At 37.2% G+C, this 121,557-nt stretch overlaps 4 protein-coding genes and 1 long non-coding RNA gene across 6 annotated transcripts; 3 read left to right on the forward strand and 2 right to left on the reverse strand.

Moving 5' to 3' along the window:
• Positions 1–1,416: 1,416 nt before the first annotated feature.
• On the reverse strand, positions 1,417–9,028 carry fdft1 (farnesyl-diphosphate farnesyltransferase 1). Of its 2 annotated transcripts, XM_065256457.2 has the most exons (8): positions 8,803–9,028; positions 7,189–7,286; positions 6,553–6,736; positions 5,805–5,933; positions 5,438–5,629; positions 4,851–5,027; positions 2,681–2,833; positions 1,417–2,449 (listed from the first exon to the last, which is right to left on the reverse strand). In XM_065256457.2, the coding sequence occupies exons 1-8, from the start codon at positions 8,899–8,901 to the stop codon at positions 2,225–2,227; spliced, it is 1,257 nt and encodes a 418-aa protein (XP_065112529.1). In that variant the 5' UTR covers positions 8,902–9,028; the 3' UTR covers positions 1,417–2,224. The 2 variants fall into 2 exon arrangements, with proteins under 2 accessions (XP_065112529.1, XP_065112528.1); XM_065256456.2 differs by lacking the exon at positions 8,803–9,028 and having other exon boundaries at positions 7,189–7,835.
• A 149-nt stretch (positions 9,029–9,177) lies between these two features.
• On the reverse strand, positions 9,178–17,972 carry gata4 (GATA binding protein 4). The gene is made up of 6 exons (XM_065256458.2): positions 16,676–17,972; positions 12,993–13,159; positions 12,083–12,208; positions 11,346–11,427; positions 11,072–11,196; positions 9,178–10,994 (listed from the first exon to the last, which is right to left on the reverse strand). Exons 1-6 carry the CDS (start codon positions 17,205–17,207, stop codon positions 10,878–10,880), a joined length of 1,149 nt encoding a protein of 382 aa, XP_065112530.1. The 5' UTR covers positions 17,208–17,972; the 3' UTR covers positions 9,178–10,877.
• Positions 17,973–39,601: 21,629 nt separating this feature from the next.
• fig4a (FIG4 phosphoinositide 5-phosphatase a) lies at positions 39,602–121,191 on the forward strand. Its single transcript, XM_065256455.2, has 24 exons — positions 39,602–39,729; positions 40,110–40,214; positions 43,372–43,470; positions 43,575–43,698; positions 46,685–46,841; positions 49,475–49,525; positions 51,316–51,458; positions 51,789–51,917; positions 54,746–54,846; positions 54,968–55,130; positions 83,680–83,777; positions 87,467–87,600; positions 87,725–87,841; positions 92,602–92,647; positions 93,299–93,447; positions 94,172–94,338; positions 99,764–99,902; positions 101,145–101,203; positions 102,639–102,786; positions 103,361–103,444; positions 107,252–107,447; positions 112,096–112,187; positions 116,071–116,148; positions 119,601–121,191. The coding sequence occupies exons 1-24, from the start codon at positions 39,652–39,654 to the stop codon at positions 119,776–119,778; spliced, it is 2,835 nt and encodes a 944-aa protein (XP_065112527.1). The 5' UTR covers positions 39,602–39,651; the 3' UTR covers positions 119,779–121,191.
• LOC141283051 (uncharacterized) lies at positions 56,311–57,647 on the forward strand. The gene is made up of 3 exons (XR_012338027.1): positions 56,311–57,010; positions 57,116–57,278; positions 57,461–57,647. It is a non-coding gene; the product is annotated as an uncharacterized lncRNA (long non-coding RNA).
• On the forward strand, positions 57,985–79,342 carry LOC135738546 (uncharacterized). Its single transcript, XM_073811478.1, has 39 exons — positions 57,985–57,990; positions 58,139–58,204; positions 58,333–58,398; positions 58,530–58,595; positions 58,724–58,789; positions 58,920–58,985; positions 59,116–59,181; positions 59,506–59,571; positions 59,896–59,961; positions 60,286–60,351; positions 60,482–60,547; positions 60,676–60,741; positions 60,872–60,937; positions 61,068–61,133; positions 61,264–61,329; positions 61,460–61,525; positions 61,655–61,720; positions 61,850–61,915; positions 62,046–62,111; positions 62,242–62,307; positions 62,436–62,501; positions 62,632–62,697; positions 67,163–67,268; positions 67,421–67,491; positions 67,602–69,567; positions 69,775–69,849; positions 70,403–70,435; positions 70,602–70,664; positions 70,990–71,040; positions 71,151–71,183; positions 71,315–71,377; positions 71,705–71,755; positions 71,866–71,898; positions 75,712–75,744; positions 75,912–75,971; positions 76,297–76,347; positions 76,458–76,490; positions 77,650–77,712; positions 78,890–79,342. Exons 1-39 carry the CDS (start codon positions 57,985–57,987, stop codon positions 79,147–79,149), a joined length of 4,437 nt encoding a protein of 1,478 aa, XP_073667579.1. The 3' UTR covers positions 79,150–79,342.
• Positions 121,192–121,557: the final 366 nt, after the last annotated feature.

Below are 121,557 nucleotides of genomic sequence, written 5' to 3' on the forward strand. Positions count from 1 at the left end.
AAGTTACCAGGTGAACTTAAATGTATGCAAAAATAAAATGAAAAAACATAAGTAATGCCATTATGCCAACTACTATAACAATTGCGACAAAATCAAGTAAATCTAGCATAACATTTTAAGTAATGATAGAGCCACATGATATGCAAATTTCCCATGATGCCTTTCCAGCCAAAAATTCTGACATATACCGTGGCCATTTTGCGAAGCACATGCACTTTAAAAAAATCAAAACTTCAAAATGTTCTTTTAACAAAGATAATTAACAAAGTTTTTCTTGTTGAAGGGCATCAATTCATTATTTTGTGTTCACTGAATGAAATAGGCATAATCATCCTGCTAACAAATATTATTTTGTAAATATATAAGTTTTTGTCTAATTTGTTTACGCATCTTGCCAAACTAAGTAATCTGAACAAGCAATTTAAAAAAACAATGGTCTGAATGGTTCCCAGCATGCATTGCGAAATGTTCATTTCTTTGGTTAATATTTACTAAAAAGATGACTCTTTTAATGTTTGCTGGCTTTATTTATGTTGATATGTTGTTAAATTATGTTATATGTTGTATTTAAAGCAACACTATGTAGTTTCCATGTAAAAATGACTTACAGCTTCCCATGTGGTTGAAAAGCGCAACAGTGCCTGGTATCAGACACTCTTCTGCAGGCAGGAGGAGGGGCGGGGCTGTGTTTCCTACCCTCCACCACCACTTTCAGAGTGTGCTTGTAGCAGCTAGGAGGCTGCTCAGGTTGCAGCAACAGTACAATTTGTCCAGTTAAAAGTTGTTCTATCACTGAAATAATTTTAGAGACATTATTTAAAGGTTAAAAAAAAAACTACATAGTGTTGCTTTAAAGTTATTTTGAAAGAATTATGCTTGTTCATTGTACCCATGATTGAGAACTCACAGCAAAAAAAAAGGTCTCTGGTTCAAGCAAGAGCTAAGTCAGACAAAAACTTTATTCAGGAGACCTTTCTGTGTACACTCCCACAGTACAAAACATGCAGGTTAGCTGAATTGGATATACCAAATTTCCCTTCACTCAACTTCACTCTAAAAATGATTTGTGTTGGATTTACTTAAAATATATATATTCACCATTCAATGCAACATTCTTTACTTAAAAATGTAAGTACATAAAGCTTTTCTTGTTAATTTTGAGTAAAATTATCCAAGTCAGGATTACTTAAAAAGTGTGATGCAAAAATGGTGCATATATATTTTAAGTAAATCCAACACATCATTACACACTCTGGGGACTTATTAAATAATTGCTTGCTTTGACCTTCTTATGAAATGCCAAAGACAACTTAGCTTGCCTTTGTATGCATCATATCAACGCGATTTACTGAAAATACACTAATGACTACACAGCAACTTGCTAAATATGGAAAATCATACGCTCAAGTCTTATAATATTTGTAAATATATTTATTATTTCTGAATGTATTTATTTACAAATCAGACTCCCACATTACATAGCAAAGCTGAATAAATCATATATACAAAGATCTCACAAGCTTTCCTATATAAAAGCTAAATATTAAGGTCACTTTATCTTCTACAATCTCTCCAAGCAGCCATTTAAACCATTAAATATTTGATTCTGAATTATCCAGAGTTTGACAGACTTTGGGATAATCACATATATGTTATGAAAACATACAATACGAGTCTTTTTAAAAGTCAAACACGCCCATATCACCCTAAAATCAAAAAGTAAAACTTCAGGACACACTTTAGTACTGTAATGAATGTAACAATAAAAATACTACTTGTCCTGAAAAATATCTCTTAAATCTTTTGATTCGGATGCGTTTTGGGCAACTAAATGAACATGAGATGCCTGAGAACTTTCATATGTCGATTACCAACAATCAAACATCGTACAATCCTGAACATTTTAATCCTGCGACCACAGAGTAAAAATCCCTGTTCACATGACAGACTATAATACCGGAATAAGAAATATTCCATGTTTTCATTTTTCTTCCAGCATTTATCACTGAAGTTAAGGATTATTTGTCAGCTAAACAAAACATCCTTAGCAACACAAATACCAGAAATACTTTTCTTTATCCACAATTAGTTTTCTTTTGATTTGAAATTAAGTTATATGTTTTAATGAGGTTTTAAATCCTTCTATAAACCGACCGCACGTGTGACTGACGGACTGCAATACTCGTGCCGCTCTTTATGTCCATACAGTGTGTCAGATGAAAAGTCAATGACCTGGCATGTCTGTGCCCCCTGGTGGTTGCCCTGCTGTGGCATTGAGGTATTGCCAGCTGAGAGCAGCCAACAACATGGCCGCAGAGACATAGATGGGTGAGAGGTGATGCGCCCTCGAGGAGAGCGCTGCCGGAGAAAGACTCTTCTCTCTGATGACGCTCAGGATTTGCAGCGTCTTCTCCCGAGAAGGATCAATTATGGAAACTTTCTGTAGGATCTGTAGGAAGATCATGAAGGATAAGGATTACTGGGGGAAAAGATTATTAACTTGGTCCATCTGTCACGCTACATATTATAGTAAGTGCATTTAAGTTAAGGTTTTGTGCACTCATGACTGTAATTTTTTTGTCTCTCTGTAGTGTATGTGACACGTGCATTACGGTGGTTCAATGTTCGGCTGATATACATAAAAAAATGAATGCACACAAGCATGTATACAGGCACACACCTCCTGACTGTACTGTGCAATGATACTCTGAACGGCACCCATGTTTGTGGCTTGCATCATGAGAGTAACGGCCTGACCCTTTCGGATTTTCACCACGCCCTGAAACACATTAGGGTTGTTGTAGCACGCAGACAGAGTCGCTATCGCCATCACCTGGTAGAAGGAAGAAAACAATCATTTACCAGGGGTTGAACATACAGTAGTTTGTGTCTGAAATAGTCATAAGATACCATGGTACTTGGTGATTTTTCAGTGTCAAGTGGGTTTGCAATACTGGAATTTTTTTTCCAAAATATGCTTTAAAATAAATCAATTAATCTGAATACAATAATACAGCTGAACTCTTAAGTATTCCTAATGAAATGGTTTAATGACAACACTGGACAAATATGCCAAATTCCTGCAAACATGATTTTAAACTTTGAAGATTTACTTTTAGCTTGCAATGTCTGAACTGACAGCAAAGCATCAAAACAAAAACAGGCACTAAGATGAAAATGAAGATGATTACATCTCTATATTGCCATTGATATGCAATGGAAAACATACATTAATCCTCTAACAGATAATGATGCATCTGCTTTTATGAGCTTTGCCATGTTAAGCCCCATAAATTACATGATAGCATTTTAATCTAAAATATTTCGTGTTCAATTGAAGAAAGGAAGTCATGGCATGGCATAAGGGTGACAAATTTCAAATTCGAGAGAAAATATGGTGAAAGATTTAGGATATGGGTGCACCGATATATCGTCCGATGATGCTTGCTGTGAAATGCCGCTACATCCAAAAGCTGTAGTGCATGAAATAGCTGTGAATAATATTGACTGTGTGATTCAATATACAGGGTTCCCACACCTTAGTTAACTTCAAATTCAAGGACCTTTCAAGGACTTTCCAGGTTCAATACCCTCAAATTCAAGGACTAAATGTGGGGACACATTTCAAGTAAGAGCAAGGTTACATCGTGTTACCTTTTAAGATACATTGTTACAGTTCCCTTTCGAGGGAACTCGTGCTGCATCACTGCGGTGACACTTTGGGGACGCCTCCAGGGGTAAGTGTGTCTGAATGTGTATATGAAATTCAACCAATGGTAAGGCTTAACGACAAAGACAGGGTGACGCGGGAGCCAGGAAGTATATCGCTATCTGAAATATTGCCAAAGACAGCGTTACAGGGACGCAGGAAGTATGGCAAGGGAGACGCAGCGTCTCGTTCCCCTCTCAGGGAACATTCACATACAGAAGATATAAGCATTTAAAGTAGCACACCTACATTTTGGGAATTTAGCTTATTCACCGTATCCCCCAGAGTTTGTTAAGTCCATACATATCTTTCTCATCTCCGTGCGTGCTGTAACTCTGTCTGACGCAGCCCCCGCTAGCTTAGCTTAGCACAAAGACTGGAAGTGAATGGCTCCAGCTAGCAAACTGCTCCCAATAAGTGACAAAATAACGCAAACATTTTCTTGTTTATGTGTTGTGATTTGTTTAGTCACACCGTGTACAAATAACAAGCTGATATGAGACACAGCTATCTTTTAACTGTAAACATACTGGGAACTATATTCTCAGAAGGTGAAGCACTGCTACTTGGGTGGAATGATATGTATATGTGGAGTGATATGTATATGTATACAGTTAAAAGATGGCTATCATATGACCTTGTTATTTGTACACGGTGTGACTATACAAATCACAACATATAAATAGGAAAAAAACTTATTGGGAGCAGTTTGCTAGCTGGAGCCATTCACTTCCCGTCTTTGTGCTAAGCTAAGCTAGCGGGGGCTGCGTCAGACAGAGTTACAGCATGCACGGAGATGAGAAAGGTATGGATGGACTTATCTAACTCTGGGGGATACGGTGAATAAGCTAAATTCCCAAAATCTGGGCTTGTTCCTTTAAAGCGAACAGTTTCAAGTTCTTTCAATGACCTGTATCTATGTATGTAGATTTTCAAAAACTTTCCAGGGCCTTGAATCCCCCCCCCCAGATTCACAAACTTTCAAGGATTTCAAGGACTCGTGGAAACCCTGAATATAGTTATCGGCCACGTATTATTAGTGTATATCGGCATTTATCGGTGCACCCCTAGTTTAGGACAAAATGGCAGTATTTGTTAGAAAACAGGGCGTGTGGATCAGGTCAGAGATCTTCCATCATACCTGAGGGATGGCACAGAAGTTAAAGACACTCTGGTTACGAAGGCGGGACAGGTACACAATGACATCAGGGACGTGGCGGAGAGCGTCTGTCACCAGCAGGTTGAGACAGGAAAGGGCGGAGCTTAGGTTCTGAGGTTGGGCAAAATCCTCTAGACGGGATGTGAACTGACTCCAGGCCTGTGACACAAACAGTCAACAATCATTTACATATGCAACCAAAACATGGAGACTCTGATGACAGCATGACAATTTAATGGCATAAACCGGTGTTAAATGTTATAAAACGACACAGATGTGTTCATAAATGTCCAGTGCTGTTTGCATGAATTTCATAATATTAGTATGAATAATAATTGATAGTGGTAGAAGTATGTAACCAATTAAACAGACTAACCAAACATTTCAGTTTGGTCTACGGCTACGCTGCCATTCATTAAATCTATAAAGAAATATATTTAAAACCACTTAAAGCATAAGTCAAAATAGTTTTAAAAAATACAACACTGCAGCACAGGAGTTGAATGCAATGCAGTTTCATATTGCATTTAAGGAAAAATGTTTGTGTGTTTGTTTATATGAAGTTGTACCTCCTGAGGCCAAAAGGCCCGACCATCCTGCTGGTCCTCCAGATAGTCCCTAATGATATTTGTCTTCTGAAGAAACAAACCCATCGAATTGGCCAGTTCTGTGTCACGACCCACCTCGGGATCCTCAAGCTGAGACGCAGAGAAGAGTTGAGACAGCCCGATCCCGACCAGACCCGCCACATAATGACAATACTACAGAAACACAGATTTAAACAGTCACTCATTCATGGTGAAAGGGTTTATAAACTCACTCAATACTACACAGACATTTACAATATTATAACCATTAATTATTATATAGAGAACGTCAAAAATGCATGATCAAACCAACATGTCAAACAAAACGCATCATTGATGTAAAGTTTACCTTGTCCCACTCTTTCATGGAACCAACTTTCTTCTCCAGGAATTCTGCCATCCCAACACCCATCCGGTGACAAATATTCGAGATCACGTCCCGATACTGCAGGCCCAGATTTCTGAACTCCACTGAAATCTGAATAAAGTTAAATCTGTTTATTAACACCCTGGGGAAAACATGGGTGATGTTCGCTTGCGCAAAATTAGGGTTTTGCTATTTAGGTGTTCTTTAAAGGGGACATTTCATAAAACTTTAAGATGTCAAATAAATTGTTGGCGTCCCCAGACTACGTATGTGAAGTTGTAGCTCAAAATATCATATAGATAATTTATTATAACATGTTCAAATTGATACTTTGTAGGTGTGAGCAAAAATGTGCCGCTTTTGGGTGTGTCCTTTAAAATGCAAATGAGCTGATCTCTGCACTAAATGGCAGTGCCGTGGTTGGATGGTGCAGATTAAGGGGTCGTATTATCCTCTTCTGACATCACAAGGGGAGCCAAATTCAATGAACTATTTTTTCACATGCTTACAGAGAATGGTTTACCAAAACTAAGTTACTGGGATGATCTTTTTCACATTTTCTAGGTTAATAGAAGCACTGGGGACCCAATTATAGCACTTAAACATGGAAAAAGTCTGATTTTCATATGATGTCCCTTTTAAAATAAATTCAAAGTTTACTTCATGAATGAATCTGAATCGCAATCCGGTTTATTGAATCATCTGAATAGTTGACCATACACAGACTGACCGTTGGGAAATCCTCCAAAACCCGTCGGTCCTTCTCATTGCTCTCTGTGAAGCACCAGTCTGGCTGGTATAAGAACTTATGGAAGTCATGCAGAAGAGGAACTTTCTTCTCCAATGGGATCGTCATGTCATCTTCCACTGTATCCAGGGCTCGCAGAACCAGATAAAATATACACACCGCATGTCTATCAGCAAGAAATACATTTAATAACTAAATAGATGCACAAAATCTTTTTGCATTTTAAAGAAATATCATATCGGTTTTGGACCTCATGAAGTAACTTTATGTTTTTAAACCTTGGTCTTGGTTCAGGTATAATTTAAATCTATAAACACCTCCCCCCAAAAAAGATATTCGAGTCAATATTGTAAACATAAATCCGTTTCAATGTCATTTATTATATCTGGTTCTTCAAGCTTTAAGGTTGCAAAACAAAACATTGCAAAAAGAAACCAAGCACAGGAATTTGCAAAACAGCTTTAGGGTGACGTTATGGAGACATAAAATGCAAAACAACAATTGCGCATTAAAAATAAATGAACACTAAATTCATGACAACTGTTGCTCGCTCAGTTGCATTGTTGTACAGTAATCAGACAGACAGTTGTTTACAATACGTGGTCACGCCTCTCTTACCGCAACTCTCCATCCAGCGCCTGGATCACAGCCGCGAAGCTCCGACTCGTTTGGTTCAGATACAGGTAACAGGTCCGCAGGGTTTCGCTCATGGAGTCCTGGCAGGAAAAGCACAGATACGTGGGGTGTCGGTGAGTCGTGAGCGGGTGAGGCGGACAGGCCACCAGCCGCCCTTCCTGCGCGCTCCGCCGCCCTCCGCCGGTGAGCACCGAGCGCGGGGAGCCCCGCAGCGAGATCGAGCGTTTGAGGACGGAGAACGACACTGCGCTTTTGCCACACACCCCAGCCATGTGCACATGCAAAATTACAAGTTTGCGCGATGACAGTTCAGCAGTGCGCAGTTTAAAACGTTGAAACTCCTTAAGAAGTCATTGCGTTTGGGGAAGTGGAGCGCATGGACACTGCGAGGCCTTTTTGGGCACAAACGCACAATTTATTTAAGCACACGCAGTAACTTGATGCGTGCGCAGAATTAACGCCATTTTATTGGCTGGGCTTTTAATTCCCCGCCCCGTTTTTATCATAAAAACACACGCATGTTTTTTTTTTCTAAGCGACTACTAAGAAAGTTGGTAAGTATGTACTATCAATCAAACGTTTGGATTAAAACTTTAGAAAACTATTAGGCCATAGTTGTGCAAAATGTTAAAGGCTATTTTTTTATTTCAAGCGTCATGCACATCATATATTGGTAAATGATACATTTAAAAGTTGATTTATTGTTAGTAAACACGCAACTGACATGGTACATGTGGGTTTTTTTGCCAAATAAACAACACTAAAAGCTTGTTCTACTTCAAGCGGGGCTGCAAGAACTGACAGACGATGACGTCAAACTACCGCGAGAGCCAGACAAAAATAGACTTCGTATGATTTTTCTCTAATCATTCTCGCGGTACTTTGACGTCATAAGCCTGTCGGCTCTTGTAGCGCCCCAAGGAAGTCGAACAGTCAAATTTAGCTTTACATTCTGCACGAACATTAATTTATGGCGACATCTAGTGGTACATCTATCTATCTATCTATCTATCTATCTATCTATCTATCTATCTATCTATCTATCTATCTATCTATCTATCTATCTATCTATCTATCTATCTAATAAGTGTCATTATCAGGGTGGATTGGGATTAGCTGTTAAACATGCGCAGAATGATATGTACCCCTGACTGACCCCTCCAGCCGTCAAAGCTTATTATATAAGCCAAATCCATGGGTCTCCTGTCTGTTAAATCTAACCTACTACCCTCTACATATAAGGTAAAGGAACAAATCCACTTCAATCCAAGATTACATCCAATCCAGTGGATGCTGACACTAGTAGCTCATATACGCCATTTTGAAGGGAAAAAAATCATAAATAATGTGTTTATAATGTTAAGATGCTAGAACGCTGTTACGTTACTACTGTAAACACATGCATACAGGAGCTGAAGGGCTGAATGAAAGCTTTGTTACTGTGAAAGATAACTCGCTGTAACCTTTTGAGTCTTTTCTCTATTGAGTCATTTTATGATGAATTATAAAACCTGGCATGCATTATGATATAGCCTATATATGCATGGAAGACATAAGCAAAAGTTTTCAAAAGCGATTCAAAATGAATGTACTTACATAATCCAGCTTTGTCATAACAGAACGAAACCCTCCTATTTTGTATTTAAACAGGTTATATATTTCTTCCGGGTGTCCCAGAGATTTGAGGATGTCCATATTTACAGGTTTATGCGTACAGTGAGAATACACACATTAGAATAAGCGCTAGACTTTCCATTCAAACTGGACGCGACATCGTCCAACCTGCGCACCAAAATCCTCACTCACACGATCGACTGATTCCTCTGATTGGCTGAGACGCCATAGGGTCAGAGCGCAGCCACCAATCGACGACGAAAGCGACTCGTGTGATGCCCCGCCCAGCGACCTATAGGCGGGACTAACAAGTATAGGAGTCGCTCATTGGACCGATCATTGTTGACGTTAGGGGAATTATAAACACCGGCATAAATACGGTAGTAGTGTGACAGATGTAACAAAGACGACGACATTTTTATTTGACACATGCTGATATATTTCATAAAACGATTGATTTTATCTTATATGTTTGTAATGGTTCGTGACAAATTTGAACCAGAAAAGTGACTAATAAGGCAAACTTTTAATATTTTAATTATTAAATTTGTTCATCAAAATGATTGAACACTTACAGATAGGATACATAAAAACCTTTACTGTTATCTTTTAAGGAAAATATAACTTTGAGTGGCAAACAATTGATCTAATGTACAGATATGTTGAGTATCACAATAGATAAACATGGAGTGAATTGTTTTAGATATAGTTAAATACATTACATTACTTCAAAATGTTACAAGCAAAGAATTACATGTCAAATTTATTTTCTTTACAGGCAAATGAGAAAAGCTAACAATGTTTATAAGGGAAATCAACTTTATAGTTAATAAGTAAATTTCTTTTGACTTTTCTTCCTCTTTATTCAAAAAGAAACACTTTAACCTTGGTTACTAATAAATACAAGAAGATAAAATTCAGTTGCAATTATAGAAATTCAGACAGAAGTAAATTTTGTGTGATTAAACATGTTTTAGGGAAGTTACTGCCATGACAGGAAATGCGAGTTTTTTGTTTTGTTGAGGACTCTTGTGCATAGAAGAAAGCAGGTGATGATGAGAGTAGCTTGTTGGTGACCTAATGGTCAGGTAATCTTGGTTGCTATTAGGGATGCATAACGATTAATTGCGACTAATCTATAGCAGAATAAACGTTTTTGCTTGCATCATATGTGTGTGTGTGTGTGTTAACTTTGTATAATAAATGCACACATGTGCATGTACATATTTAAGAAATGTTTACATGTGTATATACATTTGTATATTTACATGTAATTTATATTATATATAAATACTTCATATATTAATATATATTCTTTCTTAAAATTATACATGCATGTGTGCATATACATAATTATTATACACAGTACACACACACACACATATGATGTAAACAAAAACTTTTATTCTGCTATAGATTAATTGCGATCAATCGTTATGCATCCCTAGTTGCTATCACAGTTTTTGCAAACCCCAGACTGTACTTAAAATACAAAAGCATGAGCTAAAATTGATATGAATCAACACATTAAAAACATCTGATGAGCTTCACTGATCATAAGTATGATCAATAATATCAAGTATCTCCCTGCAGATACAGTCTGTAAATCAATTCTTTAGACTTGAAAGATTTATTCATATGCAGCAGGAGTGCTTTGACCTTCTGTGAATGGTCTTTTCAAAGTTTGCAGTTAAGTAGCACCAAACAGAATTGCAAAATGTATTTTTTTTATTCAGATTATGCAAGTACTGCTTCCTGCAGCTGTGCAGCTGTACATCACAATGTCAGCTGGTTGCCATGGTGTTCTGGGTGGTTGCTAGGGCATAGCTAGGTGTTTGCCGTTCTTCTAGGTGGCAGATAGACACAAAGACATTTCCAAAATAATGTTCTCATGATCTACTGTGGGACTGAAGCTTTTAGTTATTTTGCATATTTGAATCCTTGATGACATCATCAAATCTTGAATCCAACACTGCTCCTTCACCACATCATCTCTAGGATTTCTGGCATTAGATGAAGCACTGCTGGTTATGTTAGGAGTTATGTTCATGTCTTAGTTAAGCTAAAATCAGACTGTTCCACGCTTCACTCTTAGGGGTGGAAGATCCACTTGGAGAAAGTTTTAGAGTTGAATTTCCACTTTGGATTCCCATATACATAGGAATCGCAGAGACCTGAAGAGACGAACAGAAACGTTGAGTAAAAGCATCTGATAAATGAATAAATGTAAGTAGGTTGTATGTTCTCTGACCTGTGTGTGCATATTTTGATGTGAGTAGAGAGATAATGTGTCTGGTTCAGTTTTGATTGGTCTTGGTTCTTCTGTGGGGCTGGAGGTCACAGCACTGGACGTCTGACCATCACAGTCAGAAGACCCTTGAAAATAAAGACATTATAATCAGACACTTGGCTGTGAGATTCATTTACATGGTTTAAAAGTCGTCTAAAACCTTTAAAGATATAGAAGAGGTGGATGATGAACTTTCATACAGTGATGTATTTGATGTCTGCGCTTCTGCACTCACCAGATTTGGACTTGTTGATATTTTTGGGTTTGCGTTTGCGAGTCTGAATACCTTCCTTTTTCATAGCAAGAGGACGAGGAACCTGCAAAGATTATCAAGATACACACAGTTTTCTTTATTCTCTGTTTCCCTCTGTCATACAGTTTACAATCTCTCATGTAATTACAATTTTTAAATGTGACCCTGGACCACAAAACTATTCATAAGGGCTAAATTTATTTGAAATACATCATTTGAAAGCTTTAAAAATTCGCTTTTTATTGATGTATGGTTTTTGTTAGGATAGCACAGATACAACTAACTGGAAAATCTGGAATCTAAGGGTGCAAAAAATTGAAATATTTTGAAAATCACCTTTAAAGTTGTCTAAAAGTCCTAAGCAACACATATAACTAATGATAAATACATTTGTGATATATTAAGTGTAGGAAATGTACAAAATATCTTCACGGAAAATGATCTTTACGTCATGCCCTAATCATTTTTGGCATTAAAAATCAATACCCATGCTACTTATGACTGGTCCTGTGGTCCAGGATCACAAATCTATTTTAATGGCCCGACAAAACTACGGATTGATGTTGCCAAAGTGTTCACAGTATTATGCAGAATAACTTAAAAAAAGATCAAAAATAAAAAATATTTAACATAAGTAATTATTAAATTAAGGGAAAGATGAAAAATTAACTATGCCAGTAATGTGTCAATAATAACATTAATAAACATCTCTCTCTTACCCCATGCAGTTTCATGTAGAGACCACAGGCGTTACAGACCGGCTCGCCCTCTGCATTGCGTCTCCACAGTGTTGTTGTGGTTGTGTGACAATTAGTGCAGGACAAACCCACTCGTCTGGTGGCAGACTAATAGAGAAAGACAGAGAAACACAAGACTTTTTTAGGTGTTTCATAGTCTTCCTCCATTGTACGAATACACAGTCTGCTTCAATCACAACAATTACTAAAGTCAACACTGTGACAACTAACCCCAGTTTCCCCAGTAACATGACCAGCTGGGTTACTTTAAAGTAACCCATATATGTTTATATATGACCCAACAATGGGTTAAAACAACCCAGCATTTTAAGTTGAATTAACCCAGCATAGGTTAAAATACCACCCAACGGGTGTGATAAACAAATTACCCATTATAACATGTATCAAATAATTTTTTTTATATTTACTGAAATAAAGTAATAAAATGTCTCAGTGATTAAAGTGATAGTTCACCCAAAAATGAAATTTCTGTCATCATTTTCTCATCGTCATGTTGTTACAAACCTGTATGAATTTCTTTGTTCGGATGAACACAAAAGAAGATATTTTGAGAAATGATGGTATGCATTGACTTTCATAGTAGGAAAAACAAATACGATGGAAGTCAGTGGGTACCGTGCTTACTCATTTATCAAAATTTCTTCTTTATCATTTATCACAATACTTCCATAATATTTGTTTTGTCTTCTATGGAAGCCAATGGATACAATCAGCTGTGTGCTTACCAACATTTATCAAAATATCTTCTTTTGTGTTCATCAAAATAAAAAAAACTCATACAGGTTTAGCACAACATGAGAAAGAGAAAATAATGACAGAAGTTTCATTTTTGGGTAAACTATCCCTTAAAATAGTGTTACTAAAAACCCACCAATCGTCTTTGAGGTTTAATGAGAGGTCGATTTATTCCATTCATTTTGTGGTAGAGTCCACAGGCATTACACAGGTAATGACCCGTCCCATCCCGCCGCCACAGTGGGGTGGACATCGCCCCACAATTCACACACTCACGACCTTCTGCGAAATCATCATACAAATCTGATAGACAAAAAAAAGAAGGGAACTGTTAACACTCTTGTGTGTTTTCTGCTTAAAACAAAACCAGACAACACGCATTTAAATAATCACTCAAGAACACTGCACCAAACATTAGATTTTAATTGTGTTACGTCTGCTTATTTATCACAAGGAAAAATGATGTTAGTATTACCAAAACATCTGAATCTCTTATCAATGAGACCATCTGCTAGAAATAAATAAAATAACAAGGTAACACTGACTTTACAATAGGGTTGTATTTGTTAACATTAGTATATGTCAGCATATTTGTTAATGTTAGTTAATGTCTGTACAATTGTTTATTGTGCATTATGTTAACAGATACAACTTTTGATTTTAAAAGTGTATAAGTAAATTATAAAATTAACATGAACTAAAATGAATAAATACTGTAAAATAATATTGTCAATTGTTAGTTCATGTTAGCTAATGCATTAACTAACAAACAAAAAAATAAAAAAGCAGCTAATATTTCACACCGTATTGATTATTTTAGTGGAACATTTGTCCATTTAGCATCCAAAACTACTTCTGTAGGCTACTTGTTTTTAATTGACTCTATTGCCATTTAAAAAAAATATAATAAAAAAACATTTGAGAATTTCTATTTGTAACTTTTATTTTGCAACCAACATCAAAGCTGACGTGAACGCGCATGCTTGTGGATCAACAGGAGGCGCTGCTCGTCACGTTTCGCAGACGCGCGCGCACACAACTCAAAGCTAATTTGTACAAATGGATTCCTGGCGCTCATTTATCACAGATGGCCCCTGAGGACCCTTAAACCAGAGCACTGGCGATGAATCAACAAGAGAAAATGAGAAAATAATCATTCATCATCTTTCTCAGTTAAATCATGCACGTGCTGAAGCTTTTAAACAACATTGTAGCACTTTAAACAAGCTATTAAAACAGCAGAGTTTACTGACACATTCAAGCATCAGCATCCTCAGTATCATTTATCAACGGAAGCTCTCACAGGAACAAAACCTCATTTGTCTTCATTATATCAAGACCAATAACAGATAAATTAATAAGTTAAAGAGGTTTTGTGTTTGCGGAGAAACTGTGGCCTCATCTCAGGGTTCACAGCAGTTTTAGCCTTGAGATTTCATGAAATGAAACGACAGGAACAGCAAACAAAAGACTGTCAGGCACTCACACAACGAGTCTTCCTCAATTGACAACAAGTCGTTTAACACAATCACTTACAGAGTTAGAGGTCACATAAACACTTACACAACAGACATTTATTACTGTATTGTTAAGACAAACTTTTTGACATTAGAACAATCTTTAGAATTATAATAATGTCTTATTAGTAATATTGTTTAAAAGTCTGATTTTATAACTGTGTGAAATGATTTTATCTCTGCTAAATTATTTAGTTAAACTAATAAAACCACAAACTCAAAAACAAACAAAAACAGAAGTGAACTACAGACAATATGATGCGTATTTTATAAAGGTCTATTTACAATAACAGGCTATTAATAGCGCATGACTGTGACAAAGGTCATCGTTTTTACACAGAGTTCACATTCACGTCTGAATTATTTATATATCAATAGTTTTTTAGCAAACAGAAATTAAATTTACACATTACAGTGTAGAGAAATATAACAAAATCTTGCCCTCAATCATAAATAAATAAATTCAATATAGCCTACGTTTGACAAAACCTATAGACACAAAGTAATCTTAAGAAGTGCACGTATAAAAAAAATTAATGTTGAATTACGCATATAACGAGCTGAATTAGTTAAATTGGATAATTTATGTGTTATGGATATTTTTTAATTATCTGCGGGATTGATCTTTTGATAGCCTATGCAATAATTATTTTAAGCTTGAGTTTTATTAAAAAAATCTAACACGATAATATTTGTAAATCTATCAAGTGTACAATGATGCATTTATTGTTTGTAATTGTCTTAAAAATATAAAAGTAGTAACGTTTGTGTTTTATACAACACTTTATGATATGGATGTAACCTACGTTTTATTAATTAATTACGTGAAACTTGAAACCTTCCGTCCAAACAATTAAATACTTTTTTATCAAATAGGAAATTTATAATCTTATCAATAAAACCGTTTTAAACTTTTGTGGTGCATTTCTATAAAATAATTGATTATCTAAGTACATTTTCTACATTTTAAAATTATGGTAAAAAAAAAGTAAGAAATAATTATGACTTTTCGTTTGTTTGAAGGTTTTGTATTTTAAAATCTTTATTATAGTAATCATAATTTGTTTTTGTGTGAATTTATTTTTCTAATTACATGCTGCAGAAGATTTTTGTTTTTTTCCTAAAACATTTCACTTAATTACCCTTGCAATATAACCAAGCACATTTTGTTAATCTTTCAGATAATTGACTACTCGTTTAGCTAAAACACATTTTACAAATTTATAAAGCGTGTTTACTTAAGAACTTAATTATATGCAATAGTTAAAAACGCAAAACCATAATAAACGTATTATTAAATTTAATGATTACAAGACAATTATTAATCTGTACATGCAACATATGCGTGCATTATAGTTAATCTCTGTCTAAGGTCATAATTTCACAATTTAATCATGGTTTTGTGACAAACTTTTGTCTGTAGAGACTCTGATAAACGCTAATCTATAACATACTTAATCATTATAAGATGTTGAATGAGCAGGCAAACACAGAGTTAACCTTAATGAATAAACTCATGTAAGAACAAACAATATCGATACAGAGAGTCAACGTTTTCAAATAACCTATGTAAATCCTGAACAAACCTCGATAGACATCAGGCCCAAATGACCATCAACTTCTCATTTCAACCTTCATATCAAACCGCAAATATTGAGATTAAAAATGAGATTATTTTGACACTAACATTATACTTTATGTGGTGGTTTCTCGGACAGGGATTAGCTTAAGACAGGACTAGACTTGTTTAATTATGAAATATAACTAGTTTTAACAAACATGCCTTACTAAATCATTACTTGCGTGCATTTTGATGCAAAACAAAGGACACTAATATATTTTAAGATATGTCAGAAGTTGTTTTCAGTTTGGACAGCTCTTACATTTATTTACTTACATTTTAGTGGGCTTAAAGGCTGATGTAGCCTATATTTAATATATATATATTACTTTTCAAAAATTGTCAGGTGGATTCGGCAATATGAAATATTTTGAATTGTACATAGATATCAAAACATATATATAATATATATAATGTATATGTAATATATTAAAACATTCCTAATTCCAGACATCAAATTCCTGTTTATTGAGTGTTTTCTCTGTACTGTTGTATTATAAATTCTGGATCCTCACCAGTTTTTTTTGGGAAAATGGATCAGTATGATCGAATATGAAACACTTTAAATTATAAAACTTTTTTTAAAATCGTTAAAAGTAAGAAATTGGTTAGTATTTAGCTATGCAAAAACAAAACGTCACCACAAAAGAGTAGGCCTATAGAAGACAAATAAATTCTCACCTAAATTCGGGTGTCTCGTGGCATTGGCCGGTCCGCCGGTTTGCAGGCTATGCAGCACGGAGCTGTCGAAATGCGACGCCGCCCAGGTGCCTCCAATGTTCGTGCTCACGTAGGCCGGGTACCCGCCGTGATACGAGCCACTCAATCCCCGGGACCCATAATGCTCCCGCCCGTTACTGGAGATGTTCAACGGACTCGGGTAGGTGGTTGTCTCCCGGGTTGCTGCGACCCCGGAGGTCAACGGAGGGCTCGTAGAAAAGGTAAACCTGGACACCTGGGACTGATGGTGCCCACTGGGAGAGTTATAAGAGGTTACAGAATCCACGCCCGGCTGTGTCCAAGCCGCGTGCCCGGACACGGGGCTGCTCTGTTGGGACGTCTGGAGGTATGGCAGGGCCGGAATCATCGGGGTCACCCGGGTGGTGGGAACATAGACCGGTGAAGTTGCCGCCGATGCGGCATTATGAAGAAAACCGGGATCGTAAGACGCGGGCCCATGGGTTGTGGACATCGCTACACCTTGATACATCATCCACAGGTGAGTGTTCACCCCGATTATTCCACTGTTGGCTGTCGGGTGTTAGGACCGGGACATTGGTGTTCAATATAATCCGAACAGATCTCACCGGGGTGACCTTTGCCTCGTGCCGGTGGAGAGCATTTCTGCCTCACCTAACCCACTAAAGCGAACAGAAGACAACAGTGAGGATGAATATGAGTGTGGTTGATCTCTCTCAGCACTCCTCCCAGTCTCTCTCTCTCTCTCTCTCCGCCTCCAAAGCGCATATAATTCCCGACAAGTTCAACGACCTGTTATAAAAGTATTTTGAATCACTGTAAATAATAAATGTTGTAAAAGGGTTATTCGCAGCTATTCCATAAAATAAATATTTTTTGTCCTCAAAATAAATGTTCCGTCAAAGGTTCTTAAAAGACCTACTTAACATTATTTTCATCGTTTGTTAAACTTTTTTCTATAACACAAACATTTATAGAAATCTTTCAAAAACCTTCATTTTAAATGAAATGTTATATCGCAGGTATATACATTTTCACTTATACAGTAATGTGCAAAAGTCTTAGGTCACCACCATCAGACTTGTTGTTTTAGAAGTTTTAATGTCCATTCATATTAATTTTTTCAATCTGTTTTATTAAGATGCAAACAGAAAATACAGGAAATATCTACAAAAAATAAAACTTTCAGGACTAAATGTCTTCTTTAGGTATCGTCGGTGACCTCTATAGGCACTAAACTCACCTTGAGCGTTTTTTGAGCAGAATGAAGTAAAAAGACTAATTTCTTTAAAATGAGAAATTAGAATTTAATTTTATTTAGGTTTAAGAGATCCTGCAGTTTCCTGTTACTGCTCAAGTGGAAGGGGAGTTTACCCTAAAAACTTGACACTTCAGTTTACATTTTTTTACAGTTTTAATACTATAGGCTTATACACATTTCCTGTGTTTTCTAAATGTATTCTATATTAAAGAGACTGAAAAAACATTATATAACATTGCAAAAACAACACATCTAATTGTGGCATGGTGGCCTGAGACTTTTGCACAGTACTGTACATACAACAATTTTATAGTAAGCCTAATTACCTAACAGTTTTATGTTAAATATAAACAACGTAAATGACGACAACTCATTTGCGCACAATTTTCTCCTCTTACGAATAAAAAATATCCCCAGTATCAACACTTGCTAAAATAAAAAATCGGATTCAAAATGGCTTTATAAACAAAACGAAAAAAAACCCCGAAAAAAATAAATAAAATAAAGTTAAGACAAATTTTCGTCTTATCAAAGCTAATAGTTTATCTTCACAGAGCAGAATAACGAAAACATGTTTAACATTTGTGTAAAATCTGTTACATAAATTACCAATTAAATCTGTTTTCATGTTTACTTCGTTATAAGAAATAACATTTAATTTATTAATAATATTAATAATATACACATAGGCTAACTTATGACTACATTTTAATTAATTGCTTAATGATTATTATTATTATTACTATTAAGTTAAGTTGTTTGTGTGAACGACAGAAAGAAATGTATCAATTACTGACGTCACTCGCGTCCTCATCTCTGACTGGCGGAAGTCTCGCGGCTCATGCACATTTATAAACCTGACATTGCTATAAACAAACGTGCATCCATTTTCCAATATATGTTCTCAAATCTAAACCGTATTCACATGAAACATCTCACATCCTTAGAAATTAACAAGAATTACACCTTCACTATTACATTTGACTATCCATATTATCTGATGGGGTAAAGAAAACACACATTCAAATCTCTGTGGATATTCTTGTGTGCTTCTGAGATTTTTCTGTAGTTTGCTTCACTGTGATCATGACAGGATACAGTTAATCCGGTCATCAGGTTCTGGAATCACAGATCTCCTGATCGCTCTGGGTTTCCTTATCGACTCTGTCTCTTTAATGCTGGACTCCTGCTGTCCAGCAACTCTATAAAACCAGATGAGATCAGACCATGACCGCAGGATTCACTGTGATAACCACACAGGTTTGATAAAACCGGCCCCTGCAAATCTCTTTCACAACACAGTCAAGACATTTAAGAGCAGTCTGGATGCCCTTTACCAGTGGTTGGAGATTTTATAGATTATTTAAGTTGGCAGTTTGATGAGCATGAAGGTTGTTGGTGGTTGTGAGGTTATTTTGACTGCTGATGAGTGTCAACAAAGTGAACAGCAAGCAAGCTAAAAGATTGCCAAAAAAGCAGCAAATATGGCATGACAACCATTTGTGTTATGACTAACCAAGCTTAAGCTTTATTTGTTTTATAAGTGCAAAACTGCATTCGATCTTTTGTCTGTAAGTGTTGCTCCCTCCTTTAATTTCCCATTTGATTTTGTTTCTCATGTCTGAAGAATAAAATGATAAATGAGTTATGTGTCAAAGTTTAACAATCGCCAACTCTAAATCACAATGTCTGTTATTTTTTGTCTTTATATATATTTTTGAATGCACTTTATTTTTTATGTGTGACGTGTAAATAGTCCGAATGTCGGCTCATACACGGCAGGGTAACTGGTTCAGGGCTCGGCCGTTGTCAGTGCGAGTATGAATGAGGTGTTTGGTGATAAAGAAGAGCAGATGCGATAGCGAGGACAGCCGAGACTGTGTGTGTTTTGGAATCGTGAACGTGTCAAAAAGGCAAATCAAGATGAAGGAATGCAATAGTTCAAGGCAAACCAATAAGTACGTTAACATCACTCCAAAAGACTAGTAAGCAGCCTGCAACTAAAGTATTTGATTCAGTTTTGGCCCACGTTGATGTTACCAGGCCTATGAAAGCAGGAGACAGAAAGGCAAATCTTTTTTGTCCCCACATATTCATTTACCTCCCTCTTTGATGGATGCATGTCCTCGTGTGGCTCTGTGGAGACACTTGGGCTCAAGGGGGGTCGGTGGCCCCTGGAGGCCCCATGTGGCCCCTCTTCCTCTGGGCCACAGCGCAGCCAGACCCCCTGTCTCCAGGAAGAGCATTTCAAATAGCATCTGCCGGAGAATCAGACAAAAACACGGTCAGAACGAGACCTGGATGCAGAAGGGCATAACCTGAGAAATAAGGAAACAACGGAGGTACACAATTACACACACAAATACGTGCAATCACATCCACTTTAAATGCACAGGAAACAATTTTTCATTTTGTATCAACCCCATCTCAGATGTTTCTTATGAAATGATTGTATTTGCCATTGCTCAGATCATTGAGCCCTTAAAGACTTCGATAAGAAATATCAGATTTGTATCATTCTGGCAAATCTGAAAATACAGATTATAATCCATTAATCCTCTGCAATCATGTCACACTTCGCAATGAGGCGATGTACATCACGACGGAGAGCGGTGATCAAACACACACACACATACAGGTCAACAAGACTGCGAGCTCAGGTCTGTCTATAGACACTCACAAGCGTCTCTGTTAGACTGATTTTGATAGGATTGGCTCAGTGAGATAACACGCTGTCCAGATAAGAGCAGAGAATGTGCTGGAGAGAGATGGTCAAACACAGAGCATTGATCACACTTAATTTCATCACATACAAACATATCAGTCTGAGATGCCTACAAACAAAGATCATTGCGTCCGCAGCATGCAGGAGATATTCAGTGCAGCGATGCATGCCAGCATTTCTGAACTGTTTGAGGCAGATGAAGGGGAGAAAAGAAATGGCTGTCATAACCAAAGAGCATTCTTGAAAAGCACCCATTAAGCAATCACCGTCATTTGACTGTCTAGGTATAGACACAATACAGTCTGGTTAAATTAACTTAAATTTGGTTATATGTCGTTTTGGACAAATTATTTTCTGATATTCCTTCATTTAAACAGTTATCACTGTAGGCGTTTGGTTTCATTTATTTATTAGATGTCTTTAAAAGGGGTCATAGCATGAAAATCAGACTTTTTTCATGTTTAAGTGCTATAATTGGGTCCCCAATGCTTCTATCAACCAAAAAAACTTGGGAAAAAAACAATGCAGTAACTTTGTTTGGGTAAGCCATTCTTGTCAAGCATGTGAAAAATTAGGTCAGTCACATTTCGCCTGTTTTGTGAGGTAGCAAGGCCAATTACAATAAAACCGGCCCTTAATCTGCACTATCTAACCACAGCACTGCCATTTAGTTCAGAGAGAGAAAAAAAGAAAGAAAAATACTTGACAGCACAATTGAGTTTCAATTACACCAAACCACCATCATTGTGATCAGTGTTTGCATTTCGTCAGCTCATTTGCATTTTAAAGGAATAGGCTCAGGCCTATAAAGTGGCAATTTTAACACGCTATAATTAATTATCTGTGGGGTATTTTAAGCTTAAACTTCACATTCACACTCTAGAGACACCAAATAATTATTTTACATCTTTAAAAAAATAAAATTGTAAACGTAAAATTGCTTGCTGGGAACCAGCAATTCATTTTTAATTGTATTGGAGGAATATGCTTTGTGCAATATCTTTACATATACACAAATTGTATCTCCTACAGCAATGAGAAGAGATGAAGAGTAAATATATTGATTCAGTATATTCAATGTTTCTCCTATAAGTAGTGTGTTTTTTGTTTTTAATTTTAGGAGAAACAGTGAAGGCTGCAAACTATTAAGTCTCATAAGCTAAGAAAGAGCAACCAATGAATGTGAAAGGGTTTGTTGTAAGATTTACGCTGTTTAATTGGTTTGAGGATTTGTTTAGGTGAAGGTTTACTGTGTTTGTGTTGTTGTTGGGCTGTGTGTTTGTGGATTAATGCTCTCTTTGAGTTAGATTGGGTTAGGATTATACACACACACACGTACGCACACACAATCAGCTTTCAGCGTCATCACACCTTGCAACAGAAAACTCATACAACTTCAACTTCTATGATCATTGTATTACATTGTATTGTAATTTATTTACTGTATACTAAACCAGTTACTGTAATACTGAACTGATTCTCACCAATCAGGGTTATTACAAAGTAAAACAAATAAATACCAAACAAATTGCATAAATAAATAAACGAGAAGAATACAATAAGAAGTGAAATAATCAGGTACATTACACACTCTTAACCCAAATATTGTCTTTGATTAAACAATAAAGTAAACATCACTTAATATTTTGTGTTTTGAAGCCAAAGCTTAAAAAAGTTTAGTTGATTTAACTTTTAAGCGTACAAAATCCATTAAACTAAAACATTCAATTAAACTGAACTTAAAATTCTAAGTTCATGTTGTGAGGAATACCCATAATATGAATATTTTCATTATTTTCTGCTTTTTCACAGAATAAAAACTGATAAAAACTTTCACTACTTAAATATTTGTTAATGTCATATAGGTTTAAGCTTTTATATTATTGGTGTTGTTTTGTTGTAAATTATAATTTTGTAAAGTTACTGTTCAGGTGATCAGTGTTTTTCCGTACATGAACCCTGTTCAGAACATTTTATTGTATTTCTCTCCACAGTACTGACAATGTATGTCAAAAACACAGTTTTTTGTGTGTTTTTGTTTAGAATCACGTTTATTCAATGATTGAGTTAAAGTCAGTCATGAATTTTGTGTTATAATACCATTTATAACACCACAATGAATATTAAGTAGTAAAAACTAAAGTTATGTAGTGCAATGTGTTTCCTCGCAAATTTCTAGTAATGTCAACTAATCCAGGTTAAGTGAAGAAATTAAAACATTAAGTCTATTCAACTTTAAATTGTTGTTAGAACAGCTTATATGTTTAAGTAAGTTTTACTCAAGTTGTTAAGTAATCATTACTTAATTTTGTTAGGGCAACAAGTTTGCTTAATTTTTTAAGTAAACTCAACTTATCCATGCTCACAGTGCAGAAATGGCAATTTGGGAAAAAATCATGCTATAACACACAAAATATTAATGACTTCTCCCAAAACAGTCTTCATTTCCTTTATGCAATTTTTTCTTTTGTAAAATTTGATATTTTTCTATTGATTTTGAGTTGAAATTGTCCAGGTCCATTTTGGTTGTTTCATTGCACGTGTTTAATTACAGAAAACATAGAAATAAATGAAACAAGGTGGAAGGGTACAGAGTAAGGGAGAGGGGAAAAATTAGATGTACAAAAAGAAGTAGAGAGAGAGAGAGAGAGAGAGAGAGAGAGAGAGAGAGAGAGAGAGAGAGAGAGAGAGAGAGAGAGAGAGAGAGAGAGAGAGAGAGAGAGAGAGAGAGAGAGAGAGAGAGAGAGAGAGAGAGAGAGAGAGAGAGAGAGAGAGAGAGAGAGAGAGAGAGAGAGAGAGAGAGAGAGAGAGAGGTGGAGATCCCAGAAAGCTTAGATAAGAAGAACAAAGTCCAGCAGTCGAGCAAATACTGAACCTGTGGCCAAAAGTGCTGCTGATAAGAACAAGCACACACACACACACACACACACACACACACACACACACACACACACACACACACACACACACACACACACACACGCACCTTTAGCTACACAAACACACACATTCTCTCACTACAGGTTTGAATCATCTTAATACTTATGATGTTTACACCTCTAATGTCATACAAATAACTTCAATTTCTGTAGTTTGTCTACATTCTGAGGTTCATGATCACAATAACACAGAGAACGACACGCACAACAACACAACAGGTTTAGAAGAGAAAGTAGAGGACAGGAGAGGCAGAAGGTCAAGAAGATATTTATTGCTGTTATTAGCACTATCAGAGGTGCGCCACGTTCTGCCATTTTTATGGTTTTGTGCTAATAGTGACAGCCCATCCTCATGACCTCTGACCAACTGCTGTTAAACACAACTAATAAAGTTGTCTAAAAATTGATGTGTTGTGACCGTATATCCATAAAATGGTTCAAAATGTTAAGACTATGAGATGCTGAATTTTGATATGACCCTCGTGACGTAATATTTTATTGATTCAAAGATAATCGGTCATATGTCTTTGGGGGAACGTTGGTCTTTGCACGTTTTCTTAAAACAGTGCACATCAAAGAGGAATCCCTCGAAGAGTTCCCTCTAAAACTTGGAGGTAATAATGAGTCAATTACTGACAAGCGTACAGTAAAAGTGTAGAGTTATAAAACGATTATGTATATTACAGACAGATCATTTGATTTTGGAAAAGGTTCATATTAAAACTAGGTTTGCAGATGCAAATCTGAGCAATTTATGAAACTCTTAGGGGTCGATCACACAGAGCGCGTTTATGGCAGTGGCAGGTGCCTTCTTTGAATGGTTTTCTATGGGCAATGAGTGTTATGCACTGAAAAAATTATTCATAAATTTTTTTATGGTAAGTGGTCGCAATCAATTTATTTAAGCTACATTTAAAAAAAAAAAAAAACACTTTTTTTGAATGTAGTTTAAATAAATTGAATGCAACCACTCCCCCCCAGGGCATTGCGAATGATGCAAATAGAGCGACGTGATTGCCGCGAAGACACGTTTTATGCTGCGTACACACCAAGCGCGGGGCATCGTGTTACTCACTCTAGATTACTCGTGGGATTTAACTTTGTGCCACGCAAATTTTTCTCTCGAGTTGAATATTTTCAACTTGGGCGAAGACGTGTTTGAGGCGAATAGCGCGTGTTTTCGCGGTAAACGCGCCGGCCATATCGCGTCATTGGCATCGCCCCTGATCGCGTCTTTGCATTGACTTTGTATTTAAGCTACTAGCGCAAATCTTGAACTCGTGTCTGGTGTAAACCCACAGTTAGGTGAATTGCACGTTTTCGCAGCAATTGCACCGCCCTATTCACATCATTCAAATTGCCTCAAGTAGAAAAACTAAAGCGAAAAATTCATGAAATGAAGTTAAATCCCGAGATTAATCTAGAGCGAGGAACACTGTAAAAAAATTCCGTAGAAACTGCAGCTGGGTTGCCGGTAATTTACCGTAGATTTAATTTTATGTTTTTTACTGGCAACATTTTGTTCAAAGTTAAATGAACATTAAACATTTACAAGTCTTTGTCTTTACAGAGTAAAACTAGAAAAACAGCATCAAGCAAAACATTCTGGGAAACAAAATCTGAAGCAAAAAACAGAAAAAGGTTGATGATGATTTCTGGTTCCCAGAATGCTTTGCATGAGGCTGTTATTGTATAGTTTTATTCTGTAAAGATAAAGACTTGTTAATACTTAAAATTTATTTAACTTTTAACAAACTCTTGCCAGTAAATAACATAAATGTAAATCTACGGTAAATTACCGGCAACCCAGCTGCAATAACATTGCAATTTCTACGGATTTTTTTTACAGTGAACGCTATGCTTGCGTTTGGTGTGCATTATGCCACTGTTTATTCACACCAAACGCTCGCGTTTTGCCCGAAGGAGCGTTCTGAGCGAAAAAGTGCCTGACGTTATTCACTTTTTTTCTATTGTCCAATCAAATTAGGGGAGAAGTTTCGGTTGTTCCAAACAACTGTTAACGGCAAACCAAAGTTTCAAGAGCACACAAGCTTCAATATTTGATTGACAGGACAGCTTCCTCAGTGGGTGCCTAGCAACATAAAACACATTTGGTGTGATCAACCCCTTATAGCCTATCTAAAAAAATCTGTTTAAATAGGGCACAATGTACTAAAGTATTAATATGAAGGAATTTTCTGTAATGTTTTATTTTACAGCTCTTTTACCTGTATTTGGATTTTTGCATTTCATTATGTTGTTGAGTTTAGGGCTGTCACAATGGTTAAATAATCATCCCATCGCAATTGTTTGACCTCATCGTGATGATTTCAGATCACCACAATGATTGCACATCTCTTTAAAAAACACAAGGGGGAGCTGCAGAGACAGTATCAGATGGCGCCTCTTAACTGACAGTGTAATGCGATACATTGCAAAGCCATTTAATACAGTGGAAAAAACAGCATTTAATCAAATGCTGCAAAACTTTGATAAGCAGTACAAACTGCCAGGTAAAACATACATTTCCAAAACATAAATTTTAAATTTAGGGAAGTGAAGGATGCTATTCTTAAGGATTCTGTAAGGAATTGATTTTTTTAAGCCACTACTGACATAAGACAAAAAATGTAATTTAAATAATCACAACAATGAGTAAAAATTATTTCATGAACAAACAAAAAATGTATGAGAATTAAATATCAAAGCATTAAAACAATTAATCGTCATAACCGTCACAATTTATTAGACGTGACAGACCTAGTTGAGTTGTGTTAAAACACATGCACGCACACAAAAAAATAAAAAAAGTCTGAATTCAGCAGGTCATACAATACGTGACGAAATTTTGGTTTTCACAGAGTATCTGTGTATTTGAAAAGCTCTCACACGTGCGCTCACACACATAAACAGGCTTCAGCTATCAGGCCTTCCAACATACATGTCACAATAGCACTCATTCAGGACAGGACGGACTTTTGAAGGATTCTCTGGGACAATAGAGCCCCACAGTCTCAGCTCTTATCAGTCTGAACTGTTATCGAGAGCTGTCTCTGTTAGTCTTAACCCCCCATCACCCCACCCCGCACTGCCGGACCCCGTTATCAGGTCCGGCTGACGTCAGGGCTCCTGGGCGGACAGACCCTGATAGTGCCGGGCCCAGCTGAACTGTGGGAATCCAAACCAACTACAAAGTGCTTAGTGAACAGAACCGACACAGATTCAACCAATATCTGCTCTCGAAAAGGAACAATAAAGGCAAAGATTTGACGTCATACGAGTCCTCTTTAATGAATATGCACCTTTTCTTTGGGACTTTCGACCGCATATCTGAAGAACCGGAAAGATTTAACATTGAGACGATCTCACAGCCGATGGTAAAACAGTTAAACTCAGAATGGTGAGTTATACATTCACAAATCCACTATATGTAAAAATAACACCCAGCTGGCAGATTGCTCTAGATAATCCCTTACCCTACAGTCACATTAGCTACAAAAGTGAACGACACCGAGCGACACGCACTCGCTTGATGGGCGTTCCTTGGCTAGTTTCCAAAAGCGGTATCAAAAGTCACTTTAGAGATATTGTTAAGTTTCAATAACGGTGTTTTTGGATTTAAAAGTATTTATTTCTCGATAAAAGTAACAAAATATGTGAGATAAAATGCCAAACTTATCAGATATATACATAAATGCGCATTTTCCGCCATCTTGAATTATTTTCTCAGACTCGACCACAGACCTACGTCACGCTGCTCCTTCACTCCGATTGGCAGTCGCTTTGTCGCATCGCTCAGCATTTGCATAAAATAGCCTGCTTGTGTATTTTGGCCCCGCCTTGCTCGCGCAGCGCCGAGCTCGTCGCTTGTCGCAGGCAAACGGCCACTTCCATTGAAAATGAATGGTAGCCTGTCGCTCTGTCTCTGTCGCTTGTAGCTAATGTGACTGGGGGGTTAACAGGACAAACAGTCCAAATTTCCAACACAATCACATGCAGTTGCGGCCTGTGACTTCTCTTCAGAGAAACGTGAATTCAAAATGTGTTCATGTGTGTTGCTCGTCTTGTCAAACACGTGCCTGCTACACACGCGTCAAAAGGGTTTATGATAAAAGAGACGTCTACATTCACAAAATACTCGCAAGACACTCACTTAACACTAAACTGTGATTACAAACAAGATTATGCGAGTATCTGGCAAACGTGAGAGTCACTTTAATCATAAACCCTTTAGACGCATCTGCAGCAGGCACTTTTATGACATGACACGTGATGCACATAAGTTTACATGACACGCCGAACACATATTTTGAAATGACGAACCACACAAATGACGGGCTACATATTTATTGACAAGCTTCTCATCGTGCACCCTTTGTCCACTGTAAAAAATTCTTGCAGCACTTAAATGCTTAAGTTTAAACAACTTAAGTTAAGAAGTCATTTAAACTTTTTTGACTAGTTAGAAGTTGCTTTAAATTATAAAAATTAAGTTGTAATAAATTACGCCCATTCAACGTTTTTTATTTATTTATTCATACCAACTCCTCAGCAGTCAATAAAGTTGAAATGACATTTTAATTCAAGTTGCTTAAACTTAAACATTTGGGTGCTACAAGGATTTTTTCTGACAGTGTAGGAAATCCTGTGAGATCAGGTTGAAATTTCAAAAACTTTAAAAATCGTAACTAACATTGAAGAAATCACTGCAGTAAATACAATACTAACTATGCAACATGATCTCACAAAGTTCTGTGGGATTGTCACTGAATTTTTTGCTCATTTTTCCGTGGCATTCTCACGGATCTCCGCATATTTCCGTGGCCCTGCCATGGACTTTCTTTTCCGTGGCATTCTCACGGATTGGTCACTCAACTGCTTTTTCCTATTTTCAAACCATTTTCGCTTCGGTTTAGGGTTAGATTTGGTGTTTGCGTTAGTATGTCACTAACTATTGGTTTATACTATTTTTTCCGATATATTCTTTTATATTTTCTAAACTTTAATCAATTGTCGCCTGATGTTGGGGTTAGAGTTGGGTTTGGGTAGGGATGTCATTTTATGTAAATCTAACCCTAAACCGAAGCGACAATGGTAAGAAAATAGGACAAAACAGTTGAGTTACCAATCCGTGAGAATGCCATGTAAAAAAAAGGCCATGGCAGGGCCACGGAAATATGCGGAGATCCGTGAGAATGCCACGGGAAAATGATCAAAAAATTCCGTGACTATGCCACGGAAATTCATAAGATCAGGTTGCAACTATCTTATTTCCAAATCTGTCCTGTGATTAACTGAATTTTAATAAAATATCAGGCGTGATCATCATTTAAAATAAAACAAACAAAGGCAGTCAGAATGATATGTGATGTTTATAAATATTTTGAATTTAGGATTGCTTTTCCAGCAGTATTAAAACAGTGGAAACATATTACATGCACAAACAATAAATCCTATGGGGTGGTTTCCCAGACAGGGATTGGCTTAAAGGGGTCATAGCATGAAAATCTGGATCTGTTTCCATGTTTAAGTGCTATAAATGAGTCCCAAGTGCTTCTATCAAACTAAAAAATGTGAAAAAGATCAATCCAGTAACTTAGTTTTGGTAAACCATTCTCTGCAAGCATTTAAAAAATAGCTCCTTGTAATTTGGCTCCTTTATGATGTCATAAGAAGATCTTACTATAATAATACCACCCCTTAATCTGCCCTATCCAACCATGGCACTGACATTTAGTGCAGAGAGAAAGAGAGAAAAAATAATTGACAGCACAATTGAGTTTCAACTGCAAGAAACCACCATTATGATGATCAGTGTTTGCATTTTATCAGCTCATTTGCATTTTAAAAAACACAAACAAAATTGCAATTTTTTCTTGCACCTATAAAGTGTCAATTTTAACATGTTATAATAAATTATCTAGATGATATTTTGAGCTAAAACATCACATAAGTACTCTGGGGACACCAAAGATTTATTTGACATTTTAAAAAAGTAATCTCCCCTTTAAGCCAGCACTAGACCTTGTTTAATTAGGAAATATAACTAGTTTGAACAAACATGCCTAACTAAAACATTACTTGTGTGCATTTTGAGGCAAAACAAATGGCACTGATGTATTTAATGATATGTGAGTGCAAGTTGTTTTCAGTTTGGAAAGCTCTTACATTTATTTTAGTCAATCCCTGTCCGGGAAACCGCCCCTATATGTTTGGCAAAAAGATTGTAGATGTATGAACAGATGTATTGAACTTTTGTTTTAACCCCAGAACTCGAGGCAGCGCTATAGTTTTTGTGTCATTTAACTAGATTTACTCAGGTAAACTTGTCAATGGTTTAACCAACTTTGACATGCTCAGCAAGAGCTTCACACTTGGTCTTGACCGTACAGTAGTTTATGTGAAATAAAAGGTCTTTGTGAGGGTTTTACTAACAGGTGTGAGTTTGAGGGGGATGCAACACTGTTTCACTTTAGTTTATACAGGTGCACAGTTCCCATCACACACACACACACACACACACACATTCTGGTTTCCATGTTCTGTGGGGACATTCCATAGACGTAATGCATTTTATACCATACAAACTGTATATTCTATTCCCCTTACCTACCCCATTCCCTAACCCCAACCATCACAAAAACCTTTCTTGTACCTTAGATTTTCAATAAACATCATCTTGTTTGATTTATAAGCTTGTTTCCTCATGGGGACATCAAAATGTCCCCACAAGGTCACAAAAACACTGGTATTCCTATCTTTGTGGGGACAATTGGTCCCCACAACGTGATAATTACCAGGTACACACACACACACACACACACTGTGATCAAATCTCAATGCCAGTGAAGGTTTTTGATAAGCGAGATGTGTAACAGTGAAATGCGTTTGTATGAGCTATCAGAGCGTCACAGAGCATCAGATATTCAACCTTGAGTTTCAGGCAGAGAGGAGGGAGTTCAATCTCTCCGTCTATTTCTAGTGTTCCTCCCTCGTACCGTATCTCACTTCACCGTCTCTCTCTTTCTCTCTGTCTGACTCGCACTCCCTAAATTTCTCTTGCAGCTGCTGCGACCTTGGATGTAAATAATCATTGAAGAAATGAAAAAGAGAAATGTAGCAGACCAACAGAGCAGAAAAAATCTGCTTTAATGGGCTTTCCTGGAAAAAAAATTTCTCTGTAAGAAACAGACAGAGGTTTGAGGTTAAATGTAAAGTTACTATACAGTACTGACGGTCAAAGGTCTCCCTGTTTTTTTTTTTTTATATATACAAGTTTATTACTGTTTCATGTTCATGTGTTTAACAATAAATTACCTTCCAAGGATTTTTATTAAAAAAAATATAATTTGGAAAAGTTGAGAGCAGTTTGTACAATAAAACATACAGGTATGATCCTCCAAAATGGTTGTAGTACACCAGTAGACTGTGTTTACAATAAAACAAAAAGTTTTCCATTCTTATGCTGCGTACCTTGGATTTAGTTTTCCCACCTTAAAACCGGAAATAATGTCTTAAATGTATTTAATAACACTAAAACATAAATGTTAAAAATGATCTAGTGACATCAAAACATTTAAAGTTCTTAGTAACATTAAAACAGCGACAGACATTATTTCTGGTTTGAGGTGGGAAAAATCCTAAATCCAAGTTGTCTGGAATGCAGTATTAGTACACAGCATGGAATACTTGATTCTGATTGGTCGTTCACATCATTCTGAGGTCTATGAGCTTTACATAATAAACAAACTGCATATAAATGACTGTTAGATCTTAGGACGATGATTATTTTACATATCTGTGCTGTAATTCTTTCCCTATTAAATAATGAAATTATATTCCATTCTACTGGTTTTATTAATTTGGTGTGAAATATTAAGGATAACATTTAGTCCACCAGGTTTCTTTTCATCTGTTTGGGCTTATTTAATCAGTCAGATTATCTCTTACATAAGAAATTAAAATGATTTATAATTTTATATTTAAAATTAATATAATATATATAATAATATATATATTAATATATATATATATATATATATATATATATATATATATATATATATATATATATATATATATATATATATATATATATATATATATATATATATATATATATAATTAAAATTATATAGGTTTTAAAAATACACAGAAAAAGTTATTTTATTCTTATGGGTGGAAAATCATTTATACGCTGTAAAAATTCTTTGCTGCCTAAATAATTTTTTGTTTAATTAACCTGGATTTATGAGTCATTTTAACTTTCTATTGTTTATCAAGACATACAGCTTGAAGTCGACTTAAACAACTCATCTCTAGTCTAGATAAATAATAGTAAGCTAAATCCGAGTTGATTAAAGCAGCAAATACATTTTTCAAAAAAATCAAAACGACAATTATTTTTTATTTTTGTTTTCAGAAACTTTGACTTACTTTATAAATTGACCTTGAACAGCATAAGTGTAATTTATTTCTGCTTTAAAGCATTTATACCTCCTCTTTCTTGTTTTTCTATCTGACAGAAAAGGATTTTGTTCGGCCCTTTAAAGTTGAGCTGATAAGAAGGGAATGCACCATTAGTTGCTCTAATTAGTTTGGGATAGTTCAGTCTTATACCAGCTTCACATCGGCCTCATGCTACTGAAGTGTAAACTGACAGAGGAAAAACATTACACAGACGCTGGCGTGTGGAGGGTCGCCCACTTAAATACCCTTCACATTACAGCACCATTCAAAACCCACTGAGCTGCCTTTATGTCTACTGCCCTAGATAGACAGCATCCCAACTAAAGGAAAGGAATCTTGTGAATCAGAACACTTTGCATAGGTTAAAGCTTTTGGGGTCGAGTGATTATCAGCCCTGATATTAAAGGTGCCAAAGAATGCATTGTAATAATCTGTTAAATTGCTCTCTGATATCTACATAGAAGGTATGTGACTTTATTAAGTGCAAAAATGATCCAGATACGGTTTACATGTCCATTAAATGTTTATAATAATGAATAATAATGTTGAGCTCTGCTCTGATTGGCTGTTTTTTAGAGCAGCTCCTTCAGTAGCTCTGTGTGTGTGTAAACAGATATTATGTTTGAGTCTCTATCAAATGAAGAGACAGATTTTGAGAATTTATCAATTTTTGGAGATTGTTAATGGAGGTTTCTGAGTGGTAAGTTTGTGTTTTTTCAGTGTGGACCTGCAAAACGTAACCTTAACGTCAATAGTAGAACTTCAGCCTAAACGCATTAACTAGCATATAACACTAACTCAGGAATCCCAATTTTATTTTTAGCATTGTAACAACTTTGTAATTAATTTAATGTGTAATTTAATGTTGGGGCCGTACATCACGACTTGAGATTGGTCTGTGTCAGCTTCTTTTGCATGCACGAGGTTTACATAAGAAGAAGGAAATAATTGTGTTTGAAGCTCACAATATGTCTTCTTTACCATGTACAGAACTCTTATTATTCATCTAGGTCTAGATAAATACAGTTTTACATTTACGGCACCTTTAATTTTATGCAGTATTTTTTTTCCAAAACCAATTTGCAGATAAAATAATAAAATTTTGACATGCTATATTTGGTTCTGATGTTGCCACCTCTGTCAGGACTCACCACGTTGTGGCCAATGTTCGCCCACCGCCCATCTGATTTGTTAGGAGTTACAAGTCCAGCATGTTTTTATATTATTATTCACAGTTTTCCGAATTATGCCAGTCTTTTGTCAGAGAGCCCCTATTATTCTTAATGATACATAGGTTCAAAATATCGGTAATCGATCAACTTTATTTGTAATAATCAGTATCAACAAAGTCTTTTTAAGGAAGTCTATTTCTACTGGAAGGCGGCCATACAAACTGTTGCAATCTTCCTCATTCATATCAATACCAGTGATGCATCTTGGTAATATTAATTATTTTGGTATTGGCCCTAAAAATAACAAAAGGTTGACACCTAGGTTTAGGAACAAAGCCTATTTGTATCCTGAAAAAATTGAGCCTACTAATAAATAGCATGTAACTAATACAGCAAATATCAGTAATAAAGAAAGTGACTTATGAGGATGTCACCAGTATTGACCTGACTGGTCAGACCCAGGATTGAACTCACTGTGTCCACAGAAGATGATGCTGAATATGCTGATAGCCTTAAACACACACGCGCGCACACATGCACACGCACGCACACACACGCACACTTGTGTAAGTGGTAATAGAGATTTAATAATTAACCATTAACAATGTAATTTTAAGATGTTCTTTCTCCATTAACACCATTTTTCTCAATAGTGAGATTTTCAGCTCATGCATGCTAAACAATGATCTCATATGTATATTTGTTTAGTCATTTCTTAGTACATTGGTGCGCTTGTCACGTTTCACACGGTTAATGAAACCGAACACCATGTTAATCATTCAGTTCCAATATTAATAATTGTGATAAATTCCCAAGCCTGTCCACGAGCCGCCTGCTGATGGTCTGTGATGTAGATGTAGTGACCTGTGTAATGGTCGCTGGACATCCATCATAGCTTATCATTCTAAGTAAACAACATGACTGCTACACAGCAATACACAGACGGCAGCCAAACTTTACTCTGCTCTTAGATCTCAGCTTCACTTTGTAAATAATTTGGAAATACCACAGCTGACCCACGGCTGACTCTGTAATCGAAAGAAATTACTACTTGCAAAAACCTTTTATGCTAAACACAGAATCGAAAGCTAACATCCACAAACAACTTATACAGTAAAGTTCAAAATAAGTTACTGTAATTAATTAGTTGATTAGTTACTGTAATTAGCATCGCAAAAGGCCATGGATTCAAACGAAAGGTAATATAAAATGTAAATGTGAATTGTCACCAGTAATGGTGGTCATACAAAATACTATAGGCTTAAGTGCCTTATTTTACACAAGCAAGCATTAGAAGAGTACCTGTAAAGAGATTTTGGACCCCATCACGGGACACCAGAGAGTTTTGTAAGAAGGACGTGTCTGACCTCAGCATCCAGAGTCATGAGGCTCACGACTGGACCTGCAAATCACACATAACATTAAGAATTTGAAATCCTCACCTTAGGGTCTACTGAGAATCTATACCTTATAAATCCTTTACTTTACTTTTACCTGTACTACAATAGTAACTTATGTAAGAATTTTTGGTTTGTTTATAGAACATCCTGAAGTCAAGAAACATTTATTTGGAAAGCAGTGTATGCGTCTAGTTTATTTTAACTCCATTGTATAACTTTTTTTTTAGGCATAAAACAAAACATTAGGGATGTAAGAAAATTTCATATTCATGTTTTCCTTCAATATCAGGGAGCCACTTAAAGTGGTAAACTTAAATTCTTTTTTTCAGTGTATATATTTAACTATTTTCAAGGTATCTGCTGTTTCCTTTTCTCTTCTTTCATGCAAAGCTGCTTTGAAACAATGCAACATTGTAAAAAAGCATCATATAATTAAATTTAATTCCATTTCATCAGCATTTCATAAAAAGTCAAATGACTGTATTTCACAATATTAAAGATTATAAATAGTTATTAACCCGAGTAAATGAATGCTTGGGTAGATTTACTGGAAAACAAAACTAAACCTGGTTCTTAATGTTTTTAGTGTGTCAGTTTATATTTGTGAGAACACAAATCAATAACAACCAAAATAAAATCACAGTTTTTAATCTTCTGTCTCTCTCACTAAGTGGGCAGTGGGAATTTAGGGGTCTCTGACCTGCGCCCGACCTCTTGGGTGTCTCTCTCTCATATCTTTATAAGCACAGATCAAACCTCAAGTACTTCTAGACCACCAGAGGTGAGTGGCACCCAAAACTCTCTGCTTTACTTCTGTCATCCACCGTGTCTCCAGTTCAGATCTGTCCCAGTTTATCAATGCTGCGTCAATTCATATCACCTTTCAGTCAGACATATCTGTGTACTAATCTGGTGGTAAATGCTTGTATCGCTGTGTATCTGAGCGTGTCGATGTCATCTGCGGGTGTGTGGATTTTCTGATCTTTTCGTGCCACCGTGTACTTGAGATTATCTGTGATTCTAGTCAAAGCTGAAGCTCAGTGACGCTCATGGGAAATTATTTTCAAAACTGTCTCAAGGTGACGACCTCCGCAAAACCTTCGTATCTCATGAGGAGATGTGCATCGAGATCTCGAGAGGCGTAGAGGAAAACACCACAGAACTTTCCACAGACTTTTTCCTTACTGTTTCAACTAGAGTTCGAACGATAGAGGATTTTACTAGGGATGCACCGATACCACTTTTTTGGAATACGAGTACGAGTACTTGCATTTCAGTACTTGCCGATACCGAGTACTTAATAAAAAAACATTATTTAAATTTACAGGTAACAGCTTTAGTCATATAATTTAACAAAAAAACAAAGGACTAGTTTTCCAGTTTGCCTCTTTGGACAACACAAGAGGCATTAACCCCTTACACGCCGCTCAAACATAGACATTTCTCAGACCGTGGTATCGATTCCAGGTATCGGGGGACTTTTAACGAGTACAAGTACTTTAAAAAAAGTGGTATCGAGGCCGATACCAGTATCTGTATCGGTGCATCCCTAGATTTTACCGATACTGATTTGTCCATACTTACCGATAATCGATTAATCGACCGATAGTTTTTAAAATGGATAAAAAACAAACATAACACTAAAAGTAAAACAGTGCTGAAATGTATTACAAAAGTTATAAAACAACAGTACTGAATCATGAAAATGTGCTAAATGAAATAAAAATATTATTAATTAAATAAATAAGTACTGAAGTAAATACTTGTGTGAAATACTCCCACTGGTAATCTTTACATTTCATAAATGTGTATTATGTGTGTAGTCTTGTACTTTATTTTTTCAGTTTTAACACTTAATGATTATCTAATCAAAATAACAAAATATGAATTGCAGTGATTATAAAAATAAACTAAACTCAGATTTTGATTTGTTGGATATGTTAACGTAGCAGACAGCTGCATATAGTTAACTTTCTCTCGTTATTAACTTAAAATATGTATAAAATTATCCAGCTGGAAATAAACAAATGCAAATCGATTGTAATAATCATGTCATTAAACATTTGGGTTGGATTAATCGGCATGTATTTTTGTTTGAGGTACTACTAATATTATTGTCCTGTAAGCCAACTTAGATTCCTGCTGTGGTTTCTTTGCTAATGCAGCATCAATTCAGCAAATTATTTACTTTATAATGAAGCAAAGGACGCACTCGGAAAAACTATTGCCATGTATTAATCGATTAATCGGCATGTATTAATCGATGAATAAATCGATTAATCGACATATATTAATCGATTAATAATCAATTATCTACCTCTAGCTTTAACACAGAGTGTCGAGTCCAGATAAAGCTGGATGTGGACTCGGTCTTGACACTTGATCTCTGGTCTTGGCTCGGATTCGAGTTGGACTCGACTACAACACTGTCAGACATGAATGATGCTCAAATCATGTGGCCTGTTGAGAAGAGATGTGACCTGAATGATGTCATACCCATCACCCATCTGTTTGTTTTGCACAGGAAAGCTCTTGAATCTGGGGGAAAATGAGACAAGGAAATGGAAACACAATGAAAGAAGAAGCAGCAGCGTGGTAACAGAGAGACTCTAGTGAGGGTGCAGACAAGCTCTGAGGCTTTCAATGGGAAAAGTGCGATGCTTCCCAGAACCCTGCGATGCTGCCAACACAAACCCAGTTCTCCGCAAACTCCGGGATGCCTGTCTGACCGGGGGAGGGACACAGCGGCGCCACGCCGATTCCGAAGACAACTTATCTCTCACTCTCAGTGATAATACTGTCAAAATAAGAGCCAGGATACAGCAGAGAGGAACTGGTTAAAACCTGCAGCCAAACCGGGTCCAGGGTCTGACTGTGTTAAACAGTTCTCTGAGGGACATCAGCTTTTATTTTTGGCTATGTGTACCTCTGACCCATTTCTTTCTAACATCCTCACTGTTAACTGTCTTTCTAGGCTTTATCTTTGAAAAGCATCGTTCCAGATGTTAATGGAGCAGCATTGATTCCTGTATTATTGTATTATTGCTGGACTCAAACCTAACAGACAGACAATAGCAGCACAATACATTACATAACTACTTAACTAATGTCTCTCTTACACACATTTTTACACACCATTATCTTACAAAGGAAAATCTCACAAACATATGACTGGTGCCAATTAATAAATGCCAAAGAACTGACAGTTTATCTATGTAATTAAAGCGACATCTACATGAAGTAAAGAGAATTACATCTTCATACTAACCTCATGGGTCAAGTCAGAACAGCATATAGACGGTTCAGCAGTAACAACATAAACAAACGACTTTGGTGGAACAAACGTAACTTCCGGCAAACTCACTTATGCAAAGAATCAATAGCAACAGAGTCCTTAGAGTAGTTTATTTCTGATATCAAGCAAAATAAATAACAAGTCGATTACTTTAGTTTAAATCATATCCATCAAAATGACAATGAGCTAATGTTACTGTATAAAATGTGTAATGTATACAATCTTAACTGGGTCAATGACTTGACATTAAATATTTTGTGTCCGTATGGTTCAATTAAATGTAAAAGGGTTAAAATGTCAAAATAAATTTGCACATTACTTGCATACATTCTCTTTTTTGAGGACCAAGTTTAAAATTTCTGGTTTTATTTCATTTTGAAAGAATATTTGCCGGATGTCAGTGTGGTATAACCGCTCTATTTCAATTGGTGTAACTATTATTTTTAACAATGAAAATATAAATATATTCATTAAAAATGCAGAATAAATATAATCATCTACTTTAGGCATAAAATTTACATAAATACACTATGTGCATTGAAATAAACCTGATGCCTGTTTTTAAAACAAGTTTTTAAAAAGATTTTTGAATTTCCCATCTTGCCAAACAGTTTTTGTCACTGACCCAACTACTGACCTAACCTCCCCATTACATAGCGATGATCCATGATCGCCGTCTTCCCTCGTCTTTAGGAAACCAAAACAGTCTATAACACTGCTGTATGCGCACACATGCACGCAAACACGTATGTTTCAATGTTTGAAATTACTTTTTAAAACTAAAATATAGCTGCGAATTATAAGAGTGTAGCGAGTAATCGCATACAAAATAAAAGTTTGTGTTTGCATAATATATTTGTGTGTTTATTGTGTGTAATTATTATGCATATATATATATATATACATACATTCATGTATAAATGTAAGAATTTTTTGTTTATGTATAATTTTTTAAATTTATATATAATATAAAATATATATAAAAGTATATACATGCAAATACATGCATGTGTTTGTATTTATATGCAAAATAATTACACACACTTATATTATGCAAAAACAAACTTTTATTTTGTATGTGATTAATCGCGATTAATCTTTTGACAGCCCTATGTCTATCATTTAATTCGCAATTTGTTAATGTACTGTACCCTTGACTGTACCTCAGTATGTTTTGCGCATGTGCAGTGCACATGATGCGTGAAGTACACCAGAAAGTACTTGATTGATCGACTTCTGGTTGGTGGATTTTAAAGATAATTTTTGGGTAAAATTCGTGCCATTTTAATCATGTGAATCACTTTTTAAAAGTTGCCAAATACATTTTGAAATATGTTTCAAGCGTAGTGTTGAAGTAAAAGTTGCAAAATATAGCAACACAACTGTAACATTGATTTAACACTTACTTACATTGACGGATGAACCCAAAGCATCATCGGCTCTTTCTACCCGGTAAAGTTTTACCCCCTGCCTTGCACTTCTTCCTTTCATTCAGGAAGATGCAAATCTTCACATACTGTATACATCCAAACTCAACAGGAATATACACAGCGTCAAAAACATAAAAAAGCGCTCGTATTTTCAAAGACCGTGGACCTTTTGATTCACGTGCACACATCTGTTTTTTGAATCGCTTTTCTCTTCGTCATGTTTGTCCCCGCTGAGGCTCCGTGTCAGCTGAGCTGTGTGACAGTCACATGATATCGTGTATGGTTTTTCTGTTAGTATGTAACATTTCACAAATATATCGACATTTATGGATACGTCTGCTGATCGTAAGTTTATTTTAATCTATTTTTGTGTTTTACACAACGTCGTATAGGAACCGGATGATAAGGAGTCGTTAAACGCTTCATTTACATAAACATCTCCCTGACATTATTGTTTCATTTTTATCTGTAATGATATTTAATATTAATAATTTAAAAAATGAGCGATCTGCTGGTTCACTTTTGTATTACGTGATTCATTCTGGACAGAATGATGGGTTTTGATTGTTATAAGTTTGTCTTGTACGTATGGTACTGTTTTAAAATTTCATGTAACTTCTATTTAGTAATATACATGCTCTCTAGATTTTTAGATTATACGACTATTAAAAAATGCCATATTTGTTTGTTAATAGGTTTATTGTGTTGCTTTTACTTTGTTTCAGGGTTTGTCTAAAGGTTTTGTGAATGTTAACCTAAGCATCATCATGCCTTTGACAGCAGCTGTGATCAGTGGGATTCAGAAACTGGTGCTCTATGAAACGAGGGCTGTAAGTCATCACAACAGTTCATTTCTTGCACTTGACGAATGAAGAAGTTGCATTACTCAGAGATCATGTGCATTGCCTTGCAAATGCATAGCAACACTATACAGTAGTCTTTTTTAAACACTATATACAGATCAGTTGTTCATATGCATTTTAATATTTTATTGTGCATCAGCAGCACGTGTATTCAAGTAAAATGGATAGTTTCATTCATGGATGATTGGTCAATACAGCATTCTAGTTGTGTTAAAATACAATAACAGCTATGAAATGCAACACCTGTTTACCACTTACTGTACATGTAGCACTGAATATCATCCATAGTTTTCATAAACTATATCTTCTATATATATCTTCAGTCTGTGAAATTCATAATATCTTCGGAGTATCAAAATATAATTTGAAGCATCAAAGTTTGATTTCAGTCACTGATTTTATTTTATTTCAATCTTTGATGTGACCGTACTCAGTCAATATTAGAAATTTTAAGTTTATATTTTCCACAGAATGTTCTTTACATAATGTAGGATGATTTTATAGAAAACCACAAAAAAAGCTGTTTTTAGGCATAGTCACATTTAAATGATCATAGATCTGTGTCAGTATGCACACTGTGGCACCAGATGGCAGTGTTCACCTTCAGTAAAACTTATAATTTTAATGCCTTTCTGGCTTCTTTGCAGTTCACTTCTTTTCATGATATTAAAGTAATTACTCCTATCCAAGCTTAATATACATTTGTATGTTATCCATTGGTAGATTAAGTTCCTTAAAACAAGTCAAGTCATGTTAGCTTCATTGTCATTCCACTGTATGTATTTAACAAATTGCATATTACACAATGTTGCACATCTTACATAAAAGATTTAACAAATACCTGGCTAGTTATAAGAAGCAATCTGACAGTGCATATGTTCAATAAGAAGAAAAACTATACATATACAAAGAAAGCTAGTTGTAAGTATGCATGTACTTGACAAGCAAAATATTGTGATCAACATAAGCTTAAAGATTGTGACCCTTGCTATGTTACTAAGATGTACAGACTTGTTACAAGGCACTTGTTAAACTGTTTTGGTTTCTCACTTACCCCTCAGCCTCTATGATACTTAAAGAGTAACTAAACCCTTAACCAACTTTTTTTAGTTACTGATCTGTAAGAATGATGTTTTATTAGTGCTGTTCATTGATTTTAGTAAGTTTTTTGACATTTGGATATAAAGTGTTCCAATACTATAATATATGGTGTAAAAACGTCTGAGTGCTGCCCTCTTCAGGTTGAACGGTGGCTACTGCAGTTGCATTTTCCTATTGGATGTTGGGTCCAAAAAAAGAACTCGTGACGTAAGCAGGTTCAAGCTCACCACGGCCTTGTTACGATCTCACCACACACTTAGTTCGTCCCCTCTATCTCCGTTGGGATCTGGCCACTTTTTTGCATTTTTCAAATATTGCCAGTGGGTGGAGTCAGGGTCTCAACAGGGGTTTAGTTACGCTTTAAATCCTCTATGATACTTAAATCCTCTAGTCTATGATACTTTCGAGCATCAAAGTTTGATTTCATTTTAATTTCAATCTTTGACATGACCGTACTCAGTCAATATTAGAGATATCAAGGTTATAAGGATTAAATCCATTCTTTAATGGCCATTCTTTAATGTAAGTCTATTATAGATGATCCTAAAACAGTCGTTCTTAACAAGCCATTTGATTTGCATGCCAGGTTACAGACTTAGGCTTAATATTTAGCATTTTAATAAACATTCCTGGCCATTATTCTGTTAAAGACACAGTGAGCATCATTTACTGTCTTCAGACACATAGTGCTGTACAGTGCGTGCGAGTCTGTTACTTTGGTAAGTCTTTTCACACCGAACAGGATGGATCAGAGTACAAGTGCATGAAGGGATATTGAGCATAATAACAATGATGATAGAGCAGCAGTTTGTGCTGTAGTTTGTGATCTCTCACATGAAATCTACCTGAAAGACACAATATGTAAGATTTTTGTAATTATCCAAAAGCCACTTGCACAGTGTGATATATGTCATGGAGTTGTGTACTTGCATAATCCAAAAAGTTCCTAAGGATTTGTAAATCCCAAGAAATTCCAGTTTTAAAGGTGCAGTGTGTAACTTTTAGAATAATCTCTTGACAGAAATGCAATATAATTTACATAACTATATTATCAGACCTCAAATAACGAACAATTATGTTTTACTTGCATTAGCATAATACGTTTTTATCTACATACACTGCAGATCCCCTTACATGGAAGCCACCATTTTGTGTCACCATGTTTCTACAGAAGCCCTTAACGGACAAACTTTGTTTAATAAGTTGCCTCTGATGTAGACATGTTTGTCCTGTGGTATCTACCGTAGCTTCTCTATGCGTTTCAAAAACGAAGGGTCAGCTGTGGACAAGCCGTTGGTTGGGATTTGCAACCTCACCAATAGATGCACTGACACACTGCACCTTTAAATAGTGGCTCAACCCTCGTTTCCCTTGTACTTATCACCCCTTTAGTGATTTAAAGGAACACGCCCAGATTTTGGGAATTTAGCTTATTCACCGTATCCCCCAGAATTAGATAAGTCCATACATAACTTTCTCATCTCCGTACGTGCTGTTCTTTCATTTGATATGTTGTATGTTTATATATTTAAAGAAGAACATGTTTAGGAAGGCATTTAACTTTTTTGAAAATCATAAAAAATGCTGGCACTGGCTGGCAACTTTATTTTAAAAACGCTTCTGGGGAAAAACCTAAAGACCTCTAGTAAAACGACCTTTAAAGAAATATATGCTTTATATGTCATGAAAATCTTACTGAACCTATTTCTTTATACATTCTTGTTCATTTTTTGGTTTGTTTTACTGTCAAATGTGAGCTCAAGATATCGTATGAAATTCACACATTTTCCATGTTTAATCAGAAATGCTTTTATTTTCAAGTACTGCAGGTTTGCATGCACAATGAATTTTTCTTGTTGTACTGGTGCTTAGTAATGACAGTAACAGTACAATAAAATAAATGAAATATACAAATATTAACAGAGAAAAGGAAATTCACCCATTATCATCGATGCCCTCAGTGTTTGTACAATATATAATTCATTGATAATATTCATATTTAAATGTGTTCAATTTTTCACAGAGGTATTTCCTTGTGGGCAGTAATAATGCACAAACAAAGCATCGCGTCCTGAAGATCGACCGCACCGAACCGCGAGACCTGGTCATTATTGATGATAAGGTGAGCTCGTCTGATTTGTCATTAATGCTATTTGAGGATTTAAATCAACATCACAAGATATGTAGATCAAATCTGGAAATCTTTGTGTGTTGTTTGTGTGACAGCATGTTTACAGTCAGCAAGAGGTACGAGAACTGCTGGGCAGGTTGGATTTGGGCAATCGCACCAAGATGGGGCAGAAGGGATCCTCTGGCCTATCGAGAGCCGTATCTGCCTATGGCATTGTGGGTAAGACATTCTCGATCTCTTCTTTATTCTTCTGATTTGTTTTGTTTATTCTTCTGTCTGGCTAATGAGATGTGCACTGATGCTGCATTGTAATGGTGCGGTTGTCAGACCGATATCACAGGCACGTGTGTCTTGTAAAGGTCAGGAAAACACTTCAGAAGTGTGCGGAGGCTCGTGCTGTTTACCCGTTCACACACGGGCACCTCGTCACCATGGAAACACATGATGGGAAGAAAAGGTTTGCCCATTTGTGTCCGAGACTCTTTATCATTCGTCTGGTGGTAAACGGGTCAAAGATTTACTCCGGTATCGGTAACGCTAAGATTAAAACTGTTACATGCGTGCTAAAATGGCAAGAGTTAATGACTGTCTGTCTGTAACTTTATTGGTTAATTCAGTTTATATGACTCAGGGTTGAGCAGGTTTTTATTAGTTGGCTGGGAAACAAAGAGTTTTCAAACATGTGAACATCCATATCCAGTGATTTTGTCTCTTGTCGTCTTAACTCATATGTGTGTTAATATCTGGACACACACAAGCACACATCCGCCACACTTAAAGTCCAGATGTATGTCACACTATATCTTACAGGTCAGAATAAAGCAGACGGTTTTCACATGAGCTGCAGGCGTGATCGCACACTGGACGTGTCGGATAGGGCGCTGCGTGTGAGAATCTCGAGGGCATGGCCTACTTTCTTTGACACAGATCTGGGTTTTAGGTTTGAATCGCACATCGAAATTGAATCTTATGCAACCTTAATATAACATTTACAGGGAATTTTGAAAATAGTACGAAGCAAAAATTTGATGGTTGATGCGTGTCTGTGTCATACATTTTGTTTTTAATAGATGTGTTTATCTGATCAGAAATGACGCAGTCACACAGGCGTCACAAAAACAGCTATGGGGACGTATGAGAGAAACTCATGGCACATTATTATGTGGGAGCGTTTGATTACACCCTTACTTCTCGTCATTAGGGAAAATGTGTTTGCCTACAACATGCTATTAGGTGCCCTCTGGATGTAGTTTAAATTGTCACCGTCTGAACTAAAATGCAATAATGCGTTGAGTTATTTAGCCTATAATAAACACATTAGAGCACAGAAATAAAAGAAAGAAAAGAAGGAAAAGAAGCATGAGAGGAAAATGAAAAAATAAAGAGAGAGTATGTGATGAATCCTGATGGTTTCTTGTAAATATTTAGCTGTAATCACTAGCGTGTAACATTTCTCTTCTGTTTGACTAATGTCTGGTTGGACTGCTAAAGTTTAAAAAAGACACATAAAACTGAACGTCTTCAGTATCGTCAGCAGTAATGACAAAGTCCGTAGATTGCAATGTGCCTTGTTCGAAACCTCCTTTTGCAGACTCCGCCTCTCGCTCTTCTCCTTTATCATATCCTATTATAACAAAAAGGCATTAATTTTCAGAAAAAATTAATAAATTAATAAAAAAAAAAATGCGGTAACACTTTACTTGAAGGGGTGTTCATAAGATTGACATGGCACGTGCTATGAACATGAAGGAGATTTTATGCACGTTTATGACAACTGTCATTAAGTGTCATTTGTTCAGTTATGTCATTTTCAATGCAAAGAAGACATTGAGATGTCTTGGTTATGACAGCTTGACATTAACCAGTACAACTTGTCATGACGACTCGACACTACCAAGACAACATAACTGACCATTTTTACTAGTGAAACAAATTGAATTTGTAATTAAAATGTCATGTTAATGCTCCGTCAAATAGTTTTATAACAGCGTATGAATATTTTTCTTGACCTCAACTACAGTGGTACAAATATAATCTGTCATTTAAATGTAATTAAGTATTAATACTCTGTCAAATTGTTTTATAACAAACATCATGAATATTCTTCAGTTCATAATGTTTTTTTAAGTTTTCTCCATTTGTTTAACAAATAAAATTAAATCAATCATTCAATAATAATAATAATTAAAACTGATAAAATTATATTAAATGAATTTTGAGACCGATTCACCTAAAATTAAATGACAGATTCAATAGCTTGTGCTAAGCTATGCTAAAAGTTGTACCGCCAGACCCGGAGGTCAGCTTAATGGATTCCAAAACAGTAAAAATCAAATGTTTAACTGTAGGGGAGCTGGAAAATGAGTGTCCCTTTAAGTTTGATAATTATTCTGCTATGTCATGTTTATGACAGATTTATGATGTATTGGTTTATGTCAAGTTGTCATAACAAAGACAAAATACAAACAGTGTCATCTTGCATTAAAAATTACATGATTGAACAAATCACACTTAGGGACAGCTGTCATAAATGTGCATAAAATCTCCTTGATGTTTATGACACAAGTCACGTCATGATTAAGAAGGTGTCATGTCACCCCTTCAAGTAAAGTGTTACCGAAAAGGCTTTATTAGGTAGGGTTAGGGGTCAGTGTAGGGAGGGCTTTTCCCCCCAATAATGCAGCATGCATTTAATTTAAATAAATAAATATAATCATTTACACACTATGTTATTATTGCATCCTGTTAATGTACAAAAATACTGAGGTGCAAATAGTATCTGCCAATATAAAGCATATATAGCATCTAATAACTATTTACACATATTGCAAAGAACTGCTTTGTTTACATGGTGTAAATAGCATCTGTCGCTAAGTAAATATGCTAATTTTATTTAGTGTAAATAGTATCTGTAGTGTAAATAGCCGAGGCCAAAAAAAACTAATCTTTTGTCTCTACCTTGGTTGTGTCTCTAATGATCACTTTTTTGTATACTGAAAGGGACTTTGTACGACACTTCTTATGTTATTACTTTCCAATGACAGACTGGTTTGTTGTTTTTACTCGCTTTTTTAAGTTCACCTTGGTTCTGCATTATTTGCGTCAATTATTCTTTACATAAAAGAAGCTTCAAATCAAAACACATTTAGCTTTTTCTGGCCTCTAAATAAAAAGTGCATTTGGCTCTTCATTCTGTCTCTTTTAGGTTTTGTGCGTTTTCTAGAGGGTTACTATGTTGTGCTGATCACCAAACGTCGCAAAATGGCTGACATCGGTGGACACTCCATATATAAGATTGAAGACACGACTATGATCTACATTCCCAATGACTCTGTCAGAGTTACTCACCCTGATGAAGCCCGGTGAGTTATCAGACACTGCTCTCATATATACAGGGGCGTTATGCACCAATTGTTTTTGAGGGGGCACAGTCATAATAATTACCATCTACTTAACCTCCTTAGACCTTGTGTGTTCATATACATGCACATTTTTTTGTTGTTTGTACCATAATACTTAATTCTGTGTAACTGAACCTGTTGCACACAAAAGTGGACAATTATACTGCTTCATGTTCAAAGAAAAAAATGTGGTTATTATATTTATTCGTTCTTCCTAACCTCAGAATAGCTGGAATAAATCAGAAAAAAAGAGACAAACCAAAGCTTGGGTCTTAGGATGTTAATAGAATATATTAAAACCTTTTTAAATGCCATATTATCATGGACTACACAGACAAAAAGGTAAGAAGCGGTGTTTAGGAGTTAATTGAATTCTTTGCAATGTGTGTAAATAGTAATTAGATGCTATCTATACTTTATATTGTTTTACACATTATTGAAAAATAATATAAAACCTTTGGGAATATAAAGAAACATTTGGTGCAAGTAGATCTTAATGCAATGCTGTAATTCTTTTATTTCACATTGCAATTTAATTGCATTGAACTTAAAAAAAAAACTAGTCAATTCATTTATCATTTATATAAAATTTTTAGAGGAACGCATTTTTGAATCATATATTTGACCTTAGAGTGATAGCACATTAACATGTGATACTGCGCCCCCTCTTGGGGTGAATCTAGATCTGAACAAGAAATTGACTTTGAACCATCGTTTTTCTACACAACAAGTATGGGTAAAGTAAAACATTGCGGTAACTGCTGCGTTTTAAAAGGTTTTTATTTTATCATATAACAAAATGCAGCACCAACATCAACGTGTTCGCGACCGTGCAAAATTATGGCACCAGGGCTATTCTGTTGTGTCTGGGTTTGTGTAATTCATTAATAATTTATTGCGTTTAGAATGAAGGACAAAAATCTCAGGGTGAAGACTTGGCCATATATTTCCTAAAACAAGGTGAAAAGATGCTTCATTTATTTTGAGAGTGCATACAAAATGTATATGTTTATTGGAATTTTTATACTTTGTATAATTAATTTAATTAGGACTAAAACAAACATTTGAATGATTTGATCACATGATGCTCTTGTTGGTTTTTAGAGACTGTCAGTGTTTGCATTTGATTTCACTGCATACAGCACTTTTTATGTTTGTTAAATGTATAGCGTCATTCAGGTATTACATACTCCTGTAGCTCAACTTGTATAAGATTGTGTTAGCAGAGAAGACACATTACATACTGATAAAATGCATTTAAGCTGTACACTTTAATCGCTTTAGATAAAAGCATCTGCCAGATGCATAAATGAAAATGTAAAATGCAAAATCACTTATTGAGCACAGTAAACACAAAAACAAAATAATACAAATAGTATGTGATTATTATTTATCCTCTGAACACAAACACACACACACACACACACACACACACACACACACACACACACACACACACACACACACACACACACACACACACACACACACACACGTGTGCCCTGCTGCTAGGTCACCTTGATCTCAGGATGCAATTCTCACATCTTTCCGTCTCTGTGTGAAAGTGTTTGTTTTCCACTCATTGTGTGTTAGACTTACAGTAACACAGAGTACTTTTAAAAGTACAACTTGTTACTGTTGACTCATGTAACACGAGACGTTTTTACGTCAAAATAGCAATTCAAGTCGAGCACTATAATAGCTGTGTTCATGGCCTCTGTCCTATCATATCTGTTTTCATATCTGTTATTTAAATATAAAACAATTAAATGCAAGGCAAATATAAAAGAATTTTCCAATTTAAATAAAAGTTAAGATTTGGCAGTAGTATTTGAGAAAATAAAGTTATCATGTACATAAAAAAGCAAAACTCATGCATTCAGTAATTCACAATGCATTCAGATGAGTCAAGTCAAAGTAAAGGAAAATATATTACTTGTGTATAACATTGTATTACTTTATTATTACCAACATATGTTTCTTTCTGGGAGAAGAAAGCATTGCTCTCTCGTGATAAAAAAATAGTGGTGAATCGAATTGAATCGTGACCTTAGAATCGAAAATGTCATCTAATCGAAGATTTTGAGAATGGTGACAACCCTAATCGTAATATTTTTTCCACGATAGTGTATCGATATTTCAATCTCTACTATCGTAGTTGTCGCTGTCCAGTTGTCTGTCATATACGGCCATTCGGCCAATGTCTCAGAAGTTAGCGGGAGTGAGAAAATGGCAGAAAGTTTAAAAACGCCTGCAGCTTTCAAAGACGACATGTGGAAGCACTTTGGCTTTAAAAAAAGGTTTTAAAAAAATGCAGCTCAATTTTTTTATATTTTTGATAAAAAATAAAAAGTATTGCAATGTATCGCAACATGCAACGTATTGTATCGTGATACATTGTATCATGTCCCATGTATCGTGAGACCCTTGCCAATATCCAGCCCTATGGTACAGGGTCATGAAAATTCTGGACTGTCAGGATTGTGTTTTTCCAGGCCTGGAAACAAATAAAATCTGTCATGGAAAAGTCTTTGACAGTTTTATAATAAATATGAGTTTTGCTAGTTATGATAATGATAACATGTCTTTCACAGGTATGTGAGAATTTTCCAGAATGTGGATCTATCCAGTAACTTCTATTTCAGGTAGGTGTGCCAAACTCTGAAGTATAGCATGTGTGTGTCTTTGTGTGTGTCTGTATCTCATTTAAATTCATTGTAAGATTTTCCCGTCATATCTGCAGGTTAATGTTCTTGCGTTTCACTACACCTGCATGTCTTTGTGTATATGTCTGTGTGTATTTGTGCATCTAGACCTCTCTTAACTCCTCACAAAGCCTTTATACACGTGTCAAGAGTTCATCATGTTACAGTATGACCTTGCACAGATCTTCACAGGTCTATTATAAAAGAAATAAGATTTCATCTGTCTGTTCTGCTTTTACCCTTCTTCAGATCTTTTACTTGAAAAGTGTGCTTCTGATGTCTTTTTTAAAATGAAACTAGCTTTCATATGTCGTCTGGGTCACCTTTTGTGGTCATTATATTGTGATATAAGTGTCCAAATACTTAAATGTGCGATGTAAGAAAGCATTTTCAATCCATAATGTACACTTTTTTTGTTGGTAGCATATGTTATGCGTAATGGAGTTATTACATGGCTTTGAACAAATCACCTCATTAATCTCAGATCAAATTCTCATTTGGTTTCTGTCATATTGGCTACACTTACATTAGTCATTTATTGATGATTTGGAATAACTGTGATCCGTCTCTTTTAATTCAGTATGACAATCTTTTTACCAGTGCACAAGTCTGAATTTACATCTGAACAGTTGTCTTATTTGTGTTTGATGGGCCACAATAATAAATCATGATGAATGAAAAAAAAATTAAAGGCACAATATGTAAGATTTTTTAAATAAAATATATCCAAAGAAATTCCTATTTTAAATAATGGCTCATCCCTTTTCATTATCGCCTATCAATGATGTAATATCTGTGCCGTCCTCAGTTTGCACTTGGGAATTCTCTGTTTAATGAAAACGACATATCCCATCGTTCAACTCTCCTTCATAGTCGACAAGCTTCACCTTCGTTATAGTTTTAAAAATGCATAAAAATACATAGTGTCCCTTTAACCTATATAAAAAAATAAGCAGAAGTGTGCATTAAGGTTTAATTCAAAAAGTACCTTCTGACTGGAACTACATGAATAAAGTAGTGCTGGGAAAAGATTAATCACGATTAATCGCATACAAAATAAAAGTTATTTTTTGCATGATATGTGTGTGTGTGTGTACTAAGTGTAATTATTATGTATATTCAACCACACACACATACATATAGTCATTTCAGATTTTTTATTTATATATAATTTTTATTTATTTATATAGAATATAGAATATTTACAAATATAAATAAATATATATACACATGTAAATGTTTCTTAAATAGATACATGAATGTGTGTGTATTTATATATACATAATAAGCACACACTCATATATTATGAAAAAAATCACTTTTATTTTGTATGCGATTAATCGCGATTATTTTTTTCCCAGCACTAAAATAAATAAATAAAAAGAATCATCCAGGCAAAAGAACACTTTTATTTATTCCCTTTTATTTGCTGCTTATACACCTGTGCCCTGTCATTCATCTAAAATAAGAGAGAAATGGTCAAAACAGAGCAATCATAGATTTCAGAAGTGTACTGAGTGATGGATTCATCACGTGGCCGTCCGTCTGTGAATAAGCTGTCAGTAAATGCATGTGTTTCTCTGAACCTAAAAACAAGTTCAATCATTGCACTTCTCTAAGCAACGGGCTCTGTCACGTAGCAACAGCGTATGCTGCCATACGTCTCGCAGGAGCGTGATGATTATTTTCTGCTTGTGAATGCATGTGACCTTTGACCCTCTGGCTTTTAGTTACAGCTACGACCTGAGCCACTCGCTGCAGTATAACCTGACAATCCTGCAGATGCCCTGTGAACCTCCAGAGCCTGAAGATCTGAACGCCAGCAGACAGGACAGCTTTGACATCTTTGAAGAGGAGGGCTTACCCACTCAAGGTCTTCTGAAAGCTCATTTATTAGATATGATCATCCTCCATAATGTAAACAACATTCTGTGAAAATATAACCTTCAAGACTGAGTCACATGTATTTAATAAAACAGATCGAGCAAATGTATAGCACTGAAAGTATCTTTGGATAAAAGCGTCTGACAAACGCATAAATGTTATTTTCTTTTGCAAACACCCGAAGCTTGTTTAGTTTAGTTTTCTATAGATATATTTATTTAAGTTTAGTAAGGAAAAGACTTTATGCTAATCATTCATATCATTATAAATATATAATACGATATTAAATGGATGAATTGTTTGTTTGCTTGTGTTTCAGTCGTGTACGGTTTAAGGAACGAACCCTACGCTAAATATGTGTGGAACGCTCGCCTGCTGGAGAAAGTGAAAGACATCATACATCCTGATTGGCTGTTGTACATCATCCACGGTTTCTGTGGCCAATCCAGTATCCTTATTCATTCTGTGTCCATATAGACTTACTTTAATTTATACTTTATGTGTTTTGGGTAAGGATGCACCGATAAATTGGCCTGTCGATATCGGCAGATAAAAGACATTTTCCCCACTATCGGCCAATTGTTGAAAAACAATGACAACAGAATTGCATAATTTGAAATAAGGAGTAAAAAGCAAAACTATCGGAATCTATCGGTGTTTGTAGATGTCATTCCTTGTATCAGGGTAGAATTGTATTGGTGCATTTCTTCACAGATTTGCCCATAAAACTTCGAAAATCTGACAAAACCCTTGATTTAATGAGAATAATGAGAATTATATTCTAATTTTAATTCTAATTTTAATTTGAATATAATGTGATATAAATATAATACTGTATTATGAATAAAGCAGTGGTGGCATGTGAGTTGCCAGCCAAAACACATTTTATTAATAGCCCTTAATTTTAATATTTATTTATTACATATTTTTATATTAGCTTGGCTTTTTTATGTATGTTAACATTTTAAACAATGATAAAATATATCAACAAGTAAAATATCAATAAAAGAAAACAAAAGTAAATAATATATAAAAAAATTGAAATATTTAAAAATTAAATCAAATCAAAGAAAATGGAGAAAAAAGAAAAAAATGAAGACATAAAAAATTAAAGTGTCTTCAAGTTGTTGATGACTGCTCAGTCAGTCTGTGAGTTGCCCGCCAAAACACATTTTAGTAATAGCCTCAATTTTAATATTTATTTATTACATAATTTTATATTGATGATAAAACATATCAACAAATAAAATATCAATAAAAGAAAACTAAACTAAAATAAAATAAAATACAAAAAATAAAATTTAATTAAATGAAAAAAAAATTATAAAATGAAAAATAATAAATAATATCAAAGAAAATGGAAAAAAAATGCAGACATAAAAAATTTAAGTGTGTTCAAGTTGTTGATGACTGCTCAATCAGTCTGTGAGTTGCCCGCCAAAACACATTTTAGTAAAAGCCTCAATTTTAATATTTATTTATTACATAATTTTATATTGATGATAAAACATATCAACAAATAGAATATCAATAAAAGAAAACGAAAATAAAATTTAAAAATAAAATAAAATACAATTTTAATTAAATGGAAAAAAATATATAAAATGAAAAATAATAAATAATATCAAATCAAAGAAAATGGAAATAAAATGAAAAAAAAAGATGCAGACATAAAAAATTAAAGTGTGTTCAAGTTGTTGATGACTACTCAGTCAGTCTGTGAGTTGCCCGCCAAAACACATTTTAGTAATAGCCTCAATTTATTTATTACATAATTTTATATTAGCTTAACTTTTTTTATGTATGTTAACAATTTAAACAATGATAAAACATATCAACAAGTAAAATATCAATAAAAGAAAACGAAAATAAAATAAAATGAAAAAAATTTAATAAAATGAAAAGTAATAAATAATATCAAATCAAAGAAAATGGAAATAAAATTAAATAAAAAATAACAAAAATGCAGACATAAAAAATTAAATTGTCTTCAAGTTGTTGATGACTGCTCAGTCAGTCTGTGAGTTGCCCGCCAAAACACATTTTATTAATAGCCTCAATTTTAATATTTATTTATTACATACATTTATATTAGCTTGGCTTTTTATGTATGTTAACAATTTAAACAATGATAAAACTTATCAACAAATAAAATATCAATAAAAGAAAATGAAAAAGAAATGATATTACAGTAAATGAAAAGAAAATGGAAATTAAATTAAAAAATGCAGACAAACATTTTTAATTTTTTTTTTTTTCAATATAAAGAGAGATTGTAAGTTGTTGATGACTGCTGTGTCCATACTGGTTTGAATCTTTTTCTGAGACCATCTGTCTATGCTGTTTACTGATGCTGGTCCATATAGTTGACCTGTCTCTGACATCCACTGCAGTCATAACAAAGTCTGCATGTTTCAATGCATATGCATGCGTATCTGGACCCGTGTAGTCATAATGTATATTATTGGGTCTACGCTGAAATCAACGAAGGTTGTGTTTCATAGACAGCTTATGATTATCTATATTTAAAGTGTCCAACTACAGACCAGCTAGCTGTGACCTGCAGTTTTTACATCATTTACATTTAAATCCATTGGTATTAAAATTAATGTTATTGGTTATTCAAGGTATTGCATTAGGAGCAGTGGAAGTAATTCATCTGTACACATGTTAAAATTTAAAAGACAACAGCCCATCAGAGCTGGTTTTACACGCAAGTAATCATTTCTCCTAAAGTTCAGAGGGGTTGAAATGTACGTTACAAAAACGAATCAGCTAAAGGACAAACAGAGAGCGACCTGTAGAGAGTCTGGTGCTGTTGATTACTTTTGTCCTCTGGTTATAATGGTTTCTCTCTTCTCTCTGCTGGAGAGCCACCGCAGAAAACATTTGACCCCAAACTGATCAAAACTTTGGAAACACTTGACCGAAATGTTATTAAAAACCTTTAAATCTGAAGGTTGACAGGTTTTACCCTGGAAAAACAAACTACATCCACTGTTCCCATAATGATTTCTCTCACAAACAACAAACACCACTTTGGAGACGTTGATTTCGTACTCTTGGTCGGTGTGTATTTAGCGCTATTTAAGTTAAAGTGCCCATATAAGGACTTCCACTGTACTTCCTGCACTGCTTATGCAACAGATTCAGTAGTAAAAAAAACTTTCCGAACACAGACGAAGTGCACTCGGATGCTAACAGAAGTTGAATCTGACTGAATGTGTCTCAGATTATGTGTCTATGTCTGTTTATTTCCTGAACTGTAATCTTTAGAGTTGTTGATATACGGGCGACCGGTGTATGTTACCTTAATCGCCCGCCGTTCGAGTCGCTTCGCAGGGACTCGATTTCTCAAGAGAGGAGCCAACTGTGAGGTATAGACATAAATTCACGTGCACACATTGAATGTGAGCTCTGATTCTGGTTAAAATATGGAGTTAGTAGCTTAACTATTTTAAGTTTTGCCAAAACTAATGGAGTGTATTTGTATTTTAGGGCGATGTAGCGAACGAGGTTGAAACGGAGCAGATTGTCCACGATTCCTCCGTCACGTCGTTCGCGGCTGGTAGTTTCTCTTCATGTGTTCAGGTCAGAGGGTCGGTTCCTCTCTACTGGTCTCAGGACATCTCCACCATGATGCCCAAACCACCCATACGCTGTAAGAGACCCTTTCTGTATATTACCACACCTGAATGTGATCATTCACTCGACTCACGAGGCTTTCGAGTAAACTGTAATCTTGTGTCCTCACTGAAATGGCACCTGAACTAAAGAATGAGGCAATGCACAGCTAACACACAGGCTTTTGCTTTCTTAGGAAAGGTTTATTTTTGTGTTCTCATGTATTTTGTTCTCTTTGCGATGATGTTACTGAAGCCGATGTGCTGTCGTCCTTTGAAGTTCAAGCAGTTTTTTCTCCTCAGCGTCTGCTGAATTAATTTCAGTGTTTGTCGTCTGGATCAAGATGACATCTCATGTGAACAGATTCATGCTGAGTGCCCACTGTTACCGAGTATTACTTACCTCAGAAACCACCTTAGTGTGTGTGTGTGTGTGTGTGTGTGTGTGTGTGTGTGTGTGTTGGTCTTTGTGATTTATGAGGACATTTCATATGAATACACGCCACATTATAAGGACATTTTGGATTACAAGGACATGGCCTGTGTCCTCATAATTCGGGCAATGTAGAAGTCCTCCAACAGCTAGGTGGAGCTGAAATCCAAATTTTCTCCACATGTCTTTATAATTCACATAAACCTGAATTTGTGTATGACGTGTGTATCGGAAGTGCGCCTCTGTAGGCCGGACTTGGTACTGCGCCTCCTCATTGATTATTAATACGTGTGTATGAAATCGCGGCTTCTGATTGGCTGACCGCCAGAAGTCTTCATAATGTCGGAATTTGTCAACCTCAAGCGATGTAAACTGATCTACGACAACGACGGTATTGGAAAATATATAATCCAAGTATAAAATAATAGCCATATGTTACATTTACAAAGTTATATATAAAAAGCACTGCACACTGAACCCTTTTCTCCCATCTGACCGATGAATTTTCTCCGTGGATGTCAGACGACGACGATATCACTCATCGCTGTAAGGTAAGTTTAATGATAAGCATAAAGCTACTCTTTATGTTAAAATCTGTTTTAGTTTATAACGATTTAAGTTATTGTCGTTCAAGATCACATTATTCTATAGACAGTGGTTGAGAGGAGTTCCAGGCTATTTTATTCAAAAACATCGAAGTGATTAGTTTGTGTTTAATACTGACGATGCTGTGTAATTAGTTATATCAACAAAAAAATATGTTAACTGATGATTTTTTCCGTGAGTAAGCTTTTTAGTGATTATAAATTTACCTAGATTGTCTGGTAGCTTGTTTACAGTAACGTATACCAAGTCACCCATACCAACTACAACTATCATTGTGATAAGCATATGTGAACTGTAATAAGGCTAATAGATTTACTGTTGTGTGATGGGTTTTGTTCAGTGTGTTTTTATCTTATTTTGGTGACTTGGTTGTAAACAACTTCAAAAATATTCCAGTAAATAAGTTAAATAGTTTAAAAGAAGAAAATGTTGGTCCATTTAGTCAGTTTTTTCATTGAACCAAAGAGAAATAATGAGCATATGGTACAGTCTTCATGCTACACTAATAATAGTAGTAAGGTTTTCTTCTGTGTAACATTACATGTCCTTTATATGTAAAATTTGGCTGTATTATTTGTGTCCCCTTCAAAAATTGCCCTCAAGAAATGTTATGTTTATGTTTATAACTGTATGATTACTTTAATGTTGTAATTTTACTTAGTTTGAGCCTATAGATCACTATGGGTTATTAATTATGTTCTTAAGGTATAAAACAATAAATCACAAAAAAAATGACTTGCTTTTCTGGACCTTTGTAGAAAATGGCAGGAATAAGGCCCAGGAGATGTAAAAAAAAACCAGAAGAGGAGGCAGTATATTATGCATCAATGTGTAAAGACAATGCTGGATTTGTAGCAAAATATATCAATTCATTCAAAGGTACAGTAAGTAACACAGACCTATGGTTAAGTCATGGATTTTCAACCATGCTCTAAATCTTTAGTTAAAACTTTTCTGTGACTAATCAGACTAATTCTTTGTTAGGTCGGGGAGTGTTCACCACTTCTCACTTTCATAGAGGAGATTTTCTCCTTGAATACCGAGGAGAGGTCATAAAAAAAGAGGAATATGAAAGAAGACTCAAATTATATGACAGTTCACTCGAAGTGTTTTTATTTGAATTCCGTTTTAATGGAAAACAATTATGGTATGTATATGGTTTTATTTAATGTACAATGTCTTATGAATATACTGTTATAAGTCAAACTGTATTACTGCAAGTAATAGCAACAGTTATAGAAAACTACTGACTTGCATTTATGTGGTGTGTAATTGAATCTGTTATTATAACTTAAGTTATAGTAGCATTATGTTTTTTGAATGTTTCAGGGTTGATGCTGCCAAAGAAGATGGATCTTTAGGACGTCTTGTGAATGATGATCACGTGAACCCCAACAGCAAATTGAAAATTATCACAGTGGACAAAAAGCCCCATTTGTGTTTATTTGCTAGAAAGGACATTAGTCCTGGGGAAGAAATCTGTTATAACTATGGGGATTCTGAATGGCCATGGAGACACCAGGTATAGATAACAGTTATTTCTTCAATGTTATTTTGCTCTAAACAATTATTCAAACATAAGCTTTAATCATGTTGTAAATTTGTGATACTTTAGTATACTTTGTTGTTAATCTACACAGGTAACTTCGGAGACTGAAGAACCTGCCTCATTCGTCCGTGGAGATGGGCATAAAACATCACAGCCGGTGAGTGTTTATGAAAAGTGAATCACACACAGGTTTCTGTTAAAATGGTTTATCAATCGTGTTGAGAACTTAATTTGTTAATACTTCGTTGTTAATCTACAAAGGTAACTTCAGAGACTGAAGAACCTGACTCATTCGTCCGTGGAGATGGGCGTAAAACATCACAGCCGGTGAGTGTTTATGAAAAGTGAATCATTTAATCTATATATTCTCATTCAAACACACAGGTTTCTGTTAAAATGGTTTATCAATTCAAGTTGAGAATTTAATTTGTTAATACTTTGTTTGTTAATCTGCACAGGTAACTTCGGAGACTAAAGAACCTGACTCATTCGTCCGTGGAGATGGGCGTAAAACATTACAGCCGGTGAGTGTTTAGGAAAAGTGAATCATTTAATCTATATATTCTCATTCAAACACACAGGTTTCTGTTAAATGGTTTATCAATCGTGTTGAGAATTTAATTTGTTAATACTTCGTTGTTAATCTACAAAGGTTACTTCTGAGACTGAAGAACCTGACACATTCGTCCGTGGAGATGGGCGTAAAACATTACAGCCGGTGAGTGTTTAGGAAAAGTGAATCATTTAATCTATATATTCTCATTCAAACACACAGGTTTCTGTTAAAATGGTTTATCAATTCAAGTTGAGAATTTAATTTGTTAATACTTTGTTTGTTAATCTGCACAGGTAACTTCGGAGACTAAAGAACCTGACTCATTCGTCCGTGGAGATGGGCGTAAAACATCACAGCCGGTGAGTGTTTATGAAAAGTGAATCATTTAATCTATATATTCTCATTCAAACACACAGGTTTCTGTTAAAATGTTTATCAATCGTGTTGAGAACTTAATTTGTTAATACTTCGTTGTTAATCTACAAAGGTAACTTCAGAGACTGAAGAACCTGCCTCATTCGTCCGTGGAGATGGGCGTAAAACATCACAGCCGGTGAGTGTTTATGAAAAGTGAATCATTTAATCTATATATTCTCATTCAAACACACAGGTTTCTGTTAAAATGGTTTATCAATTCAAGTTGAGAATTTAATTTGTTAATACTTCGTTGTTAATCTACAAAGGTAACTTCTGAGACTGAAGAACCTGCCTCATTTGTCCGTGGAGATGGGCGTAAAACATCACAGCCGGTGAGTGTTTATGAAAAGTGAATCATTTAATCTATATATTCTCATTCAAACACACAGGTTTCTGTTAAAATGGTTTATCAATCATGTTGAGAATTTAATTTGTTAATACTTTGTTTGTTAATCTGCACAGGTAACTTCGGAGACTAAAGAACCTGACTCATTCGTCCGTGGAGATGGGCGTAAAACATCACAGCCGGTGAGTGTTTATGAAAAGTGAATCATTTAATCTATATATTCTCATTCAAACACACAGGTTTCTGTTAAATGGTTTATCAATCGTGTTGAGAATTTAATTTGTTAATACTTCGTTGTTAATCTACAAAGGTAACTTCTGAGACTGAAGAACCTGACTCATTCGTCCGTGGAGATGGGCGTAAAACATTACAGCCGGTGAGTGTTTAGGAAAAGTGAATCATTTAATCTATATATTCTCATTCAAACACACAGGTTTCTGTTAAAATGGTTTATCAATCATGTTGAGAATTTAATTTGTTATTACTTTGTTTGTTAATCTGAACAGGTAACTTCAGAGACTAAAGAACCTGCCTCATTCGTCCGTGGAGATGGGCGTAAAACATTACAGCCGGTGAGTGTTTAGGAAAAGTGAATCATTTAATCTATATATTCTCATTCAAACACACAGGTTTCTGTTAAATGGTTTATCAATCGTGTTGAGAATTTAATTTGTTAATACTTCGTTGTTAATCTACAAAGGTAACTTCTGAGACTGAAGAACCTGCCTCATTCGTCCGTGGAGATGGGCGTAAAACATCACAGCCGGTGAGTGTTTATGAAAAGTGAATCATTTAATCTATATATTCTCATTCAAACACACAGGTTTCTGTTAAAATGGTTTATCAATCATGTTGAGAATTTAATTTGTTAATACTTTGTTTGTTAATCTGCACAGGTAACTTCGGAGACTAAAGAACCTGACTCATTCGTCCGTGGAGATGGGCGTAAAACATCACAGCCGGTGAGTGTTTATGAAAAGTGAATCATTTAATCTATATATTCTCATTCAAACACACAGGTTTCTGTTAAATGGTTTATCAATCGTGTTGAGAATTTAATTTGTTAATACTTCGTTGTTAATCTACAAAGGTAACTTCTGAGACTGAAGAACCTGACTCATTCGTCCGTGGAGATGGGCGTAAAACATTACAGCCGGTGAGTGTTTAGGAAAAGTGAATCATTTAATCTATATATTCTCATTCAAACACACAGATTTCTGTTAAAATGGTTTATCAATCATGTTAAGAATTTAATTTGTTATTACTTTGTTTGTTAATCTGAACAGGTAACTTCAGAGACTAAAGAACCTGACTCATTCGTCCGTGGAGATGGGCGTAAAACATCACAGCCGGTTAGTGTTTATGAAAAGTGAATCATTTAATCTATATATTCTCATTCAAACACACAGGTTTCTGTTAAAATGGTTTATCAATCATGTTGAGAATTTAATTTGTTAATACTTTGTTTGTTAATCTGCACAGGTAACTTCGGAGACTAAAGAACCTGACTCATTCGTCCGTGGAGATGGGCGTAAAACATCACAGCCGGTGAGTGTTTATGAAAAGTGAATCATTTAATCTATATATTCTCATTCAAACACACAGGTTTCTGTTAAATGGTTTATCAATCGTGTTGAGAATTTAATTTGTTAATACTTCGTTGTTAATCTACAAAGGTAACTTCAGAGACTGAAGAACCTGCCTCATTTGTCCGTGGAGATGGGCGTAAAACATCACAGCCGGTGAGTGTTTATGAAAAGTGAATCATTTAATCTATATATTCTCATTCAAACACACAGGTTTCTGTTAAAATGGTTTATCAATCATGTTGAGAATTTAATTTGTTAATACTTTGTTTGTTAATCTGCACAGGTAACTTCGGAGACTAAAGAACCTGACTCATTCGTCCGTGGAGATGGGCGTAAAACATCACAGCCGGTGAGTGTTTATGAAAAGTGAATCATTTAATCTATATATTCTCATTCAAACACACAGGTTTCTGTTAAAATGGTTTATCAATCATGTTGAGAATTTAATTTGTTATTACTTTGTTTGTTAATCTGCACAGGTAACTTCGGAGACTAAAGAACCTGACTCATTCGTCCGTGGAGATGGGCGTAAAACATCACAGCCGGTGAGTGTTTATGAAAAGTGAATCATTTAATCTATATATTCTCATTCAAACACACAGGTTTCTGTTAAAATGGTTTATCAATCATGTTGAGAATTTAATTTGTTATTACTTTGTTTGTTAATCTACAAAGGTAACTTCAGAGATTAAAGAACCTGACTCATTCGTCCGTGGAGATGGGCGTAAAACATCACAGCCGGTGAGTGTTTATGAAAAGTGAATCATTTAATCTATATATTCTCATTCAAACACACAGGTTTCTGTTAAAATGGTTTATCAATCATGTTGAGAATTTAATTTGTTAATACTTTGTTTGTTAATCTGCACAGGTAACTTCGGAGACTAAAGAACCTGACTCATTCGTCCGTGGAGATGGGCGTAAAACATCACAGCCGGTGAGTGTTTATGAAAAGTGAATCATTTAATCTATATATTCTCATTCAAACACACAGGTTTCTGTTAAAATGGTTTATCAATCGTGTTGAGAACTTAATTTGTTAATACTTCGTTGTTAATCTACAAAGGTAACTTCGGAGACTAAAGAACCTGCCTCATTCGTCCGTGGAGATGGGCGTAAAACATCACAGCCGGTGAGTGTTTATGAAAAGTGAATCATTTAATCTATATATTCTCATTCAAACACACAGGTTTCTGTTAAAATGGTTTATCAATCGTGTTGAGAACTTAATTTGTTAATACTTCGTTGTTAATCTACAAAGGTAACTTCAGAGACTGAAGAACCTGACTCATTCGTCCGTGGAGATGGGCGTAAAACATCACAGCCGGTGAGTGTTTATGAAAAGTGAATCATTTAATCTATATATTCTCATTCAAACACACAGGTTTCTGTTAAAATGGTTTATCAATCATGTTGAGAATTTAATTTGTTATTACTTTGTTTGTTAATCTACAAAGGTAACTTCAGAGACTGAAGAACCTGACTCATTCGTCCGTGGAGATGGGCGTAAAACATCACAGCCGGTGAGTGTTTATGAAAAGTGAATCATTTAATCTATATATTCTCATTCAAACACACAGGTTTCTGTTAAAATGGTTTATCAATCGTGTTGAGAATTTAATTTGTTATTACTTTGTTTGTTAATCTGAACAGGTAACTTCAGAGACTAAAGAACCTGACTCATTTGTCCGTGGAGATGGGCGTAAAACATCACAGCCGGTGAGTGTTTATGAAAAGTGAATCATTTAATCTATATATTCTCATTCAAACACACAGGTTTCTGTTAAATGGTTTATCAATCGTGTTGAGAACTTAATTTGTTAATACTTCGTTGTTAATCTACAAAGGTAACTTCAGAGACTAAAGAACCTGACTCATTCGTCCGTGGAGTTGGGCGTAAAACATCACAGCCGGTGAGTGTTTATGAAAAGTGAATCATTTAATCTATATATTCTCATTCAAACACACAGGTTTCTGTTAAAATGGTTTATCAATCATGTTGAGAATTCAATTTGTTATTACTTTGTTTGTTAATCTGAACAGGTAACTTCAGAGACTGAAGAACCTGCCTCATTCGTCCGTGGAGATGGGCGTAAAACATCACAGCCGGTGAGTGTTTATGAAAAATGAATCATTGGGTAGAGATCCAGGTTTGGGTTACTACAGCCAGATTGGAATATGTGTGGTGTTTTATGTCCTCATATTTACTCTTCATGTCATGTTGTGGGGGTTGGGTGAAGATACAGGTTTGGGTTACTACAGCCAGATTGGAATGTGTGTGGTGTTTTATGTCCTCATATTTACTGTTGATGTCATGTTGTGGGGGTTGGGTGAAGATACAGGTTTGGGTTACTACAGCCAGATTGGAATATGTGTGGTGTTTTATGTCCTCATATTTACTGTTGATGTCATGTTGTGGGGGTTGGGTGAAGATACAGGTTTGGGTTACTACAGCCAGATTGGAATATGTAATGTGTCTTATGTCCTCATATTTACTGTTGATGTCATGTTGTGGGGGTTGGGTGAAGATACAGGTTTGGGTTACTTCAGCCAGATTGGAATATGTGTGGTGTTTTATGTCCTCATATTTACTCTTCATGTCATGTTGTGGGGGTTGGGTGAAGATCCAGGTTTGGGTTACTACAGCCAGATTGGAATATGTGTGGTGTTTTATGTCCTCATATTTACTGTTGATGTCATGTTGTGGGGGTTGGGTGAAGATACAGGTTTGGGTTACTTCAGCCAGATTGGAATATGTAATGTGTCTTATGTCCTCATATTTACTGTTGATGTCATGTTGTGGGGGTTGGGTGAAGATACAGGTTTGGGTTACTACAGCCAGATTGGAATATGTAATGTGTCTTATGTCCTCATATTTACTGTTGATGTCATGTTGTGGGGGTAGGGTGAAGATCCAGGTTTGGGTTACTACAGCCAGATTGGAATATGTAATGTGTCTTATGTCCTCATATTTACTGTAAATGTCATGTTGTGGGGGTTGGGTGAAGATACAGGTTTGGGTTACTACAGCCAGATTGGAATATGTGTGGTGTTTTATGTCCTCATATTTACTGTTGATGTCATGTTGTGGGGTTGGGTGAAGATCCAGGTTTGGGTTACTACAGCCAGATTGGAATATGTGTGGTGTTTTATGTCCTCATATTTACTGTTGATGTCATGTTGTGGGGGTTGGGTGAAGATACAGGTTTGGGTTACTACAGCCAGATTGGAATATGTAATGTGTCTTATGTCCTCATATTTACTGTAAATGTCATGTTGTGGGGGTTGGGTGAAGATACAGGTTTGGGTTACTACAGCCAGATTGGAATATGTGTGGTGTTTTATGTCCTCATATTTACTGTTGATGTCATGTTGTGGGGTTGGGTGAAGATCCAGGTTTGGGTTACTACAGATTGGAATATGTGTGGTGTTTTATGTCCTCATATTTACTGTTGATGTCATGTTGTGGGGGTTGGGTGAAGATACAGGTTTGGGTTACTTCAGCCAGATTGGAATATGTGTGGTGTTTTATGTCCTCATATTTACTCTTCATGTCATGTTGTGGGGGTTGGGTGAAGATCCAGGTTTGGGTTACTACAGCCAGATTGGAATATGTGTGGTGTTTTATGTCCTCATATTTACTGTAGTTGTCATGTTGTGGGGGTAGGGTGAAGATACAGGTTTGGGTTACTACAGCCAGATTGGAATATGTGTGGTGTTTTATGTCCTCATATTTACTCTTAATGTCATGTTGTGGGGGTTGGGTGAAGATACAGTTTGGGTTACTACAGCCAGATTGGAATATGTAATGTGTCTTATGTCCTCATATTTACTGTTGATGTCATGTTGTGGGGGTTGGGTGAAGATACAGGTTTGGGTTACTACAGCCAGATTGGAATATGTAATGTGTCTTATGTCCTCATATTTACTGTTGATGTCATGTTGTGGGGGTAGGGTGAAGATCCAGGTTTGGGTTACTACAGCCAGATTGGAATATGTAATGTGTCTTATGTCCTCATATTTACTGTAAATGTCATGTTGTGGGGGTTGGGTGAAGATACAGGTTTGGGTTACTACAGCCAGATTGGAATATGTGTGGTGTTTTATGTCCTCATATTTACTGTTGATGTCATGTTGTGGGGTTGGGTGAAGATCCAGGTTTGGGTTACTACAGCCAGATTGGAATATGTGTGGTGTTTTATGTCCTCATATTTACTGTTGATGTCATGTTGTGGGGGTTGGGTGAAGATACAGGTTTGGGTTACTACAGCCAGATTGGAATATGTAATGTGTCTTATGTCCTCATATTTACTGTAAATGTCATGTTGTGGGGGTTGGGTGAAGATACAGGTTTGGGTTACTACAGCCAGATTGGAATATGTGTGGTGTTTTATGTCCTCATATTTACTGTTGATGTCATGTTGTGGGGTTGGGTGAAGATCCAGGTTTGGGTTACTACAGATTGGAATATGTGTGGTGTTTTATGTCCTCATATTTACTGTTGATGTCATGTTGTGGGGGTTGGGTGAAGATACAGGTTTGGGTTACTTCAGCCAGATTGGAATATGTGTGGTGTTTTATGTCCTCATATTTACTCTTCATGTCATGTTGTGGGGGTTGGGTGAAGATCCAGGTTTGGGTTACTACAGCCAGATTGGAATATGTGTGGTGTTTTATGTCCTCATATTTACTGTAGTTGTCATGTTGTGGGGGTAGGGTGAAGATACAGGTTTGGGTTACTACAGCCAGATTGGAATATGTGTGGTGTTTTATGTCCTCATATTTACTCTTAATGTCATGTTGTGGGGGTTGGGTGAAGATACAGTTTGGGTTACTTCAGCCAGATTGGAATATGTAATGTGTCTTATGTCCTCATATTTACTGTTGATGTCATGTTGTGGGGGTTGGGTGAAGATACAGGTTTGGGTTACTACAGCCAGATTGGAATATGTAATGTGTCTTATGTCCTCATATTTACTGTTGATGTCATGTTGTGGGGGTAGGGTGAAGATCCAGGTTTGGGTTACTACAGCCAGATTGGAATATGTAATGTGTCTTATGTCCTCATATTTACTGTAAATGTCATGTTGTGGGGGTTGGGTGAAGATACAGGTTTGGGTTACTACAGCCAGATTGGAATATGTGTGGTGTTTTATGTCCTCATATTTACTGTTGATGTCATGTTGTGGGGTTGGGTGAAGATCCAGGTTTGGGTTACTACAGCCAGATTGGAATATGTGTGGTGTTTTATGTCCTCATATTTACTGTTGATGTCATGTTGTGGGGGTTGGGTGAAGATACAGGTTTGGGTTACTACAGCCAGATTGGAATATGTAATGTGTCTTATGTCCTCATATTTACTGTTGATGTCATGTTGTGGGGGTTGGGTGAAGATACAGGTTTGGGTTACTACAGCCAGATTGGAATATGTAATGTGTCTTATGTCCTCATATTTACTGTTGATGTCATGTTGTGGGGGTTGGGTGAAGATACAGGTTTGGGTTACTACAGCCAGATTGGGATATGTAATGTGTCTTATGTCCTCATATTTACTGTTGATGTCATGTTGTGGGGGTTGGGTGAAGATACAGGTTTGGGTTACTACAGCCAGATTGGAATATGTGATGTGTCTTATGTCCTCATATTTACTGTTGATGTCATGTTGTGGGGGTTGGGTGAAGATCCAGGTTTGGGTTACTACAGCCAGATTGGAATATGTGTGGTGTTTTATGTCCTTATATTTGCTGTAAATGTCATGTTGTGGGGGTTGGGTGAAGATACAGGTTTGGGTTACTACAGCCAGATTGGAATATGTGTGGTGTTTTATGTCCTCATATTTACTGTTGATGTCATGTTGTGGGGTTGGGTGAAGATCCAGGTTTGGGTTACTACAGCCAGATTGGAATATGTGTGGTGTTTTATGTCCTCATATTTACTGTTGATGTCATGTTGTGGGGGTTGGGTGAAGATACAGGTTTGGGTTACTACAGCCAGATTGGAATATGTAATGTGTCTTATGTCCTCATATTTACTGTTGATGTCATGTTGTGGGGGTTGGGTGAAGATACAGGTTTGGGTTACTACAGCCAGATTGGAATATGTAATGTGTCTTATGTCCTCATATTTACTGTTGATGTCATGTTGTGGGGGTTGGGTGAAGATACAGGTTTGGGTTACTACAGCCAGATTGGGATATGTGATGTGTCTTATGTCCTCATATTTACTGTTGATGTCATGTTGTGGGGGTTGGGTGAAGATCCAGGTTTGGGTTACTACAGCCAGATTGGAATATGTGTGGTGTTTTATGTCCTTATATTTGCTGTAAATGTCATGTTGTGGGGGTTGGTTGAAGATCGAGGTTTAGTTTACTACAGTCAGACTGGATGTTATATTTACTTATAATTTACTGATAAAACCTACATTGGTTATGATATTTAATTAATTTAAACCCCAAACCTTTTAGTTAAACTTTTAACATCTTTTTGAAGTTTACTTCACTTTAGATGGGTTAATCAGATTCATTTTAATTCAATTTTTTAATAGATTTTGTTATTGTTATTATTTTTTTCAACAGATTTGCAAACATGACATCATTCTTTCAACCGTGTCAAGCTTGGATAATTGTGCCAGCTGTAGTGGGCCGTATTCTGCATTAAAATGGATTGGTGTAAAGTGTAAGAGTAAGTATCATGTTTTAACTAAGATACTCTAATGTGTACAGTAATGTGTTACCAATCTCTATTGATTTATTAATTTCCCAACCCTTTTGGTAGATACGATCTAATTTAGAGCAAATCTCAGGATCTAAACTTGTATTTACTATTCTGTCTAGTTTGCTCATGTTTCTGGCATAAATCTTGCTACAACAAGAATGTGATGCCTTACCTTGACTCATTTGAACCAGTAAGTGAATTTTATCAAATAATCTTTAAAATAATAGTTCACTAATAATACTTTTTAAAAGTATGTAATATCTATATTTTAATTTAATAAATATTTGTTTTCTATTATAGAATTCTGAAGAAGAATTATTTAAGGAGGACTCAGATAAGGACTATGTTCCCAGTAGTTTTTCAGAGGATTCGGAGTCGGACATGGTGTCTTTAGAACTAGAGTGCACTAAACCACTCTCCAACATAGACTGCCAAGAAAGCGTCTTAGTAAAAGATTCCCTACCTGAAGATGCAGTCTGCACAGCACAACTGAAAAAGTCATGCAGGAAAGGCGAGCAGGTACCCAACAAAACAGGGATTGATAATATAGGGTCTGAGGATACCACAGAATGTGGGGAAGGTCCATCAGTACCATCCTCTGAAATATCCACTTCAGGACATAAGAATTACTGTTATATTTGTGGAAAGCCCCAATCGAAATTCACAAGACACCTAAAAATTCATGAAAACACAAATATGGATGTTGCTAGGGCTCTGGCCTTGCCGAAGCATTCCAAGGAACGTAAGAAACTGCTGGACAAACTAAGAAATAAAGGAAATTATGAACATAATGCAAGTGTTTTAGCCAGTGGATCGGGGCAGTTAAAACTCAAACGTAAACCGAAGAAAAATTACAATCCAAATGATTATGTGAATTGCATGTATTGCCATGCAATGTTCCTACGCAGAGAATTGTGGAGACATGTACGGAACTGTCCTTCTAAGTCAGGGGATCAGGAACAACCAGGAAGAAATAAGGTACTGGCTTTAGCGACAATGTCTGATTCAGTTCTCTGTCAGCAAATGTCACAGAGTGTTTGGAAACTCCTAACACCAATGAAAGATGATGACATCTCTGCTGCTGTGCGGAGTGATTTCACCATCCTACAGCTGGCACAATCATTTTTCAATAAACATGGCCAAGATCCGTCTAAACATGATTACATTCGGCAGAAGCTAAGAGAGGTTGGAAGACTTTTGTTGGTCCTGAGAAAGCAATTCTCATTGCATACGATTGAGGATGCTGTTAAGCCTGCAAATTTTGAGATGATTATACAGGCTGTCAAAAGAGTATCTGGGTATGATGCAGCAAAACACACTTACCAGACTCCAAGCCTTGCTCTTAAGCTTGGTCACTCTTTGAACAAGTTATGTGACATCATACACTGTAGAGCGTTAATGGCTGAAGATGATGCAAGGATTAAGTCAACTCAGACTTTCAAAAAGTTGGTTAATTCGAAATGGTCGGAACTTGTGTCTCATGGTGCTTTAACCACTTTACATGAAGGTCATTTTAATAAACCATCCACCCTTCCGTTTACAGAAGATGTTCAGCGTCTTCATCAACATCTCGAAACAGTCGCTGATTTAGCTACTGACAACTTGAAGAAGACTGCTTCAACAAAAGTCTATGGAGAACTGTGCAGATCGACTCTTGCCAAAATTATTCTGTTCAATCGACGACGTGTAGGAGAAGTTGCAAGGATGCAATTAAAATGTTTCCTGGAGAGGGACACAACTCCTCTTCACAAAGATGTTGCTGTTGGCCTTACAGCATTTGAGCAGAAACTTTGCTCACATTTCAGTAGAGTAGAAATTAGGGGGAAAAGGGGGCGTAAAGTAGCAATTTTGCTATCACCAGACATGGTCGATGCTTTAACACTTCTGATAAGCAAAAGACAAGAGTGTGGAGTTCCACAAGACAATACATTTCTTTTTGCAAGACCCAGATGTTTGACTTCATATCGAGGTCAAGACAGTCTACGGATTTACGCAGAAGAGTGTGGTGCCCAGAACCCTGAGCTCCTCCGGTCAACACAGCTGCGCAAGCATGTAGCAACATTATCACAGGTCCTGAACTTAAAAAACCATGAGTTGGATCAAGTGGCAGACTTCTTGGGCCATGATATACGTGTCCACAGGGAATATTACAGGCTTCCAGAGGCTACAACCCAGCTGGCAAAAATTTCTAAACTTCTTCTTGCCATGGAAAAAGGTTCTCTTACAAGTCTTCAAGGCAAATCACTTGAAGAAATTGACATTGAAGGTAAGTCTATTAAAGTTAAAATTTGATTTTTGTGATTTTTGCTGCATGGTTTATAGTATATTTTATTGTAAAGGTTATCAAGTGTATATGCTAAGGTACATACAGACAATATATATTAACCAAAGTAATAGTTTCAGAATTATTTGATACTTTTATTTGCTCCTAACATTTGCTATACTTAAGACTCAAATTGTTTGTTTTTGTTAGAAACCCTAGACTTAACTGATTCAAGTGATGACAGTGATGCTGAGGAGGCAGATCAGCTAACACAAAGTGAAATTGGTAAGTGCATTAATATACAATGGCAAATTATTAAAGTACAGTTTACCATATGATGCAACACTATGTACACTGATCAGTCATAACAATATGACCCCTGACAGGTAAAGTGAATAACACTGATTTTCTCTTCTCCATGGCACCTATTAATGGGTGGGATATATTTGTCAGGAAGTAAACATTTTGTCCAGAAAGTTGATGTGTTAAAATTGTGAAAAATTACTAAGTATAAAGAGTAAGTTTGACAAGGGCCAAATTGTGATGACTAGACAATTGGGTCAGTTCACCTCCAAAATTGCAGCTCTGCAGTATATACCTGATCAGATTAAACATTAATCTTACAAGAATGGTAAAAACTTTGGATGGTAAAACCCTACTTCCCTATTAAAAAGCAGGCCAAAACAGCCACTCAACACTTTAGTCAAGACTAGCAATTATTCTAACAAGACTAGATCAAAGATAATTATAAGACTAGTTGAAAGAATAGTGAGATGAGATCTAGTCATCATCATCAGAGCCTTTTGTATGTTACAGTATTTTTTTATCCCTTTCACAGATGATGACCCTGCCTTAGAAAGCACAGCTGCAGGTAAGACAAGACAGAAGTTTTTAACTAATCCATTTTAAGGATATATAAATGCTATTCGAATCTAAAAATCAGTGGCATATGTAATCTAGATTTTGGTCTGGATGACTTTTTGCATTTGCTTGATTGATGTAAATTAGATATACATGTGTTTCTGTTTTTTTTTAAGCTGTTTACCAAAAAAGTAAAAAGAAGAAGAAGTCCAGCGATAGGAAAGAGCATGAACAAGCTGGTAAAAAACACCAACAAAAATGCACAATGAACACTTTATTAGACAGTCGTGTAGATCATATTTAAACTCCTTTACAAAAATTTTAAAATCTTACCTACATACTTGCTTCCCCAATAAACACAAGCAGGCCAAAACAGCCACTCAGCACTTTAGTCAAGACTAGCAATCATTCTAACAAGACTAGACCAAAGATAATTATTAGACTAGTTGAAAGAATAGTGAGATGAGATCTAGTCATCATGGTGTTTACTCTAGCTTATGCTTGAATATAAATAAACATGTGACACCAAAACCTTACTAGTAAACTATATTATTCATACCACAGCACTAAAGCGAGTTAGGCGACCTGTCGAGGATCTTCCAGGCACCTCAGATGGTATGGACATTTATCTTATTTGACTAGCATGTTTAGCAAGGTTTGATTCAGTTCATGTAGACCAAGAAGGGCCTTCTGTATGTTATAGTATTTTATTATCCCTTTCACAGATGATGACCCTGCCTTAGAAAGCACAGCTGCAGGTAAGACAAGACGGAAGTTTTTATTTTAAATCTGTTTTATTAGTATTTAACAAGACTGTATATAGTTATACATTTAATGAAACATAAGAGATCACAAATTAGATGTACATGTGTTTCTGTTTTTTTTTAAGCTGTTTACCAAAAAAGTAAAAAGAAGAAGAAGTCCAGCAATAGGAAAGAGCATGAACAAGCTGGTAAAAAACACCAACAAAAATGCACAATGACCACTTTATTAGACAGTCATGTAGATCATATTTAAACTCCTTTACAAAAATTGTAAAATCTTACCTTTATACTTGCTTCTCTAATATAAACACACGCAGGCCAAAACAGCCACTCAGCACTTTAGTCAAGACTAGCAATCATTCTAACAAGACTAGACCAAAGATAATTAGTAGACTAGTTGAAAGAATAGTGAGATGAGATCTAGTCATCATCATGGTTTTTACTCTAGTTTATGCTTGTATATAAATAAACATGTGACACCAAAACCTTACTAGTAAACTTTATTCATACCACAGCACTAAAGCGATTTAGGGGACCTGTCGAGGATCTTCCAGGCACCTCAGATGGTATGGACATTTATCTTATTTGACTAGCATGTTTAGCAAGGTTTGATTCAGTTCATGTAGACCAAGCAGTACCTTCTGTATGTTACAGTATTTTATTATCCCTTTCACAGATGATGACCCTGCCTTGGAAAACACAGCTGCAGGTAAGACAAGACAGAAGTTTTTAACTTATCCATTTTAAGGATATATAAATGCTAGTCGAATCTAAAAATCAGTGGCATATGTAATCTAGATTTTGGTCTGGAAGACTTTTTGCATTTGCTCGATTGATTTAAATTAGGTGTTTCTGTTTTGTTTTTAAGCTGTTTACCAAAAAAGTTAAAAGAAGTCCAGCAATAGGGAAGGGCATGAACAAGCTGTTAAAAAAACACCAACAAAAATGCACAATAAACACTTTATTAGACAATCGTGGGGGATCTCAAAGTCTAGACTCAAGTCCGGACCCGAAGTGAACTTGTTCCGGACCTGCGTGCACTTCATATTTCAAGTGCATTAATTTCTATACAGTATGATGAATTAAATGTGTTTTTTTGCTACGTTAAAAACGCATATTAAACAATTTGTCTAGTTTAGTTTTCTTTTTAGATTTAATAAGAGTATTCCTGGTCCAAAAATAAAACGAGTTATTAAAAAATTTCCTGTGTGAAGCTGTAGCCATGACACCCAGTAAGCCTGTGACATACTGACCATTGATGTAATGAGAGCGGAACCGCCACTTCCTTATGGTGTGAGCATTCAGATGGTTGAGGATGCTAGTTTCTAAAAAAGAAAAGTTGACGGAGAAAATAGAGTTTTTAAAGAAGACTGGACAGAAAAGTATGTGTTTATTTTGCCCAAATTTAGCACAAAGCCCTTCTGTTTGATTTGCAGTGAGATTGGAAATAGCAAATGTCACTATGAAATGAAACAGATATTTTGAACAGCACTATCCACAGAATACAGACATACCAAGTGAAACAGGGCCATTTCTCTCACAAGGCTGCTCTGTATTTTTTACCTTGTTATTTTTAGCATAGTTATCGTGTTTCATGTTTATTGCACTTGTTGTTATGAATGTACTTTATCCTTCAAAGTGTCAGGACTGCATCTCCATCACCAGCATCCTCATTCACTCCACCCACTAATTCTCACTTCCCTGAGTTTTAATTATCGTCACCTGGACCTCATCACCCTTACACTTTATATTCAGCTCACTCACTGCCACTCCTTTGTCTGGTCTTGTCAGTGATGATACGACTAAACCTCTCAACTTACCTTCAGGACTTACCTGTCATTCCCTCGCCGCCATCTGTCCCTCGTTCCATTCTTTCTCTTCATCTTCGGATCCTCACCACTTACAACCACTACAACCACAGAGACACTATAAGCTACAGCTAAGTCACCATCTGAAGAACTGTTTCATACTGCTTACCATTATCCATTTGATTACATCTGTGTTTTAATAAACTTTGTCAAACTTACACACGGAGAGACAGACAGTCAGATGGTGTGTGTGACAGAAGACCAGACCAACGATGCAGGATTCCTCCGAGTCCTTTCGCGGAGTTGGTTCAGGTAGTCCGTCTGTCACTTTTACCCTCACCTCCAATAAACCCTCCTTTGGTACCCGAAGATATCCTACATGGATATCTGGAATGAGAATATTATGGAATGAGTCAACTCGGATCACCGCCTCTTGTCATGGTCTCAGTCCTCAGATACGTCAACAAATAGTGGTTTACAACGACAATATGGGATTGGAAAATCTGATCCAGAAAACTATCAAGAGTGTCTCAGCGTCTTACAGCCTGTGTCGAATCTTTTACCATTGCTAATCATCCGCCTCAGCTCCCCTCCAGATTCCTCCAGCACTGGAACTTATGCAGATCGACTCTACTCACCTGTCTGCCACTGAATGCTTCCATCGCATCCAGCTCAAGCTCTGCCTTTACTGCAGTGGAGACAAACACCTCATCCGTGAATGCCCCATTCGACCTTTGCACCCGGCAGTAAGTTCCATTCAAATACTCCCTAGAGTTGAAACTCTCAATCGTACCACTGTACATCTGTTAACCTACTGTGTCTGTGTCTCCGTGCAAGGCCTCATCGATTCCGGTTCAGTGGCCAACTTCATTTCCACACAACTCCTTCAAGAATTGAACATACGTAAGCTTTGTCAGCAGAAACTCAAGGTACAAACAATACAAGGGAAACCGCTGGGCCAGGGTCGCATCCCAACATGACTCTTCAGACTGGATGTTTTGATGTTACATAAAGAGGAGATCTCCTTTTTAATGGTGGATGAATCCACTGCTGACGTCATCCTGGGATGCTCTTGGATTATTTAACACCAACCCACATTTAACTGGCGCACCGGTGAGGTCCTCAGTTGGGGAAATTATTGCTTCCAATCCTCTCTTATTCCCATCCAGAAATTTTTAAAATATTCTGTCTTCAACTCTGCTGAAACATTCTACCCCGTCTATTACACATCTGTGAAGAGATACCCACCGACTACTGGGCATTCCAGGATGTGTTCAGTAAGCAGATAGCTACAAAGTTACCACCTCACCAGCCATGGGACTGCGCCATTAACCTGCTACCTGGACATCAACTATATCTAAAACTGGAGAAATGCGAGTTCCACACCACCAGCGTCCAATTACTGGGTTATATACTCAATCAACAAGGATTACAGATGGATCAACGTAAGGTAGAGACGATCCAGGACTGGCCCTCACCTTCTTCTGTGAAAGATCTACAATGTTTCCTGGGTTTTGCCAACTTCTACAGAAGATTCAATAATAACTATAGTCTAATCAGTCCTCCCTTACCTCTGCATTAAAGGGTTGTCCCAAGACGCTAACCATGTCTCCAGAAACCATCTCAGCATTTGATCTCCTCAAAGAATCTTTCCAATCTGCACCAGTCCTGATCCACCCTAACCCAGATCGCCCTTTCTTTGTTGAAGTTGACACGTTCTCCACCGTAGTTGGAGCTGTCCTATATCAGCAGCAGGGGAATCCTCCTATACTTCACCCATGTGCTTACTTCTCCAGGAAGTTGTCTCCGGCGGAGCAGAACTATGACATACAGAGAAATGCTCGCCATTAAACTCCTCTCGAAGAGTGGAGGCACTGGCTGGAGAGAGCTAAGCACCAGTTTGGAGTTATCAAGGGCCATCGCAATCTGGAATATCTTTGAGAAGCCAAAAGACTAAACCCCCGACAGGCACGTTGGGACCTCTTCTTCACCCGCTTTAATTTGATTGTTTCCTACTGACCTGGTAATAAGAATGTCAAAGCTGATATCCTCTCTCGCATCCATAGTGCCTCCTCTGAAGACACCTTACCTGAACCCATATTACCTCCCACCGTGTTGTTTGAGTCCCATCATCTGGGATATCAATGAACAGATTAACCAGAAAAACTTACACCATCCCACTCTGCCGGAGACCCCCGAAGGCCTCAACACCTACGTACTGAACTTCTGGACTCAGCGCACTGTGCTCCGGGCTCTGGACATCCAGGTAGCAGGCGTACCCTCGTGCTCCTCAGTCATCGGTACTGGTGGCCTTCCCTCTCTCAGGATGTATCACGGTATGTCAAGGATTGCTCTGTCTGCGCCATCACCAACACCCCCAGAAGACTCCTGCATTTTAGTCGTTGTGGACCGATTCTCCAAAGGATGCAAATCAATTCCTCTGCCCAAACTTCCTACCATCCTTGAGGCACCTGAGGCCCTCTTTAATCATGTTTTTCGAAATTTTGGTATTCCTGAGGGTATCGTTAGTAAACTATATTATTCATACCACAGCAATAAAACCAGTTAGGGACCTGCCGAGGATCTTCCAGGCACCTCAGATGGTGTGGGCATTTATCTCATTTGACTAGCATGTTTAGCAAGGTTTGATTAAGTTCATGTAGACCAAGCAGTACCTTCTGTATGTTACAGTATTTTTTTTATCCCTTTCACAGATGATGACCCTGCCTTGGAAAGCACATCTGCAGGTAAGACAAGACAGAAGTTTTTACCTAATCCAATATAAGGATATATAAATGCTAGTCGCATTTAAAATTCAGTGACATATATAATCTAGATTTTGGTCCGGATGACTTTTTGCATTTGCTTGATTGATTTAAATTAGATGAACATGTGTTTCTGTTTTGTTTTTAAGCTGTTTACCAAAAAAGTAAAAAGAAGAAGTCCAGCAATAGGAAAGAGCATGAACAAGCTGGTAAAAAACACCAACAAAAATGCACAATGAACACTTTATTAGACATTCATGTAGATCATATTTAAACTCCTTTACAAAAATTGTAAAATCTTACCTTTATATTTGCTTCCCTAATAAACACAAGCAGGCCAAAACAGCCACTCAGCACTTTAGTCAAGACTAGCAATCATTCTAACAAGACTAGACCAAAGATAATTATTAGACTAGTTGAAAGAATAGTGAGATGAGATCTAGTCATCATGGTTTTTACTCTAGTTTATGCTTGTATATAAATAAACATGTGACACCAAAACCTTACTAGTAAACTATATTATTCATACCACAGCACTAAAGCGAGTTAGGCGACCTGTCGAGGATCTTCCAGGCACCTCAGATGGTATGGACATTTATCTTATTTGACTAGCATGTTTAGCAAGGTTTGATTCAGTTCATGTAGACCAAGCAGTACCTTCTGTATGTTATAGTATTTTATTATCCCTTTCACAGATGATGACCCTGCCTTAGAAAGCACAGCTGCAGGTAAGACAAGACGGAAAGTTTTTAACTAATCCATTTTAAGGATATATAAATGCTAGTCGAATCTAAAAATCAGTGGCATACAGTGCTCAGCATAAATTAGTACACCCTCTTTAATTAGTAACATTTAATCTCAATTAACACAAAACAATTGTCCAAAATGTTTACAAGACTAAGTTTAATATAGCATCTTTTTAACTTATAACATGAAAGTAAAAATAATAATTTAACTTAAATTAGGGTGATGCAAAATTGAATACACCCCACAACAAGTAGACTATATCTGGTACTTTGTATGGCCTCCATGATTGTTAATGACAGCAGCAAGACTTCTAGGCATGGAATGGACAAGCTGACAGCATTTTGCGACATCCATCTTTTTCAAATTTTCAAGAATGACCTCTTTTAGAAATTGGATGCTGGATGGAGAGTGATGCTCAGCTTTTCTCTTCAGAATTAGGTGTTTGATTGGATTCAGATCAGGAGACATACTTGGCCACTGAATCACTTTTACCCTGTTTTTCTTCAGAATCCACCATTGGCCTTAGATGTGTGTTTAGGATCATTGTCATTTTCATGACAACCAAGGGTGCCTGGCCTTTAGGAGAGGTTTCTTTCATGGATGGCACCCATGCATGGCATTCCTGTGCAGTGTACGCCATATTGTGTCATGGGAAATACTCTTCCATGTGGTGCCATTGCTTACAGCATGGAATGGGATGTAGCCTAACACCTTTTTATAGTCAACTGTCTGCTGGACACCTGTGTAATGAATAATTAGACTCACCTGTGTTTGAATTCTTGTTAAATTAGACATTTGTAGTCTAAAATTTTGCTTTGCTTCAAACACTTTCAGTCGGGTGTACTCATTTTTGCATTACTCTGATTTGAGTTAAACTGAAAAATCTGTATGTTCACTTAAATTATTAACCATACTTTCATGTTATAAGTTGAACAGATGTTATATTAAGCTTAGTCTTGTCAACATTTCGGACAATTGTTCTGTGTTCATTGAAATATTGTTTAAAATGTTACTTTTCAAAGGGAGTGTACTCATTTACGCTGAGCACTGTATATAATCTAGATTTTGGTCTGGATGACTTTTTGCATTTGCCTGATTGATTTAAATTAGATGTTCATGTGTTTCTGTTTTGTTTTTAAGCTTTTTACCAAAAAAGTAAAAAGAAGAAGTCGTCCAGCAGTAGGGAAGAGAATGAACAAGCTGGTAAAAACACCAACAAAAATGCACAATGAACACTTTATTAGACAATCGTGTAGATCGAGCCACTTTAGTATCTGCTTCTATGAGCCGCTATACGCCATTATTCATATTAGAACAGTCAAAGTCCATGACATCCCACTAAACTACACTACTTTTAAACTTTTGCAGTGTATTTTTCTTCTGTGGTTTAAAGGTTAAAAAAAATTGCCAGCTGTCTTAAGCATAATAAAGATTTAAAATAAAAATGTAAGGTTATAGTGTTGAGAATAGAATTGTATTATGTAATGTTACAGCGTTCTGGAAACCACGCCAAGCAGGTCTGTGCACAGAGCTGCTGAATGAGTCTGCAGGGGTAGCTATGTCTGTGTATAATGGTCTACATCTGCCGTAGAGTTAAAGCAAATGATTTTTATATGATTATGGTTATCTTTAATGTTAAAAAAATTCATACACAAGCTAATAAAAATAGTGGTAAAAACCCTTTTAAATATTTTTGGTTGATGTTTTTTTAAACTGCTAAACAGGAACGTTAGCAAACACGACATAAAATGCAATAATTTATAAAGCTTATAACAATCTACGTGCCTGGAGCGCTTGAAGGCGGCATCTAGTTTTATATATATATATATATATATATATATATATATATATATATATATATATATATATATATATATATATCTATGGGCTAGACCAGTGGTTCCCAAACTTTTAGCCTGAAGGGCTACCCCCTCTCTTCCACTTCAACTGCAGTCACACCTTTACCATTAAGGGACAATATTTGCATTTTTGTTTACCTTTTTAAAAAACAAATAAAAAATAATTAATGTTTTAAAGAAAAATGTTAAATAGAGAAAAATGCAATGATGGTAAAACTAAATAAAACTTTTAAATATTAGCTGCATAATTGTTCTTGAAACACATATGCGTGTTGTAGTTCTGCTGTGGTTTTCATTAGAACTATCATTTCATTGCAAAATAGAGTAAATACTGACAGTACTGATTTTAATGTTATTTTAGAGTAAAATTAACTAGCATTTTATTCGCCTACCCCCTATTGTCACCTCATGTTTGGGAACCACTTGGCTAGACTAAAGATAATTATTAGACTGGTTGGAAGAATAAAAGATGAGATCTAGGCAATGTGTTTATCGTAGGAATCTGTTTTTCTCTTTTGTAGTCGTTCCTGTAAATCCTGCTGAAAAGAAGAATGCCAGAAGGAAACAAAAACAGCAATGGTCTCCAACTGAAATCACAGCAGTAATGAGACACTTTAAAAAACATATTACACAGGGAAAACTTGCTACTAAAATTGATTGTCAGCAGTGCAAGAATGCTGAGCATCCTGCATTGGCTAATCGGTCTTTACAAAATATTAGAGACTTCGTAAGAAATAGGGGTCTGACAGAGAAGAGAAAGAGACAGGCACAAAACATTTAGTGTTCTGATGGTGGTAATTTTGGTTTTATATGTATGAGCAAGGTTATACATTGTTAATTTTAAAGTTCATTGCTTTGTTAATTTTAGGTTCATCAAAGGTAAATGGTACCTCAAGGCATTTTTGGTTATTTTTTATTTTTTTATTTGAAAAAGTAAAGTACACATTAAACTTTGCTACTTGTTACCATACTTGGTGTACTGTTATATGTTCTTGCATTTTATATATATATGTAGGAAAACAAACTATGATTTGACATAAGTTTTGCCCATTTAAAATCAAAATATTTTGATGTATTATTATTTTAATAAATGTCATTAATTTGCACCAGTCGCAGTGACTTGCAGTCCCTGGATAAGGCTTGTGTTTGCAGTTACAACAGACCTGAGAATGTTGTTTTCACTTTGTTAAACCGTCTGTCCTCCTAGTTCACTTTTGTCCTTATAATACACAATGTTTTCAGGCTTGTGTTTGTGTTAAACCATTTGTCCTCATAGATCACTTTTGTCCTTATAATACACAATGTTTTCAGGCTTGTGTTTGTGTTAAACCGTTTGTCCTCATGGTTCACTTTTGTCCTTATAATACACAATGTTTTCAGGCTTGTGTTTGTGTTAAACCATTTGTCCTGATAGATCACTTTTGTCCTTATAATACACAATGTTTTCAGGCTTGTGTTTGTGTTAAACCGTTTGTCCTCATGGTTCACTTTTGTCCTTATAATACACAATGTTTTCAGGCTTGTGTTTGTGTTAAACCGTTTGTCCTCATAGATCACTTTTGTCCTTATAATACACAATGTTTTCATGCTTGTGTTTGGGTTTTTCAATATTTCAATTAAAGGTGTTCCTGGGGGTGCATATAAAAATATATGGTTGTCCAAGGATAAGACATTGGAAGGTGAAGCTCACACATTCACACTCAGTGTAAAAGATAAACAGAAAAATAGTTAATCTTGATTCTGATTGAGTTAATTATTGCGTCATTAAATTGTTTTTGCATTGAATTATGTGTATGCTTGGTTAAAGAGATGAGTTTGTAGACTTAAAATGATCAAGTGTGTCTAAATTCTGAACAAGGCTGTGGTGGCTTTCAAAGTTTAGGAGCAAAATAAGAAAACTGTTTACTACCTTTTAAAGTTTTTATTTTCAGGGCATTATTAACAGACCAGAACTTTGTGACCAGAAGGGTTTTACTGACAGTAGTCTCATAAAAGTTCACAAATATATTAAAGTTTATACTATTTATCCTAAGGTCAGCAATGTTATTTTAATATTCAATGCCTTAATTTTGTGTACGTTTAGATATGTCCTATTAATACATGTGTGTCCCTTCAATACATGATAATGGCATGTGTGTGTGTATTATAGCTACTGTCCTCATAATAGAGGTTTGTGTCACAGGCGGGGCTTGCATGTAATTATAATATGTCCTCATAATTATGTATTTTGTCAGGTTGTTACAATATCACTTGTGTTGAGTGTAAACGAATTCTGAAGTGAAATCTGTGTTGTGTGGCTAAAACAAATTTTTTTGATATGCACCACAACTCTGTAGAGCAAGTGGAAAGGGGTGTCCCCCTAATACACCAAAAAACTGGTTTGGGCTGAAGTGTCCTTGTAATACACATAAACCCGTATGTGTGTGTTTGTGCGTGTGTGTGTGTGTTTGTGCGTGTTTGTGCGTGCATGAGTGTATCTGAGTGTGTGCATGTGTTTGTCTGTGTGTGCATGCGTACATGTGTGTGTATGCATGTGTGAATGTGAGTGTGTGTGTGTGCATGCTGCATGTGTGTGTTGCTGTGTATGTGAGTTTGTGCATGTTTGTGTTTTCATGCATGCATGCGTGTGGGGGTGTGCGCGTGCACGTGCATGTGAGTGTGTGTGTGTGTGTGTGTGTGTGTGTGTGTGTGTGCATACATGCATGTGGGTGTATATGCATTTGTTTGATTGTCTGTGCATGCATGCGTGTGTGTGTGTGTGTGTGTGTGTGTGTGTGTGTGTGTGTGTGCGCGCACATGCAGGTGCATGTGTTTGTCTGTGTGTGCATGTGTGTGTGTGTGTGTGTGTGTGTATGCATGTGTGAATGTGAGTGTGTGTTTGTGTGTATGCGTGCATGCATGTGTGTGTTGCTGTGTATGTGAGTTTGTGCATGTTTGTGTGTGCATGCATGCATGCGTGTGGGTGTGTGCGCAAATGTGTGCGCACGTGTATTTGAGTGTGCATACATGCATGTGGGTGTATGTGCATGTGTTTGATTGTCTGTGCATGCATGCGTGTGATTGTGTGGGCACGTGTATGTGAGTGTGTGTGTGCACACATGCATGTGGGCATATGTGCATGTGTTTGATTGTCTGTGCATGCATGCATGCATGCGTGTGTGTGCGTGCGTGCACGCGTGCAGGTGCATGTGAGTTTGTGCATGCATGCGGGTGTATGTGCATGTGTTTGTCTGTGTGCATGCATGCATGCGTGTGTATGTGCGCACTCGCGCATGTATGTGAGTGTATGCATGTGTGTATGAGAGTTTGTGCATGTTTTTGTGTGTGTGCATGCATGCGTGTGTGTGTGTGTGCACGTGCATGCACATGCATGTGAGTATGTGCATGCATGCATGCGTGTGTGTGCATGTGAAAACAATAATGTTGACAATAGAATCCAAATTCTTTGATGATTTGATTGCTTGTGTTTCACAGTGTTTCAAGTTTTACGGAAATCATCTTTTTTTAGGCAGCCGAAACTCTAATAAACTCCCCCAAAAAAACAGCTCATTATAGTTCATAGTATCTTTATAGTAAATTATATACAGTATTTTTTTAAACATCCTTTTTAAAGGAGCAAATTTCATCAGCGGCATTGTATCATAAATGGCACTGTGACACAAAGTAAAGCTCGTAGTTATGGTAAAAATAATTTGTGATTTTGTCCATTTCCAGACTCATCATGCTGTGTGTCTGCTGTTGTGTCTAATCATTATGCAATTTAATGACATTACGCTGTAGAAAACTGTGTCTGATGCAGTGTCCTTTGAGAAGAAGAGGGTTTTCTAATGAAAAGTTTTATCTTGTAATTAGGTCAGTTATATGTAGGTTAAAAATGGTGCTTGCACAAAAGATTTCTAAGATAACTCGTATTGATTTTCTTCTAAACAAAGTCACCAAAACACTTGTGCCGAAATACAGTTACGCAAGTCTCAATGCATGACCCTCTTTCATGATTGTTTGAAGTATAATGAAGATTGAGATGAAATGTATGTTATAAGGGGCAGTTTTTTCCTAAATCCACACCTTATGTCACATGTGTCATCATCCGGTGGGCAGCTTTGCCTGACCCATTGAAGGACCATCGAGCGGATAAAGTGTTTGATTATGCACACATTGAATATGCTTTGTGTCACGTTAATGAATTCGTGTACTGTCAAAGGGAGATTTGTGTATACGAGAGAACCTTGTTCTCGTAACCTACTTAGAGAGGTGTTTGTATGCTGTGTTTTATAGTCTTGGCAGGTTTGTGTAAGAGATTTTTCTGCAGATGTTGACTCAGTAAATTCACGATTACTGTCCTGATCCAGCACTCAAGGTCACTGTCATTTACATGTTACGTTTTAAAGTAACATTGGGTCGTCATGGACTGCTTGACAGTGTCTGGATTTTTATTTAAAGCTCCTAATCTACACTAGACATCTTATTGTGTGCTTCTTAGATTGACTCACATAAAGCGTCTATAAGTGTGTCATCAACACGTGACATCAGGGTGCTCGTTGAATATCAATAAATTAAATTATTTTGGTCTTTCTGTATTGAGTACAAAAACAACTGCTCAGTACAGTACATGACCAGTGTTAAACACATTTTAGACTTTTAGAATAGTGATAGACCCATACATTATATAATCCAGGCTGATATATCCATATGGAAGCATATTGGCAGCAATATTCAATTTTGAATGTAAAATGCAATGTGACAAGTCCTTTCTCAATGCATTTTCCCTTATTGCATGTACAATGTTTGGTTCAAAATAAAAAATGTAACTTTAATCATTTAATTTATGATAAATGTATTACCCGAACTGTTTAGTTGTGTTTTACACGGTCAAGCAAAGACTGTACGACACTTGGGATTGCATTTGCGTTTACCAACTGCAGTGGATGTAGCACAATTTATTTGCAAATGCATTCCGAGTCCCCCTCCTGTCAATCATTGCGTCATGGTGTTGTCATCGATACATACATCGGTGAGCTGGTTTTAGCTGGTCTGCCAGCTTGGTATTAGCTGGTGTAGCAAGCTGGTCTAGCTGTGTTTTGGTCACTTTTTAAGATGGTCTAGATGGACTTGGCAGTTTTGTCAGGTTTGGAAGAACTTCTTAAACCAGCTACTGCCACCTTAAACCAGCTAAAAACAGCTACAGGTTATCCTGGTCTGGATTTTTCAGTAGGGTTAGGTAGGGTTGTATTTTGTGTTTTTGTGTATGGATAAATTTAGTTCACAGATTCATTGTAAAGACCAGATGTCTCTCTCTCTCTCTTGCTCTCAGTGGACCAGGCTGACCCATATTCCCATGTAGCAGCTCTTCATTTTGATCAGATGCTCCAGAGGTTTGGATCACCAATTATAATTCTTAACCTGGTCAAGGTGAGCATCATATTTAAACTGGACTTTGTTTACTTTCTTAATGAACTTTGTGTGAGGTTTAGGGCTGTAACGATTAATCGCATGTCCCATTAAAAATGCCTGTCTGAAATCGATTCTGGATCGCAAGGCTACGATTCTGTGTTTGATGCACAGCTTGTGTGTGTCCTTATCGATCTAAAATCTGAAACGTTTAAAACGTGCATTAAAAAATCCAACACTTGTTAAACAAAATCATTCAAAATATTCTTTATTATCATGAAAATATCTGAAACAATTTGAAGAACAGCAATATAAATATTCTTAAAGACATTTCCTGGAATAGCGTTTGTAATGCTGCTGCTTCTGTGGCACAAAGGGATTTTCTGCACAAGAGCGCCCCCTGGTTTTGGGATGTCGGGATTTCACCGTAATACATTACAATTCATTAATTGAGAAAACAAGCAGTTGCTCGATTAATTGTTACAGCCCTAGTTAGGTTTACAATTAAACTGCTCTTATTTTCTGATAATATGAGCCTAGAACAAATATATCCTGCACTAAAGTGAACATCATGAAATTTAAACTGTGACCTTTCGTTTACATTATGCCTTCTTCAGGTGATTTTATGCAAAGTCACTTACAGTGCATTACAGCTATTCATTTTATCAGTATAGTGTGTTCTCTCGGAATCAAACCCATCACATTTGTGCTTCTAATGCAGCGCTCTACAAACTGAGCTACAGAAACTGATTTTTGAGTAAAACAAACTATTCAATAAAGACAAACATCGATCGATACAAACATCAATACATATATCAATACATACATCAATCGATACATACACTGAACGATACATACATTGATACAAATACAAACATCAACACAAACACCTATACATACATCAATAGATGCAAACATCCATATAAACATCGATACATACACCGATACAAACATCTATACATACATCGATACAAATACAAACATCGATACATACATACATACATACAAACACCAATACATACATCGATCGACACATAAATTGATCGATAAATACATCGATACAAATACAAACACCGACACAACCGCTGTTACATACACTGATACATCAATAGATGCAAACATCGATACATACATCAATTCATACATCAATACATATATCGATACAAATACAAACATTGATACATACATACATGCAAACATTGATGCAAACATCGATAGATACATAAATACAAACATCGATAGATGCAAACATTAATACACACATTGACACATACATCTATAGATGCAAACATCAATACAAACATCGATAGATGCAAACATTGATACAAACATTGATACATACATCGATACATACATTGATACAAATACAAACATCCATACATACATACATACTTATATACATACATACATACATTGATACAAACATTGATAGATGCAAACATTGATACAAACATTGATACATACATCGATACATACATTGATACAAATTCAAACATCGATACATACATAAATACATACATACATTGATACAAACATTGATACATACATCGATACATACATTGATACAAATACAAACATCGATACATACATACATACTTATATACATACATACATTGATACAAACATTGATAGATGCAAACATTGATACAAACATCGATACATACATTGATACAAATACAAACATCGATACATACATACATACTTATATACATACATACATTGATACAAACATTGATAGATGCAAACATTGATAAAAACATTGATACATACATCGATACATACATTGATACAAATACAAACATCGATACATACATACATACTTATATACATACATACATTGATACAAACATTGATAGATGCAAACATTGATACAAACATCGATACATACATTGATACAAATACAAACATCGATACATACATATATACATACATACATTGATACAAACATTGATAGATGCAAACATCGATACATACATCGATACAAATACAAACGTCGATACAAACATCGATGGATACAAACATCGATGGATACAAACATCGATGGATACAAACATCGATACATACATCACTAAATATATCGATAGATACATACATCGATGGATACATATATCGATAGATACAAAGATATATACATACATCTATACATACATTGATACAGTTGCGTCTGGATTAGTCTGGCCGAACTCACAGCTGACCTGAGGCGCATCATTTCGGAGCAGATATATGGCCATACGCGCAATTCTGACACCCGGTTATGCACATCATTGAACTCTTTAAAATCTGATTTATATTGTGATCGGAATCAACTTCATTGTTTGTTTACTTAATCAAAAAATTATTATTATTTGAAGTAATTGTGTGGAAATGTAAAGTGTGCATTTCAGTGTGTTTAATTAAGATGTTTTTTTTTTGCGGGTGAGTTGCAAGTAATCACGATGTTGGCATTTTCTATTAGCCCAACCTCAATGCAAAATATGTTACATTTTGGTGAAAGATGATAAGAGTGTTTTTCACACTCCGCAGCTGCACATATTCAGAATGCTGTGCCCGGCACTAACTATTATTACAGCATACAACACTTACACACAGTGCTGTTTGTGGCAATGAATGCTGTCCAGATTTTTCCTCACGTTGGTTGTCACGGGGTAAAAGAGAACAAAAGACCCAAATCGCCACAGTCGGACCGCACACACATCATACACGTGGTGCACAGCATACATGTTTGTGCTAAATGTGGATCTCTGTGAGCCAAGACATTGTAGACTAATTTTAACACTGATAAAAGGATGTGTTAATGTGTTACTCCTGTGTGTATGTGTGTGCACACACATGTGAGTACATGCTCAGCGCACTAAATGATGATGTGCACTTAATTAGCAGCATTCTTCACATGTAATGCACCTTGTTTGGGTCATTAGGGGTCTTTGTCACTGGACAACCTTTATCTAGACCGAACATTGTGTGATTTTACACACACACACACACACACACATGCACACCACAAACACACACAAATACACACACACACACACACATTCTGGTTTCCATGTTTTGTGGGGACATTCCATAGACGTAATGCATTTTATACCATACAAACTGTATATTCTATTCCCCTTACCTACCCCATTCCCTAACCCCAACCATCACAGAAACCTTTCTGCTACTTCACATTTTCAATAAACATCATTCTGTTGGATTTATAAGCTTGTTTCCTCATGGGGACATCAAAATGTCCCCACAAGGTCACAAAAACACTGGTATTCCTATCTTTGTGGGGACAATTGGTCCCAACAACGTGATAATTACCAGGTACACACACACACACACACACACACACACACACACACACACACACACACACACACACACACACACACACACACACACACACACACACACACACATAAACACAAACACACTAGCATTGGCCTTCAGGTGTGTGTGTCTGTGTGTGTTTGTCCAATTTTGAGTGTGTGTTTCATTGTCTGCACCACGGTGAAGCACAAAAGTGGTGGGGAGAGACGCAAAGATAAAAAAGTTCAATGTTAATGTGAGCTAGTGACTATCAGTGTTGTACATTTGCGTTAGATCACGTGTGCGTTACAGTCCACTGACGTGTTTGATATATTAAAAGTGCATTAGCTGTACTGTACTTGTGTATTAACATCATAAGGATTTAACATCTAATGAGTTCTGTTTATTTTTGTTAGAAACGTGAGAAAAGGAGACATGAGAAGATCTTGAGCGATGAGCTTTATCCCACTATCACAAACCTTAATCAGTTTCTTCCTCCTGAGCACGGCATCGAGTACATCGCCTGGGACATGGCCCGCTACACCAAGAGGTACTGGCAAACACAGACAGTACTGGAAACATTGTGTGTGAAGAAGCACGATTATGTAATGGGATGTCGTGTCCTCGTCCTGTCAGCGCTGAAGGTTTCTCTCTTTGATTCTCTGTGTCTCCAGTAAACTGTGTAATGTTTTGGATCGGTTGAGTATGATTGCTGAGAACGTGGTCAAGAGGACGGGTTTCTTCGTCAACAGACCTGACTTCTACTGCCACACGTTACGACCTGATGAAAGGTAGATGTATTTCAATAAAGGCTGAGTTTAAATCAGACTCCTAAATAATGTCCAATCCTATGTAACTAAAATTAAGAGTATCTATTCCTGTAATAAAATCACTTTGTATCTCAAAACGATAATGAAAATCATGAACCCTAAGCCATCCTTGATGTATATAATTATCTTTATTCAGACAAACACAATCAGGGCCCTATTTTAACGATCTGAAACGCAAGTGCGAAGCGCAATGCGCAAGTGAGTTTGTGGGCGGATCTTGGGCGCTGTTGCTATTTTCCCGGCGGGAGAAATAACTCTTGCGCCGGGCGCAAATCAATAAGGGGTTGGTCTGAAGTAGGTTTATTATTCATAGGTGTGGTTTGGGCGTAACGTCAAATAAACCAATCAGAACGCTATCCAACATTCCCTTTAAACGCAAGTGCGCAAGTTCCATGGCGGGTTGCTATTATTATGACGGATTTACCAGGCGCACGCCAGGAGCGGTTCACAGCCGAGGAGACCGACGTTCTTGTAAGAGCAGTCAAAGACAGAGAAGTTGTTTTGTATGGGGATAGGAGAAACCCGCCCAAATCAGCGTCGGTTTAACAGGCGTGAGAGGAAATAGCCACAGTCTCATCAGCTGGCATCCCCATCGTTGCGCCAAGCGCTACAATGATGTCAGGAGACGGGGGAATCCCAAGCTTGCGAACATAAATCGGGCACGCCGTGTAACAGGAGGTGGATCTGCCTCAGGACCTGACGCCAGCAGAGGACATCGCTGCGTCCACCCTCACCGCTGAAAGGGTTTGGGGGCTTTGAAATCGGACCCAAGAAACGCAAGCAAGGTCCAACCCCAAAGAACACTTACAAATCAAGTTCATATACATTAAGGTTTCTTATGAAAACAATTTAATTATTATTTACATAAAATAAACGTAATACAGCCACACAACAAACTTATGAAAATATTTTAATCGTTATTTGCATGATAATTTTTTAACGCAGCCACAAAATAAATAAAAACTATCACCACAATGCTCACCACTACGATTCCCCTTATCTCATGTGTTAATATTTTTTATTGTAACAATTTATGTTTTGCAAAAATAACTGTTGCATCTGTGTAGATTAGATAAGCAAAGTGTGTGCGCGTTGTGCACGCTATACATTATGGTCAAGCATGCGCCCTTAAAATAGCATAATGAACCATGCGCAACGCGCCACTGACTTTAGACTAGTTTTTTTTGGTCAGTGGCGCAATTGTTTTTTGAAACTGCAAAATAGCATCAGGGATGGTTTGCGCCGGAACACGCCTCCTTTTTTGCGCTGAACCGCCCAGGGAGCGCAAGTTCATTCCCTAGTTTGCCGACGTGCGTCTGTGGAGGGAAAAACCCGCTGTGCGCCAGTGCAAAATACGAATGACACATGCGTCACTGACAAAGTCAATTGCGCTGGGTGCAAGATAGGGCCCTCAGTGTTATATTAGTAAATGTCCTTTCTTTTCCAAGCTTTATAACAATAACTTAGTAAACAGCGGCTAGGGAACAACTTTAGACTTGAAAAAGTCATCCATCCTTCACAAACCTAATCCACACGACTCCGTTGGGTTAATAAAGACCATCTGCAGGTAATTGATGCGATTTTGTAAGAAAAAAATCTTTATAATATTTAAAATTAGTAGTATACACTATGGGCGTTTTCACATTAGCACTTTTGGTGCGCACCCGGGTTCGATTGACATCAGAGTTATATTTGGATGATGTGAACGCTGTCTTCCGAACTCGGGTGCGCACCTGCGAAACGTACTCGAGTCCGCTTGAAAAGGGTGGTCTGGGGTCCGGTTCATGTGAACTCCAGATCGGTTCGCTGCTAATGTGAGCGCAATCGTACCAAATCGCGGAAGTGAACCACTGTTAATTACGTATTATATGGAATTTCCCACCAAAACAGACGTGTGTGTTTGTGTGCGTGCACTTACCTTGACAACAAAATGCATAGAATGCTTGCTTGACTTTTGTTCTTATTTTTTTAAACCTTTGGTTTTGTTTTCAAAGAAATAATACAGAAACGCACTTGCGTCTGTCTGCCCCAAACATACTAAAGTCCTACGCTGATACTCTCTGGTGAATGCGCATTGGCCACTACTGGAAGCTAGTTATTATAGTTAAGACACGCCTAATCCCTATCCCAAGAAACACAACAAAGTTTAGGTTTTGCATCCCAGAACATTTCTGTTAAGACAACTTTCCTAGGGAACCAAAACATACCTTAAAAATAACTAACATTCTGGGAACAAAATTGTTATCTGTTAGCTAACCCTACTCGCTCCTTTTTGGAGGTACTGCCTACTTTTGGAGTTCACACCCCCTATTTGGTGAGCTGGGGTCAAAAAACAACAACCCAGTAACTTAGTTTTGTAAAATCATTTTCTGCAAGCATTTTGAAAAATAGGTGATTGAAATTTGGCTCCCTTTGTGATGTCAGAAGGGGATAATACCGCCCCTTAATCTGCACTATCCAACCACGGCACTGCAATTTAGTGCAGATTTTCATTGCATTTAAAATGACACACCCAAAAACGGTACATTTTTGCTCCTACAAATTGGCAATTTTAACATGTTATAATAAATTATCTATATGGTATTTTGAGCTAAAACTTCACATATGTACTCTGGGGACACCAAGAACTTATTTGGCATCTTAAAAAAGTCTTGGGAATGTCCCCTTTAAGTGAGTGTAAACATTGAGAAAGAATTAAGATGTGTATCCATGTGTATTGGGTGTTTTATTTATATATGCTTACTTTTTTTGATTTGTTCTTATTTCATTTCCCCCCACCCCTATTTTGCTCATTTGAAAAATTTTCCCATCTGTCACTCAAATATCGAAAAGCAAATAAACCAACATACAGGCTCCAGAGCTGAGCAGGTGTTCATTCATGAAAACATTGTGAATTGAAATGAACTTCACATCTGCAGATGTGTGTGGTGATGTCTGTGTTCCCGTCATAAGTGCTCATGAGAAGGTTTCAGCCACGTTAATCAATGTTGAAATAAAAGGCAGCACTTTTGTTGTTTTTTGCACTCGTCATAAAATCACTGATGGTCGTTTCACGTGTTGAAGCACTTGCATGTTTCATACAGCGACACTGCTGCCATATTTACACAGGTGAACGTTTACAAAAAAACAATGGGAACCGCTTTCTGAACTGTTGTTTAAAGGTGGTGTGTACATTCTAGTGGTGAGATTGCGAATTGCAACCTACAGCTCACCCCTTCATTTCAAAACACATATGATAGCCGCCACAGGACAAACATGTCGTCGTTTAAGTAACTGTAGGGACGAAAGCACTCTGTAGATCAGTTTGTCCATTTAGGGCTACTGTAGAAAGATGACGCAGACTTTAAAGCCGCTCTATGCATTTTCTGCGTTTTTGTCAAACAGTGACCCCTAGAGTCGCTGGAGAATACTTGCAACTGTCGTAATTTCCCACTCTAGTACATCTCCGAAGATAATGACCAGGTAATGTTTCACAATTTCATACAAATATTAGGCTACTGCATAGTCTACTAAACTACAGATGATGGTAATAGGATAATAAGAAGTTTATTTCAAGTGTAGAGTGTATATAATAATATAGTAGCCTACCGCATTTGCTGGCTTATAACGTTTTAACATGCTTGCAGCTACATCACAAGTAAACGTCTATAGTCTATGTCTACTGTATCATTTCATTTGTGTTCTTTTAAACATTACAAAACGCCATGACAAAGTTAATTGTGTATGTTGCATTATTTTATAACATTGGTCGTTATAATGTCACTATACATGATTATTGCTATTTATCATAATAGTTTGCAAATTGTGCACGTTTACACTATTTACAACCTCTAGGCTTATTTATGTCCTGATAATTATGTGAGATATTGATATTAACTGTTGTCATGATAATCGCATGACATACTACAAGCAAGCGCAACAACATACAACATAGACCGCAAACAAGTTTACAATTAAGAGATTTACTTACTAGTCCATCAACAAGATCGCCAGATTAGCATCCCATCCAGTGCTGTCTTTTAGCTCATGCCAACGAGTAAAAACCTGACCGAGTGGGACTCTTGTCCGGTTCCTAATGTGGTCAGATTCTCTTTTCCTTTTCCTACTCTCTTCCGAACGCGCTTTCTTAACTTTTAAATCGTTTAGCCTCACGTCTCAAATTCGCGCGTGCAGTTGTTGCTATAGGCTTGATCGACTTCATGCACTGCTGCAAAGAACCGACAGCCAGATGACATCAAAGTGCCGTCACAGATCATTCTCGCGGTACTTTGACGTCATCCGGCAGTCGGTTCTTGCAGCGCCACACGAAGTCGAACAAGCCTAACGTGTGTGACGTCGTTGCCGTAAAGCAAGTCGTGATTCTCGCGAGATTTATCAGGGGCGGTTCTCTCAAGCTTGCATTGCTGGTTTTGCTAGCGGGCGTCCTCCCCGAGCTTCAACAGGAGGATGATTCGCCCTACTATGATTTTGTTTACCACCGAAATAACTTTGAAACTGTTATATTAAGGTAAAATAACTGCATAGTGTTTCTTTAATGTATGGAGACCCGCTGTGTATTTACATCAAACCGGCTCATTCTAAGTTATTAATAACTTCACAAATAATATAGTTATGAATATTATATTGCATTTCTGTCAAGAGATCCTTATAAAATTTACATAATGCACCTTTAAAGGATGGGATTTAAAGACGGGGCTCATGAAACTCTTTATTTTTTGCAGATGGGGTGATCTCGGGGGGAAGGTGACACCCAACGGCAGATTACAGGTAAATGAGTACATTTTTTTACAGAGTCGTGTCACCATCCAAAACACTACCATACATTTGTTGTGATTCAATACATCCTGATTCATCTCAATATCATCGCTGGTTCATAATTATTACGACTTATTTATCATCACTTTCCAGCACCTATATATAAGAGAAAAACACACCATTGATTGAGACTCAAAAGTTGACAGTATCGTTAAGTTTAAACATGTCGCATCAGATATATATTAAATAATTTTAACGTCAGAAAAATTACACACTTCCCCAGGGTTGTACCAGGACACAATTTCAGGCCAGGAAATCCTACACCCACCCAAATAAATTAAGAAACCACAGAAAACCCTATTTTTCCCTCTAAATGAAATTGATTACACAACATGACCATCATAGTAAAACATTTACAAATTTGAAGTAAACAAGTCCTTATAACATGGGTCAGCACAGACCTTTAAACCAAGCATTTATGCCAGAAGTCCAGGAATATTCCCGGTGCTCTTGATGGACAGTCCTATACTTCACCTTTACATATGACACCTGATCTGACCATAGTCTGTTGTGATTCAATTTTTGTGTTTTGACCATGATATGTCTACAGAAATAGAAAACCCAAGCATGCATTAATAAAATAAAGTATGTTTACTTTATCAGACTGGAGTTTTGAGGACAAACTGTGTGGATTGTCTCGATCGAACCAACACGGCACAGTTCATGGTGGGAAAATGTGCCTTGGCGTATCAACTCTATGCACTCGGGTTAATAGACAGACCCAAACTTCAATTTGATACTGACTGTGTGAGGTAAAAACAACACTATATACAGTACATTATGTGTTATATAGCGTTTATATACAGTGCTTTACAAATTTAGTAGGGATGCACCGATACCGATACTGGTATCGGCCTCGATACCACATTTTCTAAAGTACTCGTTAAAAGTCCCCCGATACCTGGAATCGATACCACGGTCTGAGAAATGTCTATGTTTGAGCTGCGTGTAAGGGGTTAATGCCTCTTGTGTTGTCCAAAGAGGCAGAGTTTACAACAAACTGGAAAACTAGTCCTTTGTATTATATGACTAAAGCTGTTACCTGTAAATTTAAATCATGTTTTTTATTAAGTACTCGGTATCGGCAAGTACTGAAATACCAGTACTCGTACTCGTATTCCAAAAAAGTGGTATCGGTGCATTCCTAAAATTTAGACAATATTTTTCTTTCAAATGTAGTAAAGCAAGCGTCACAAGTATTTAGAAAAAATAATGCTTAAGTAAAGTACAGATATTTAAAAAGTGTACTTAAGTACATTACACTCTGATCTATCGTTGGGTCAAAAAGAGACGAGCTCAGCCCACTGCGTTGTAATTTAACCCATGCTGGGTTGTTTTAACCCATTGTTGGGTGAAATATAATTAAAATAACCCAGCATTTTGTATAGTGTACTCAAGTAAAACCCTGGGTATAGATGTATAATATCTTGTTGTGAAGATTGCAGTTGTGTTAATCAAACGTTGCTGTTTTTTAAGATTGTTTGAAGAGTTGTATGAGGACCACGGAGACACTTTGTCTCTACAGTATGGAGGATCTCAGCTGGTCCACCGAGTAAAGACGTACCGCAAGATCGCTCCCTGGACGCAGCACTCCAAAGACATCATGCAAACGCTGTCTCGTTACTATAGCAACGCTTTCTCAGGTAACCAATCGGAAGTAATGATAAAACTTTGATATACTGTACTCTTTCCCTTAATGTCTTGTAGATGTTTATCTGTTATAATGCACTTGTTACTCCGACACATCTATTCTGTGTGGTTTAATGTGCATTACTAAAACTTCATCCAGAAATGTGCATGTTACATAATATTATACCACGTTTTAGAAGTTAAGGAGGGTTGTGGATACTGAGAGAGAGGGAGGGCGACACGTGTGAGCCATTATCTCGTCCACCCACCATCTCACTTATATAAATTATTCATATTCCCCTTTGTGCTGATGGGCCGCTTTGTGTGAATTATGATGATTACATTTATAAGTGGTAGAAACGGCCAGTTTGGATGATCTACATCGAACCGATCGCTCCCACGGTAAAAAAACTTCTTTACAAACCACCTTTACTTTATTTGTAATCATGTCTGTATGTTTCAGTTGAGTAGTTGACAATAACACATCGTCTATAATAGCAACAACATTATTAAAGGACTTACAGTAAATCAGTGAGGAATTTTGCCATGTTTATTCCCCCCAGGTTCATTTTGGCTATTGTAAATTCTTATGATCATTTTCTGACATGATTCAGGTATTTTATATGTTTTCAAACGCTCTCCTCTTTCTACCATGGCAACAAACCCAATTCTAGTCTCTGTGGTTACAGGATCTAAATGCTTCTTTTGGGACCAAGGTTGATCGGACTCCACCTTCCTGGAAACTTTAACCATATTGGTTCACAGTTTGACATAGTTTGGGTAAATAATAATGGGACTTGATGCCTGGTTATTTAACATGCATATCTGAATAAGTGTTTGAGATGCTCGGATGCCGAGAAAATGATGTTAACTGAATGCTCTCGACGCATGTTAGGGATGTGCATTTATGTCATCAATCCATAGGTCTGAAAACAAGTACTCGATTAACTGGGAGCTGGGCAATCAAAGGGGCGGGGCATACGTGTCATGATGAAAATAAAATATTTGTATAAATAAAACTCAAATAAAACTTCATTTTGAAGAAACTATGACAGAAAAATGAACACATACTAGATTATTAATGAATTAAATGTTTTTAACAGAGACCTATAACAGGAATAGTTGCATGATGAAGTGAAACTTGAGGGTTAATAAACACAAACAGAAGCGAAAGACAGAAAGTTTATCTCCCATTGTGTATGTGTACAATAACAGTGCGCTTTAAAACACATCCAGTCAAAGTACGAGCTTCATAACATTAATCAGCTTTAAGTTTTTTGCTATCATTTTAGCGGTTAGATGTGTCGTGTCATCTTCTCACCTGTTCTCAGTCAAGATGTAAAATGAAAGGGACACTCCACTTTTTTGAAAATATGCTCATTTTCCAGCTCCCCTAGAGTTAAACATTTGATTCTTACCATTTTGGTATCCATTCAGCTGATCTCCAGGTCTGGGACAACCACTTTTAGTATAGCTTAGCATAATCCATTGAATCTGATTAGACCATTAGCATCGTGCTAAAAGTCACCAAAGAGTTTAAATATTTTTCCTATTTCAATCTTGACTCTTCTGTAGTTACATCGTGTACTAAGACCGGCAGACAATTAAAAGTTGTGATTTTCTAGGAAGATATGGCTAGGAACTATACTCTCATTCTGGCGTAGTAATCAAGGATTTTGCTGCCGTAACATGGCTGCAGGAGGCGCAAAAATATTACGCAGCAGCCGACGCAATATCACTACGCAATATCATTGCATGCATGGTACTAGGGCTGTGCAAAAAATCGACTGTGATTATCATGCGCGTGTCATCAGTAAAGCTGGTTCGGTGATTTGTATTAAATCGCCATCAGCTGCTTTCAGATGGAGCGGCATTTATTACACAGACCCGTAGTTCACCGAAAAGCTAGGCAAAATCAGGTTCATAATCGAGGAAAATCGACTCCAATTATCTATGCAATTTTGCCTAGCTTCTAACTTACGTCAACATCAAACACGCACCCAGTCTTCACTACCACAGGCACTTGTAATGCCAACCAGATATCCAAATGCCGCCATAACAACAAAAAATAATTAAATAAACCCACATGGTCATCGTTTTCGTGATCGATCATCGATGCCACATCCAAGTTCTCGGTCAATCGATTACTTGTGCCCATTCCTAACACATATTATACCTTCATCAAATACTTTCACTTCAAATCTGCTTAATTCCGGCCTAATGCTGCGTTTACACCAACCACGTTTCAGGCGTCAAAATCATGTCTACCGGGCCTAGTTTGCGTGAAGAGCGAAGTAGAAAAAAGCAAGCAGAATCCGCTTCTTGTGGGAGGGTAAGTGCTATGCGGTTGTCTGTTTGCAGGTGACTGATGTTGATTGTGCATTTATCAAAAGAGATTAACCGGTTTGTATTTGGTAACCTTACTATAGGGGGAAAATAAACGGCGCGGGTCGATAAACGTCACGTGACTCAAAAGTGAAATGTGTATTTACATCTTACCAGGTTGCCCTCACTGACACTCTTCCAAGCGAGGTCCTTTATAGAAATAAGAACTTGTGTCGTATAGCTCTGGGTGACTGCTCGCGGACAATATCAAGCCTTCATGCTGAATGAGTGACTTCGGGCGGGGCTGCCACCACAGCAGCAAGCAGGCTCCTGATTGGTTAACGCGGCGCGAAAATCCGCCAAAGTTAAAACTTTTCAACTCGGGCGTCAGCCGCAAATTCGCGTCAAACACAAATGCACAAAAAGCACCAGTCGTGCGTACCGCACCATATGCTCAATTCGCGCAAACTAAACGCGCGAAAGAGGCGGAAACGCGTCCGCCGCGCTAAACGCCTCATCCGCGCCGTGGGACCTCCAGACCCCGTCAACGTGTCTTCACATTGACATAACATTGAAATCACTCACGCTTGCCGCCTCTACCGCGGTTGGTATAAACACAGCATAAGGCCGTTCAGAAATACAGTTTTTTGAAAGAAACTGTTAAACGTCTCGTCACTTTTTCGGCAAAGTCCTGAAAGTGCATGGAAGACGAATGTGACCATAGATCACATTTAAACTTGTGTCCTTGTGAGTACCTGAATACAACCCATATGTGTCAGTGACATGCATCACAGCGCCCCCTAATGTGTGCTTTAGTTTCTTCATTTTTTACTTTTTTTACTTTATGTGCATCTTAAGTGATGTCTTGTCCAAAGAAGTTTTTTTTGTGAAGTAGAGTTTTTTGCCAAAAAAGCTTGCATGTTCATAGAGGGTTTTGAAGCGAAAGTCAGTCAAATTTGTTAAATACCAATACCAGTGAAATGACTAAAGTGACACATTTGTAAAAAAAAGGCATTTCAATTACTGACTAATAAATTTTTCACCGCCTTTAAAGTAAAATTACTCAACCTAAACAGAGGAGCCTGATAAAAAAATCCTCATTTACAAGAAAAACATTTGCATCTAAACTCTTAAACTCACATATTTGAATCTGCAAAGTCAAAGTTAATTGTAAATCGCTTCGCAAGCTCATAATTACAGCCTCATGGTTTTAGGAGACGAGCGAAATCAAATCTGAGAAAATTGCTGTAATTTTCATTTAGCTTATTGGCAGAGGTGGCACAATTCAATAAAGCTGTGCTATTACAGTATATTGTCCTCATGCGCGCAATTTATCTGGTGGCTGTTGTGCATGTATTGCGTAAACAGTTGCTGATGTTTGATTGCACAATCTTTAAGGATTTATTTTAAAGTCAACACCATGACACAAGTCTGTGAATGTTGGAGGTTTGTTTAGTGCAGAAACATCAAGAATATGTCACGTTACAATGACATTTGAAAGAAATGATGCTTGTGCGGGTTGTCATGACAACAGCAAAATCCCACCAGATTTCATTTAAGCATAAACTACAGGTGGGACTGAATTATTCTCACCAGAAAATGAGTTGACCTGACAGTTTGCAACTTCGTCCTAACACTGCGGTGTACTGTGGTAATACTTTACGGTAGATAAAGCACCTACAGTTTATTTGGTTTTGCTGTGCAGATGCAGTAACTCAAAAGTGCTGATAATTTTAAGACTCTTTCATTCTTACAGTCTTATGTCATAGAATGAAACCCATTAAGGGTAATATCAGACTGTGTGTAAGTGAATTGGCGCTTTGGTGATCTCTGAGGTGATGTAGATGTCGTTTAATATCTTTGTTAGTGGAACCAGAACATCTTCACCTGACTCTTCATATCAAGTTCATATGCTTTATTTATTTTCTTGTTTTTGTAATGACACTATGATAAAATCCTAAAAGATATTCTGTCTTTAAAGTTGTGGATAGTTCAATATGAGGTCAATAGGCTTTCTACTTTAGTCTGATATTCATTGATTCTTTAGATCTATTTAAAGGAACAGTTCACCCGAAAATGTCATCATGGCACCCTCAAGTTTCTACAAACCTGTATAAATGTCTTTCTTCTACTGAACACAAATGAAGATATTTGTTAATAACCAAATAGATCAGGGGCACCATTCACTTCCATAGTATTATTATTTCCTACTATGGAAGTCAATGGTGCCCCTGATTTGTTGCAATTATTCTTCAAAATGTCTTCATTTGTATTCAGCTGAACAAAGAAATTTGCTAAGGCTGCAACAACTAATCGATTAAAGCAATAAAAATCGATAATTACATTCGTTGTCAACTAATTTCATCATCGATTAGTTGGTCTGTGACATCACATGCTCCCACACCACCGCCTTCATACAGCACAAGCTGCACGTTCCCAGGTCCTCTGCTGAAGTTCTAAATTGGGGTACTTTTAAACTGTATCTACAGGTTGATGTTTTTCTAAATATCGAATTGAATAATATTTATGTTTTATTCGATTAGTTGATTAATTAAACAAATAATCGCCGATTAACCGATTATAAAAAAAGTTGCAGCTCTAAAATTGACGTTTATTTGTGTGAAATGTCCTTTTAAGACAAGTCTCTGCTGTAAACATGAAATGCTGAACACTGTTAATGGTTCATATGTCAATCTGTTAATGGTTCATAAAGGAGAAAGATGTTTTGCTTTTATTAATAGATGAGTATTTTACCCTGCCGAGAATTAATAGTTTCTTCCTGAAATAGACCACATTCAGTTTTTCTCTTCTATTTTTTATCCTTTTCTCTGTATTTTATTAATAGCATCACTCTAATGAAGGGCTCTGGTAAATTCTTTTGAAATGATTCATTCGTAGCTTTCATGTTGTTTTTTTAAGAAACGCTCTGTACCATACACTGATGCTTGGACTTAAATGAAACTTTACAATGACTGTACGTTATAATATTACAGGGGCTGCATGTTCAGTTCACCCTAAAATGAGCAATGAGAAAAATATGCATATTATTTTTGGAAAGAAACATGACCCTTGAAACTCACTTTTTGTTGTAAGTAATGTCTTTCTCTCTCTTAGATGCAGACAGACAGGATGCTATAAATCTGTTCCTGCAGGTTTACCAGCCGTCTGAATCCAAACCTCATCTCTGGGAACTGCCAACAGATTTTTACCTTCACCACAGTAACACCATGAGTCTACCGCACAACCGACAGAGGTTAACATCCATCTGCATCTTTCTGTGCAAATATGCACCTCTGATTCATCTCTTTAATTGAAAGATGTGTCTTTAATAAGACGGTTAAAGCAGTATCAAATATGATAAAATAATATTGCTCGTATTACACTGCAAAAATGATTTTCAAGAAAAGATTTTCTTAGTATTTTTGTCTTGTTTTCAGTAAAAATATCTAAAAATTCTTAAATTAAGATGCTTTCTCTTGATGAGCCAAAAATATCAAATTTAAGTGATTTTGTGCATAAAACAAGCAGATTTTATTTTTTGCTTGTTTTATGAACAAAGCTTTGATATTTTTGGTCTAAAACTAGACTCATTTTACTTGTTTTACTTGTATATTTTTTATATTGGCTTACCTGCTGCTTGTGACGCTAGCATAGCTTGTTTGAAGACTCGCAACAAACTTTAAATAATTTTTGTATTATTATTGTTCAGTAAGTGGCAGTTGTATATACATGTGTAGTTATTTAATAATTATTACTATTACTGGAGAAGGGCACATTGCATTTTGATACGGGGGGCAGCCCCCCCATCCCCCCTGTGCAAGCCACTGATTGGAATAGATAACTTGGTAAACACCACTTAACAGTATTGGTTAGCTTTCTATTTGTCTTTTAACTCTGGCTTGTAAAGACCAGACGCTCAGAGATGAAAACAGGTGACGTGTAACCCAGTTCTGTTGACACTCGGTCCATACGTGGCCTTTTAAACCCTTTGTGATGATACTGCTTGCATAATTGAAGTTCTGGTTGTTATTATTTGTTGCCCAGAAAAAACTCCGGATGGTTTGACGATTATCAGACACAATAAAAAGGAAGTAAATCTGCTCTGGTTTGTACCATCAGATACTCCTTGAATTGACATTCTGGGACAAATTAAACTTTTGTGTTTGTCCTGAATAATCACGCAGGACAATTTGACTGTTTGTGTGTGAATCAAACAAGAACCATAATGTCGGATTTCACTTCATAATAAAAGCAGGAAATTATATTTTGCCTAAAAAGGAATAAAGTCTATTTTGTTACTGTTCCATGGTACAAGGATGTTTTCCAATTGTAATACCATGGTACTTTGCCACACTTTATACAGTGGTACAAAATGTGTGCCATTTTCATAGACCAATGTATGTACCTGATCCTCTAATGTTAATCAAAGCAGGTGTAAATCAAGAAGATGGCAAGTTTTTACCACGGTACTGATTTGTGGTTGTTTTTCTCCCAGTTACACACACTGGTGGTCTCCAGAAGTTTTGCTGTTTCTCCCATTACCATCTGATGAAGGTAAATCATTTTACATCTCGCTGCAGGATAGATGTGTTGTAACAGATATAGCACATTGAGTAAGCTGTACAAAGGTCATTTGTTCGAATCCCAGGGAACACACTTGGGCTACTCGATTTTTGTAAAAATCATAATCACGATTATTTAAATTCAGTGATTTTGAAAACATGCATTAAGTACACTCACCTAAAGGATTATTAGGAACACCATACTAATACTGTGTTTGACCTCCTTTCACCTTCAGAACTGCTTTAATTCTACATGGCATTGATTCAACAAGGTGTTAAAAGCATTCTTTAGAAATGTTGGCCCAAATTGATAGGATAGCATCTTGCAGTTGATGGAGATTTGTGGGATGCACATCCAGGGCACGAAGCTCCCATTCCACCACATCCCAAAGATGCTCTATTGGGTTGAGATCTGGTGACTGTGGGGGCCATTTTAGAACAGTGAACTCACAGTCATGTTCAAGAAACCAATTTGAAATGATTCGAGCTTTGTGACATGCTGCATTATCCTGCTGGAAGTAGCTGTCAGAGGATGGGTACGTGGTGGTCATAAAGGGATGGACATGGTCAGAAACAATGCTCAGGTAGGCTGTGGCATTTAAACGTTGCCCAATTGGCACTAAGGGGCCTAAAGTGTGTCACAAAAATTGGCTTCACAAATGCTTTGCTGCTGTCTCGGTTGTAACGAGTGGTTATTTCAGTCAAAGTTGTTCTTCTATCAGCTTAAATCAGTCGGCCCATTCTCCTCTGACCTCTAGCATCAGCAAGGCATTTTCGCCCACAGGACTGCCGCATACTGGATGTTTTTCTTTTTTCACACCATACTCTGTAAACCCTAAAAATGGTTGTGCGTGAAAATCCCAGTAACTGAGCAGATTGTGAAATACTCAGACCGGCCCGTCTGGCACCAACAACCATGCCACGCTCAAAATTGCTTAAATCACCTTTCTTTCCCATTCTGACACTCAGTTTGGAGTTCAGGAGATTATCTTGACCAGGACCACACCCCTAAATGCACTGAAGCAACTGCCATGTGATTGGTTGATTAGATAATTGCATTAATGAGAAATTGAACAGGTGTTCCTAATAATCCTTTAGGTGAGTGTTGCAATAGGCTATATGTGGCAAAGCCGTGGTGCCTTTTTTTTGTAATTGTTTATATCAAAAATTAAAATGGAAAATCAAAAACGATTAATTGCAGCCCTGGTAAAATAATATAATATAATAAAATGTATAACTTGAATGCACTATGAATAAAAAACTGTATGTATGAATGTAAATTTAGGAGATCTGTGGGTAAAGTGTGCAGGAGACAACGTGCAATAAAAATAAATATATTATGATTATTTAGCTTGATAAAGTTCAGTCTTGTATTCTTCCTCTGTGAAACTTCACAAATGTTTTCTAAACATATTTTTCTATTTCAGGAGCGAGCGAGAAGAACATGAAGAAGGTCTCGGTGAAGCGCGTGAACAGATTTGACGAGACCATCGATATTTACAGCAGGTTCTTCAGACCGTATGAGCTCACCTCATTCGATGACACGTTTAGCATCTCCATGACCAACTCCACAAGGTCAGTTCAGCCGAACGCACACGTATGACCTCAGTGCGGACACATGATGACAGGAGCACGCGCTTCATGATGACACGTGTGTCTCGCACTGAACTCAGGCATTGATTTTAAACATTCTTGTATCAAATGAGTAGTTTTATCTCAGGGCTATCCTCAAACATCATCCTCTTAAAAATCATTACTTGTGTTTCCTTTGACCATCATCACTAACACTGTGCATACATAGCTCTTACCGTAGTAACCGTCACATACACCTTAACAACCACGGGGGTGGTACAATTTCAAAAACGTACCCTTTTGTACCTAAAGAGTTCATATTAGTACCTCAGAGGTTTATGTTGGTACATATCTGTGCCTGAATGATTCATATTAGGATGTTTTTAAAGGTTACTGCATCAGTGACAGCTAGGGACCATTTAAAGCCATTATTTCTGACAGTGTTTTTTATGTATTTGTTAAAGTCAGTGTGACATTTTTTCGAAGTATTGTGACATCACTGAGTGAGATTAATATTTGGGTGTGATATTTCCGGACAGATCGTTTCTCATTTTGTTTCTCATCATATTTTGTTTAGGGATTTTATGCCGAAGAGCATCGGGCTTGATCCCAGTCCTTTCACTGTTCGTAAACCAGACGAGAGTGCAAAATCAGTGCTGGGGTAAGTTTGCACTATTTGCCCTATAATTTTATACGCATGCTGCCCTTACCGCATATGTTTTTGTTGCTAGAAAACAACAAATATACTCTCATTTTCACGGTCAATGACCCTCTGTGCTATTTCACACACGTTTGCCTCTGTACGCTCATGTTGTGCAAGCGTGTGAATATTTACCCTCTCGTTTCCACCTGTCTGCTGTTTTTCTGCCTTGAAAGGGAATCTCATTGACTTTGCTTTTATTCAGTAGAAACAGGAAGAGCCGGGACTTGTATCCGAGCTCGCAGGTCAATCTGTGTACTTCAAAACATGTTGATTTGTGGTTAGATATGGCTTTATATCATGAATATATTAAAATCCACATGGCCAAACACTTCTCTTCTCAGAAGTGATTTAATATTGTTTTGTTTTGGCACCGGGATATGCCAGGCCTCTTTCCATTAAGCTGAATTGTAAACTTTTGAATTATGCATTGCTGTGTTTTTTGTTTATTTAACCCAAACATTGTTTTTCTTTCATCATGATTTCTGTACTGCTAACATAAGTAACATAAGAATTGTGTTTGTAAAATGAATTATACTTGCTGGAAATATGACAGCTGTTTCACAAAGAATTTGTTTAGTATGTGCCGGTTCCTACATATACATTTATATTCATGCACATCATTTGTTTTCTTTACAAAAGTGCAAGGGTGTCCTTGTGTCCCTAAAACAACACCAATAGAAAATTGCTAATACATGATTCAAATCAGTTTACAAAATAATTTACACACCCTAAAAAGTGCACTATTTAGGGGACAGAGGGTTGGTTTGGGTACAGATTTTGCTTTGTTATAGAGGTCTTCTTGGGTATTCCGAAGAAATGTGCCCAATCCAAAATGACCAGAATCACTTTTTACCCAAACCTGATGTGCATAAATCTTTTTTTAAAGTCCAGACCCAAAACAAACCCAAGGAAATTTGACTCGAGTCAGACCGGACCCAAACTGCAAACATGACTTTTTTACTTAAGACTTTTGTCTTGTTTTCAGTTTTCAAATATCTAAAACTTCTTAAATCAAGATGCATTTTCTTAATGTGCAAAATGAATTAAGAAAATAAATCTAGTTTTTGTACATACAAATACCAAATTTAAGTCAATTTGTACCGAGCCCCTAAGGTGACATTGGAGTGAAAAATCTAAAGTTTAGTTTCATGTGCTCACGCGAAAGCTTCATGTGTAGAATTTTAGTTTAGTTTTGCATGCTATCGCAAAAGTTTCACGTGAGCATGCAAAAGTTTTACCTGAGAACGTGATGGTTTCACGTGAGAACCTATAGAATAGTATTACATCCTTCATATCTCCGAAAAATCTTTAGTTTTATCAGATTTATGAAAGACAGATCAGCTCGAGCGATTCTTTCCGATAACGTACAAAAAGATTCGGAAGGAGGAGTTACGAGCTGCGGGAGGAGCGAGTCATGAGTCATGCAACACATTATACACTGACTGGATAACTTATGATTCACTAGATGTTTGTGTCGTCATATAATGGCTGGTTCACACGGCAGGATAATTAGGCCGATTTTAGCCCCAATTCACCCCTTACGACAATCTTAAGGATGCTCCGATAATCGTAAAATAAACTGATCAGATATTCTTGCCGTGTGTGGTGTGTTTAGACTGCTCTCGTCTACTCGGAAGAACCTCGGGACCGCTCCGATCTGAAATCGGGGATATCCAACTTGTTGGATTTTTTTGGCCCGATTTCTTCTCGTGTGTGGTGTCTACCGGGAACAAATGAGCATGCAGCCTGTGGACTGTGACGTGTAGCCAATCAGAAAGCGAGGTGACGAGGAAGCGAGGATGTACCGGTGTCATGTAAACAAAATCACGGGTCACAACAACTCACCTCCATATCATGATGTAGAAAGCATAGTCCATGCTCACATTGTCTTGTCTCCACGTCTTTGACCATCGCCTTTTCTTTTGAGAACGTTTTTTGTCGGTTAAAAACAAACTGCAAACTATCGCCACTGCATCCTCTTCGTCCGCCATGATTGTTTACTCTGAAATCATGTTTGATCTCGAGAGATTTTGCGAGATTTCCCGTCTGACCTGGGACTGCTCGGGAGTCAAATCGGTTCGTGTGTGATGTGTTGATTTTGCCATGTGGTGGCGCACCACTAACTGTACGACCAAAACTGTTAGACCCGCAATGTTTTATCGCCGTGTGTGGGGTCTCTCAGGGTTGGAAAATCGGCCGACGGTTTTAAATTCGTCCCGTCTGAACCAGCCTTAAGATGGACTAACGCGCCAATTTCCAACATAACACAGAAGTCTTACTTATCGCATGCAATTCATGGCCCAGTTGGGACTTTTCAATGAAATCCAGCGTTAAACAAACTAGGCATGGAACGGTATAAGATTCTGGCGGTATGATAACTTTTAGCAAAAAATTTCTACGGTTTCACGGTGTTGCGGTATTGCCATTGCAACATTAAAATGTGTTATTTTTAAATGCCAGGTAAAAAATAAAGCCTTTAAATTATAATATGCTTTCAAAAAATATATAATGTTTTCGTAATGTATATTAAAAGTAAAAATCTAATCAATCACATGACTTGATGATTTAATGAATTTTCTATAAACACAGCTCATACCTTGGAAACTATAAAACCTTAACTGTTTAAAACCCTTGAAACCGGTAACCGGCCCATGCCTAAAACACACACGCAAAACTCTGCTGCTACCCTGGATAAACAACTATATCCATTGTTTCCATAAATGCTTTCTTTCTTCTCCTTACATCCAAAAACACACTTCTTCTCGTGCCATTGTTGAGTTTGATATAAAACAAAGCTGTCGCTTGCAGTGATGCATATGACTTCCTGCATCCTTGGTTCTCGCTCTCCCGCTGATTGACATGTGGGCGTGGTTTTCTGGGGGAAGTGCCCATAAAAATAAATGATACGTGTAGCTTACCTCTGATAACAGCTGGACCCGTATTAAAAAAAAAAACTTTCCGAACCTTGTTCGAACCCTGGCAAAGTGCATTCGGCACAGAAATACTCTGTAACTCGTCCAACTGCTTTTTTGACACTTTGCATTTGTTAAGCATGAGGAAACAACTCTTAAACTGTGTTAATAAGTCAGAATGCATGAAATACTGTTTCAGATTTTTAGATATTTGTACATAAAACAAGACAAAAATGGGGCAACCGCTAAAATGTGCATTCAAAATTGATTGACAGGTCTGTCTCAACGACATTAACTTACCGCCAGCCACATGATGTTGCAAGCGCTCTTGTCAAACCGAGGGGTTGGAAAAAGCCTCGATGCACACATGCAAGATCGTTTGGGTCTTCTCGGGTCCATTCTGCAAAAACACATTCATTTTAAATGAATCAAAGGCCACTAATATTATACCCGACACGTGTCTGAGGCACACGCGAAACTTTTAGACCTCAGGTTTTTTTATCTAAGTGAAACCGTAAAGACCTCTAATTTGTTGATTATTTCTGTGATTTTTGTTAGTTTCAGTAGGTTGAGTTAATGAATGTGTGATGAAGTACAGAGTCCTTGCAATATCTTTTGAGTCTTTTATGTGTCATAACCTCTCCTATTGACTCCATCACAAATGTACCTTAAGTCATATAATAAAAGCATCTCATTCATGTGGCCTGTGATGCTGCAACCTCACTTTAGCCCATAGAGTTACCAGATCATTGAAAGCTACTGTAAAGCCTGATCTTATTTTGTTCCCTCTGTGACTTTGAAGCTTTTGAAGGCAAAAAGATAGATTTTCTGATGATTAATGTTCTCTCTTTAGTAATAAGTCAAATAAGGAGGAAACGGTGTTACAGAGGAAGACGGCGGCCAGCGCCCCTCCTCCACCCAGTGAAGAGCAGATCTCCAGCAGTTCTGAAGACGACTCTGAGGAAGATCGTGAAGATGACGGCACTGCATCCCAACGCTCTACGCCAATCAAACTGGCTGATCAAAGCGACAACGTCCGGCCACAAGAGGTACAACATCCATCCTTTTTTTTATCCTATCGGATAATTTAATTTTCCACTTTTTTGAGACATTTTTGTCATCTATCCCTCTCTTCTCAATATTTCTCTTTTATCTCTTTCCTCTGTAAGTGGCTTATAATCTTTATGCTGGTTTGACTGTATTCATGGGGTTTTGTTTGAATCTGACCGCATGCATCCTCAGCGAACAATACCTTCTGATCTGATCTTTATTAAGTTCTGCGTTCTGACTGTGATGATGCTATAATCGGGTTTCATGTCCTGAAGAAACCGTCAGTCCGCAGTATGATAACTGACATTGCCATGACCTGAGAAAACATTCAGAATATCCTGATACGCTCTTTGAAATCACTCAGTATTGTAGTTCACAAAGACTTTGTTGAATAGTTTTAGCAATAATTTAGTAGCTCAACCCACTGGTAGAGGACAGCGCTAGCAATGTCAAAGTCATGGGTTCGATTTCCAGCAAATTCATGGAATGATAAAATGTACTTGGATGCACTCTTTGGATAAAAGTGTGTCAAATGCATGAATGTAAATGGTTTAAACGTTTTTTACAGAAATTTATTTTGCGCACTTTTCAATAAAATGTAAGCATACAGTAAGTAAATGTAAATAAATGGGCTGTCGTTTATGCATACTGAACCTTACTTTGCAATAAACAAACAATAACACAAGCACGTCTCCACACTTTGATGAAGTCTATTAATCTACTTTTCTCATTGAACACAACAATAACTTTAAATAATCCTGTGGGGGTCATTTCTCAACCAGCACTGATGTTTTATTTATTGTTGTAATGCAGTGAATTAATGAACACATCATGTAATCAGTTCAGAAAAGATATAATAAAATGATAAATGAATAGAGGCACATACAGTATACAGTAAATATAACACATGTGCATTGGATGATCTTTCTAATGCAGTGCTTACCAGACTCACAAGCTTTTGTCTGTTCATGTGCATGACTCAAGGTTTCTGTCAGGTTTCCATGCCAACAAGGCCATTTGGATTTATTTACCTTGAGAGACACTGAAGGAAAACCAGACAGGTGGAGGAAAAGTGATTTTAATGGATGATTGATGAATGAATGAGAGCGAGCAAAGTGTTTTAATGAATAACATGAATACAAAACTCCTCTTCTGTCCTACACTCTTCTCTTCTTTTCTCTCATCTTCCCTCCTCTCCTCTACCCTCATCTTCCCTCTTCTACCCTCCTCTTCCCTCTTCTCCTCTTCCCTCCTCTCCTCTACCCTCATCTTCCCTCTTCTACCCTCATCTTCCATCTTCTCCTCTTCCCTCCTCTCCTCTACCCTCATCTTCCCTCTTCTACCCTCATCTTCCCTCCTCTCCTCTACCCTCATCTTCCCTCTTCTACCGTCCTCTTCCATCTTCTCCTCTTCCCTCCTCTCCTCTACCCTCATCTTCCCTCTTCTACCCTCCTCTTCCATCTTCTCCTCTACCCTCATCTTCCCTCTTCTACCCTTCTCTTCCATCTTCTCCTCTACCCTTATCTTCCATCTTCCACCTTCTCCTCTTCCCTCCTCTTCCCTCTTTTCCTCTTCCCTCCTCTCATCTACCCTCATCTTCCCTCTTCTACCCTTCTCTTCCATCTTCTCCTCTTCCATCTTCTCCTTTTCCCTCCTCTCCTCTACCCTCCTCTTCTCTCCTCTCCTCTCCTCTACCCTCCTCTTCTCTTCTCTCCTCTCCTCTACCCTCCTCTTCCCTCCTCTTCTCTACCCTCATCTTCCCTCTTCTACCCTTCTCTTCCATCTTCTCCTCTTCCCTCCTCTCCTTTACTCTCATCGTCCCTCTTCTACCCTTCTCTTCCATCTTCTCCTCTTCCATCTTCTCCTCTTCCATCTTCTCCTCATCTTCCATCTTCCCCCTTTTCCTCTTCCCTCCTCTTCTCTCCTCTTCCCGCTTTTCCTCTTCCCTCCTCTCCTCTACCCTCATCTTCCCCCTTCTACCCTTCTCTTCCATCTTCTCCTCTTCCATCTTCTCCTTTTCCTTCCTCTCCTCTACCCTCCTCTTCTCTCCTCTCATCTACCCTCCTCTTCTCTCCTCTCCTCTACCCTCCTCTACCCTCCTCTTCTCTCCTCTTCCCTCCTCTCCTCTACCCTCCTCTTCCATCTTCTCCTCTTCCCTCCTCTTCCATCTTCTCCTCTTCCCTCCTCTCCTCTATCCTTCTCTTCCCTCCTCTCCTCTACCCTCCTCTTCCATCTTCTCCTCTACCCTCCTCTTCCATCTTCTCCTCTTCCCTCCTCTTCTCTCCTCTTCCCTCCTCTTCATTCCTCTCCTCTTTCATCATCTCCCCTCCTCTTCTCTCCTCTGCTGCTTATTTCCTTTTTCATCTTCTCTCCTCCCCTCTACCCTCCTCTTCCCTTCTTTCCTCCCCTCATCGTCCCTCCTTTCCTTCCTCTGCCACTTATCTCCTTTATCCTCTTCTCTCCTTTTCCCTCCTCCCCTCTACTCTCCTCTTTCCTCCTCCCCTCCTAAACCCTCCTCTTCTCTGTCACTTTTCTCCTTTTACCTCTTCTCTGCTCTTCCCTCCTCTTCTCTCCTTTGCCAATTATATCTCCTTTTTCCTCTTCTCTCCTTTTCCCTCTTCCCCTCTACCCTCCCCTGTTCTTCTCTCCGTTCCTACCCTCCTCATCTCTCCTCTACCACTTATTTCATTTTTCCTCTTCTCTGCTCTTCCCTCTTCTCATCTACTCTCCTCTTCCCTCCTCTCCTCTATCCTCCTCTTCCCTCCACTCGTCTTATCTCCTCTGCCACTTATCTCCTTTTTCCTCTTCCCTCCTCTCCTCTTCCCTCCTTTCCTCCCCTCTTCTTCTCTCCTCTCCCCTCCTCTTCTCTCCTTTTCCCTCCTACCCTCTACCCTCCTCTTCCCTCCTCTCCTCTACCCTTCTCTTCCCTCCTCTTTCCTCCTCTTCTCTTCCCTCCTTTCCTCCCCTCCTCCTCCATCCTCTCATCTCCCCTTCTCTTCCCTCCTCTTCGCTCCTCTGCCATTTATCTTCTTTATCCTCTTCTCTCCTTTTCCCTCCTCCCCTCTACCCTCCTCCTCCCTCCCCTCCTCTTCCCTCCTCTCCTCTTCTCTGTCACCTTTCTCCTTTTTTCTCTTCTCTGCTCTTCCCTCATCACTTCTTCCCTCCTATCCTATACCCTCCTTTCCTTCCCCCCTTCTCTCCTCTACCACTTACTTCCTTTTTTATCTTCTCTGCTCTTCCCTCTTCTTATCTACCCTCCTCTTCCCTCCTCTTGTCTTTTCTCCTCTGCCACTTATCTCCTTTTTCCTCTTCTCTCCTTTTCCCTCCTCTCCTATTCCCTCCTTCCCCCATCTTCTCTTCTTTTCCCTCCTCCCTCTACCCTCCTCTTTCCTCCCCTCCTCTTCTCGTCTCTCCTCTGTCCCATATCTCCTTTTTCCTCTTCTCTCTTCCCTCCTCTCCTCTTCCCTCCTTTCCCTTCATCTTCTCTCCTCTGCCACTCATCTCCTCTTCCCTGTTATCTCCTTTTCCTTCTCTTCTCACCTCTTCTTTTCTTTTACCTCCTCTCCTCTTCCCTCCCCTTCTCTTCTCTGCCACGTATCTCCTTTTTCCTCTTCTCCTCTCCCCTCCTCATATTTTCCCTCCTCTTCTCTCTCCTTGTGTGTATGTATGGTTGTGTTCGTTTGTGTGTGTATCACTGTGAGTGTGTTGGGTGTTTCTAAAATGTTATCCAGTTTGAGATAAATTGAAAATGAGGAGAGAAAGGTAAAAACTGATTTTAATCACTAAACTCTTGAAACACCCCCACAGATGCACAAAAGGATCTAATGGAGACGTGATGCAGATCTTATTAGAATCCTCTGATTGTTTGTCTTTGTGTCACAATGACCTGTTACCATGACAGTAGTAATCAGTCTCTCGGTCATCAGCATCCCATCACGTGTACACACACACACACTCGGCAGAGCTGCTTATTAAATAGGGTTTATGTATGAATGCAGTAATGCTATGTTGTGTGAATAAAGAACAACATCACGTCCACTTAAAAAGGAATGTAATGGCTTACTTTTAAAAACAATGAATCCTAGCATGGAGCAAATCTGAGTGAAGGAGATCTAGTTTCTCCACACCCCTTTGTTTTTGTAAACTGTAGTAAATTATGCTTGGGATTTATTTTTCATACATGTGATATCAGAGCCCGCAGCGTCCGGCTGTATTGTGCATTCACGTGTTAGGCACACACTCGTACGTGTTTCTCTTATGCATACGGTGAAATAAACTCACTGGCCGCAACGAGATGCCATAACTGATGAAATATTTAAACGTGAAATTCATTACCTGCTATACAGTTATTACAGCGTACATTTGCATAGTCCCGAGTGCTGAGCTGTTGCTCTTTTTGATGCATTACTCACATCTCTGGTTTGATCAATATGCATAAAGTAAAAAATGAAATGAGGGCCGCAGGACCGCCACATGCCCCGAGCTGCCAAACGCTGAATCTAATTACATTCTCCAAACCTTCAGTTATGTAACATACGAGAGGGAATCCCTCCACTTTAGACTTTTCATTTTACTTAAACTTTTTCCTTTAGAAAAACGACATACTTAATATTATACTGTACATTGACACTATGTGTGACCTTACAGGATCAACCGCAGCATCTTCCACCAGCGAGAGAGACATACGGACTGAATTTGTTGGTGTGTCCACCTGATGATGATATCTTTATATACCACAGGTCAGAATTTTTTTTTACATCAAATCAATATTACTTTCAAATACACACTCTTGATTTTAATGTGCATGATTCATCTGTGTCTGATATGACATGTTTTCATAATCTTTCATCAAAATGAAATACTTCATGCATCTATGAAATAACTTTTTATTTGCTGATCTAACCGAGGCTGTGTGGGCAGGCAAAAATAACATTAACCAATAAAATCAAAATTTAAGGGCAACAATCCAATCGAATCCAGAAGTTTCACACTAACTATTATTCTGTTTTTAGTTTAAAATGCACCAATCACAACCTGAAAATAATATGATGACTAGTTAATGTTTCTTCCAAATCATACTTATCACTTACTTACAGTACGCATGTGCACTAAGTGAAGCTGGCCCGGGCGCGTTTGATCCACAAAGTCTGGTTCAGTTGGCTAGTGTGATTGCTCTGTTCTGTACCCAGGCGTGGTTTGGTTAATCATGCCATGGCTGGCTTGCAACAGTGGGCTCAAGCGGTTCACTTGGGCTCAGGCGCCGAGCGCGTTTCAAAATGAGAGACTTCAATTGCACAACCACTTACCTTCATCTGCCTTCAAAAAAACCTTTGGAGGCGCGTGGCAGGGTTTCGTGAATGTCCGAGCTGTACACACGACAGATCAACTTAGCAGTTTGATAGGCACGTGAGAGGGCTGTGTGTCATTGCACACCAAACAACACCAAATAAAATTATGATGGGCTCCAGTGCACTTTACTTCCTGTTTTCTTCAAAACAATCGCGTCCTAATGAAGAAATCGCACCCAGGCACGAAACGTTTTAAAGTACTGCATAAGTGTGTGCTTCTGGGGGACTAGGGAGGGGTCAATCACACTGGGGCACAGTTTGGTTGGGTTTGTGTGCCCTTACGCCCGAATTATAGTCGTGCGTAAACTCTACGCCATAGGTGATCTGTAGCCTGTGCGTAGCTCTGCGTAGCCTGACGTGCATCTCACAAAATTTTTAACAGCGCGTCAGTTCTACGTAAACTGCAAGCACAGTGATTGGTCCACTAGAACCCCTCCTGTCAGGACAAAAAAAAAATGTGTCATATGTATTTCCGTTTGTGACGGTGAAAACAAAGACGAGCCAAGTTGAGGAGTGATTTAACTCAAACTGCAACAAAACTGCGCTGTTTATTTACTTCCATCATTGCTGGTCTTCTCATTTGTGGGTTAACTTGCCAACCTCCTTCTTCTTTGACGGTTGATACTGCCTACCAGCGGTCTGCGCGTGTGTTTGCATGTCAACACGGACAACGGCGCAAAAGTATAAATGAAAACCGACGCGGAACCTATGCCGTCACAGCTACGACGTAGGACCTACGCACAACTATAACGAGCCATTTACCCCCCAGTCACATTAGCTACAAGAGACAGATCGACAGGTTACCATTAATTTTCAATGGGAGTGGCCATTTGCCAGCGACAAGTGACGAGCTGGCCGCTGCGCCAAGCAAGGTGGGGCCAAAATAGACAAGAAGGCAATTTTATGCAAATGCTGAAAGATGCGACAGAGCGACTGCTAATCGGAGTGAAGAGGCAGCATGATGTACGTCAGTGGCTTGAGTCGAAGAAATAATTCAAGATGGCGGAAAATGCGTGTTTCTGTATATATCTGATAAGTTCGGCATTTTATCTCATATATTTTGTTACTATTTTATAAATCCAATTACATCATTATTGTAACTTAACAATACCTCTGAAGTGACTTTTGATGCTGCTTTTAGATACTAGCCAAGGAACGCCCATCAAGCGGGTGCGTGTCGCTCGGTGTCACTCACTTTTGTAGCTAATGTGACTGTAGGGTCAGACATAACAGACACGCTTCCCATGTGAACGCCACTCCAAACCAAGCGTGCCGCACAAGCCCTGAAAAGTGAAGCCAAAACGTCTCGATCGCCCCCCCAGTGACTGGTCCCAGTATAGGTCATAAACCCCGCCTCCCCATGTTATTTAATGGGACTTGAGACCAACTAAAAAATTTAATTACACTTCAATTATCTTTTTTCCGAACCTAGTTTCTGTCATTTATTGTAGCTTTTATCACACTGATGTTAATTCAAATGTTTGTTTTAAAAATAAGTTTGTGTTTTGTTAGTTATTTAATGATATAAAAACGGTGGTGGCACGTCATGATTGACAGCTGTGATATGCGCATTCTGCGAGAGCGAGGGCGGGGTTTTGATTTCGCGGCTTCACTTCCTGCTCACTACTGCGCATGACTGGTCCCGAAATCGCTACTGCGCAGACTCAAGACCCAAGATGTCAGCGCCATATCGGGACACTGGCGGCTTCACTTTTCACCAATGGAAGGGAGCGAACAGGCATCGTCCATCTTTTTTTTACAGTCTATGCTCCAAACGCTATGACATAATTATAAATGTTATCTTCTGTCCTCAACCTAAAGCAGTGTTGTATTATTACTATGTCTTAATATGTATTATTATTATTGCTATTATTTTTATTATTTTTATTGATAGTATTATTGATATTATTATTATTATTATAAACATTTGGATTTTAATTCAGTGTAAAAAAATTTAAAAATGTGTGAAACATTTCCGATAAATCTCATGTTATTTACCATTTACATCCCTTTTTAAGAAACTAAGCGTGGAGGTCACAAAGGAAGTTTTTGTCAGATAAACTTGCATTAGTACACTTGTTAGGGATCATTGAGATGACAGTGAGGTCTCACGTGTGAGGTTTGCATGGTGATGAAGGTTGGACGAGGATTCAAGATCATCGGTCGAGATTCACATACTGCTGTTTTTACCCCGCTGATGTTTTTGACCCTTTAAGTGCTTTTCACTCCGCCAGTTTTGTTCCTCCACTTAAAGATGTTTGTATTGTATTGTGTTTTTCTCTGTGTGGGTGTGCATTGAACTTTGTTATTCTCTCTTGTGTTTTGCTTTACTATTCTGTCTCTTACAAATGGTTGTCCAATTTGAAGTGCACACGTTTATGTTTGTTATAGCAAAGTCACTACAAATATGTCAACCACAGTTGTTATTTTACTCTTACTTTATCAAAAACTGCTATTTAACTACTTAATCTGGAGTCAGTCAGGCCGCAGGGTTGTTCTGTAAAGATAAAGATGAACAGATGTGTTACAGATGGAGTCATTGTTAAACCTGGGTGGACACAATGATTTCTGTCTCTGTCTAATTGGCAGCAGAAAATCCTCTTGATTTTCTCATGCTGTGATTCCTGTGGCTTTTCGTTTTCGTTTTCTTGTGAAATCCCTTTCATCAGCACCCTCACAGAGAGTCAGATTTTTCCTCATGCATTACTGTGTTACCTGTCAGTCTCTCTGTGGTCTTTCTGATTTTGGTACACAGGTGAGATATTACACCTGTCACACTGAACCTGTAGTCTCATAAACCCCCGTCAGACCACAGAAAATGTGCCTTTGGTGTGAACACAAACAGTCTGTGATTCTGTGTAAAAAAAAAAAGGGTCGTAACAGTGACATAGTTATCATTCAACTCTTTGACTGGGGGATTCAAAGTAGATGATGATTACATCTGCAAAGATGAACCAAGCAGACGTCAGGGATCTCTTCATTATCCATACTGTAGCTGAGATTGTTCACCAGCTTAATACATGATGAGCTAGTTTATGACAGAATCTGAAAACAAAATGCATGGTGTGGTTATTGGTAAACGCATGAACAGATTCCAGAAAATCACTGGTAGTTTGATTGAACCAAAATCAAAGGATCCCAGGACAAATCCCAGACACATTTTATATACAAGTGAAGCAAAAGAGTTGCCATCTCAGCATTCAATACACACACACATTTTCTTTTGTGATATTGTTGTCTCTCTGATGTCTGTGTATGCATCTGTTGTTTGTAGATTTGCTCATCTGGGTCAGAATCAGCACAAAGTGGAGAGACATCGAGATGCCAAGAAATCAGACTACATTATCAACCTGTAAGTGTGTTACACACACACACACACACACACACACACACACACACACACACACACACACACACACTGTGAGGTGTATACACATGGCTACATAAAGTAAAAAAAGAAATATGAACTTTATACTTTATATTCTTTAGAAACAAATTGTCCATCAAATGATACTGTAGTAACTTGTGGGAGATTTTTAAATTGTGGTGTATAAAATATAAAATTAATGTTAATAATAGTCCTGATGGTTCAGCACGAATATGAACAATGAATAAAGAGTTCAACTTGACATGCATCTCTCTACATGGGTTTTATATTGCCATGACTGAAAAAAATCCATTTCATTTATAAGAGAAGCCCATTTCATTTATTAATGGTGCACTTATTCTAATACAGCTCTTATATTGGGATTATTTTGAGAGATTCACTCAGATTTGATGATGAAGTTATTCAAGATCAAGTTAATTTTGGCTTATTGTAGGTAAAAAGAGCGAAGGTATTGGAAAAAAATCACAGTGTTGTTTAAAAGATGCAGAGCTGCCTACCTTATAGATATCTTGACATTGTTTTGTTAGTAATGTTTGCTAAGCCAGTGCGGCACCGTAAAACGACTCATGGCACCGTTGCACCACAGTAAAATTACCCTGTGCACCCTAGCAGAACTCTTAAACTACCCTGTATACCCTAGCAACATAGTTAAACTACCCAGTTTTCCCTAGCAACACACTAAAACTACCCAGTGCACCCTTGCAACACAGTAAACTTACCCAGTGCACCCTAGCAGCACACTTAAACTGCCCAGTGCACCCTAGCAACAAAGTTAAACTACAGTACCTAGAGTACACTAGCAGCACACTTAAACTACCTAGTGCACCCTAGCAACACACTAAAACTACCCAGTGCACCCTAGAAACACAGTAAAATTACCATGTGCACCCTAGCAGCACACTTAAACTACCCAGTGCACCCTAGCAACACACTTAAACTACCCAGTGCACCCTAGCAACATAGTTAAACTACAGTACCTAGAGTACCCTAGCAACATAGTTAAACTACCCAATGCACCATAGCAACACACTAAAACTACCCAGTGGACCATAGCAACACAGTAAAATTACCATGTGCACCCTAGCAGCACACTTAAACTGCCCAGTGCACCCTAGCAACAAAGTTAAACTACAGTACCTAGAGTACACTAGCAGCACACTTAAACTACCTAGTGCACCCTAGCAACACACTAAAACTACCCAGTGCACCCTAGAAACACAGTAAAATTACCATGTGCACCCTAGCAGCACACTTAAACTACCCAGTGCACCCTAGCAACACACTTAAACTACCCAGTGCACCCTAGCAACATAGTTAAACTACAGTACCTAGAGTACCCTAGCAACATAGTTAAACTACCCAATGCACCATAGCAACACACTAAAACTACCCAGTGGACCATAGCAACACAGTAAAATTACCATGTGCACCCTAGCAGCACACTTAAACTGCCCAGTGCACCCTAGCAACAAAGTTAAACCACAGTACCTAGAGTACACTAGCAGCACACTTAAACTACCTAGTGCACCCTAGCAACACACTAAAACTACCCAGTGCACCCTAGAAACACAGTAAAATTACCATGTGCACCCTAGCAGCACACTTAAACTACCCAGTGCACCCTAGCAACACACTTAAACTACCCAGTGCACCCTAGCAACATAGTTAAACTACAGTACCTAGAGTACCCTAGCAACATAGTTAAACTACCCAATGCACCATAGCAACACACTAAAACTACCCAGTGGACCATAGCAACACAGTAAAATTACCATGTGCACCCTAGCAGCACACTTAAACTGCCCAGTGCACCCTAGCAACAAAGTTAAACCACAGTACCTAGAGTACACTAGCAGCACACTTAAACTACCTAGTGCACCCTAGCAACACACTAAAACTACCCAGTGCACCCTAGAAACACAGTAAAATTACCATGTGCACCCTAGCAGCACACTTAAACTACCCAGTGCACCCTAGCAACACACTTAAACTACCCAGTGCACCCTAGCAACATAGTTAAACTACAGTACCTAGAGTACCCTAGCAACATAGTTAAACTACCCAATGCACCATAGCAACACACTAAAACTACCCAGTGGACCATAGCAACACAGTAAAATTACCATGTGCACCCTAGCAGCACACTTAAACTACGCAGTGCACCCTAGCAACATAGTTAAACTACCCAGTGCACCCTAGAAACACAGTAAAATTACCATGTGCACCCTAGAAACACAGTAAAATTACCATGTGCACCCTAGCAGCACACTTTAACTACCCAGTGCACCCTAGCAACACACTAAAACTACCCAGTGCACCCTAGCAACATAGTTAAACTACAGTACCTAGAGTACCCTAGCAACATAGTTAAACTACCCAATGCACCATAGCAACACACTAAAACTACCCAGTGGACCATAGCAACACAGTAAAATTACCATGTGCACCCTAGCAGCACACTTAAACTACGCAGTGCCCCCTAGCAACATAGTTAAACTACCCAGTGCACCCTAGAAACACAGTAAAATTACCATATGCACCCTAGAAACACAGTAAAATTACCATGTGCACCCTAGCAGCACACTTAAACTACCCAGTGCACCCTAGCAACACACTAAAACTACCCAGTGCACCCTAGCAACATAGTTAAACTACAGTACCTAGAGTACCCTAGCAACATAGTTAAACTACCCAAATGCACCATAGCAACACACTAAAACTACCCAGTGGACCATAGCAACACAGTAAAATTACCATGTGCACCCTAGCAGCACACTTAAACTACGCAGTGCCCCCTAGCAACATAGTTAAACTACCCAGTGCACCCTAGCAACACAGTAAAATTACCCTGTGCACCCTAGCAGCACACTTAAACTACCCCGTGCACCCTAGCAACACAGTAAAACTACCCAGTCCACCCTAGCAACATAGTTAAACTACCCAGTTTACCCTAGCAACACACTAAAACTACCCAGTGCACCCTTGCAACACAGTAAACTTACCCAGTGCACCCTTGCAACATAGTTAAACTACAGTACCTAGAGTACCCTAGCAACATAGTTAAAGTACCCAGTCCACCCTAGCAACACAGTAAAATTACCCAGTGCACCCTAGCAACACAGTAAAATAACCCTGTGCACCCTAGCAACACAGTAAAACTACTCAGTGTACCCTAGCAACACACTAAACTACCCAGTGCACCCTGGCAACACACTAAAACTACCCAGTGCACCCTAGCAACACAGTTAAACTACTCAGTGTACCCTAACAACTACCTAGCAACATGCTAACAATCACCCTTGACACCCAAGCAACTGTGTTGCAATACCCCGGTACTTTTACATTACTGAGTCTCTTATTCTCTTCGAACAGATCTGACTGAACATCGTCTCTGTTGTCTTTGTTTTACATGGCAGCGTTCCAGTGTCGTCCTTCTCATCAGACAGCGTCTATGAAGTTTCCTCTCCAAACGTGAACGCTCAGAGTCGACAGGTGTTTCAGTCACACGTTGAGACGGGCTGCGGTCGGGTCAGAACTCTGTGTCAGGAGGACGTCCTCATGTACCGTGAATACATCAAAAACAGATACATGTGAAGCACTGGACATCATCTGTATTTCTGTCAGAATTTGTACATTTTGATTCAGCACCACATTTTTACTTTTAGCAACTACAAGAAATTGCACACAAATATAATTTTTGCAAAATTTTATTTCTGTCCCATCGTGCCCCACTGCTAATAAATGTTTTTAATGTTTTTCCATAACCTATTCGTTTTTAAAAAGAATTTAGAAAAGGTTTAGCAATGTCAATACGACTTTCTCCTTTTTAAATAACACCCTCATAGATGTACTACAGCTTCAGACTGAACTTTAAGTGTGTTTCATTCGTTTATTGCCTCTTCTGGAGTTTAAACCTGCAACCTTTTACTATGTCAGACTATTAAAGTGTGCTATTAAAATTGCATTTCCAGAATATTTTTAATCAAGAGATATTGATTTTGTTAGTCAGTGTTAAATGTAATACAGGTCTTTGTCAGCTGAAATCACTGCAGATAAACTATAAATGAGCTCACAGTTACAGGTCAATACGTGTTTCAAGATGTATCGAAAATAATGATTGCTTATTATTGTTATTGCTAATATTATTATAATATTTTGCACTGCTATTTAAATCACAAAGGAGTACGTTTAACATTAAAGGACATTCAAGCATGCTTTGTATTAAATTGCTGGCTGATTTAAAACTGCTTGCTTTGTGCTGCTGGTTCTTATGTATACTTGTGCTGCTCCTGTCAGAGATTCAGGTTTGATTTTGAGCTATATGTAATATACTGATCTTAATAAAATAATAACCCAAAGATAAGAGTTAAATCATGCTTGTTTACAAACTACTTCATTTTAGCTAGACTCAAGAGATCAGGAGTAAAGCTTTTAACAGCAGCTCGAAGACAACAACTGAAAGCTGCCTGCATGTGAACTGTAAGTCAAAGATGTTTATTTGGTTAATAAAACACAGACATACTGTATAACCAGAGACAGAATATAATAATGCTGTCTTGTTTTGAACTTCATGTTATTAAAGGTTAATGTCACTCAACTAATGGAAACTTCAGCAGTCGGTAAAAGTTTGTGACCTTTCAAATAATGGAGAAAAGCATTAAAATGCAAATGCCATAGCGTGTAAAATATAGTGATATATTTCACTGTAGTTAACTTTCCTTTTGTTCAGTTCATTTGGCGTCTAGACCTTAGTTTGTTTTTTAAATATGAGCTAATGTGTGACCCTGCCTCTGAAATCCCATCTAACATCATTATTTAGTGATTTACTGTTTTCTACATAAAATCATCCTTCATACTGTAAAAAACATTTTGTGAAAATGGTATCTTGATATCGTTAATTTTGACTAAAAGTAAAACCATGTCAAACTAGTGTGAAATCCAACTTTCATGCTCCTAATTTATTCTGGATTTTAGCACCGCATACTATTAATTGCAACTAATCGTTTGCAGAATAAACGTTTTTGTTTACATCATTTATGTGTGTACTGTGTATAAAAACACCTAAACGATTAGACCCCGTTTCTCCTTCAGAACTGCCTTAATTCACCGGGCATTGATTCAACAAGGTGCTAAAAGCATTCTTTATAACTATTGGCCCATATTGATAGGATAGCATCTTGCAGTTGATGGAGATTTGTGGGATGCACATCCAGGCATGAAGCTCCCGTTCCACCACATCCCAAAGATGCTCTATTGGGTTGAGATTTGGTGACTGTGGGGGCCATTTTAGTACAGTGAACTCATTGTCATGTTCAAGAAACCAATTTGAAATTATTCAAACTTTGTGACATTATCCTGCTGGAAGTAGCCATC

The sequence above is a fragment of the Paramisgurnus dabryanus genome, chromosome 12, assembly GCF_030506205.2.
Source record: "Paramisgurnus dabryanus chromosome 12, PD_genome_1.1, whole genome shotgun sequence".
Taxonomy (NCBI): domain Eukaryota; kingdom Metazoa; phylum Chordata; class Actinopteri; order Cypriniformes; family Cobitidae; genus Paramisgurnus; species Paramisgurnus dabryanus.

Coding starts and splice junctions, on each gene's coding strand:
- fig4a (XM_065256455.2), top strand. CDS start 39,652: ATGATATCGTGTATGGTTTTTCTGTTAGTATGTAACATTTCACAAATA. Junction 43,471..43,574: donor TGGTCATTATTGATGATAAG/GTGAGCTCGTCT, acceptor TTTGTGTGACAG/CATGTTTACAGTCAGCAAGA. Junction 94,339..99,763: donor CTATAGCAACGCTTTCTCAG/GTAACCAATCGG, acceptor TCTCTCTCTTAG/ATGCAGACAGACAGGATGCT.
- LOC135738546 (XM_073811478.1), top strand. Junction 62,308..62,435: donor GGCGTAAAACATCACAGCCG/GTGAGTGTTTAT, acceptor TAATCTACAAAG/GTAACTTCAGAGACTAAAGA. Junction 62,698..67,162: donor GGCGTAAAACATCACAGCCG/GTGAGTGTTTAT, acceptor TTTTTTCAACAG/ATTTGCAAACATGACATCAT.
- gata4 (XM_065256458.2), bottom strand. CDS start 17,207: ATGATGTATCAAGGTGTAGCGATGTCCACAACCCATGGGCCCGCGTCT. Junction 13,160..16,675: donor CACGAGACACCCGAATTTAG/GTGAGAATTTAT, acceptor TTTGTCTATCAG/ATTTGTATGATGATTTCGCA. Junction 12,209..12,992: donor TTAAACCTCAAAGACGATTG/GTGGGTTTTTAG, acceptor TTTCTCTATTAG/TCTGCCACCAGACGAGTGGG.
- fdft1 (XM_065256456.2), bottom strand. CDS start 7,478: ATGGCTGGGGTGTGTGGCAAAAGCGCAGTGTCGTTCTCCGTCCTCAAA. Junction 5,934..6,552: donor TTTTGGAGGATTTCCCAACG/GTCAGTCTGTGT, acceptor AACTTTATTCAG/ATTTCAGTGGAGTTCAGAAA. Junction 5,630..5,804: donor CCATGAAAGAGTGGGACAAG/GTAAACTTTACA, acceptor GTGTTTCTGTAG/TATTGTCATTATGTGGCGGG.